Source organism: Sorghum bicolor, chromosome 1 (assembly GCF_000003195.3).
Source record: "Sorghum bicolor cultivar BTx623 chromosome 1, Sorghum_bicolor_NCBIv3, whole genome shotgun sequence".
In the NCBI taxonomy this organism is placed as follows: domain Eukaryota; kingdom Viridiplantae; phylum Streptophyta; class Magnoliopsida; order Poales; family Poaceae; genus Sorghum; species Sorghum bicolor.
In genome coordinates, this window is record NC_012870.2 from 11,920,690 (window position 1) to 12,058,950 (window position 138,261).

Genomic DNA, 138,261 nt, shown 5'->3' on the forward strand with positions numbered 1-138,261 from the left:
CACATATATATATATATATATATATATATATATATATATATATATATATATATATATATATATATATATATGTTTATTATTATTTCTAACCTTATGAACTGATTTGAATGTATTCGGATTTATAACAATTCATCACATGTATTGAGGTGGATTGAAGTGAAACTAAAACTGAATTTCATCATAATCCAATCCAACATATATAGATTAAAGTGAAGTCAATAACCAAGGTTTTTAATTTCGCTAGAAATCCGGCCGAAATTTTTTTAGAGACTAGCACATGAAGTATGTTTTTCTTTAAAAAAATTAGATCTAAACAAGTATCAATATGATTTATGATTACACATCTATTGAATATATAGAAGAATATACAATATAAACAATGATTCTTAAATTATATAGCACATGTATTAGTATATAATGAAATTTTGGATTTTTCTTTCGGCCACCACCAAAATTAACGAAATTCGTGAAATTTCGCCGAAAGTTTGAACCCAAGCCCACTAAATTTAGAGTTTCGTTTTTCCACGCCTTCACCATATTTATATTCAACAAATATATATGTTTCTTATGCGTGGTTGTCCATGACATAATGTTTATTTTCTTGTTTATAGGTCATTCTTGAGAGTTGGAAAAAAAAATCTACGTGCCATCGTTGCATAGCATCTCGTGGTTGTCCATGACATGACACCTTCACGATTTTCTTCTCTATACTTTGTTTAGTTTCATGGAAGTGCTGCCAAATTCTTAGAGCAACTTCAAGAAACTTTTGATATCCTTTCTAATTTTATAGGTATATAGATTATATGGTGAAAAAATACACATCAGTCTTTTAATTGGATATTTAAATATACGCATCATCTATTCTAGATTTCTTGCTAGCTAAAGATAGAGAACGAGAATGGTTCTATAGAGTACATACAATATATAAAAAGAACTTTTCAAGGGTACAAATATATGAAAAATAATTTTTATTCAAATAACTTTCTGGATCTCCAAATGAAGACTTAGATAATAAATTTTAGATTTTTTTTTTGAGATGACATTATATACTCATGTTTTTCTTCAGGAACAATATAAGGTTACATAAACGTGGCTTCTAGTTTCTTAAGTGAACATGCTGTAAAAATTATATATATAACATATAACACTGCGATGCACAACATACGTGATCGATCACTACGGGAGGCAGTGACTTTCCCTAGTGCCAAATGCACTCAGGGAAGGCCCAGTTACACTCGGGGAAGCCTTCCCCGAGTGCAACATTCAGCGAAGAGTGCCCGAGGTATCTCTTTACGGAAAAGACGTCTTTCCCGAGAGACGAAAATCGTGCACTCGGGGAAAGCTTTTCCGAGAGCCGTGCTGGCATTCGAGAAAGAGTTGACGCCGTTGGTGGCCAGCCTCTTCCTCGAGAGCCATGTCTTGGCACTCGGGAAAGGGCGTCTTCCCCGAATGTACATCTGCTTTGACACCAATAAATTAACCCCCTGCACTGCGAACCACCCCTGCAGGTTCGTTCGCTCTTCGCTGCACCGGCGCATGCAAGGCGTGTCAACCAGCGGGCACTCCGCCGCCTCAGGGACTCGCCGGCGCCATGCGATGAGCGGCGACGACCGCGAGCGAGCGACGTCGATCTCTTTAACTCTGGGAACCCGCGCGCCGAAGTACGAGCGCCCAGCTCGATCGTAATGGTTATAGCCAGCCGCCGTTCACCCGGTCACTGCGACCGGGCCCCGCCGAAGTACTGCGCGCCCAGCTCGTTGTTGGAGTCGGAGGCGCCGCCGCCCTGGTGCTGTCCGGCGGGACCGGGAGGATCCGCCGCCGCCGTCGCCATCGCTGGGGCGTCGTGCTGGTGCGCGCCCTCGTAGACGATGCGGAGGTCGCCGCTCGGTCCCGCGGCTCCACCTTCTTCTTGGCGCCGCACAGCTGTGCCGACACCGGAAGTAGCTACTTCGTCATGCATGCATGCATCACCGTTCAACTCGCGTATCGGAAAAAATTTCAGTTTAAACTTTCAAGAAGGTAATGGAAAGTCAGGCATGCATGCGTAAGATGGTGCGTAGTGTTTGTGCGTGACGAGCTAGCGAGAAATCTTAAAAATAGAGGATGCCAATATTTGGAGACCTAATTAAAGAAGCCGTTGGAGAGTTTTTTTTTAAACAAAATCTCTATTCCTATCAATATATAAGGAAAGATATAAAGAGACTCTTGAAGTTGCTCTTAGTTGTTTAACGTTGTTTTGCTGCCTCACTCTTTCCAAGCCTTTGGTAGGAGTGCGGACATTATTTGCAGTGAATATAGCGTCAGAACTAAACTATAAACATCTTTGTAGTTCTATTGCTATTAAATTTGGTAATGGAATTCAAGGGTTCTACTGTTGGAAAAAACATTGCTACACTTTACTTTAAAATGTTATATCCCTTCAGATAATTTAAATCTCCTTTTAAACTAGAAATCTTCATCAGATAAGTTCAATCTCCTTATAAACTAGAAATTTTCACTGTCAAATCTACATGCAGGACCACCATAAGTTATTCTACATCTAGCCTTCTTCTTGCTTCTCTAATGTGTTTTTCTCCTCCCAACGAGCGAGTGTAACCGCTTGCGCCTACTTCACCCTCCTCACATCTCAAATGATTCTATTATTAGATCACAAAGGCTTCCTAAGTTCATATTAGAGTGCATGGTTAGAATTAGACCCAATTAGACCTACTAACCAAATAACACCAAAGAATAAACATCATAGAAGAAAATATGTAAGTGAAAATGGCACCAAGGCCTGCCCCCGGCTCCTCGCCGGCGGGTCCCTTGTGTGTCTCCTGTTTCTGTTTTTTCTTGTCCGAACTGTTGTGTCTTTTGAACCTTGTTTCCTACTTAATGAAATATACGTGAAGTCGAGTTCTAGAAAAAAAAGAAAATGGCACCAAGGCAAGTCGTTTTTTAACGAAGTTTAACCATGTCCCTACTTGCGCTTCTCCCATAAAACACTACACTAGGCCACATCCAAACCACCCACTAATCAACAAGGATTGCCTCATAGTTATGGTCGCCTAGGATATAGAGTCTAACTCAAAATTTATCCTAACTTCTAATAGCATAACCAAATTGTATAAATATTCAGACACATATCTAATAACACCCATTATTACCCCTTGCATCATATGATTGAGTTATCTCGTCTCGATCCTCCGTGCATGTCGGCCATCTTTTTCACCACCACATACGGCAGCAGCCCCTCCCCTACTTTATTACCCTACCCACCGATGTTGGGCCAACCTTTCTCCTCTAGCCCTTCCCTAGCTAACTCCAAAATCCCAGCCTCAAATTCTCACCAAACCGAAGGGTCCCCAATCCTAAACCGGAATCTCATCTTAGATGGACCTTGATCATTGTCATCGAAGAAGATGGAGAAGATTATGGAAATGAAATTGTGGTGTCAAACATAGGTTTGACAAGGAGAGGAAAAAATTGGATGGGATCTCAATCTATTTTTAGTGAAATATTTGGAAGGAGAGAAATAGGAAGCAGAAAGCTCTCAACCTAACCTGGCCAAGTGGCCACTCTTTAATTGCAAGGATGATATTACCTAGTACAGACTTTTGCTATGGCCCCAATGGCAGCTGGTACCGAAAATTTAGTTCTCCTTAGTAGCCGGTTCTTCTTTTTCTGTTCCACTGTGGCCGAGTTGTGTTCAGTTTTTCTGTAGGTTATTTCTTTTCGTTTCTTGTCAGCAGTATTTTAGCTCCGGGTTGTGGTAGCTTTTCAATGGTTGTTTAAGGCCTTTAAATTTTTGTAAAAGAATTTTGTTTTCTAACGTCTAACGAAATCTGCGGCAAAGTTTTGGTTGTCCTTTCTAAAAAAACTTTGAGGTGCCAAGAGAAGGAAGATACACATATGAATGTCATATAAGGCCTTGTTCAGTTTCGAATTTTTTTGAGGTTTTGGGTATTGTAGCACTTTTGTTTTTATTTGATAATTATTGTTCAATCATAGACTAATTAACTAGGCTTGATTAAAAGATTTATCTCGTGATTTATCTATACAATTAGTTTTTATTTTTATCTATATTTAATGACTCATTCATGTGCCGTAAGATTCAATATGACGAGGAATCTTAAAAAGTTTTTGGTTTTTAGGTGAACTACAAAGGCCTAACTTGTACGTACCCAAAAAAAAATCCTATTGATAGTAGAAGACAAACTGTTCATGTCACTGTTAAAAACGTGCACGGAAAGAGAGAACATAGGCCTTGTTTAGTTCCGAAAACTGAAAAGTTTTTGGAACTGTAGCACTTTCGTTTGTTTGTGGTAAATATTATCCAATCATAGACTAACTAGAGTCAAAAGATTCGTCTCGTGATTTACAGTCAAACTGTGTGATTAGTTTTTGTTTTCGTCTATATTTAATGCTTCATGCATGTGCCGCAAGATTCGATGTGACAGGGAATCTTGAAAACTTTTTGGATTTCGGGGTGAACTAAACAAGGCCATACTGTGAAATGGTCATCCTCCGCAGTGTAAATCCAGCCGTGAACCACGTGCGTTTTCCGCATGCTGTTAGGATAGGATACCATTTTTCATACTAGTCGCCGGTTCCCTCCATCAGGCCGTATCTGGTCTCCTGCTCACGGGCCAATGGAATAGGGAGACGACGACGACGACTAGTATCACTTTGCATACCAAGTTAGCTTACGTGTCTTTTGTGATAGCTCCAAAAAAAAAAACAAAATCTGAAGAAAAAGGGAAGCAGCAGCAATCCTGCCGAGCGAGGCTGTGGCCGTTCTGTCAGAGATCGAGCTAGATGCGCGGGCATATGTGTACGCATCCGCTGGCTCGCAGTCGCAGAATCCATTCCATGTCGGCACGTACAGTACGGGGTACGGGCAGCGTCATATCACAGCAAGAGATCGATCCACCGAATCTGGAGCGGACACGCAAATAAAATTCGTCTTCTTTTTGCCGAGCGAGTCCGGATCCCAAAAGGGGACTTTTGTTCATCGCCGGCGTGCACAGAGGGAGACACACAGAACACGAGCCTCCATTGTTTTCCTGTCACTCCGGCGGCGGCAAGAAGAGAATCTGCCGGATCTGGACCTGGAGGCACAGGCGGCGACGCGGAAGGAAGCAGGCAGCTGCCCTGTCCGCGGCTGGCTGGCAGCGGCAGGGCAGGCAGCACGTACAGTAACAGTACGTCCACTCCACAACGACAAGGACTGACCTGTTAATTTTCTGGTCCAAAAACCATTTGAACTGTTACATCAAATCTTTGGATATATAACATTAAATATAGATGAAAAAACAATTAATTACATAATTTAGTTATAAATCATGAGACAAATCTTTTAAGTCTAGTTAGTCTATATAATTGCTATAGTAACCCACATATGATAATGACAGATTAATTATGTCTAATAAATTTATCTCGTGTTTTCTAGACGAGTTATGTAATTTATTTTTTTTATTAGTATCCAAAAATCCCTCGACATATATATTTATAGTGTGATATCCAAAAACTAAACAAGTTTGGTAAGGAAAATTGAAGGAAAGGATTAGCGTGTGGTAGCAGCTGAGAGTTGAGACACAGACACGGACACGGACGCGACTACCCTGGTCAAAATATTTGTACGTAGTGATTATATATCTCAATCGCTTGCTTTGCTACTACTATTCTCATCACAATCTTTGCTACAAGGACTACTAGAGAGGAGACCCAGCAGCAGAAAAGCAGCACCTTCCACAAAGACACGACAGGAGCGAGGGAGTCAGCGTCTGGACACGTGCGTGCACTGTACGTACCCCCGCCGGCCCATCAGTTTCAGCTGTCTCCGACTCCGATCCGAAGAATATAATGCATGTTTGGCAGGATTATTGCTGCCAAACAAAAAAGACTTGAGCACACACACGTCCACCCCCCCCCGGCCCGTATATATCAAAATTCAGATAGGAGAGATCGACCAGATCAGCTGTCTCCGATCGATCGAATGCGTGGTCATCTTGCAGTCGATCTCGTCCTAGCTACTTTGGCATGCAGGCAGGCAGGAGAGATCTACCAAAAGAGTCCTTCTTCCTCCGGCACCCATATAATAAACAAAACAAACTACACGATCGAGATCTCGCCAGGATTTAATTTGACACGTGCATGGATCACGGTTTGTTGGATCGTCTCCAACAATAAGACGAATGAACTGATAGTACTATATACGCCTACTACACCCACCAACGTGCATGGATCACACGGTTCAATTAGTTTGTCTTCCACACGTGCATGGAACTGTGAGTCATTCAGAATTGTAGCCTTAATTTGATCAAGCAGTATGTCCATCCGTTCAAATGCTCCACTAAACATATATTAATATTTAAGAAGGTCGGAGTTCACATTCACATGGAGACTACTACTCGCTCTGTTTCTAAATGTTTGTCGTTTTCGCTTCTCGAGAAATAATTTTAACTAAATCTATATTATAAAATGTTAATATTTAAGATACATAATTAGTATTATTTGATAGATATTTGAATCTAGTTTTTTTAATAAATTTATTTAGAGATAAAAGTGTTACACGTATTTTCTAATAAATTATTTAGAGATAAAGGTAGTACCGCACGATGCAAAAAAAAAAACCCATTAACTGCACAGGCATGATGCTGGAAGCGTACGCCAAATATTACCTAGCTAGCGCTGGCTGAAGGGTAAAAGAAAAGAGGCAGCAGCTTCTTGGAACAACACCACGCAACGAGGGAACGGTTGCTGACGTAGGACAAGTGACGTCAGTCACGGCTCCAGCCGCGACCTGGCGCGGCCCCCGCCCCGCTAACGGCCATCCAGGGGTTTAGGACGATCGCAGAGCGTGCTTTCAGGTTTGAATTTGATCGGCATAAAGTTTCCCTTTGCTTGAAATTTGTATATTCGTCCTTATAAAATTGGTGTATTATAAAATTTGTTTAGTTCCCAAAATTTTTCAAGATTTACCGTCACATCAAATTTTACGGTACATGTATGTAACACTAAATATAGATAAAATAAAAATTAATTGCATAGTTTATCTGTAATTTGCAAGACGAATTTTTTAAGCCTAATTAGTCCAAAGTCTGTTTGGTCAACTCAGATGTGCTGAGGTCTGTTTGGTTCTCTTCTCACCTAGGCTACACCGCATCTAGAGGGAGAGACAGGCTAGCCACAGCCTGGTCTGGTGCATGCACCTGCACTTGTTTGGTTTTGCTTTTTGTTTTGAGCCACTCCAGCCATGTCTCGAAAAGATATTGTTTGGTTGGTCTTTGGCTTGGCACCAGTGCTCTCTCACGTGTACAGGCACACGCTCTGTTTTGGCTCCACACAACCATGTGTTGGCTAAAAATGATTTTAGAATCCATTTCCCATGAGCCTGAGATGGTTGCACGCACTATGGGCCTAACCCTGGTAGCACTTTAGGTAACCAAACACCTTAAGCCTGCATCCCAAGAGCCAGTTTGGAACTGGACAACCAAATAGGCCTCTAATGAATCTGATGTGTTGTATTCTGTGCCTGCCTAGCACTCTTCACCAACTAAACACCGATAAAAAAAAGTTATGGCACGCAATGCCTGAGTGTGGCATGGCAAGTGAAGGTCGGGAACCAAACATGCTTTTACTCTTTCATATCTTAGGCCTGTTTGGTTCGTCGCGGTAAACTTTAACTTCCATCACATCGAATATTTGAACACATACATAGAGTACTAAATATAGACTATTTATAAAATTAAAAACACAACTAGAGAATAATTTATGAGACAAGTATTTTTAGCCTAATTAGTCTATGATTGGACACTAATTGCCAAATAAAATAAAAATACTACAATACTTGTTAAACTCTAATACCTTCAACCAAACAAGCCCTTACAGGGATTCAGATATGTATATAAAATTATTTTCGTTAGGCTTTCATATTAAACTTCTCATTGTTGTCTCATTACCATCTTTCCCTGCAAAATGTGAAAACAAGGTGGACAAATACATGAATCCACATCTGTTCTCACCCCTAGTATTTAGTAAAAGGAAATAGTGTACTATCTCAAGTACAAATAATGATGTTTCTTCAACACCTCTAACACAAAATAGTAACTAATATTATTTGTGTAATAATATATATCTATAAAAGAACATGTTGCCTCTCTCTAGAAAAGTCTACCTCTTGATGTCATTTTCCAAATATCAAAACTCGATACACAAAAGAATTGATTTAGAACCAAAGATTAAAATGCCTGACTACATGATGAAACCTGAAAACATTGTTCTATTATTAGTGACTGAAGGGAGTAATATCCAACAGTAACTTCTTGTTGCGGAGATTAGTGTTGTACGCAAAAAGAAATATCCATATTCCTCCATATAAAGGAGATGATGAGATCACAGTGATTTTCTGGTTCAGTCAAAACCAGTAGTGTCGAAGTTGGGTAGGACAGCATGTGAACCCAAAAATTTACTGATTCGTCTTCGTCTTGACGATGTTAACGTCGTCGCATCAGAGAAGCTTCCATTCGATTGACTAATAAGCCCTGATAATAAATATACCACACCCAAAGAGCTTCGTCACTACTTTCAATCTCTCTCCCTCTCATCTACATGTTTCATTCATTAAACTTTGCGATAACATGGGAGCAGCAGTAGAGCACAGGACGTTGTAGACGTACGGTCACTGGCGGCGTCCATGGATTCAAGCTCACAGCCCGGCGCAATGTATGCATCTCTCTCTCTCTCTCTCTCTCTCTCTCTCTCTCTCTCTCTCTCTCTCTCTCTCTCTCTCTACGCTGTGTTTGATGCGTTTGCCTTAAACCAGCTTTGGTTCTCATGCATGCATGTATGGTTCATCATGTTTTTGTCAAATTTTCATGTAGCAACATATATTGTCCTCCGTCCACAACAGATAAGCTGATCCTGCTAGTCATAGCTGCTATATACAGATCAGCTTATTAAGTTTGCAGGTTGTTGTTATGCGTGTTCTAATGTTCCTTGGCACAAAAACTAACTGTGTAGTGATGCACGCAGAGGCAGCGGAGGAGGAGGAGAGAGAAACCAAAGGGAGGAGGACGAGGCGGCGGCGGCGGCGGCGGCAGAGGCCGGCTACGGCAGGCAGCTGGTGATGCCCGAGGACGGGTACGAGTGGAAGAAGTACGGCCAGAAGTTCATCAAGAACATCCAGAAAATCAGGTACTTGCTCCGTTCGATCCAACATGCATACGTAGCATTTTTTGCATCGAGATTGATCTCGAGCTCTCACATAAAGCTAGTGCAAACTTGATCACATATACCATTTTTTCGTGGTCAAATCGTTTCCCGCCATACGCGTGTACATCGGATTAATCAATAGCTCGACGTTGACCAAGCTTGTTGACTTGTTCATCTTCGTTCCTGTGCATCAAATCGTTTTATTAATTAATTGAGTCGATGTGACGCCGCCCATCGATCGAACACTGGTATAATGGAATGTATGGGTTGCCCGCCGTCCCCGTGCATATATGCATACGTGCAATGCTTTGCTGCCAGATCTTATCTTTCGAAGAAGAATCAACGGAAGAATAATATCCTCGCTTTATTATATTATTGATAACGGTCAACCAAATAAAAAGCCCTGATGATGACTTGATGAGCAAACTGCACAAGTGTGTTTTGCATTGCATGCCAACTGATGATACCGTACGTGGGGTGGTCCATGATGCATGTGTGTGATCCAAATCCAACAATGGCGCAGGAGCTACTTCCGGTGTCGGCACAAGCTGTGCGGCGCCAAGAAGAAGGTGGAGTGGCACCCGCGGGACCCCAGCGGCGACCTCCGCATCGTCTACGAGGGCGCGCACCAGCACGGCGCCCCGGCGGCGGCGGCTCCTCCCGGTCCCGGCGGCCAGCATCACGGCGGCGGCGCCTCCGACTTCAACAGATACGAGCTGGGCGCGCAGTACTTCGGCGGGGCCGGCCGGTCGCATTGACGCGGGGAGCCAGGGTCTTGTTTACTTTCTAAAATATTTTATAAAAATTTTCACATTCTTTATTACATTAAATTTTGCGGTACATACATGATGCACTAAATATAGATAAAAAAAATAACTAGTTACATAGTTTATCTGTCATTTGTGAGACGAATCTTTTGAGCCTAATTAGTTTATGATTGAACAATATTTGTCAAATACAAACGAAAGTATTGACAAACCGACAAGAAAGGCCGGCGGCGTTGCGTCACGTACGCATGCATCAGCTCCTGTGCTGGCCTCTGCTGGCTGCCGCTGCATCGATCGATCGCTTTCGCTGCGCACCGGAGGGCAGCGGCAGGTGCTGCCGGTGCCGGTTGACGCCTTGCGCCGGCGCAACGTGATGTTGAGTGCGGATTAATTGTTGCTGCTCCGGTTAACTCTCTGGTCTAGTGCTAGTGTACGGCTACTATTAGGACGATGGTGCATAATTGTAATTTTGATATTGTACATGCATAAAAAACAATATTTAGCTGAAAGTGGGAAGTAGCACCGTCGCTATTATGTTTTGTTTTCTGCAAAGTGTAAACTTGTCGAAAGTCTCCAGAGTTGGGTTCGAGGCCCTGGTCACCCAGTTTACATTGCATCGCCTCTGAACTGAATGCGACACTCGAGACCTAGCTTTATCAGTGGGATACACCTAATTCGTTTAGTGAGCGTTTAACATTCAATCATTTGCAGATAACCTGGCAGCTGACACTGCAACGGCTGGGTATCCACAACCAACAAGTTGGCAACACTAATAATGTTTTCGATTGAGGTAAACACCGAAGAGCGGTAAACAAAGTTCCATGCGATACGAGACAGCTCGTTCGCCTAGCAATCTGGAAAGACACAGTAATAGGCATTCTTATACAGTACGTACAATTCAAATTATTCATCCTAGCATACAACAACATCGAAAAAGTTAAAAACCACAAGTGCAGGAACATTTGGATACAGAAACATGTCTACTGCGTGGTCAGTCGACCGGTTCCTCCATACGGTGATAATAACCAACAAGATTATTCCCGGTGTCCTCTACGATACAGCATCTCAAATACAACAGATAACTTACAACCAGTCACACTCACACAATCCCGTCAGTAGTCAGTACATTGCCCCAGTTACCTACAGTGCCAGTCTTTTCATCATCGCACAGCACTGAAAGATACTCAGAAAAGACTTTAATAGACTCGTGTCTCAAAGACAAAGTAGGGCAAAATTTATCTACTCTTGTTAGCACTCAAGTTAACCACATGGGACACAAACTACTCAAACTGAAGTAATTTGACAAGTCCACCAGCTACCACAACAAACCCACCCAACCATGACACACCGAGGCTCACAGAAATTACAGGATGCTATAAGTTCCGCCAGACTTTTTATGTACAGTTAGAATTTATGGTCACACAAAAAACCTCAAGGATGCTTGTAATTAGAAGAACGTGACCTTCACTTGGGTCATCTGCAAAGAGGGCACCAGAAGGAAAAGATTAGTTTTAAATAATTAATTCTAGTACTGCACACACCGACACGAGTTATAAACAATATAAACGGTCCATTTGGAATACAGAAATTTCACAGAAATCATGTACAATTCCAAGGGAATCGGTCCATTTTCACAGGAAAACACAGGAAACAGGGGGATCCCACATTCCAAAAGGGGCTTAAAGAGAGAAGGAATTATCCCACATTACAGGAATTAACATGCCATGACATCTGATTTGAATACCTAGAATACCATAATAAAAGTTTGTTTCGAAAACACAGTAGAAAACATGATTCCAACATTTTACTATCAAGTCTAACAACAAATAACATATAGGTGCCCAGTCCCACACATGTTCCAAAAATGAGTACAAGACATAGTGAACATAGTCAACAGAACAAGAGAATCTCAATTGCAGGAAGAGTCATGCATGCGCTATGATTGAAGCATGATAAAAAGAACTACATACCATTGCTGAACTTTTCTAAACTCTGTCAGTACAGGATAGATGTTTTCGAAGGCAGTGTAGGTCTCCTCTCTCACCTACAAACAATCGACTATGAAATTAAGGAGAAAGATAAGCTAATCGCAGTATAATTAAGCATGAGCACGAAATGACAACTAACCTTTGCTCCAGTCAAAACAATCTTGCCTGAAACAAAAATTAAAAGAACAATCTTTGGTTGTTTCATCCGATAGATAAGGCCAGGAAAGAGTTCTGGTTCGTACTGTAAAACAAATTAAAAATGTCATTATCCAAAGAATGCAGACAAAAAAGGGTAAAAGAATTACTGTGATGTTAAAATAAGCCATCATTGGACATACACTTGAGAAGGCACCATGAGAATATGCAAGGCCCTCAAGCCTAATTGGAAACTTGACATCACAAGAGCCAACAATATTCTGAATCTTAAAGTCCTGGCATAGAACAGTAACTTAGCAACTGATGTACAAATTGTTCAAAGTACAGGTCAATGTACACAAGTATGAAAATAGTTACCTTAAATTTAGCAGGAAAACCAAGTTTCTGAATAATACGAGCATACTGGAAATACAGACAGGGGTTAGAATTCCAAAGCTCTCAGTAAACTAGATCCAACTTAAATAAAATGGTAGCAAGCCATATGGCACCTTTCTTGCTGCAAGCTTAGATTGCTGTTCGCTCTTTGCTCCAGTACATACCTGGTGATAGAAAATTATCGGTTGCTTGCTTCAGCACTAGAACACTTATGATGGATTGATACAAGATTGTAGTTCTATATGAAAGAAATGCAGTTCTAGTAAACTTTCTTCATTTGGAAGAAAAGTATTGACACATCAATGCATTTAATTAATATTCAATATGACAACCAAGAAAGTCTACAATACTGACTATTGATCCAAATAAATCCCAAGTAAAAACCCACCGAGATATATCATCTGGTAAGGGAAAATAGATTTGCCTAGGGTAGGCTAGAGAGGGTAAGAACTTTATTCTCCAATATTTGATGATTGAGAGAGGTAGATTAGGACACAGAAAAAACAAACAGATTAGCCTTTCTATCTTTTGACAGGACAGCACCAAGGCAACAAAACATGTCAAAAAAAAGATCAAATCTGTTTACATCAAAAACATGCAAAATCCTTGAAAATTGACAGTATAAGACAAAAGATGTTGATGACATACCATTTTACCCGATGCAAATATCAGTGCTGTGGTTTTGGGTTCCCTTATTCTCATGATGACTGCAGCAAAACGCTGTTTACAGATAAAAGAGTCAAATACGAAATATAATGACAGAAAACTTAGCAAAATTCAGGTTGCTACATTGTATCATCATAACTGAGAAAGATTGCATTCAATAGAATGCCTAAAAGAGCAAACAAGTCATATATAAGCTAAAAATTTAGAACTTGATTGTCAAAGAATATTGTGGTTATTCACAGGACAAGCAGGATATGAGCATCCATCTGGTTTGAAACTAACCGTGCACATCTCATATCCCAGGCCATCCATTAGTTATTAGCACAAAGCTATTTGAACTCATGGACAAGATTGTACATCATTACAAAGGATCAACATACTTTATATGTCCATAAATCTTCCACTAGATAAAAACAACAAGTAAATACCGTGCAAAGCCATTGCTTTGAGGTAATCACTATACCTTGGGGTTATACTCCGCATTTCGTGCTTGCAAAGCTATTGCTTTGAGGTCAAGTTTACAATCCAAATTAACTGTTGATACAATATTCCTGTCATGAAAAAATGACACACGTCAAGCAGACCATGATCAAAGAACTGCAGTAAACATGTGAATTTTGTTTTGTAAAACCAACATAGGGTTCTTATTGTAAGTTTTTAGCATTGAAGAGACACTACAAGATAATTTTCATTGTTCTTTTTATATTTGATAGTGTGTGCTATTAATTTCTTCATGCCAATTTCCAACATGTGCAAATCATAATAAATTTAAGACTAACATTCAAGATAACCTACACTATAATGGTTGGATCGTAAAATCTTTGTATCAATCAAAGTCATTTCAGGACTCAATATGGCACTAATATGCCCATAGCACTTAATAATGAAATTGCCTGCAGAAAAATCTTACACCTAAATCATAATAAAAATCTTCCACAAAAGCTAGTTAGGTTACTTCTGGTTTGGGGACGGAGTGGGATGGAATGGTCATGTCCCTATTTTTTGGACGGGATTGACCCGGATCTTGTTTGGTTGGACAGAAAGGTTCATTCCAATTTTTGTTTGGTTCGAAGGATATGGTGGGATGGAACCCGCTGGAGTTTTAACTCCATTAGACACAATAATCCATGGCCGCACCATCCATTGTCTCTACACCTGTTCTTGTTGTCTTCTTCAGGTGAGCAAAGCATGATTCCCAAGATTTTGTACCACAGTCGCTCAACATCTCACAGCTCCGGTGCCCAACAGCTGGGCACTACCACCGCCCAAGAGCTTGGCCAACCCATTCGCCCAAGATCTCATGCAGAGATCTTGGCATTGCCACCACCAGAGATGCTCAACCTGCCCCACCAGAGTTCTCATGTGGCCAGAGGAGGTAATTGGACCCACTCCTCTTATCGTCGGCGCTAGCCCAGTGGGCTGCATATGCTCCAAACATCTCCTCTCCTCCGCTTGCCTTGAGCTTGGAGCTTCCACGTGCCTGCGCCCCTCCTTTTGACCACGCTTGCACCAGGCAATGCAAAGATGGCGTGCAACGCCGTCCGCAAGGAATGGCTTCATCCACCCGATTCAAGGGGACCGAGCTGTCCACATATTTCAGGAATATGCCACTGCAAAAAATGACCCCATCCCTAGCTCCTCCCAACCAAACACTGCTGAAAAAGGATTGCCCCATCCCGTCTGGGACGTCCCTCAATCCAAGCCAATGCATTTAACCCTCCCCACGATATAAGATATGGAAACCTCAGTGCGTGAGGCTGACTGTTTATCATATTACACAATTTATGCACCAACGAGTCAAAACATAGAATGGAAATATGGTAAGAAGAGATTATGCTTGCTGCAACTATTACGCCAAGATGACAAACTTCAATAAGGAAATAGATCTCCTCTCCAGTTTGGCCCTCTCTCGTTCTCCCAAGTTTCATACCTGAAATCAACCCTCGGAGAGAGGATGACAACTAAATAATTCCCACCAAAGCCCCAACTATTTAAGACAATATTAGCTCGTTTCGATGCACCCAGCACCGGGAAGCTGAACAAAAACACGGCATAAACCAACCACACCACCACCCACAAGACAGGGAGGCACCCCGCTGGCCAGAACCAAGCCTTGGCAGCTCCACAGCACACCCAAGCACCCATCCGCCGGGCGGCGGGACCCTAGCACGTACGGTACGGGATCTCTCCGGAACCCCGAATCCCCGACGACCCAGATCCGGGACTTACTGGAGCGTGGGGACGATGCCGGAGGGGTGCTTGGACAGATCCACCGGCTGGCTGCCCTCGAGCCCCGGCTCCGCCATCCGAACCACGCACGCGACCTCGGCGGGGCTCCGCGCCGCGAATCCGGGGCCGAAATGGGCGGGAAAGGAGCGCGCGCGTCACCGGTTCGAGGGGGAATTCGAAATCCGGGTCTTTTATAGAGATCGGGAGAGGAGTTGGGGAGGAGGGAAAGCAAGGGGAAGGAGAGCTAGGGTTATCTGTCTCGCGAGGGGGAGTCGGGGACAGCGCAGGCGGCGTGAGAATGCGGGGGGAAGAGGGGGAGGTCGTCTGGTGGTGGGAGGTAGATGCGTGCGGGAGTTGGGGTTGTATCGGTGGACGGGGAGCAGGCGGTGGATGGCGACTGCTTGGCTTTTGTAGGGGAACAGGGTGCACCGGCTGTGGCCGGTTACCCCAGGGCGCGGTTTGCCCACGCGCTGGTTCGAGTTATGCAAACTGACCTGTGGGTCATAGCATGCGGTGGGACCCGGTGTCGGTGTGTGTGGGTATGATGCGCGTTCGACGGCCATTAATCAAGAATTTCTCCTACTCGCAGATCGCACTAGCAGGTTTACGAACGCGCCGAGAAGATCGCACTATTATGAATTATTTTCTTTGAAAGAAAATTGTTATGAATTATGAAAATCATGAACTATACTAATCGGACTATTTGAATTATTGTGATGGATCATTTTCCGTTCGAGTGGGAAATCATGGTCACCAAAAAGCTGGTAAGAGAGAGATTATAAGATGATTATTATAGTCGAGTGTTTTAGTTATGTTTAGTTTATAATTAAATTATTTTAGCTAATTATTATAATCACAGTGGATCCAAACAGGCCTGACTAGTGACTACTTGAGCATTCGCGTTACGTCGCTGTTGCAGTGCACATTCATTAATGTTAAGGCCTTGTTTAGTTCCCAGAATATTTTGTAAAAATTTTCAGATTCTTCCATCACATCGAATCTTGCGGCATATGTATGGAGCACTAAATATAGATGAAAGAAATAACTAATTACATAATTTATCTGTAATTTGTGAGATGAATCTTTTGAGTCTAATTAGTCTATGATTAGATAATATTTGTTAAATACAAACGAAAGTGCTATTGTTCCTATTTTGCAAAAAAATTTGAAACTAAACAAGGCCTAACTAAAACATCTTGCGTTAGAGCTTCCTTGATGCACCACGGTGGCGTGCTGTCGTAGTGACCACCTCAGCTCTAGACTTCCATGTCATAGGCTCTTGCAGAGGAGATCATGGCCTCATCTAAAAAAAATCAAAGGCAACAGCTAGGCAGCGTGCTATGGTGGAAGTAGTGGCTCTAAGCTATTGGGACCACGTCTGGTTCGTGCATTTGGCTCCAAATTGTCTTTAGCAGCGACTGACGGTGGAACGCCTATAGAGACAAGCCACATGCAGCTTGCATTGAGTACAATGGTGGTTTTAACTTTTAACCCATCGAACGTACGTGGATGGTCACCTTTTTTTCCTGGGGCTAACGCTACTAGGTGCCCGTGTTGCGACTACCCTTAGGCTGTCTCCAAAGGCATGTGAAATTTTTTTGGATTTCGCTACTGTAGCACTTTCGTTTGTTTGTGATAAATATTGTTCAATAATAGACTAACTAGGGTTAAAAAATTTGTCTCACGATTTACAGTCAAACTGTGTGATTAGTTTTTGTTTTCGTCTATATGCTTCATGCATTTGCCGCAAAATTCGATGTGACAGGGAATCTTGAAATTTTTTTGGATTTCAGAATTAACTAAACAAGGCCCAAGACCCATTTGGGAACCCAAATCCAAAATAGGTTTTCAACACAATACCTATAGCCTCCAACAGAGTACTCATACAGAAGATCCATTTTGAGTATCAGGAGAGGCATAACCCAAATTTGGGTATCCTCTCTCTTCGAGACCCATTTGTAGAGAGTGTTGTCTTTTAGGTCTTGTTGTTGGAAAAGACTAAAAATAGGTATGGATCCTTTTAGCTGTAGCGCTAACCAAATGACAAATGAGTTTTGTATTTTGGGTGACGATTGTTGAAGACAGTCTTGTACTAGCCACAACGGCGAGCATCGATGTGTCAGTAAGCATGTCAGTAAGCATCGGTTTATAAGAGAGCTGTAATGTCTAAACATCATGTGGGACCAACCAAATGAATAAACAAACAAGGAGACATTGCAATGCCTGAACATATCAGTGAGCATCGGTTGAAACTCGCCCTCTCTCAGTATGTGCAACTATAGTTTTTTTATGTTGCACTGTGGAAAGTAGAAGCCTCGATGTCGCACAAAAAAAAATCAGCATCGCACCCCGCGATGTGATGCCTCAAGGCTAGAAGCCAAAATATGCGCAATGGTAAAACTATACGTTATGTGTAGTCTTATATATAAAATGTTAGAAAAAAATATTTCATTTTAGAATGGAGAGAGTAGGCAATAAGACCAGTACAAAACGGACATAAATCTAAAACAAATATTGTTTGAGAGAAAATATCTAAAATCAATCCAAGTATAAGCAAGCATCATATGTGACATAATAAGAGATTAATAATCCTAAAATGAGTGTACATGTCTTGCATCAATTTATGAAACTCGAATTATCTGTCTCCCAGAGCACGAGCCAATGCCACTCATAACCTATTACATATAGGTCAATCTTTTACAGAGCTTGTGATCATCTTTATATCTGATCATCATTTAACGATCTGCGGGACTAGTAGGCTATCAGAAGCAATAACCTTCGGTTGTTTCAGATGGACACGAATGTGCATCACCAGTTTACAGCTCTGTATACTTCACCTAATAACTGAACATTCTGAGAGAATGAACTATTTGTGGCTCCTTGATGAGGCCCAGCATGTTTACCTTTTAGGTTCCCTTAGGTTAAACACTAAATCTTCATGATGGAAGGTGTTTGCCTGAACTCCAAGACAGCAAGGTTTTCTCTATACTTCTTTACTTCGGCCACCATTCTGTCGTACGATTCAGGGTATTTGCAAAAAATCACGATTTTGATTCAGCTCCCTGGCTCGTGCCTGCAATGTCAACATGATCCTTTACAAATGTTCGAAGGCATCCATTAATTACCCGAGGGGCACCACCATCACAAAATCGCTTTGCCAGATCTACTGCCTGAAAGACAAGGGTCGAGAGACATTTATATTCTACTAGTACTCAAAAGTGGAAAGAGTAATAGCTATAAGAAAACATGCAGGTGCTTGATGCATAAAGTCAAAATATGAAGAAAAACAAGTAATAGGGAGAAATAAGCACCTCATTGATGACAACTTTGTGAGGTGTTCCTTTTGATGTCATCTCTGCCATAGCAATATGTAGAATGCAGAGCTCAAGTATCCTTGCCACAGGCTCATCCTGCCATGAAATTTTCCATGTATCAACAGCAGGTTATGCCATAAAACAAGACAGCAAAATAATAAATACTAAAATATAACACCAAGTTAAAGATCAGGAAGATTATAAACTGATGAAAGGAAAGTAATATATTGTGTTTGAACCAAACACAATATAAACAGCTTGATGCATATCGAAGGGATTTGATGAATCAACATAGAATAGTAGGAAAAGGTATCTAACCTTCCAAGCCTGGGGAATTATTTTGTCAATGATATCTACATGCTTATCCCATCCACTAGCAACAGCCACTAAAAGTTCCCTGGACAACCTGTACTGGAAAAATATCTAATTAGGAATGTAAGAGCAGCAGGACTAAATATTAAACAGGAAATTAAATTTTATCATATATCAGAACAGTGTATCGATACCTAATGCCTTTAGTGGAATTGGGCAAGAAGGAAAGTATACCGTAAGACAAAGTTGTTGTACACCAGTTTTGGAGGAGCTGAAAGTACATCTTCTTCTGAATATGAAAGAAAAACATGTCAAATTCTTTGCAGAAGAATAACCAAACATTAATGGAACATATTTACACAAAAACAAATCTATAGTTACTCAGCTGATTTCACAACAGACTAAGGAAGAAAATGTATACGGTTAATATGACTATATGAGCCGTTTAGCACGCATCGTAAGGATATGTTTATTGTGCTGAACGAGATAGATGCCACTGGGCTGCTACAAAAGATGCATGCTAACGAACGTGAACAGTTTTCAGCATGTCGATTAAAAGTGTAATCAACACATAGCTTGATAAAATATATCAAAATTTACTGGCGCTTAGAGTGATGGATTATGGTATAGCTCTCTTAAAACTCAGTCTGCAAAACCACCAAAAGAAAAAAAAAACAGATACACAACCCCTGTAGATCTTAATGACCTAGCCTGACTAGGTAGCACCTAGGCATTAGCCACTATACCGAATCAAGAGTTAGGTGCCACACAGCTGCTTACCTAGCACATTGGGTTTTTTAAGCCAAAGCACTGCATTAACTGTTGTAGTTTAACGGTCTGAAATTCACAGCACCAACTGTGAATTGCTCTAGCATGCCCTCCAGTTTTTATATACATGAAAATAGGCACACGCCCACAATAAAAAAAAAAAGAAACTTGGCCTAAGTTCAATAACGTATTTATGGAACAACCAATGATCCATTGCTCTCTTTACTTTAGGAAACCAGAATCATAGATATATGACGAAAGTTTCAAAACTTAGACTGAAACCCACCATAAAATTTGTTTAAACAGGAACCAACTAGATTTTCTGGTGGTTGTATGTTTCAGATTGACCGAAGGATAACCATTAAAAGACTGCTATAATGGAATTGGTACCTAACTGAACTTGTGCTCTTTGGAATCTTCTGGATATAGAAATATTGAATCTCAAAATTGTGAAAAAAAAAGATGGGCATATGTCCAAATTTACCAACAACAATCTACGACTCCAACTGTAACAGCGTTAACATATAGGAAGTAGCTATGTTACCCCGATACTTCTCTGAATCGCCGTACCGATATCGCGATACGTATCCGATACGGCGCCGATACGGTATCGGAGAAGTATCGAGGAAATAGAGAAATAAAAATAAATAAAATAAATCCGATACTAGACCGATACCTTCCCGATACTTCCCAGCCCATAACCTCTCAAATTGAAGTCCATCAAGTTAGCAGCTCATTTTTGTGGCCCATTTACACAACACTAAAACCCTACTAGCCACCACACGTACACAATAGATGTAGTAGCGGACTTAGCCTAAAACTTATAGTATCCTAATATTTATTTTTCTGCTGTAAGGATATTAAAAACAATATTTAGTTTTCTGCTGGTGTGAAACCAAATATCTTAAATCCTTCATGGTACTAGCCATGTCTATATTTTGTCATCTCTATTTGTTGATTATTCTACTAGAGTGAAAATTATTCTTAATAGGAGTATTCTGATTTTTTTTGGTATATTTATATACTTGCCGTATCGGCGTATCCTTGTATCAACGTATCGCCGTATCGGTATCGCCGTATCCCTATCCCGTATCGGTGCAACATAGGGAAGTAGAACCAGAAGTCGCGTGGGCATAGTTGTTACCGTTGGCTGAATCCTTCTCGTTCTGACTGGTCAGCTTCTCAGCCTCCTCCTCCGTTCCAACCTCGAGCGGAACCCCACCAAAGCTCATATGGTTGTAACTCAATAAGCATGCCTTATCGAAAACAAACCCGGGCTCTGAACAAGCGTGGGGAAACCGAAATAATAAGAGGACAAACAGCAAGTAAAATGCATGCATAGAACGCCAGGAGCCCAGGAGTTTGCGCTGACGCAAGGAGGTATTCAGCCGAGCAAATCGACGAGCTGATCCTTGAAAACAAATGCACGAAGAAGAGGCGCTGGGAGAAGAACCCTGACCTCGCCTTGCGCTGATCCTGCGGTCGAAGAGCCGCACGACGTCGGTTCCCTCCAGACACGCGGCGTAGGAAATCATCCTGCGACACGAAACGCGGAAGCAGCGAATTCACCTCAAGGAAGGAACCACAGCCCAGCACCGATGGAGACAAACCGAAGTACGTAGGGGCTGAAGATCGGGGGAAACTAACGGGACTCACAGCGCGAGCTCACGGGCAGCGCGGGGGCTGCAGAAGCGGCCGGAGCGGTCGACCTTGGCGTGCGCGGGGGCGGGCGTGCCCGAGGCCTCCGGCGGTGGCGGGCTGGTGACCACCAGCGGCGCGCGGGAGGAGGCGACGGCGCGGGGCGGGGGCGGCGCCGCGAGCGCCCGGGCGCGCCGCGACGCCGGGCCCGCGAGGAGAAGGCAGGGTCTAGCCCCCGCGGAGGAGGACGAGGACGAGGAGAAGGTGCGGACGGATGGTGCCGCTTCCATTTCGCCCGGCGCGTGCCCGCCGGCGAGAAGGTTCGGAGGAGCGGAGGCGGGCAGCGAGGGAGCCAGCGACTGGAGCTCGAAATGGAGCGGACAAGGAAGAAGAGGGGATAGCGAGGGGATAAGGTTGTTGGGTCGGTTTGCTTGCCGGAACAACAGTTGGGCCGAGATCCCGCCATCATGGGCCGTTGTTCGTCATCGGCTACCACGGACCGGACCGCCTCTTGCCTTGGGCCTAGAAGAAACTGCCGCCGTTGGCTGACTGATCGGAGTAAAACCGACGGCGACGGCGAGCCACTCAAAACTGGCGGTATCCATGGCAACACTCTTCTGTGCGTCCAACAGTGGATTTTATTTTTATTTTTAATCCTTTTTATTCAATATTTTAATAATATCTGCTCCCAGATAAATTTACACTGTCGAGTCACATGTGTTGGCGAGTCACATGTGTTGGCACGGTAAGATGTACCATGTTGAATGACGTTTCAGACCTGGGCAAACCTTGTCACGATGGTCTAAAACTAAACCTTGTCATTATGCACCTCAGAATGATCTGATAACACGAGTTTATCATTAGCTATACAAAACCAAACAAAAAAAAAATCTTTACAGTCCTATAATAACTGGTGATGACACGAGCCGAGTCACGGCGCGACATGCAGGGCCGCAAGAAGAACCAAGAGGAGCAGAGCCGTGGCGGCGATGGCGCGCCGTCGTCTCCCCGCAGCGGACGGCGTGATCTGTATGGTGAAGTTGCAGGCGTCCGTGGACGGGTTCTGCGCCGTGGGCACGGCGAGCCCCTGGAAGTCGCAGCTTCCCTCCACCTGGTTCTGCACCTGGAAGTACATGTTGAAGGCGTAGGACGCGTTGCCGCCGGCGTCCAGGCCGTTGCACGAGGAGCCGTAGCCGAGCGAGGTGCAGTCGGAGAAGGTGCAGGCGTAGGTGACGCCGTCGCCGATCTTGCTCATGTCCTGCGCGTTGGGGTTGACGACGCACCACTGGCGGGGCAGGTACTGGACGCCCCTCGCCGCCACGAGCGCCGTGTTCGTCCGGCCCTGCCCGGACAGGTCCATGCCGTACTTGGGCTGCCCGTCGTAGCGCATGATGCCCCAGTGGCGCTCGAAGTTGCCCGGCGCCACGCTCTTGGCGTCCTCGTCGACGAGGCTGAACAGGTACACCTCGATGTACTGCCCGGGCCGCAGCGGCGTGCCGGCGTTCGCCGCCAGCTTCCGCAGCAGGCCCGCGTAGAACTTCTGCGCGTACGCGGCGGTGGCGTGCTTGTCGCCGTCGGTCGGCCACCCGACCTCGCCGACCACGACGGGGAGGCCGCCGACGCCCGCCGCGGCGAGCGCGGACACCAGCGTGTCGAAGTTGGCGTCGAACACGTTGGTGTACCGGATGCCGTTGCCGGCGTCCACCACGGGGCTGCTCGTGCCGTCGAAGAAGGCGTAGTCCAGCGGGAAGTCGTCGCTGTCGTAGAGGCTCAGGAACGGGTAGATGTTGACGGTGAAGGGCGCGCCGCTCTGGTTCAGGAACTGCACGATCTCCGTCATGAGGTCGGCGATGTCCGACCGGAACCGCCCCGCCGACGGGTACGGGCTCTCCGTGGGGGAGTTGTACACGTCGGCGTTCAGCGGCACGGTGGCCTTGATGCTGTCGCCGAGGCCGGCGTCGTTCAGCGCGCGCTGGATGTTCTGCAGCGCGGGCAGCGTCACGTTCAGGAACGTGCCGTTGAAAGACGACAGGAAGGGCTCGTTCCCGACCGCTACGTATCTGCACGCAAATGTCGATCGACCGCGTCATTATCTTATCAATCACAGCAAATCTTAACTACCCCGCCGCCGAATAATTTCCTACCACATTCAGGCCTATTTGGTAGCCCTCTTCACGACGGGGCTTCTTAGAAGAGCCGGAGCCATTTTGGCGAAGCTACAGATTATGGCTTCGCCAAAACGGCTCCGACTCCTCTATTTTTTTTACTCAAAACCGGTCTAGAAAAATGTTTTGCAGGGCTCCTCTAGAGGAGGCAGAGCGCTGAAACTGGAAAAGAGCCCTGCCAAATAGGCCCCTGCCAAATAGGCCCTCAGCTTAGGCAGTGTTGTACACCACAGCGTGATCTAAATATTTCAATGACTGATTAATCAGGTATTTTCAGATAATATAAGCTACAGTGCCGCGAGATGTTGTAGAAGCTGCTTATCCGAATAACCTTTGAAGCGAGGAACTTTAAGCGCAAAATTTAAAGTAGTTTGAAAAGTTTAAAGAGTTCTCATGTCGTATAGACTAGTGCATGTCTAGTGGGCGCCCAGTGGCCACTGCAGTTAGATATAAGTGTGCTAGTACTTTTAAGAGAACTAATCCCCAAGAATTTAGAGGGATTATTCTTGTTCGTTCAGATGTGCATGCAACTTTGTTTTTAGACATTTGGGTCCCAGAAGACAACACCCAAGGTTAGATTCTTTAGGCAGATAACAGCACAAATCCAATGCATAGCCGTAACTTTATGTTGCAACTTGTTTTTTTTCCCCCGAAAAGCCATTCGCGCGAACAGTACCTAAAGAAGAATGCTGCAACTTGTTGATGTCAAGTTTGACACTTTACTGATAAAAATGCTTCCTCTGAATCAGCCGATAGAAAAAACCGCGTCAGCCTAGGCTAAAACTTGCAGCTACTGCACACCGCACAGCATTAGCCAAGAAGGGCTGCTAACTAGTAGACATTAATCTCTTGTAGCACCAGCATAGAGAAGTATACTTCCGTACAGCGTTAACTGGCTGCAAGAATGTCGAGCTAGCAGAGGATGATCACAACTAAAAATACCATTATGTTCTTTAAAGAAGATTAGCACATCCACCTCAATGAAACTAAGAGCAAAATTTTTATGTTTTTATGATGCGCTATGGAAGTTTGTTAGCTGAAGTGCACGCTCACGGCTTCTGGTACTACTCTGTTGTCACTCATATAAAGTTTCCATTTTTCAGGGAGATATATATATATATGCTTTAGAAAGCCACAGCAGACGCAGCCAACAAATGCGGATCACAAAAGCAGAGCTGAAAAGGATCACATCAAGACGGCAAGACCAATTGTTCTTGCCATATCCTTTCCTTTTTCGACGAAAAAACCAAATAAGAAGGCGCAGAGAGTAGGATCATGTCGAGGCTAGAGACGATGGATCGAGAGCGAGAGAGCAGTAGATAGGACTCACTTGATGTTCACGCCGCCGTCGAAGTTGTAGCGGCTGACGTTCTGGTGCACCCAGTCCCTGGCCGTGCCGTAGTCCGTCATCATGTCGAGCATGTTGTTGGGGATGGCCACCATCACCTCCACGCTGGTGCCGGCGAGCGCGTCCATGGGGCCGGCGTCGGCGTCGAACAGCTTCACCTTCCTGATGCCGTTGTCCTCCAGCATCCGCACCACGGTGCCCGGCGGCAGCCGGTGCGTCGCCATCGTGCCCCAGTTCACCCCGAGCGCTCCGGCCGCCGGCAGCCCAGCGACGACCACCGCCGCCACCAACAGCGAGGCCGCGACGGCCAGCCGATCATAGCTCGCCGCCGCCATGGAAGACGAGACGACGACGCTACGTCGTGGCGGTATCAGCTGCGCACGTGCACACGCGCACGTATGAATTCAGTAGAGACGCTCGGTTTTCTTGAGGGACGTAAGAGCAAGAAGTCGACACACACAATTGAATGATGGGGAGAATCGGAGGGGGTGGACAATGGGGATTGCTCTTCTAGTGGCCGGCTGCCTCGCTTTTGATATTCGAGGTGGACAAGGACAGGGGAGTTTGGATAGAACTGAACGTGTGATGACCAAGAACCACATAGGAGGAAGGAGAAAGGCAACTCAGGATTAAAAAGGAAAAAAAGAGAGAGAAAAGCTTCAAACTTTCTGTATCCATGTGTTACCTGTATTACGCTCTCACTGTCGTAAAAGACTGTACATGATGATGTTGTTAAATTGCTTTGTCAACAGGCCAAACAGTGGACAGGAGGAACATATAGAGATCAATCAGAAGGATGTCTTCATCTAGCTGTTCATGGTAATCCTTGTTCAGATTCAGGTAGTAGGAACTACTAGAAAGGAGGACAGCGTGAAGGCTCAGGTCAAATCTGATGCAATATGGTTGAGGCGCAGGCTGGTGGATTCAGATTTTTCTCGGCGTGAGGGTGGTGGAAATGAGTGAGGCGGTTGGTTGGATTTCCTTGGTTGAGATGATGGTAAGCTACGGGGACAGGTTAGTGGGTAATATAGGTGATGTAATTGAAAGCGAGGGCTCCTTGGAGTGCTGTCTGCCTGCACAAAAAGGACCTCCACCATTATCCCAGCTCCTTTGTGAATCCCCTCTGTAAATTCCTTTCGACCAAAACTGGATTTGGAAAGCACATGTACTAGCAAGGTTATTCATTCAGCTTCTTTCAGGTATATAGATAGATAGATAGATGGCCGGTGGAGAGTGAACTGAACTGTCTAGGCAAGTTGCCGTTGTTTCAGAGGAGGTTAACTTTAAACCGGCCCAGGAAGTCGTGCTTAGCGTGTGGCCGGAGGAGGACAGGGGAGGGTTTGGGAAGCTCGTTGTTATCATGTCAACGCTAAAAAAAACGTCAAACATCACCAAAATATAACTTCAATAAAATCATGTCAACCCAACTCCATTGCTCTTAAATGAATTCTTTTCCGTTGTTATATTGTCTACTATATGCAAATTGAAATGATGATGACCATGGAACAAACGACGTGATGCACGCCGTACATAGCTTTAGAGTAGCAGTAACAAAGCTTCTTTCAGGCATGTCGCTGTAACGAAACCTACCCAGTGCATGCGCTCGTCGGAGAAGAAGACCCAACCGATCGAACAACTATCTTTTCCTGGGCGTTCGTCAGAGACGGTCCGATGATGCGAAACGCAAGAATCCAACAAAGAAAGCGCGCCAAAGCCGGGAATCTGGTGAGAGCGAACCGCCCCATCTGCGGGGGTTTTTTTTTTTCCCCCACTTTCGCGCCAGCGACGACGACGACTCGAGGAGGGAGGAGCACCACCTGCGCGGCTGCGCCTATCGCCTCGGTTTCGTTTCCGACGGCCACATCAAGGAGCCGAGGGCCTGAGGCGAGGCTGCAGAGCCTCGTGCCACCTGGCCCTTCTTCTCGGCTGGACGGCCGGCTCTGGTCGATCCGTTCCTGCGGGCTGCGGCGGGCGGCATGGGGTTGATCGCTCTGGTGTGGCCAGGCCCAGGCGGCCGGACGGGGCAGGTCGCGGGGCGTCGCTGTCGGCGGAGACGCCGCGTGGCCGTGGAGTTCTAGATGACGGCGACGTCAGACTTGTTGCTTCGTCAGAGTCTCAGAGAAGACGGAAGCCCTTCCGTGGCCAGAGCGCAACAGCTCCACGCTTCTGGACTCTGGAGCCGCTCCATCCCAAAAGAGCTAAACGGAGCAGATTGATTGGCTGCACAGAATCCGTTTTTCAGCTTGAGACAGACAGTATCACACGCTTCGATGGTTGGACAAATGAGAAAGGAAATCCATTTGCAAACAGAAGAGGTCATTTGGTTGACTTCCTTTGTCTGACGATATATAAAACTGTTCCTCGTCTGTCTAGCTATATGACGTTTCTCTCTTACATCCAGCATTCTCACTCCTCCTACGGGTGATCTCAGATCTGTACTAGTACATTTCTACTTTTCTGTGAAAAACCTATCTACTGCTGGCCTCATGCTCATCTGAAATTCCTTTTTTTAAGGGAGTTCATCTGAAATTCTGAATGAACCAATGCGCCAGACACAAAGGAACTTTTTTTTTTTTGAAAAGACACAAAGGAACTGATGAGAGGGAAATTAGGACACGCGAGAAAGGAAACGCAGGTTTGCATCGGTGGGGCTACAAGGTATGGGCCGTGGGCCGTGTGTGGTTTAGTCAGTGTTGCATCCGTTCAAGTACGGTAAGCCCATTATTTTCGGCCCATCTGGAGGAAACGCTGGTTTGTGGTGGACCCTGGGCCTTTGGTCCGTGTTTCAGAGTTTCGAAATTTTCCTTTTTCCCAGTGAAGTCGCAGTTGGCAATGGCAAGGAGACACGGAGAAAACAAGGACACTCGTTAAGGACAAAGGCTGGACGAAAAAAAAAATCAAAACTCCTTAACTCGCTTGGCTTGTGACTGGTTCGGCTCGGCTCCGAGTTGAGCCTTAGCTTGTTAACTATAACAAGTTAACTTGCAAGCCGCTCTTAAGCTAAAGGAGCTATGTTTTTTGGAAAAAAAAAAGTCAGCATAACTTATGTTTTTTAGTATTACTTCACATCTTTCATGTTACCTTGCTTGATGACTGGTCTAGATTCTATAAATTTGAGATTATTTTGACTTTATTATTTTATTTTTAATGGATATATATGGATAATCATGGATACCTTATGTATGATGTAGAGTATGTACCATAGTTGTATAATATAATACTATAATATATTATTACAATTGTATATATGTTAGCATATATGAATATTTAGTTTTCGTTAAACGTAAATATTATATTTATGTGTTTTTTATACCTGGCTCATGAGCTAACTCGAGCTTGTAAATGAGCAAAGTTAAGCTTAGTTTATAGCTTATTAAGATAATGAGTCGAGCCGAGCTGACTTATTATCCCTTATTAAGGACCTTGGTCCTAGGCCTCATGCACTATGGCATCATTGGATCTGCTCTCCACTTCTTGAGAAGAAAAGGGTAAAACGGACAAGTGATTCAGAAAACACCACTGGCCATCTATGACCCTAATTTAGGTGCTAAGTAAGTAAAATGGTAACATGAGATTGAAATAGATGATAGAGAAATAATTAGAGAAATAAACTTATAATACATCACTCCGTTGATCTCCCTAATCAAACGCTCTATTACACACCCCCGGAGCCCATACACGTAGCCGCTAGGAGTATTTTACTTTACGGTAATACTGTAGACCGTCCGGAGCAGCCGGACGTACCGCTTTGGCATTCATACTCGTAGTCCGTTAGTCCATTCAGACCCATTTCTCCTGCACTCGTTTTTTTCGCTTTCTGCCTCGCACTCCCTCTTCTCCGCCAGTTTTCCTCCCCGCTCTTTAGGCCATCCCCAGAGCAGAGACACCGCGCCCATGCATGCGAGCTTGTTGCACGCCTGCCCTCCCGTGCTCCCTCCCTTCCTTGTTCCCTCACCCCTCCGTGACCTCCATGCATGCCCCTCTCTCTGCGACTCAGCTCCCGCACTTCCAGTGGAGACGAGGACGACGACGGCGACTCCGATGAGGTAGGTCGTGGAGGGATGTGGACCTAAGGTCTAGTCCTCCTTCTCGGGATCTAGATCTGAACCTTCCTCCTCTGGATCTAAGCCTTTCTCGTCCTCCTCCTTCCAGTGAGCCCGCACGCCTCCCCTCCCTCCCTGCTCTCTCATCCTCGTGCACTGTGACCTCCATGTCTCTGGAGACGAGGACGATGACGTGGCTTCGATGAGGTAGGTAGAGAGGGATCTAGATCTGAGGTCTTTCTCCCCCTTCTTTTCTCCCACTAGATCTAGATCTGCTCTCTCTTCCTGTGCCTTCTCCTCCTCTTCTTCTTCCCCTTCTGGATCCAAGAGTTTGGTGGTAGCTAGTGTTCCAGCGAGTCAGATCTCGTTGTTGTTTTGCAATGATTCATTTTCAGTGTTGCAACAGATGATGTGGAATGTTGCAATAGTATCTTTTTTGGTTGCTGCAACAGGTGTTTCTCTGATGTTGCAGAGCAATTCTTTGAGATGTTTCATTTTTGCTTTTTCGTTGTTGCAACAGATTCTCCCCCGATGTTGCAGTAATTTTTTTGTTGCGACAGATGTTTTTTCTAATGTTGCATTATTAGTGCTTGAGATGTTGTAATAGCTTTTTCGAAATGTTGCAGCAGATTTTCACTCGTTGTTGCAGTAGATATTTTTGAATGTTGGAATAGACTCTTTTTTTATGTCGCAGTTCATATTTTTGTTTTGTTGCATTAGATGTTTTTTCAATGTTTTAATAGCTTTTTCTGTTTGTTTTAGCAGTTTTTTTGCATTTTAGATGTCCTTCGATATTTGCAATAGCTTTTTTTTTGTTGTAGCTAGAGGGCAGACTATGGTAGGGAGTTGGTGGTAGAGCGAGAAGTGCTGGGTTGCAGAGTTTGTGGGCGGACAGATCTGTGCATGTGGTGGTCATTTTTCTCTGTGCGGGCGCGGGGCGGGGGTCGATTTCTATGGGTACGAGTTTGGCGGCGGGCAGATGTGCTAGGGGGCGGCGAAGTGAGAGGCAGGGCGGATCCCGTGCTCGTGGAGGGTGGGGAACAGGCTCCTTGTGCGGAGGAACGGAGGAAGGTAGTCCTCCACGTGGGGCAAGTTGACTTTTCTTTTTTTTCTCTGTGTGGTGCAGGTGGAGAGCCCAATGTCCAGACGCGCTGTTGATGTCGGACGGTCAGGCGCTAGCAGCGTCGTTTACTATATATATATATATATATATACTACTCCATATAGATCGATTGGCGTGTGCTTGTTTTCGTTACGACAAACAATATTATTTTGGCGTGTGCTTGTTTTCGTTACGACAAACAATATTATTTTCGATTCATTCACTAAAAAAAATAAAAACAGAAACAAGTTGAGCCTCTTGGCACCTTGTCATTTTTATTTTCTTGAACGGGTCAGAGCAAGTATGAGCGGCGAGCTACCGCAATCAAGCCAATCACGCTGCGAGCGGTGCGGGCGTGCGCCGGGCGGCGGCGCGTTTAACCGTCCGCGTGCGAACCACCAAGGGAGGCATCAATCGAGCTTCACCCGCCAAAGAGTCCTTCCAGAGTTCCAGGCAGGAGTAGTGATCAGGTCCATCCATGATGGCCGTGGTCCAGCGGCGATGATAATGCCTGATTGCCGTGCCCGTGCCTATCGGACGCGACGATGAATCGTCTCGTCGGGGTGGTTGCTAGGGACAATACAAGCGGGTCAGGAGGCGACGTGTCGACGGCTCGACGCACGGCGAAAAAAAGGCAAGGACAGTGCGTTGCTTAGCCATTGTAGCCCCCAACCTGGAAGCAGAGCGGAGTTTGGTCGGGGGAACAGACATGAAAAATGGCCGAACAAATAAAAATTAAAAAAGAGATGCACCAGCCGGGAATCGAACCCGGGTCTGTACCGTGGCAGGGTACTATTCTACCACTAGACCACTGGTGCTTTCGTGTTGCACTGCCTGTGGTATTTTTTTATTTTCGTGACCGATACTCCATTCCAGTATGCGTTCCTGTTTCCTAGTGTTCTTTACGTGTAGTTCCTAAAAAAAAAAGGTGTTCTTTACGTGTACTGGTACACGCTCCTGAGGTATGGATGAGGTACCGTCCAAGAACAGAAAGGGATAGACAGTGTAGCACAGGACAAACGAATTGGAACGAAAAGAAAGGATGTACGCGCCGCACCGGTTAGTCATGGACCATTCATTGCAGCCGTTACTGCCATACTATACGGATGTAGATGTAGATGCGAAGCGATGGCAACACGAATGACCTTGTTTTGTGATGTCACGGGCTCACTGCATGCCCAGTCGCAACAAAAAACAAAAAAAAAAAAAAGGCCTAGCCCAAAGACGCACACCGATCGACTCCCCTCCCCACCTCATCAAGGTCCAAAGGATCTACTGATCTCACGCACGTACCAATGTCCCGCGTGACTCGGCCGGCCGGACCTCCGTCCGTCGCCGACGAACCACGGTACCAAAACCAACAACAACTGCATTTGGACCGGCGAAGGACGCGCCGCGTGCGCAACCATATATTTGGGCCTTGTTTAGTTCCAAAAAATTTTGCAAACACAACAGATATACTGCGTTGGACCACTCTCGTTCCGCCGTGGACGAACGCAGAACGGAACGGACGGAGCAAACACGGGTTTTCCTTTTCCTGGTGTGATCACGCCGAGGGACCGCCGTCGTGCTCCTCGCTTTTCGCTGTTCCATCACCCATCGGGCGGCATACCTCGCCGCGTCGGCACGCACCAGACGAGGATCGACCCTTTTTACTGAGGGATCAGGGCGTGATCACGGCGACACCAGACTTTGGCGTCGACAGACGACAGCGATCAGGGCGCTCTGGTGCCGCCACTGCCCCCGGCCCCCACGTAGCTCTCCCGAGCGAGCGATCAAATTGAGGTAAACAGGTGAGGGGCAACGGTTGGTTGACACATCAGTGGATCGGAGGCACGGGACGGACGGAAAGAGACGTGGCAGCAGTGCTCGATAGACTGGTTCTAGCGGAAAGCGCTGCGCCGGAAGGAACGGCAGGCACAGCATCCGTAATTCCAAGCGGAAGCAACGCACCTCGTGATAATCCACGGAACGGGGAAGAAAAGAATAAAAGAGAGTCACCGCTTTTGTTAATGTCCATAAAAGTATGACAAGAGAAGGAAAGAATAAAGTCGGTCACCACTTTGTTGATGATATATAAAACTATGACAGGAAAATGGCCATCTCTAAGCTGTTGACGACGGCGAGCCCGGCCATTGGCTTCCCGGCGTTTGCGCGTCAAGACCTGGGATCGAACCGAGTTTACCTGTCTGTCGTCAGTAACCGCGTTCCTCCCAAATCCCAGGCGAATAAAAAAACTTGCAAAGCCCAGCACCAAAAAGCGAGTGCTCTACTGCTCTTAGCCATTAGTCAAAGAGTACAGTTACACCAGCGCAATTCAGAGGTAATTTAACGCTCGTTCGCTGCTGGTTGCTCACTCCATCAGCTGCTGCCGCGTCGTCACCGGTCCATGAAAAAAAAAAAAAAACTGCCAGGTCGCAGTCGACGAGAAGAAGTTGCAGTCCACGAGCGTGGATATATCCCCACGACTTCGACAGGTTTCGTGTCGGGAAGAGGAGAATAGGAGAGGAAACCTACTTATTAACGACTAATTCTACCTGGTCTGGCGACAAAAAGGTTTCGGTTAGTTTAATCACGAAAAAAAGCTACCAGCAAGGCAGCAGATCCCGTCCAGCATCCTGGATTGTCAGCAAGCTTACTCCGGGTAGAGATTCCCAGTAGGACCCCCGCCCTTTGCTTCACATAAGGACAACGCTGGACGCCCCGACGAAAGGGACACGCCAGAAGGAAGGCGTTATTTCGGAGGAAGCGTGCGCCAACCCAACTGGGATCCGCCGTCCGCGCGCCTACCCGCCCGCAACGACAGGACAGGGCACCGCAAGAACGTGGGAGTCTTTGGCCTTGTTTACTTCCCAGAAAATTTTGTAAAATTTTTCACATTTCCCGTCACATCAAATCTTTAGACGCATATATGGAGTATTAAATATAGACGAAAATAAAAACTAATTATACAGTTTGGTCGAAATTGACGAGACGAATCTTTTGAGCCTAGTTAGTGCATGATTGGACAATATTTATCAAATACAAACGAAAATGCTACCGTGACTGTTTTGCAAATTTTTTTGGAACTAAACAAGGCCTTTGCCTCTTTGGCTGGCGGGGTTGGAGACCATGGTGGAGCAGAGTAGCTTCATCCCATCTCTGCGAATTGCGATCGAGTCTTTACATTATTTCCACTAATAACAACTCTGCTGCTTAGGGCTTATGAGCTACTATGATCAGTCAGGAACAGTAACATATTACAATTGTCGGCCATCCTCCGGTCAGAAGTCAGAACAAGAACCCCTTCCAAAACACAAGAGGACGGGAAAACAAATTCTCTGTCAGGACACTAATCAACACCTACTCCTACGTGTGGAGCAGTGCTACCACTACAGTATATATACAAGATTATCTACCCTTCATCCCTTCTGTACTATCATATCATTTACCATCACTCTAGATCTACCATCGTCAGTTGGATTCTTTACTAACGATCATCAGTAGCAAGGGAAAAAAAAACGAACGAGGGCAGGGGGGGAGTGTCACTGTCGGTCACGGCGGGTGCTCCAAGTCCTAGCTCCAGAGCCCGAGCGTCTCGCAGACGCGCACGGCGAAGAAGAAGAGGTAGATGGCGATGAGCCCGACCCCGTAGACGCGGTCGATCCGCATCCCGCGGACGGGCACCACGAACAGCGCCCACGCCAGCGCCGCGCCCAGGAACCCCACGGCCTCGTACGCCGCCGCGTCCGCGGGCACCACGAACGGCGCCGGGTGCTGCGCGCCCGCCGCCAGCGCCAGCGACAGGCCCAGCCCCACCACCGTGTTGAACAGCGGGCCCGCGTAGCACCCGGACACCGCCGTCTGCGCGCCGCCGGCGCCGCCGTGCACCGCCATCGCCACGTTCGACACCAGGTCGCCCAGGGAGTCCCCCCACGCCAGCACCGTCACGCCCAGCACGCTCGGCTTGATCCCGACCACGTACCCGATGGACACCAGCAGCGCCACCAGCTCGCGCGCCAGGGTGTACGCCCACAGCACGCTCATCACGAACCCCGCCGCGAGCCACGGCACGCGGCGCCTCCGGCCGCGCGGGGGCGAGTTGGCGTCCGTGGTGGCCGCGGCGAGCAACGCGAGCAGGAGGCCCAGGAGCGCGCCGCCCACGAGCACCGCGACGCTGTGCGACGACATCGGGTTGTGGCGCTGCGAGGAGGTCCAGGTGAAGGCGAGGAGGACCGGCGCCAGCGCGGCGGAGGCGACGGCGTAGGGTCGGGACCAGCGGTGCCCGGCGATGTCCGGAATGGTGAGGCGGCGCGGGAGGTACAGCGGCATGCAGAGCGCGCCCGCGAGCCAATGCAGCATCGCTCTACCCCTCGACGTGGCCGTGCTGGACGCCTCAGTTGTCTTGGAGTGGGACGGCAGCGACGGGACGTCGTCTTCGTCGCCGTCGTCGTCGAGGAGGAGCGGCGCGGAGAGGCTTTCGTCCACCGGCTTGCCCTTCTCGGCGCAGCAGTGGGAGGTCCAGACGAGGACGACGTAGCCGACGTAGAGCGAGACGAACGACACGGCCACCCAGACGGTGATCACCCCGTTGACGAGCACCGCCAGCAGGTAGCAGAGCGCGAGGAGAAGGAAGCAGAGGTCGCGCACGAAGCCACGCCACTCGACGACGACCCCGCCGCGGGCGCCGCCCACGGCGAGCGCGACGACGCCCGCGACGACGGTGGAGACGAAGAGCGCCCCGCCGAGCGCGCTGCTGAGCCCGACCCCGCCGCCGTCGCCCGACGCGAAGGACACGACGCTGGCGAACACGTCGGGCGCGCCGTTCCCGAGCGAGAGCAGCGTGACGCCCGCGACGGCGGGCGGGAGGCGCAGCGCCGCCGAGAGGCCCTCCAGCGACGCGCAGAAGTACTCGGACGCGGTGTCGCCCAGGAGGTAGAAGAGCACCACGAGCCACAGCGCGAGCGCGGCGCACGCGGCCGCCGCCGGCGCGCCGGCGAAGGCGCAGTAGAAGAGGCGGAGGTAGTCGACGTACCCCGCGGGGGAGCAGGGCGAGTGCGCGCGGAGGTACGCGCACCGGGCCTCCCCGCCGCGGATGGACGGCAGCTCCTCGCAGCTGTTGCCCCGTCCCTTCCCGGAGGCGGACGAGGCGGCACCGAGGAGAATTGACCCGCCCTCGGACTCCGCCGCGCGGCTGCTGGTAGGGGCGAGGAGTGAGGAGGAGGTGACGAGGAGCAGGAGGAAGCAGGCGCTGGGGACGGCGGGGGCAGTGCGCGCGCGCCCGCGGGTGAGCGCCATAAAATGAGCAGCAAGGCGGGGGGTTTAACCGGAGGTTGGGTCGGCCGGCATGCCGTGCGGGGCGCGCGGGAGTTGGGGATCTCTCGGTGCGCGCGGGGCGAGGCGGTCGTGGGGCTGGTGGCTCCTCGAGTCTTGACGAGATGTGCGGGGGCGGACGACTCGTGGGCGGCTCTGCTCGGCTCGAGCTGGAAGCTTGGACAGGAGCAGAGCAGGGCGCAGGACTGTGAGAGGAGAAGACTGGGCTGGGGTGTTTGCGTCCGGATTAAGTAATGGCCGGGAACAGGGGAGGGAAGGGAAAGTACGTTCGAGGCGACGGTGAGGTGGCGCGTCGTCGTGGAGGATGGACGGGGAACTCTGGGGCGGCGGGTGGGTCGGTGGGCGCGCCGTGAATTGGAAGGGGGGAGAAGCGGCAGAAGGCAGGTGCCGGGCCGTGTGGTGTGGAAGTGGAACTGAGGAGGTGAGGATAGGCTGCCTGATAGAGATAGAGGTATAGGCAGCCGCGCGCGTTTTGGGCGGGAACGGAGTGTAACGGTTTGGCTTGGGTTGCCGTGTGTCCCGTGAGCTGTGTTGTGTGGCCAGTCCTCGTGAACTTTGCCCGGCATCACCAAAATTTCTGCACTGGTGTTGGTGTCTGGTGTCTGGTGGCCTGGTGTGTACTGTACTGTGTAGGGCGTGGGGCACGACGGCGCTTGGCTTGAACCGGCAAAACAAAACGTTCGTTGGTTTTTGTGCGGCACGGAGTGCGACGCCGACAGGGCGGACGGGACGGTAGCAGAGTTCATTAGATTTTTTGCACAGAAAAATTTGTTCAGAGAAATGAGCAGACAGTCCTTATGATATTTCTAGGCACGTACTACTTGTTGCCGACATTGGGTCAGCATCGTTTTGCCGAATTTGGGTCGCAATAGTGTTGTCTTGCATTTGGTCCAGTAGTAAACCTACCCTATTACTACGGTGTGCGCATGAACCTCTCTCTATTTTTAGCCGTAGGAACGGAGTACAACCGGTGATGAAGGTAATCCTTAGCTCTTAAGTTATTCGCCAGACAAACAAAAAAAGAAGAAGTGAAACCGACGTGCGACCTGTGCGTGACTGCAAACCTAGCCGGTGCTGCTCTGCTGGGCCTTCCGCCGCGCCGGAATTCCCCGCCGATCAGCCAAACGTCGTGTCCCCGGAACCCGTCGCGCCGCTCTCTGATATCCTTGCCGCCACGAGCCGAGAGCGACACCGGCCAAATTGACGACTACTAATCCCGATCAGCGCCGCCGTAACTAATAAATGTCACGGATATAAACAAGATACGGCCTTGTTTACGAGTGAAAATTTTTTAGATTTCGCTACTGTAGCACTTTTCGTTTGTTTGTGGTAAATATTGTCCAATTATAGAGTAACTAGAGTCAAAAGATTCGTCTCGCGATTTACAGTCAAACTGTGTGATTAGTTTTTATTTTCGTCTATATTTAATGCTTCATGCAGGTGCCGCAAGATTCGATGTGACAGAGAATTTTGAAAACCTTTTGGAATTCGGAGCGAACTAAACAAGGCCCTATCTAGGAGGGGGAGAAGCGTGCGGAAGAGACGACGGCGGCGGCGCTGCCGCCAGCGTCGTCGTCGTCCGCTCGGCGACCGCGACGGGCATGGCATGGCCGGTATCAGCGTCGCCGTGGCCTGCACGGACGAGACGTGGCCGGGCGGGCGGGTGTGTACGCGTAGCGGAGCGGGGAGACGTGTACACGTCGGCGGAGTGCGCGCGTGTGACGCCAGCGCACAGCAGAAAAAAAAAGTTTCGTGATCGGTGACGCCGTGAGTTGAAGTGAGAAAAGTCAAAAGGGCTCGCTCGCTCGCGTCGCGGCCGTGCGGGCCGCCGCCCCGCAATCGCGCTCGGGCCTTGTTTAGTTCACCCTGAAAACCAAAAAGTTTTCAAGATTTCTCGTCACATCGAATCTTATGGCACATGCATGAAACATTAAATATAGACAAAAACAAAAACTAATTACACAGTTTAGCTGTAAATTACGAGATGAATCTTTTGATCTTAGTTAGTCTATGATTGAATAATATTTGTCACAAACAAACAAAATGCTACAGTACCGAAAACTTTTCACTTTTCGGTACTAAGGCCCTGTTTAGTTCCCCATCCAAAATTTTTTCATCCATCCCATCGAATCTTTAGACACATGCATGAAATATTAAATGTACATAAAAAAATAAACTAATTACACAGTTTGGTTAAAAATCGCGAGACGAATTTTTTAAGCCTAGATACTCCATAATTAGCCTTAAGTGCTACAGTAACCCACATGTGCTAATGATAAATTAATTATGCTTAATAGATTTTTCTTGCAGTTTCCTGACGAGCTACGTAATTTGTTTTTTTATTAGTTTCTAAAAACCCCTCCCGACATCCTTCCGACATATCCGATGTGACACCTAAAAATTTTTTATTTCTAATCTAAACAGGGCCTAAACAAGGCCTCGGTTGGTTTGGGTGCGCATCGTCATTTCTTTCCGCGTCGCGCGACGACGTCCCCTGACCCTGCAGAATCTTGTGTTCCTGCTGTGCGACGTGGGGGCACTCTGTGTGGGGTTAAAGCATGGACTATCTTCGCTGAAATTTCGTAGAAAAAAACGCTGCAGATGAAAATGAAATCTTTCCAAGATCGCACGCGCCGGGGTGGTCTGCTCACTATTCTACTTGCTCCTTGACTCTGCAAAGACCGTTGGCATGGTTTGCCTTCGCAGGCTTCTTGTAGAGGCTCCAGCACTGGTAACAGTAAGGTCTTGTTTAGCTCCGAAAATTTTTAAGTTTTCGGACCGTAGCATTTTTGTTTTTATTTGTCAAACTAAATCCTAAGGCTTGATCTCGTTCCAGAGACCGACCACCTGCTCAGGGAAAGCGTCTCTCCAATCAGACCACTTTGCGGTTAAAGTGGGGACTTGGCACTGAATTGTTCGCGATCGCAAGAAGCCAAATGCGGCTCAATGATTTTTTTGATTCTTTGGACTGGACGGCCCAACCTGCATCACTGGAACTGAGGCCTTGTTTATTTCTCAAAAAATTTTACAAAATTTTTCAGATTCCCCGTCACATCGAATCTTTAGACGTATACATAGAGTACTAAATATAGATAAAAATAAAAACTAATTGCACAGTTTGGTCGAAATTGACGAGACGAATCTTTTGAGCCTAGTTAGTCTATGATTGGATAATTTTTGTCAAATACAAACAAAAATGCTACAGTGTCGATTTTGCAAAAAATTTTGGAACTAAAGAAGGCCTGATTGTCCGACCTGCGCGAAACCGCACGGCTCATTTTGGGCGCCAGCCACCACGTGCCGGGCCCAAACCGGGACGGACGTCGTCCTGACAGGGGAGAATTGGGGATATTGGAGGAGGACGCCCCCGACGCGACGTGCCGAGTCGCCGAGAGAGGTCAATTGGAAGTTTCGATCGGAAATGACGCGCTGATCGGGCGGCACCGCGTCCTCCTACTCGGCTACTCCTACGTCGGAGGGCAGCGGGCACGGCTGCTGTCTACGTACCAGTTGACACGACGTGTATCCGTCGGGTCACTCTCCGTCGTCTCTCGTCTCCCATATCCGCCGCGCCAGGAGCTCAGCGAGTCCGTGGCGAGCATGATTAACCTAACCAAAACAAAGGGACAGCCTAACCTTTGTGCACGTGAAGAAGATACGAACGAGGCGGGGGAGAGGGCGACGGAGAGACGACGACCAGTCGACACCGTCGCGGCCGCCTACGTCGTCGTCGTCAACTGGCGCGGCGAAGATATGGCACGAAAGGAAAGCCCAGTTGACTCGTGATTTCCCTCTCTTTGTGTGTGTGTGTTTGTGTCGGTGTGTGTGTGTGTAAGAAAACAGGCCTACAAGTTGCTCCTCAACTTCAGTTGTTTCCTTCCTACCACCAGAGTTCACCTGGTGGTGGTGGGGTTGATCCGGAGCGTCTCGCGTTCCCTACCAGTGCTCCAAACCACGACCATGCCACATACGGTGATACGGAGTACAGTATATGTTTTCGTAGTGTCCTAGGAGAGAGCGACCATGTCATGGCACTTTGAGAATGTACCGAACTAAAATGTCTGCCCACCCTGCACTTCAGCCTTTTTGATTCAGGTGAGATTCGCTCCTCAAAAAGACCAGATGCATCGCTCCACAAAAAAGGCGCGGCGCAGCACCAGCAACAGCGATGGCCCTGCCGCCGTGGACTGCCGGCGGTAGCCCTGCGCGACGCAGTGGCGACTGACTTCAGTCACTCACTCACTCGCGCCGGAGCGAGTGGCGTCGCCGTGCGCGCAACATCGGCAGATGATGATCGTAAACGTTGACGTCTATGGGCTGTAGTCAAATTCTGAAGATGGACCGGCCCAGAACCAACTCAGCCCAGGCCTTGTTTAGTTCCAAAAATTTTTGCAAAATCGACACTGTAGCGTTTTCGTTTGTATTTGATAAAAATTGTCCAATCATGGACTAACTAGGCTCAAAAGATTCGTCTCGTCAATTTCGACCAAACTGTGCAATTAGTTTTTATTTTCATCTATATTTAATACCCCATGCATGCGTCTAAAGATTCGATGTGACGGGGAATCTGAAAAATTTTGCAAATTTTTTTGGAAACTAAACAAGGCCCTAGCCAGCAACGTTGTCCACACTCCAGTTTTGACGGGAAAAAGTCTACTTTAGCTCCCTTTCATCCCTGAACTCTAAAACCGGACAAAATACATCTCTCAACTTTAAAACCGTGCACATTACATCCTTGACCTGGTTTTGAAAGCAGTTTTACCTTTTTCTTTTTATTTATTTTGGCTGAATTTTTTTGAAAAATCACAGTAAATCACATAAAAATCATAAAATAGAAAACTCAATTTTGTTGGACTTTAGATCAGTAGATCTACACAATGAATATATATAATATAGTATGTTCTAGTACAAATTTTTTTGATGTATATTTATATCTAGGTTTTTCTGTAATTAATTAGACTAATTATAGCTACATTTTCTATGGTCTAATTGTGATGAAATTTATATGGTGACCTAATTATTCTATGTTTGAGTTATAGTAAAAATTTTATACTCATTGAATCACATATTACATAGTTATAGATTTATTTAGATTTATGCTTGTTAAATTATAATAAATCTATAACTAAGTTATACATGATCTAATGAGTATGAAATTTTTACCATAGTTTAAACATATAATAATTAGTCTAACATAAAAAATTCACCACAATTGCACCATACAAACTATAGCTATGAATTATTCTAATTAATTATAGAAAAACGCAAATCTAAAGCTACAATAAAAATTTTGTACTAAAGCATACTATATTATATGTTCACTATGTAGATCTACTTATCTGGAGTCCAACAAAATCAGAATTACTATTTTATGAATTTTATGTGATTTACTATAATTTTACAAATATTCAGCCAAAATAAATAAAAATGAAAAAGACAAAACTGCCTTTAAAACCGCTCATAACCATGTTAGGAACGTAATATACATGGTTTTAAAAATTAAGGGATGTATTTTATCCGGTTTTGAAGTTCACGGATGAAAAACAGTGGCTTTTTGACGTGCTACATTCCGGGCCATCTACCGCTCTCTTCTTAAAATAAATAAATAAATAAATAATCTACCGGCTCTCTGCAAGTGGACCCTCTCCCGCGGGGGGCGATGAACCCGAAGCTGCAGCGGCTTGGAAATCTGAGAAGCGCAACAAGAGAAAGTTGGAGCTGGCTCGCAAGCTCCGTTCCTCTTCCGGTCTTTCTTTCCCCTCCGCTGCGACGGCGAGCCCAAGAAAATTCTCCTCTAGGAGAGCATGGAGGTCTCCGCTGGGCTCCGGCCGCCGCCCGTCGCTGCGGCAGCGTCGCTCCGAGGCCGTCGGTCCGCGTCGGTGCCGCCGCGCGCGGCTTCCCATTCGGTGCGGTCCGTGTGCCGCCCGGTTAAGGTGGGCCTCCTTTCCCTCTCCTCCCCTCCTGTTCCGCCCCCTCGCGAGGTGTGAATTTCTAGTCTATGGTCTGCGGGGGCGTGGACACCAATGGGTACGCCGATGGCCGATCTCGTCCTGCTGTTGGATATTGCTGCTCTGCAGAGCTCCAGGGTCTCTGGATTCTGTTGTAACTTGTGCGCCAGTTTAGTTACGTTTTGCTCCCCCCCCCACCCCCCCCCCCCCCCCCCAGATAGTGGTTTCTTGTCTTATACTCCCTCCGTTTCGAATTATAAGGCATTCCAAAAATCTTGGAGACTCAAAGCATTTTCAAATTTGACAAAAAATATAGAGAGAAATATAAAGATTTATATTAGGTATATTATGAAAATATAACTAACAAAGAATCTAATGATAGTTGGTTGGTTGGTACCAAAAATGTTATTATTTTGCTATATGAATTTAGTCAAACTTAAAAAACTTTGACTCTCCAAGATTCTTGGAATGACTTATAATTTGGGACGGAGGGAGTATTATATACCTATGCTGAAGGCAAACATTATTGAACGGAAATTTTGCACCTAGAAACCGTGTGACTGACAGCATGGAAGGCTCTTAAATTTATTTGGCCTCTGAAAATATTGCCGTTCCAATAGTTACTGGTAAATTGTGCCAAGAACATGATTAGACCCTTAAACCAGTAAATTGTGTGAAATAGCTGCCTCCATGAACAAACTGGATGGCTACAATTTTTGCTGACTATTGCCCTAGAAAAAACTGTCATCTGATCTGACACCTGTGTGGGATAAGCTGTTCTATATGTGATCATACTACCAGTCCGTTTTAGTTCTTTGGGTGTTTGATGAGTGAAGATACTGTTGCTGAAGTTCGCAAGGAATTAATTAATTGATTGATCAATAAAGATGCTGTGTAAACATTTAACAATGTGCATATTAGAAAAGCTACACTGAGGAATCTATCAGCACAAGCAACAAACTGTACAAAAATATTTTGAGAAACCAAGCAGAGTAGCATACTAACATGTCTTTACCTATATATGCCATACAAGTTATATCCGAGAAACGTGACCGTGTATATTGAATAGGACTATATGATAGGGCTAGTAATCTGGCTGTTCTTTATTGATGAACTGGGAATGATTACAACGTCTAAACCTAGAAATGGCAGCAGCGATAGAGCTGGTTCACACTCCTGGGAGGCTCTGAACGGGCTGAACACCAGAAGCTGCTAACCAATCTGCTATCTAGATCCTAAATTATAGGAACAACCTCGTAGCTGATACTATGGCTGATATTTAGCCACTAGAGGCTGCTGGCGCCTTATTCTTCCTCCTGCTATACTGCTTTCCAATGAACGCATCCACAACACTATAGGAGCAGATAGAGTGTGGATTTAACTGTAGTATGCCTGTGTCAATTTAACCATGTGAACATGGCTTTAGTACGTGTGCTTCAATTTAGCCATGTGAATGTAACTGTAGTATGCATGCTTCAGTTTAACCATGTGAATATTTGTATGCTCTCGTAGATTTAACCATGTGAATGTAGCTGTAGTATATGTGCTTCGGTGTAACCATGTGAATATAGCTGTAGTATGCGTGCTTGATTTAACCATGTGAATATGCATGTAGTACTTGTGTGTGGTTGATTTTTATCTAATTGGTCCCCTGTTATTGGGATCTCCCTGTTATCAAATTTGGTACCTGCATCTCCCTCAGGCATGTTTCTCTGGTTGTCATGCACCTTTTACATATGACAAGGGCTGCATGTGAATACTCAGTGGTAGCTGGCATTAATTGTTGTTGTGCAAGACTGAACCTGTAGTCTTGTAGTATGCGCTTTCTTTAAAATTTGGAGAGTTGCCATGGCAATCGAACTCACTGCTATCACCAATGTCTGTTAATGATATATAAAGTACTGATCAGTATCCAGTGTTCAGCATTCACAAACCTATTTGCCTATATATCAATCACAGGCATGCTTGCCATGCCTATCGACTATTGAGAAATCTTGCCGGACAATTTTTTTTCTTCTCTTGTTGTGCTCAATTGCATTATGTACATGGATTTTGCTTATCAGGCTGAAAGGAAATTTGTTTGAAGAGACTGATATTTTTTTCTTGCCGCACAGATTAAAGCAAGTGCAATTTATGACCTCCAAAGAAGTAGAAGTAATCTTGAATCGTTATTCTGTTACGACAAATCTGTCCCAGAGGAGAATATTGGAAAACCATCAGGTCTAAATTTGGAAAAGAAGAATGTTGGGAACAACCCTCCCTGCTCAAGTTGTGAAGCTAAAGGTGCTGTGCTGTGTGCAACATGCGCTGGTTCAGGCTTGTACGTTGACTCAATACTAGAGAGCCAAGGAATTATTGTGAAAGTCAGATGCCTAGGTAAATTAGCTCGACAAGCACATTTTCTGTGACAGTTTCTTCCTGCTATACAGTTGATACATGACCTATACCTGCTGATATCCAAATTACTGTAGGTTGTGGAGGAACTGGGAACATCATGTGCACCAAATGTGGAGGCCGTGGGCATACATGAATGCTAAAGCTTGCACCTTGTTGCAAATCAAAAGAGTTAACTCTATGGAGAATTTTCCTTGTGCTACATGATACGGTGCTGAGCTAGCTGCTGTAGCTACATTGAAACATGCTTTAGAAGCTACTGAACTATCCTGTTTCGCCTTTTCTTCTTCCCCTGATTTCATGCTTAAAAGCACGATGCATCAAAGGATTCGATGTGATGTTGTAATCATAAAGGTGTAATGGTGGAAGATACACTTCGTTTATGGGAGAGATGAGATATTAAATTCAAGTGTGCTGTACTCCTGTGAATTAAAATTACTCAAACGCTCTGCTTCACAATGCTTATTGTGGACACGGGATTTCGCTCTGCTTAACAAATCACAATGCTCCAGATTTCCTGACGGACCAGGTGGGGTGATTCAACATGCGTGCAGTGAACCCAACTAAGGCCTAGTTTAGTTCCCAAAAAAATTCAAAATTTCTTGTCACATCAAAATTTTTAGATATATGTATAGAATATTAAATATAGATAAAAAATAAAAACTAATTATATAGTTTAAATTTATGAGATGGTTTTTTTGAGTCTAATCAATACATAGTTGGATAATAATTAACAAATACAAACGAAAGTGTTACAGTAGCTAAACTCAAAAAAATTCGCGAACTAAACAAAGCCTAAACAGAAGTGTGATCACATCACAAATACTAGTTATTTCCTCCGTCCAGTAAAGAATACAATTTTAGAAGTGTGATCACATCACAAATACTAGGTATTTCCTCCGTCCAGTAAAAAATACAATTTTTATTTTTCGAGGAGTCAAACTATTTGAACTTGGAGTAAATTAATATAAAAAACTAATATTATTCATGACATAAAATAAGTACTATTATATTAGTTATAGAATATATTTTTCATAATAAATTATGTTTGGAGACAAATGGTAATATTATTTATTACTCCCTCCGTCCACGGAAGAATTAATTCTTAAAATCTATGCTAATCAAACTTTTTTAAATTTGACTAACTTTATACAAAAGAGTGATAACATCTATGACATAAAATGCGCATCCTATGAAAATATATTCTATGATGAATCTAATGATACTAATTTGATACCATAAATCTTAGTATTTTTTTCTAGAAATTTGGTCAAAGTTTAAAAAATTTATTATGACAACTCTAGAAATTGATTCTTTCGTGGACGGAGTGAGTATAAACTTGGTTAAACTTGAGTTACTTTAGTTAGCATAGATCCCATAATTATTCTTTCAAGGACGGAGTGAGTACACAAATTTGACGATTAGACTTGGCCTAGGTCGAATAACTAGTTCAAGTTTGTACTGACAAATTGAAAGCGGGGGAAGGGATCAAAATGCAGCCGGGTCATTTGTTATTCGAAACTGCTCCCCGTCGCCGAATCATGGTCCTGAAGTCTAGTAATACCTATCCCACTCAGATTAATATGCTTCTCTTCAGCCGCGGACCAACATCTCCCGCAAATTCACATGCACTGATAAAATCCATTCTCTGAAAACAAGCAAGGAATACTTCATCGATTGCTTTGCGTTGCGTTGCCCAGGCTGGGAGGCGATAGAAAATTGCAGACGGTCACTTGCTCACAAAGCCATGTTCATGGCCGTCGAATCTATCCTTCTCCCTCATCTCTCATTACTGCACTTGGCAGTGTTTGTATATATATACATCCACCACGAACGCCCATTGCCATCAACACACCATCACCACCACCACCAGCAGCAGAGGCATTCCGAAAGCACATCACATTAGCTAGGCGTTCCAGGTTGCAGGACACGCGAGGAAACCGCAGCCATGGCCAACAACCGCACCTACGAGGAGTACGAGCCCGCCGTCGAGTGGAGCCGCAACCCCGAGGCCGACGCCGTCAAGATCTCGCTCCCAGGCAAGCAAGCCCTTGCCTTGGTTTCTTTCCCGAGATAGAAAAAGCTCGTCGATGGATGGATCATGAATAATGGCTATTTGTTACTGAAATCGATCGCTGGGGCTTGGCTGCAGGGTTCAAGAGAGAGGACATCCGCGTGCTGGTGGACAACCACGGCCACCTGCGGACGCGCGGCGAGCGGCCCATCGCCGGCAACAGGTGGATCCGCTTCCAGAAGGACTTCGAGCTCCCCGCCAACTGCAACGCCGACGGCATCCGCGCCAAGTTCGAGAACGAGAGGCTCACCATCACGCTCCCCAAGAACACCCCCTTGCCGCCCATGCCGGCGCCGCCAAAGAGGCCGCCCCATATGGCGGCGGCGGTTCCTGAGCCACCGGTGAGGCCTACCGTGCCGCTGCCCACGGTGCCCGCGGCGCCGCTGGCTCCTGCTCCTCCCGCCGTGAAGCCGCCCGTCGAGCCCAGGCCGTCGATGTCGAGGAAGACGTACGCTCCCGTGCCGGCACCGGCGCCGGAAGTGGAACCACCTGCGATCACCAAGCCCCAGTCGTCGCTGGGGGCTGTCCAGAGGCAGAAGGAGGAGGAAGAGAAGCAGAGGGTCAGGGAAGCAGAGGGGAAGATGGCTGAGGACAGGAAAAAGGAGATGGCGCAGGAGAAGGCCACGGAGCAGCAGCAGGAGGAGGAGGCAATGCCACGAGCAGACAGCATGGGGATGGCGGCTCTGCAGCGCAGGCCGGCCTCCGGGAGCCGCGGCCTGCTGGTGAATGTGGCGGTCGCCGTGGCGGTGCTCCTCGGGATCACCGTCTACGTGTGGCACAGCCTGAAGAACGCGACGGGAGGCGCCGGCGAGCACGGCCACGGGCACCTGGGGGCCGGCAGCTACCGCGACGAGATGTGAACAAAGCTGACTCGAGGTGTGGCGTGAGTATACACGATATGCACGTACACAGTGCAGTAAACTCAAAGGGAGGAACCAAATGCAAGTATATACATACACACATTTACGTACATGTACATGGGAGGCGCGGTACGGTACTGCGCTACATATACTCCTATAATATGCCTGTTGTTCGTTTATTATCTGGTGTGACGGCTTAATGAGATTTAACAAAAATGGTTTATTTGATTGGTCAATTCATCAGTTTGGCGAAAATATTACTGGTTGTTTATTATTTGGCGAAAATATATCCAACAATCGTCACCCAAAATACAAGACTCAGGCCTTGTTTAGTTCGCAAATTTTTTGGTTTTTGGCTACTGTAACACTTTCATTTTTTTTTGACAAACATTGTCTAATTATGGAGTAACTAGGCTCAAAAGATTAATCTCACAAATTACAGGTAAACTGTGCAATTAGTTTTTATTTTCGTCTATATTTAATACTCCATGCATGCGACCAAAGATTCGATGTCACGGGAAATCTTGAAAATTTTTGCGAACTAAACAAGGCCTCATTTGTCTTTTGGGTAGCGCTACAGGTAAAAGGTTCCATACCTATTTTTAGTCTTCTCCAACAACAAGACCTAAAAGATAACACTCTCTGCAAATGAGTCTCGAGGAGAGAGGATATCCAAATTTGGGTTATGCCTCTTCTGATACCCAAAATAGGTCTTCTGTATGGGTACTCTGTTGGAGGCTATAAGTATTGTATTAGAGACCCCATTTTAGGTTTGGGTTCGCATGTTTGAGACAGCCTTATGCCTGTGGGCTGTGGTTGAACGAGCTGGTCAGCTAGGGCCTTTTTGTAGCCCATGAGAGGATCCGATTCTGGCCCATGATCATGGGCCTTCAATCCATCCTAGAACTGGGCAGGATCCTGGGCTTCCACGCCGGCCCGGGCCCAGGACGTCTCTCTCTTACCTGCCCCGGATACGTCTCTCTCTCTCTCGTGGTTCTACCGTTCCACTCGCGTGCGCTTTCTTCCTCCTCTTCTCGTGGTGACCGCCGGCGTCGCCGCTGCCGCGCTACGTCAGGTGCCCCAGGCCTCATCTCCGGACCCTTCTCCAGCGACGTGCACCCACCAGGTACGCGCACCCCTTCTCTTCCGTTCCTTTCGTACGGAATCGAGCGCCCAAACCCTAGCTTATAAGCTATTCGTAATTGGATCGGATCTGATCTGATCCAATTTCACGCGTACTGGGCCCGATCTATCTCACTCGTATCTTTGGTGTCTCGGGTTCTTGGCAGAGGGATTATGGATTGGCTGGGGCAGAAGCGCGCGGAGATGCTGATGCAGGTGCTGCTGGTGGCGTCTGCGGTGGTGGCGTTCGTGGTGGGCTACGTGCGCGCCGACTTCCAGCTCATGCTGCTCGTCTACGCCGGCGGCGTCGTGCTCACGGCGTTCGTCACCGTCCCCAACTGGCCCTTCTTCAACCGTAACCCGCTCAAGTGGCTGGACGCTGCTGAGGCCGAGCGCCACCCGCGCCCCCAGGTCAGTGCCGGCGGCGCGGCGGGAGGGGGTAAGAAGAAGTCCGGGAAGAACAAGTAATTGATCGATATGTGTTCTCGGTCGATTTGACTCGACTTGTTTAAGTTCTATTCGCTGAACTAATTGATGATAAAAGAGAGATTGAGATATTCCCAGTTTTGGTACTTCGAATTGCTCAGCTGTAGCTGGAATTTAGCTTGCAATCTTTGCATGCTAGTTACCAGTTATATCTGCAATGATGATCTAAAAGGATGGCAATATGCTTGGTTATGCTCTTCGATTGATTTCGTCTGTAGGTCTATTAGCATTCTGTGGAAGTTATTTTGCTGACTTCTGATGCATATCTGTAGTTAGCTGGTGATTTTTTTTAGCAGAGATTGCATAGTTGCAGTTTGATCCCTTGATTATGCTGTCTTGCCCATTTTAAGTGGAGGGTTCATATCAATGCTGGGCAGGTTTAAATTACTCAAAACATGGTCTTTGTTGGAATTTAACTATTAAATTCGTTCGTAATTCTCTTGCAGTGTTATAATCAAACATTTAAATATGTAGATTGCATGCAACCATAGGTATCTTAAAGCACCTTTCCCGTTCCTGCATGGATGTTTTCTGCAGTTTTTTGTCCTCCATAGGTGGATGTTCTTTGCCATTACTTTTCTTGTGTTGATGAAAGCCAATGCAAGGGTTGTTTCCACTCAGTTGTCTGATTTACAATAGCCAGTCCATTCTACCCATTACCTTAAACATAGGAATCTGAGGTAAACACAAAAATATGTTGGATCATATCAGCGCCAGGCTTAGTGAAATAGTCATCCCAGTCGCCGGAAATAAACTTGGCAAACAATATGTAGTGTACTTCGTATCTCAAGTTGGTGCAAATATATAAGGTTTTGAAAATATGTAGTGTACTTCGTATCTCAAGTATCTCAAATATAAAAGGAGCAAGTTGCTAAATTTTTTTTGCTGTTAAGGTTGTTTTGAAATAAGTGTACTTTGTTTTTTCTCTCTCTCTGATTCTCTTTGTAATTTTGGGCTCTGCAGCAGTGTGTGGTATCTTTCAGTATGACTAGGCCTTTATATTATAGGAGTTTGTGTGATCAATTTGCATAGAGATAAAGATATGATAGTTTGTGCCGGAAAACAATATGGAATAGTATTATATTTCTTACGAGGTAGTATGTAATAGTGTTTGCAACGAAAATGTCCAAATGAAAATGGTCAGGTACAGGAGCACAGATTGAGTAAGAAAATTGCACTTTTAAGTTAGTGCAACTGTTCTAGTGATATTGACAGTGCTGTAGAACGTAACTCAAATTTAAGAGATGACTGCAACTCGCACATTGACCACTTAGATTTAAGAGATGACAGCAAGCACACATTGGCCACCGGTGAGTAGAAGTTTTTTTTGAAGCACAATTACCTGTGATCTGAATGCACAAACGGAAGTGAACATGATATGAAATAGACTTGAGACTTTTGGTACACGATGCTAAGGCCTTGTTTAGTTTCCAAAAAAATTTGTAAAATTTTTTAGATTCTCGGTCACATCAAATCTTTAGACGTATGCATGAAGTATTAAATATAGATAAAAATAAAAACTAATTGCACAGTTTGGTCGGAATTGACGAGACGAATCTTTTGAGCCTAGTTAGTTCATAATTGGACAATATTTGTCAAATACAAACGAAAGTGTTACAGTGTCGATTTCCCAAAATTTTTTGGAACTAAACAAGGCCTAAGCCTCTTAAGCATGAGGTTGAGTCCAACACCGCTTGCCTGCTGAATGCCTCGGAAAGGAAAACACGATCCCCGTCCGGAGCTTGGCAGAACTCCACGGCCAGCGAGGCTGCTGATCCGATTCACGGAGCGGTGGATGATGATGTTCTCGGGGGTAGCCGGGTGTGCAGGCAGGCCCCTCGCCGTGCTGATGCAAATCTCCGGCCGCTATGTCCACGAACGACGGCGTCTCAGAGCATGGCGCCCGCGAGAAACAGAGGCGCTGCTGAGCACGCCGAGAGCCTTGATAAAAAAATAAAAAAAAATCATGACGTGTCCTTGGGGCCGCCCACGTTGAGGCGGTAGCGCCTGCATGTTGCCGCCCCAGAGACACGTCGAGGGCCCGCGGCGGCGCCCACCGGTGTCACCATGCCGTCCCACAGCAGCTTCGCCTCCACTGGAGCCGGGAACAGCTCGACGGCGATGACGAACGCGACCGAGCCCATGTCCCGGGGTAAACGTGATGCCAAAGTCGCCAGAGCCACCAGCTGCAGCAGCAGGGACACATAACTCCGGTTTCAAAAAAAAAAAAAAAAACTTTCCTCTCATCGCAAAATCACATCTGTCTTCTTCCCTACTCAAATGAACCTCTGTTTAGGTTGTATTTCCAATTAGTGCAAGTTTGCAGATGTTTCAAATTGGTGCCAGTTGCACATGTTTTAAAGTGTACATTTGTTTTTTTTTTTAAAAAAAATATTGGCGTAGGGGTAGTAGGCATTGTATAAAGCAACTTGGCTTTTGAATTCACATTTTACGGGCTACAACACTACATATGTTATGCAACTTTGTAATGGGAGGGTAAAAAATGGAACTATTTAATTTGGACGGTTGATACTGATTTTTGAGGGTGTGTATTCGGTTATGTACAGTTTACCTTAATGTTATTATTGTACATGCAATATACACCAGCTGTCTGGTTTGAGATGTGTCCACAAACCATGTCTTCTTTGCCACTGTAAGTTCTTCAAGCAAAGGGGCACACACATTGGAGGCTTGGAGCTGAAGCAAGACATCTGCAAGTAGCTGAAGCAAAGCAAGGAGTTTGCCTAGCAACAGCAATTACCATATAACCTGTCTAGGAGGCAACACCAATCCACTGCTGAGCGCAAAACATATTTGAATGTTGAAACTACTGTAGCATACACTGTCAGGATTAACCTCATTCCTCTGTCGTAACTCGTAGGCTCGTAGCCATTCTTCCTACGAAACACTGAAAAGCGTGACTTCAAGGCCTCATCAGCACAGCTCCCCCCACCCCCATCATGAAGGCAGCAGCCGCGCCGCCGCCGCTTCCACCGCCACGCCGTCGCGTGTACACGGCGGTGGACCCGCGGTGCGAGTGGACAAGCACGGAGGACGCCGACACCCTCGTCGTCGACGTGTCAGGTAACAGTAACACCGACGAAACTCCACATTGCACTAGATAGAGCCTGTCGCCTGCGTCTTCTCAACAAACGGTCTCTCTTCCATTCATTCAGGGTTCAGGAAGGAGGAGCTAAAGGTCCTGTACAGCACCCGGCAGAAGCTGAAGGTCACCGGCGAGCGCCAGGCCGACGGCGTGCCCAGGCTGAAGGTCACCGGCGAGCGCCAGGTCGACGGCGGCCAGTGGGCACGCTTCCTCAAGGTGTTACCGGTCCCGAGGAGCTGCGACGCCGGCACCATCCAGGCCAAGCTCAACACCGAGAGCGCCCGGCTCTTCGTCATCCTGCCCAAGGGATCGTCGTCGTCGTCGTCCAAGGACAAGCAGAAAGAGCATCACCCTGAGCGCGCACAGTCTCTTCAAGAGCTGATGATGGCCGATACTGAAGATGGCTCATCAGGCAGCAGCGTCGGCAGCATGTGGAGCGCCCAAGAAGATCCAGGGAACGGCAAGGTCCAAGACAAGGAACAGAAACAAGATCATCAGGCTATGGAGGAACCGAGACAAGATCAAGTGATGAACATACAAGGTGACGCAACTGAAAATGCAGCCAGGAACGACGATGGTGATGGTGATGGCAAGGGTGAGGACAGGAGATGGAGGAAGATCAGAGTCCTGCATGTTCTTGGCTTCGTCCTGGTCCTTGCATTGGTGGGTGTTGGTGCCACTATCCTGTATATAGTGTTACTGTGAAGAACGTGGAACAATTGTGTGTCTACATGTATGATGTATCATGTGCAATAGCATGGTATTCCACTCTGGAAGGAGAGCATGCCAATGCAGTTGGTGATGCAATTCGAAGACTGCGTATTTCATTTCTGTTTATAACCAGAGCACACTGACATACCCCCCAGAAAAACAGCCTAAAGGAAACACACTCCAAACTTAGAACACATCGCGTAACGGCGTATCCCACCACATGAGGCTAACCTAACACCATGGAACAGGGGTAAGACCCAAATTATTCAAAACAAATGGCCCTGCTGGCTTTGTGTTCAACAAACCATGGAGCTATCAAACGACTCATTTCGCGCTGGCAAGCTGGGTGCGGATGAGCTTGGTGGCGGAAACCATGTTGGTCAGGGCGGGCTTGACCTCCGTGTACTTGCGTGTCTTGAGACCACAGTCCGGGTTCACCCAGAGGATGTTGGTGTCAAGCACAGCAAGCATCTTGTTGACGCGGTCCGCAATCTCCTCGGTAGTGGGAATCCTGGGAGAGTGGATGTCATAGACACCAGGGCCAATGCCAGCTCCATACTTGACACCCTCACGGAAGACGGACAGTAGCTTCTCATCAGACCGGGAGTTCTCGATGGTGATCACATCGGCATCCATGTCAATGATGGAGTGGATGATATCGTTAAAGTTGGAGTAGCACATATGGGTGTGGATCTATCCAACAAAAGGAACCATCAGTAGAGATTGTAAGACAGATTTCAAGGTATCTCAAAACATTTCAAGGCTAATACCTGGGTGGTGTCCTGGACTCCGCAGTTGGTGATTCTGAAAGAGTGGACAGCCCAGTCCAGGTAGAATGCATGCTCTGACTTGCGCAGTGGCAGACCCTCCCTTAGAGCTGCCTCATCAATCTGGATCACCTGCAAAGAGTAAAAAGAAGGTGTTGTTGCACATGGATATATTGATGAAACAAGAACTAGAAAACAAACTTATAAAAGTGGAAGATACAAACCTGAATACCAGCAGCCTCAAGATCCTCAACCTCCTTTTTGATTGCAAGAGCTATTTGGTAGCATGTCTCAAACCTGTACGCCAACAAAACATAATTTATCATATTCTTTTTGTCACCCAGTTACAGATGAGGGAGCAGAAGCGCAACACAGTGTTTCAAACTGTTTCTAAGCATATTGAAGCAGATTGGAAAATGGAACAGACCTAGGCTGGTCGTTCCTGACAAATGACCAGTTGAGGATTGTGACTGGACCAGTCAACATTCCCTTCATGGGACGGGCGGTCATGCTTTGTGCCGTCTTGGACCAGAACACAGTCATGGGGTTCGGCCGGCTGACATCACCATAGATAATGGGTGGCTTCACACAACGTGATCCATAAGATTGCACCCAGCCGTTGGCAGTGAATGCAAAACCAGACAATTGCTCACCGAAGTACTCAACCATATCATTTCTCTGTAAATACATAGAGAAGGCAGTGGCATAATAAATAAGTAAATGTTTCATCTTTGGCAAACAATAATATCAATATCCTAAAAGAACTTGTTATTTTTAGTGATCCATAGACAAAAAAAAACTAATGCAGGCAGTCTAAAGTAAACAAATCATTACACTAAAATGCTCACCTCTGGCTCTCCATGCACAAGCACATCAATGTCAAGCTCCTCTTGGATCTTGACAACCTTGCTAATTTCTTCCTTGATGGCACTGATGTATTCCTCCTCAGAGATCCTGCAATGGCACTTTTCAGTAAGAAAAAGAATACGATAAATATATAACAGTAATAATATCTCCACAAATGCTTACTTCTTTGCCTTGTACTCACGGCGGACCCTCCTGAGTTCCGGAGTCTGAGGGAATGAACCAATTGTGGTTGTGGGAAGGACAGGAAGGTTGAGCTTTTTCTGCTGAGCATCCAATCTAGAAGAAACAGTGGTAGCACGGCGGTGGTCAGAGCCCTTCAAAGCAGCTGCCTGTATGAAATGCATTGCTGGTTTAGAATCGGTGCATACTAACATAAAACACAAGCATTTATTCAATAAAGGTCAATGTTACTTACAGCCTTTTGGACCTCCTCGTTTGTCACTCTGGGTGATGATCTCCTTGAGGCCTGAGCAGCAGCATTGGCTGCAAAGTAAGCCTGTAGGCGAACATGTTCAATATTACAAATAGTAAGTTACATGGGTACGGAATGGGAGTAATCACTCAAACTCAAGTTAAAGGGGCTTAGAAGAATGAAGAGTACAGAAAAGTACCATACCTCATCCTTTTGGCCTGCCAAAGCCTTGGCAAGGGCATTAACCTCAACAACCTTTTGGGCAGCAAACGCAAGCCATGACTTAATCTCATCATCCAGCTTAGTCTCATTTACAAGATCAACAGCGGTGTGCATCAGTGAGCAGGATGTTGACACCACAAGTTTGTCTGAACATCATGTATTTGGTTACTGAACAACGTACATACAAAGGGAACAGATAAATAACAGTATATCCTTCAATGCTTACCCTTGCCAGCAACAGCCTCAAGAGACTGAAGAGTGCTAAGAGATGCAGCAAGATCATCAGCCCAAATGTTGCGTCCATCTACAACCCCAGCGAAGAGGTACTTCCCAGAGGGGAAGCTGCTCCTGATAAGATCAAGGGTCTTGGCTCCACGGATAAGATCGAAACCGTAAGCAGTCACCCCACTCAATGACGTGAGGGTCCTGCATTTCCAAAAGAAATTTGTTTTCAGTTTTCTTTCTCAACAATATTACTCTGAAAGGAAGACCATGGTGAAGATTATGTTAAAAATAAAAAAAACATACTTGTAGGACTCAGCAGGAATGTCAGCAAAGTAGGTCTCGATAAGCACATTCAATCCAGAGAATGCTGACTCTAGTTCAGCATATGCTGAAGAGAAGGCAGCCAATTCATGAGCATCAAGGTCTTTAACAAGGGTAGGCTCATCAAACTGAATCCATGAAGCACCGGCCGCCTTCAGCTCAGCAACAACCTCCCTGTATTTCATAACATATCACATTATCAATTAACGAGGACGAGGATCACGATGAAAAAAAAAATTGTTGGCTGCTAGGTGTGGATGCTTACTTGTAGATGGGAAGAATGCTACCAAGAAGTGAAAGAAGAGAGAAAGATTTCTCTACACCCTTGGCAGGCTTAGAGAGGAGCAAGTATGAGACTGGTCCAACAAGCACTGGGACTGTATCAATGCCGAGCTGCATGAGTGGCAAAAACATAAGTTTGCAGGCATTATTTTTCATAAAAAGAAAATAGCATGCCCCTTCCTTTACAGGGTGAAAATCACCAACATATAATAAAAAGAGCACTGCAGGGGATCCTATCATATTGCTAGTACGCAATGTTGAATAAGAAAGTAGTTTCATGAAAGTTATGCATTACTGTCAAGATGGCAAAGTCGGTGTGTCAAGATTGTCCATCTTTGACTTCAAATAAGGCTTGCAAAGGCAGTGGGCTAACTTATAATTTACTTCAGTGTTATGGAAATGTCTTGAAGGCATCAAACCAGTCAAGGATTCAAATAAGCCATAGGTAGTACAGTTGAAGTTCTTTTGCCAAAAGGAAGTGTGTTCTAAGCAAACAATATGTCAAATCATATTTAAATAGCTGTGAGACATAAATATCGGTTCCTGCATTTTTGTTCCTGTTACTAAACCTTGCAGCCATACAAAAAAACTATGATGAGAAGGGTAAATGAGCTAAATTACAAACAGCTGAGAGTATCTGTTGTTACAGAAACATACCGCCTTTGCCTCCTTGTACTCAGAAACAGCCTTGTGTGAAGCGTATGTGAACTTGGTGCTTGGGCCAAGTTCAGGGACAATAAAGTGGCTGCAAAGAGTAAGGTAATAAAAAATGTTAGACCAATACCACAAAAACCACCAGCGGTAAGCATTCAAGAGACAGAAGTTTACTTACTAGTTTGTGTCAAACCACTTTGTCATCTCCATAGCAGGGACAGTGGCATTTCCCCTGGCCATTGAGAAGTAGGTGCTCAAGCCAATCTCACCTCCAGTCCAAGAGTAGCGCTCTGGGACAGCGCCAAGCATGGCCGTGGTATCAAGAACCTGGTCGTAGTACGAGAAGGTGTTGCTGGGAATGTACTTGATCCCAGCTTCTGACATTTGCTTCCAGATGCTAGACCTGAGGTCAGTGGCAACTTTCTCCAAATCCTCGGCGCTGCTCTTCCCATCCCAGAAAGACTCCAAGGCAAACTTGAGCTCCCTCTTGGGGCCCATGCGAGGGTATCCAACAATATGGGACGCCATCTTTCTATATAACAGAAAAAGGTTAAACTCAGTTTGATTCACACCAACAGGGAAGCTAGCTGAATATTTGTCTCAACAAAGCCGCAAATAAGCTAAAAAAATATTATGTATATTTCACGGAACCATAAACTGAACTCAATTCTTCTCCTCCCATGTGAAACTCTAAATTCATTCTGCATGTGTTCCTCCCATAAGATCTAAATGCTTCGGTGCAAAGAAATACCTCTGGTCAATCAAGGCTGTTTCTTTAAACCGGGAAGGATTAGCCATACCATGGAGGTATGATATATGCACTACAGCCTTCCATTTAGGTTGCAACCTAGCTTTTCCAGGATGTGGGTACAAGAGAGCTAAAATCGGTCTGAAGGGAAGCAAGGTCCCTCTCGGACATGCAGGGATCATGCTACAAATAACATCCATAAGAAACTATAGTTCGGACAATAAATTAGAGAACAGTTCTACAGGAAGCATGCTATATTAAACTGCAATTACTGAAAACAGATTCATCGGTATAAAATTATCACCGTCCATTCAGTGAAACTGCCAGCCTACTTTCGGATCATACATAATGAATACGAGAAATTCTAAATGTTTCAGCAGATCTAACAATAGATATGAAGAGCCCGTCATTCGGAAACGACATCTAAAAATTAACAGCGTGTTCTGGTGCTAACAAAATTCTGGGATCTGACATGCTAGTCCACTCAAATCACATCAAAAACACCACGATGCGTTCCATATAATTATGACACGAAACATTTCCTCGAAAATCAAAAGGGATAATCCCGTAGTAACCCAGCAGCGATCTCAACGACATATGCGCACGTACATAAAAAAAAGAGCAACTCAACAATTCAGCCAACCGTTGCCCGACCAAAAACCCACCAATTCCCCACAGCGTGGTGCAGCAACCTCGACAAGGAAGGAGGGAATGGGACTGCACAGAGAGTAAGGACACGAACAGCGGCCCAATAGCACGCCAGACTCTATGAGACTCACCGCGCGCCGAGGCGATCCGAGAGGCGCGGGGAGACAGCGGAAGCGAGGGAACGGGCGCGTGCGAGGGGCTATATACAGCAAGGGGGCGGTGGGGAGGCGCGCTTACCCTTGGACCGTGGAGCGGGGTAGTAGCGCCGGTGGACGCGGAGAGGGTGGCGCGCCGACCGCCGAGGACGACGGGGTGAACTGAGAGGTGGGTGGTGATGATGGGCACGGGAAATCTGAGGGGTTTGGGGGGTTTCATTTATAAAAGGATGCATCATCTCATCGTCTGCGTTAGGTGGTGCGCGGTGCGCGCTATGGGGATTTGGTGAGATCCCATTTCCCATCTGCCAAATCAGTAAAAATCCGTTGGTGCCTCAGATTTCTTTTGGAAAAAAAATGTCTCAAAATTCTTTTTGGAAAAAAATGTTTGCTTTCGATTATTTCTTCTTCCTCCTCTCTGGCTGCTATAAAAAAATTAGCACGATCGAAAATCAAGCATTACAAAAATACCTCATCATACATCAATTATAAATAAATCGATTATAGGGGATTTGGTGAGATCCCATTTCCCATATGCCAAATCCATTGGTGCTTGAGATTTCTTTTTGAAAAAACAAAATTTTTTACTTCGATTAATTCTTCTTCTTCTAGATGCTACATAAAAATTTTTTGAACTAGCACGATCGACAATCAAGCGTTAAAAAATTCTCATTACATGACAATTATAAATAAGCTGATTATATGCAAAAAAAAAAAACAAACCCAAATACTGCCTCCGCCTTTGAACTTAGGGCAATTTCGCGTGAAACAATCAATTTTCTATAATAAGACTGGTAAGAATCTTTGTGTTTTTTATTCAAAAAAAAATCTTTGCGTTTTAATTAGGAGATTTGGCTTAGAATGGCAAGCGAGTGCGCTATATGAATTTGAACAACCGTGCAACAGGCTGACTTTTGCAGTCTATATAGCGAGTTCCAACTAAGGGCCCGTTCGTTTCACAGAAAATATTCCAACCAGGAATGTAATTTATATAATCTTTAATCACCTGGAATGATTCCTGGTGGAATTATGTCAAAATGAACAACCCTAATGGAACGCAAACTGAGATTAACAAGGCCAACTGGCAAGCAGCAAATTGTAGAAAATGGAATCCCAAATGGTAACATTAAATCTTTAGACACATGCATGGAACATTAAATGTAACAAAAATAAACTAATTACACAGTTTAGTTAAAAATCGCGAGACAAATCTTTTAAGCCTAGTTACTCTATGATTAGCCTTAAGTGCTACAGTAACCCACATGTGCTAATGTCAGATTAGTTATGTTTAATAGATTTGTCTTGCAGTTTCTGACGAGCTATGTAATTTTTTTTTTATTAAAATCCCTCCCGACATCCTTCCGACACATCCGATGTGACACCCAAAAAAATTTGCCTAAGTATATTAAAAAAAAAAGGCGCTTCCGCGAGCCAGTGAGACGTGTTTTTTTTTTTTTGAGCAATAGCCACTTTAGCCAGTGAGACGTGCTTAGCAGGACAGGTGGGGGTTGTTGGTGATGTGATGAAGCCCATGCTTAACGGATGGATTCTCCATCTTTTTCTTCATTTTTCTCAGGGATAAATGAAAGAGGAAACAGAAGACTAATCACTAAAAAGATGGTACTACAAGTCTTGGATAACAAACTACAAGTAGTTCACCCGAATATGCTCTTGTTGACGATTCTTTACCTCATCACTCTTCATTGATTGCCTTGATGTTCTCATATGAACATTCTTAAGTTAGATACTCCCTCCGTATCTTAAGATTATCATAAGTCAAGCTCTTTTTTAAATACCAAGTTTATAGAAAACAGGCACAAGTATTTATAAAACAAAAAAAGCATATTATGAAAATATATTTTATAATATATCTAATAATACTAATTTGGTGCTACGAATCTTTATGATCTTTTTATAAATTTATGGACAATTCGTTTCTCTTCTCTTCTCCTTCACCTTAGCATTTAGCTTGTTTATAACCTATTATTATACTTGCTCTCGAAAGAGTCTGGAACGTATTCTTCTTCGTGTATTTTTTTCTTAAATGCGTACTCCCTCCATTCTAAAAAAAAGAGAGACGTTTATTACTTTCATATTGTGTTTGACCGTTCGTGTTATTAAAAAAAATTATAAAATATAAAATAAATAAATAAATAAATATTAAAGTATACTTAATGATAAAATAATTCATAACAAAATAGATGATATTTGGATAAAAAATTGAATAAGACAGATGATCAAACAAGATATCTAAAATAAAAAAAATGACATTCTTTTTTGGACCGAGCGAATAGTCAAATGCACACGAACTTATGGACAACCCAAAGAGCCTAAATTCGTCTTCTACGAGGGGCCAATCATGATACTCTGTCAGTGCAAAACAACCCGAATTAATTCCACCCAAACAATGGGGGAGCGATGCCATCAACAGATGTGCACCTCCCAACGTTCCAATTCCAACCATCCCTGACACTGAACCTCAACTCCTCAAGTGGAGTGGGGAGTAGGAGTAGGAGCATCTCCCCGGCCGGCCTCCGGCTCCGCCAGCCGCCACCAACCATGAAAGCTCCATCCATCTACTTTTGCCTTGAATCTGGCTTACATCACACTCAAACACACACCACACACACACACACACACACACACACACTACATGAGTGTATGCGCATTGTCTTCCTGGCTGAACCAACAAAGGTAGTTCGATCTCAGAGGTTGGAGCTTGGAGCTGGACCAGTGGACCATCATCATCCTCAGAACTACTACAAGTCATGATGCGCCCCACTTGGCCACTTTGGGGCCCACCAGGGAGGACAAAATGGGGGCCATGGTAGGTGCTCCTACCTCCGGGGGTTGGTGGTCGACGGATGACATGCTGCAGAATGCAATGCAATAGGCTTTGCTTTGCTTGTCCACCCTCCTCCTGAAAGGCCCAGGCAAGTCGTGCACTCGTGCTTGGAAAAAAAGAACCATGCGAGTTCAGTCTCAAGATTCTTGACGCTCATTCAGAATTAGAATATGATTAGGGGGTTCATGACGTTGCAACTCCTATTTATAATCTGATGCCCAAATCACGTTTCAAGGACCATTTTAATGTCAAAACACTACTGGTACGTTTTTGTATTATATAGCCCAAGGAACCGGTTTGAGGTTCGCTGGTGCTGCCAAATGCATTAGTCAGGTCTGGTTTAGTTTCCAAAAATTTTGGAAATCACGTCACATCGAATCTTGCGACAAATACATAAAACATTAAGTATATATTAAAAAGATAAATAATTACACACTTCGTCTGTAATTTTGCAAGATAAAATTTTAAAACCTAGTTAGTCTATAATTAGACAATAATTGTCAAATACAAACGAACAAAAAAAATTTCAGCAACTGAACAAGGCATCAGTACACATGCTCTTACCAGGAATTCCGCAGATAAAAGTTGACCTCCCAGACATACACAAATAGATCTGGCTGACGCGCAGCCCCGTCAGCAGAAGGCATCAGATAGCGAAACACTACCAATTAAACGAAACAAATATATGTAAACAAATTCCTCAACTCCGGTAGTCGCAGGAGCATGTCATGATCAAAGAATCAATTTGTTTTCCCGCGACGAACCAGCCACTCTTCCAAGCCAAGTCAATGGACAACATGGTGTGTGAGCTCAATTCCAACAATCTCTTTCCAGCGAGAGAAAAACAGGGTACAAAACTTTGGACTGTTGAAAGCAGTTCACCAGCATACAACTCATGCTGTACATAATACAGCTAGCTAGCTACACATGTGAACTGACCATCAGACCCACCAGCCTCACCAGGAGCCAACCAAAAAAAAGGAAGAGGATTAAGGAGTCCAATGTTTGTCATTAGGTCAAATAAGTGGGGCTTCTAGGCATGCTAAGTGAGAATTGAGAAAGCGAGAGAGAGATCAAGGAAGAATTCTAGGCTCATGGAGGTGACAGCTGGGACCTTAAATACAGGCTATAAACATGTATACAGCTATGCTCTAAGAGATTCCATTGGTGAAGAGGTTGTTAAAGATCAGCACCTCACAAGCTATTAGGGGAGGTTAGTGCAGGGAAAGAAGATCATTCATGCTCTGCGTCGTCACCAGTCAGCCCCTCATCCTCGTCGTCATCAGTGTCTTCCTCGTCATCAGTGTCTTCCTCATCGTCGTCACTGCCATCCGAGGAACCAAAGATTGCATCCTTGGCAGCTGCAGAATCACCAAAGCTGTGCTGTCCTGGGGATGCATGTGCCGAGCTGAGTGGGTTCACTGGTGGTAGTGAGGAAAGTGGTTTTGGTGCTAGTGGTTTCAGGTAATTCGGGAGGTTTTCCCCAGGCCTGATGTGGATGGCACCTTTTGACTGAGCCGCTTTTATGATTGTAGCTGCATCAGATGGTGATGCGATGCGTGCACCGGCTGCAATGGCTGCAGCCCTTATTGATGAACCCTCAGGATTTGCACGAGAGTCAATACGGTCAAGTGTTTTTGTCTGTGATGGTGTAGCTGGCTGTTGTGCAGATGACTGAGATTGACCAAATGACAACTTGCCGTTGCTACTGATATCTCCAGAATTTACAGAGTTCATACCAGCTGCATCAAAAGTAAAGTCAAAATGACCTTGTTAGTAAAATTGATTATTATATATGCAATAGCTTTTAGAAGAAAAGAAAATGTCTCGTATATATCACAGCCACAGCTTAAGAAAAGGTTCAGGCATAAACTTGTACAAATTATTATATGTACAAACAGAACTGGGATACAATGTTTGGAAGTTTATAGATTTGAGTAGCAAAGTAAAATCCCACATACCCGCAGATATCTTGGAGGCATCAGTGGACGGAAGGCACAATCCAATAGGAACAGTCACGAGCTGTGGCACAGCGCTGGAGTTTAATGTATTTACACTGCATCCCCTGCTACCATTAGCTTGGGATAATTCATGGCTCTGCAATTCAATAAAGACTTCTTGTTAGGAACCTGAAGCTAGTGAAGCACATTATGATTGAAACTGCAATAATTCTGTACATGTAATAAGGAAATATAAGCTACTGATGACAACGAGAGGAAAAGGAGCTATTGCAGCTAAACTAAGCTGTAAGCTGAGGCTTATAATAAGGAATTTTATAGTCTCTAAAGGTAATAACTAGGGACTAAACTGCTGCATCCCTGTTCGCTTGAACTTATCAGCCAGAATTTTACGGCCAGCCAGCAGTGTTTTTCTCTCACAACAAATCAGCATCAGCCGGCCAAAGGTAATCACCTTATCACAGAGAACCAAAGATAAAATGTTTGATTGAACGATACAACTGAAAGAGGCCCATACGATACCAAATAAGATGTCAGAAAACCATATTACAGGCTTGCATCTAATAACAATTTGGCTCAGTTGAAGACATCAAACGATCTCTTTCCCCTAAAGATTGAGACTCGTATGAGCTAATAAGATTTACCCTAAAGTAAAAGATAAAGAGGTGCTACAACTGCAATAAATGGCATGCAACATTTCTGAAATGCCAGCCCTGTAATTAAAAGTGGTAAGAATACCATAATTCTCACACTCCACTGCAGACAGTTACCATGCAAACATGCCATCTATGCAGCAAGGATACAGATATGCAGATATGTTAATTTCTATAAAAAAAAGACATGCAGATACATTTTTAGTTTCTTTAATAAATAAACAATAAGTCATATTAAAATTCTAAAAGCCGTAACACACTAGCAGGAACTTGAAATTGCCTCATTCTTGCAATGTGTTGTTTTGCTCATCTTTTCCATATTTCCATTTAGCTAACACTCCAAGAGCCAAGCCTGCCCAGCATCTCCATATAGATCTCAAAGGCCAAACTTGCAAAATCCAAATGAGAACATATGTGCACATAGTGCAGAAGTAGAACCTGTCCAATCAATGGAGGATTCAACTAAGTACATCACCTTTTACTTGGGCCTAGGTTTCAGGCTTGGAGATGAGTAAATCACTGATCTAATTTCTTTCCCCTTTCAATTCCAGTTCCAGTCAAGATTAATTTGACATGGGGAACAGTGCAGGAAAAGGCTATAAGAGAGGAGAGGAAATAGGGAAGAAATCACCGGTAACTCATCTCCAGCTCACTGTTGATTTATCAATGGTGGGTTGTGAAGCTCGTTGAGGCACTGCGTGCATGAAGCATCCACAAATTTGTGGTGTAACCCTTGCGGGTGGCGTGTGTCATCACAGCCACAGCCTGCTTGAACATGCCGCCGGCATTGGATCTCCTCGCGGACGGGATGGGCAGATGGCTGGGTGAGTAGGAAGTTGGCGGCGGCGGTGTGTGTGTTGTGTCGCTGGCTGCCTAGCTCTCCCCACTGCGTGGTGTCTGTGTGAGTCGAGGGTTATAGTGGGCCTACTGGACTGGGCCATATCCAAAAAAGCCTCAATACGTCTCTGTTCACGTGTCAGAACATAATTACTCTTGGTTATCCCCTCCGCTCCCCGATACTCCGTGGAGTCGTCTCCATGCCATATCCCACGTAAGATACATATCCGTATGGACCGTATCCATGCAACTCATCATACCATATCCAAGAAATAACTGATATGCACTGATATCCTGATAAAAAATACCAAACCCACCCAGTGCCCACTTAATCTGGATTTGCCACAACAATCCTGCATCCATAAGTATTCTAATCATTTGCTACTAGCTACATTTCGTAGCAAGAAAACCTCAAAGCAGAAGTGTTTATCAGCACTCTAGCGATGAATCATTAGAAGTAACTTTAAGAAAGTAGCATAATTGTAAATTTAAATGAAATGAAACTACTGGATAGAATAGAACATTTGAAAATATGAAGAGTATGAACTTTCGGTGGTCAGCATAGCAAAAGTAAACTACCTCTTTTATTCGTAAATCAGCCCCTATGGATTTTGTTTCTCCACCTTGCAGATTACCAGTTGAAGGTGCTGAAGCATTTCGGTCAGGTAACCCAGAAAACTTATCAACTACAGAAGCAGGAGGTATATTGTCATCAACTGAATTATTCGCACCAGATGTTTGTCCATATTTGCTACTCAAAGAAACAGGAGCAGCAGCAACTAGCTGACTAGGCCCTTGTAAAGCACTTGATGAGCCAGGACCAGGAGCAACAAAAAGAAAATTAACAGGTTGTTGCACATACATAAGTTGATTTGATGTAGCGTTCTCCCTTGAGCTATTTGAATTCCTTTTTCTCTTCTTTTGCTTATTAGAAATAATCCCCTGATTTCTTGCAAAACTCTCTGGTGGCTGTGCTGCAATTGGCATCACCGCTAATGGTGCTACCTGTCCAATACCTCTCTTGGCCATATTAACCCTGTTAGCAGCTTCCTGAAGAGCTTGCATCGCCACAATATAAACCTCTAATGATGATGCTCCCTCTTCAGCATACCTTAGTGCTTCACGACACAAACTGTTGTAACGCCACGTCAGGGATTGCTCATCATCTTCAGCACTACTTCTTTGCTCCTCCTTGGGCTCCTCAACTCTGCTAACTTCATCAACATTCTTGCCTGAGCTTCTATCCAATGCATTCTTTGTCCACCTTTTTACAAAATAATGAGAAGGAAGTGCAGAGACACCTCTTACACCAAACACAGTAAGTATGTGCCTGCAGACAATACCAAAATATTCAAACATCCGACAGCTACATGTCGCAGAACTTCCAGAAGAACTGAACTCAACTGTTACAGACTTCTCACTTCCTTCAGATCTGGTCACTGTATAAACTGAAGCATTGCCCACCTCTTTCACCATTTCAGCAGTGTAAACAGAGGCATCGATCAATTCCTGTTGGAATTTCAAAAACATTGACCTTGTATATAACTCAGCTCCTTGCTTTTCAATAGGAGATGGTGTCTTAATATCAGGAAGTGAATATTTTGTTTCAAATTCTTCCTTCACCTCCTTCTCATAACAACAGTCTAAAGCTTTTTCATACTGCTGAATGAATGACTGTGAATCAGTTTTGGCACTGATATAACCTTCAAACAACGAACTCCTGCTTGAACACTGCAGCTTTAATGACACATCCCCAAAGAATGTATCTCTCAAATATACCGGGACCCACTGATGACGGCAATTGTACACCAAGTCAAGCCATTCAGTTTTTTGAGAGCTGACCTTAGAAATTAATGCCTTCCAATTTGTTTCGAACTCATTGATAGTGTCAGACATGTTGACGCAATTGATAAAGTCCTCATGGAAGGATGGGAATGCATCTAGGAGATATGACAGCTTATCCTGTGCTTCGTTCATGATGTGCCACTTACAAAACTGGAGCCTAGTTAGAGGAAATACTTTCAAAGCAGCTGATTTTAAAGCATTATCATGCTCCATGGTAAGAGAGGTAGGCTGCTGTCCAGACATTGCTAAGAGAAATGTCTCAAACAACCAAATAAATGATGCCTCATTGTTATGTGCCATGATGGCACAACCAAATAGGACTGGCTGGCAATGGTGATTAACTCCAGTAAAAGCAACAAGTGGAAGTTCATGCTTGCTCCTTTTGCAGTAGTCATCCAAGACAACGGCATCTCCAAAGTCTTTGTATGCCGTCCTAGCCCTCGCATCGGCCCAAAACACATTCCCCACTGGACGGCCCTCAACAAATTGCATGGCATAAAAGAACGCCGGATCTTCAGCTTGCATGCGCTTTACATAATCCAAAATTACTCTAGTGCCATTCCCAATACCATCCGAAACATACTGAGGAACCACTTGAGGTATGCTTGTGTGAGGCACAGGCGGCGTAAGAGGCGGTGGCGGTGGCTCAATTGCCAGAAGCGAACCGCCATTTCGATGTCCCCCAAAAGGCCGCTGCTTCCCACACTCTGACAGTGGCTTGTGCGGGCGCAGACAGTGCGCCTGGTTCGCAGGGACCAGGGGATGGTTATGTGCAGTCTCCAGCTTGGTCACACTCCAGCGGCCATTGTCCTGCTTCTTCACCCGGATCATGGCCTTGCAGCCAACCCTGGTGACAGCCCGTGTCCGCCGACCCCTCCCACCATCGTCGTCGCCAGGGTCTACTGCATCAGCACGAGAAACCTCATTCTTCCCGCGGTAGGTGCGGAAGCCCTCCTTGGCGCAGACGAACTGGCGCGACATGACGGAGCCGTCCCGGCGCGACCGGTGCATGACGCTAATCCGGGTGCTGAAGCCGACGCGGTGGGCGTAGACGTTGTAGAACGTCCAGGCGTCCTCCTCGTCGTCGAACTCCATGCCCTCGAAAGGGTCGACGCCGTCGTAGGCGCCGGCGCGCGCGGCGTACGCCGACGCGGAGACCGAGGCCGATGCGGATGCCGAGCTCGCCGGAGCCGAGGCCCCGGCCGAGCCGCTCCCGGCGTCCACCTCCATCTCCGCGCCGTAGCCGACGCTGTCGTTGTCGCCGTCGCCCATTTCGCTATCGGGCGAGCCCTGCTCGCTGCCCGCCCCTCTCTCCATGTCCATGGCCGCCGCGGCGGGGGGGCCGAGGGCGGCCGGCCACTAAGGGCGGCTCCCCGAGATCAATCCTTCAAGCCAGAGGCATCTCCATCTCCGGCCAGGACACGTACATCCGCCCGCCAGCTAACGCTCGGGCGGGAGAGGTAAAAAAAAAAAAGAGAGAGAGCAAAATGGGTCGAGGCGATCCACGCGGCAAGCGAGCTCGAGGATGGATAAGGGGAGCAGAGAGAGGCGGAGGGGACGGTAAGGAGGGGGTGCTGTGCGAGGGAGGCGGGGGGCGCGCGACGGCGAGGGGGGGCGGTGCTCCGGCGAGGTGCAGGGGGCGGAGAGGGGAGGTCCGGTTGGGTGGAGCGGGGGAAGAGGGGGCGGAGAGGGGTTGGGGGAGCGTGACCGGCTGGACTGGAGGGGCGGTCTGGGGTTTGACCGGGCGCACCGGATCAGCGGGAGGGTCCGGGTCCGGCTCGCTAGGGTTTGTTTGCTTTTGCGGCGGGACCGGGTGCGAGTGGGGCCGCGCGCTGCTTGGGTTTGTTCCATGGCCCACCGCGATTGCCTGTACTTTGACGTGCAGCTAGGCGGAATGGATCATCGGATGGTGGTCAAAAAGGCCCAAAAATAGGGCTTCGTATTTTTTTCCCCCATTTTATTTGCGAAAAAAAGGTTTGGCTGTCAGTTGATTTGAATGGCATGATTTTTTTTCTTATTTGGTACAAGCTGTATCTTTTTTCTTTTGACAAAAAAGCGCTGCTAAGAAGTGGGTTGTGGGGCCATATGTTTTCCACTGTATTCGTGCACTATTTATAACTTCTCACACGGTCCCCCAATGAGAAATACTACTCCGTGCATGAGACAACTCGAATTTGAGTGGGCAAGGGTCTGGTCAGAACTCAATATTATATATTTTTATTGGATAGTCCACATGTTGCTTAAAACAAATAGATAGTCCACATGAAAAAAGTTTGTCGTTAGTCTAAATCAAATTCCTCTAGAAATGCCACTAATTCCATTACGTGAAACTCTAATAATAAAAATCATACGCTCGTATATACTCCCTCCATTCCATAAAAATATATTTTTATTTTATTTTTAGACTTCTTGTTTATAACTCGTCTTATTCAAATTTTTTTATAAATATTATTTATTTTATTATGACTTATTTTATTATTAAAGATACTTTAATAATGACTTAGGAGTATTTATCTTATTATTTATATAAAAATTTTAAATGATCAAATAAGAAGTCTAAAAGTAAATATGTGACACTTTCAATAGGATAGATGGAGTGTGTGAAAAACACGGTCAGGCAAATGCTACTCTCTGACTCTGCTCCAAACTATGTGCCCTTTTAGCTTTTGTCATAAGGTAAGCTTTTCTAAATTTAATCAAGTTTTTATAAATAAATATACTAATATTAATAATGCGCATAAAAATGTATTATCAATACATATTTTTATGATTGATGTAGTAAAGCTTGTTTGATGTGCTAGATGTTGAGATCTACTCTTCTGTAAAGTCATTGGTTAAAGTTAGATTAGTTTCGCCTGGCACCGATTAAAAGGGCTGTAACTTTGATTTTATGAGCACTAGCCTAATGTAGCTTAATCACCAGCAAACAAAATGTAAATTAAGCTAACCTAGTTGTACTGTTAAGGGGGTATTTAGTTTGAGAAAACACGTCATCCTACATTAGGTGATCTATCATAAGTTCATTGGGGTTTTTTTCTCTAGAATAATATTCCTTATACTAATTATTACCTCATAAGATGTGAAGTGATAATTCTATGAAACAAACAAAAAGTGAGGAGGGGATAGATGACAATGCAGTCCATCCTATACGAAATGGTGCATTATAAATCCATCGTCCCATGAATTTGGTGAAATCTCTTGTGAAGGATGTAGGGAAGCAACGCATCAGGTGGGTCTTGAGGCCTGGCTCATGAGAACATGGAGCCCACCTAAACCTCTCATGTAAATTTTGTAGCTATGCAAGCCGAAAACAAAGATGCCAGAGATAGAAGATAATAGGTATAAGTAGGGATGATGACTAGACCCATAGTCACCGCACCTACTACTACTAGGGTATAGTTGTAGATGTCAAATCACATTATGTCACTATATCTGAGGTTCAATATACACCCCGGTGCCATTAGGCCCAAAATATAAGGGTGACCTTTTATATAACCTTGTATCACGCATCCAATTAGCAACAACATATTTGGTACCTATGCTTTAGATTTTTAGTCTATGTCAAGAGCTTGGTCCATACATGTTAGATGCAAAAATACATACCAAGTTTGGTACCTAACACGTATTTGATTTGTTATACGTTCATAAGGTGAGTATGCGTGTGCTATTAGTGTTTGCATTGTACCGTGTATTTTTTTTAAAAAAATAAATATCGGAATGAGCATGTTGATCCAACTTTGTCTTAATTCGAAAAAAGAAAGAAAGAAAATAATAATATTAGAAAAAAACTTTAGCTCCAAACTGGCCACTCCAAAATCAAACAGAGCATCGCCTTGCCGTGCACTAGACCACCTTACCCGACTCACCGAGCCCGCCCTCAGCCGCCGGCCGCCCTCCGCCGTCGCCGCGCTCATCTGCCCGACTGCCCCTGTGCCCATCTTCCGCTGGGGATTCGAAGGAGGTGGCCGCGGCTCCAGTTGTGGCAGATAGCAGCTTGGTGGCACTGTGGCAGAGAAGGGGAAGGCGTGGTCGGCGGCGTGCCTGGGCGGTGAGGAGGGATCGACGTTCTACTGCCAAATGTAGCCGTCTTGCGCAATGCAGTGTCCGCGGCGAAGAGTTCACGCGTCCGCCACCACTACCCCGCTTACCCATCGCCGTCTCGTTGCCGCATCATCAAGGCCAACACCCTTCCGCCACTGCCGCTCTCTTGCGCTCGCGCCATGGGCCTCCCGCGAGGTCATCTCCGTCCCTTCTCCACCGCCGCCGTCCGCCTTCGCCGGCCTCCCTCCGGCTCCATCTCTCACGAGGTCAAAGACAATAAAGAATGGCAGCAGGAGCTGGAGCAGCACATCGCCCGCGGGCAGCTGGCCCTTGCCCGCCAGGTGTTTGACAGAATCCCCGCGCCGGACGCGCGCGCTTACAACGCGCTCATCCGCGCTTACTCCTGGCGCGGCCCCTTCCACGCCGCCATCGACCTTTACCGCTCTATGCTCTACTTTCGCGTGCCCCCCAACAAGTACACCTTCCCCTTCGTCCTCAAGGCATGCTCCGCGCTCGCTGACCTCTGTGCTGGCAGAACCATCCACGCCCACGCCGCCGCCGTGGGCCTCCATACTGACCTGTTTGTCTCCACCGCCCTCATCGACCTGTACATCAGGTGCGCCCGATTCGGCCCTGCAGCCAACGTCTTCGCCAAAATGCCCATGAGGGACGTAGTTGCATGGAACGCCATGCTTGCGGGCTATGCTAACCATGGCATGTACCATCATGCCATTGCCCACCTCCTCGACATGCAGGACCGTGGCGGCCTCAGGCCTAATGCCTCCACGCTTGTTTCCCTCCTTCCGCTTCTTGCCCAACATGGGGCGCTCTTCCAAGGGACAAGTGTCCATGCCTACTGCCTTCGTGCCTATCTTGATCAAAACGAGGAACAAGTGCTTATTGGAACTGCGCTGCTGGATATGTATGCCAAGTGCAAGCACTTGGTTTATGCTTGCAGGGTGTTTCATGGCATGACTGTCAGGAATGAGGTCACTTGGAGCGCGCTTATTGGAGGCTTCGTGCTGTGCGACAGAATGACAGAAGCTTTCAATCTGTTCAAGGACATGCTGGTAGAAGGAATGTGCTTTCTCTCCGCAACCTCTGTTGCAAGTGCCCTTAGGGTCTGTGCCAGCCTGGCTGATCTTCGTATGGGCACACAGTTGCATGCTTTGCTTGCTAAATCTGGAATCCATGCTGATCTGACTGCAGGCAACTCTCTTCTCTCGATGTATGCCAAGGCTGGCTTGATAAACGAAGCAACAATGCTCTTTGATGAGATTGCCATCAAGGACACAATCTCTTATGGTGCACTTTTGTCAGGGTATGTGCAGAATGGCAAGGCAGAGGAAGCATTTCTTGTCTTTAAGAAGATGCAGGCCTGCAATGTGCAGCCAGATATTGCGACGATGGTGTCTCTGATCCCAGCTTGTTCTCATCTGGCTGCTTTGCAGCATGGGAGGTGCAGTCATGGCTCTGTCATAATCCGTGGGCTTGCATTAGAAACCTCTATATGTAATTCTTTGATCGATATGTATGCAAAATGTGGAAGGATTGATCTGTCCAGGCAGGTTTTTGACAAGATGCCAGCTCGGGATATTGTATCATGGAATACAATGATTGCAGGATATGGAATTCATGGACTGGGGAAAGAAGCTACTACATTGTTCCTAAGTATGAAGAATCAAGGTTTTGAACCAGACGATGTCACCTTCATCTGTCTAATAGCTGCGTGTAGTCATTCTGGACTTGTGACTGAAGGGAAGCACTGGTTTGATACGATGACACACAAGTATGGTATACTTCCAAGGATGGAGCACTATATATGCATGGTTGATCTTTTGGCAAGAGGTGGTTTCCTTGATGAGGCCTATCAGTTTATCCAGAGCATGCCACTGAAAGCTGATGTTCGTGTATGGGGAGCCTTGCTTGGAGCTTGTCGAATTCATAAGAACATTGATTTAGGAAAGCAAGTGTCAAGGATGATCCAGAAACTTGGACCTGAGGGGACTGGCAACTTTGTTCTGCTGTCCAACATATTCAGTGCTGCTGGAAGATTTGATGAGGCAGCAGAAGTTCGAATAATACAGAAGGTCAAGGGCTTTAAGAAGAGTCCTGGCTGCAGTTGGATCGAGATAAACGGCTCCTTACATGCATTTGTTGGTGGAGACCAATCTCATCCATGTTCACCTGACATATATCATGAACTTGATAATATCCTGATAGACATTAAGAAACTGGGCTACCAGGCTGACACCAGTTTTGTTTTGCAAGATCTGGAGGAAGAGGAAAAGGAAAAGGCACTTCTTTACCACAGCGAAAAGCTAGCAATAGCTTTTGGTGTCCTCAGTCTTAATGAGGATAAGACCATTTTTGTTACGAAGAATCTCCGTGTATGTGGAGACTGCCATACTGCCATCAAGTACATGACCTTAGTTAGGAACAGGACTATCATTGTCAGAGATGCCAACAGATTTCATCACTTCAAGAATGGGCAATGCAGTTGTGGAGATTTCTGGTGACTGCCAAAACTAAAGACCATTTCATGATCTGTTGAGATATATGAGTACATTGTGTGATGGAACTTGTGTCCTTAGTCCTAATATGGTTGTCTATACAGTTCCTCATGAAGTTCCCTGTTGTATTCATTGCCTCATAGCATGAATCTGAGAAATTAGACAAGATGTAACCTGATAAATTGAAAGGAAAGTCAAGGAACAAAATTGCAAAATAAGGTAGGATTTAAGGTAGGTTAATTTTTGTTGCACATGGTTTGTAGATCACAGTACAATGTATATTGACCCAGGTAACGCTAATTAGATTTATGAGGGCATTCTTTTATTCTACTTCATTTGTGAAGTTGATTTGTTCCTTTGGTATGCATTTCATTGTTACTTTTCATAATTATGGGACTGGATTATGTGGATTACATATGAAGGGCAGAGAAAATGGGCTGTTGGTTGTTTTCCATTTTATTAACAAAAACATGAGCAGCATAGAAAAAGGCCATAAAACACGATGTAGAGTGTCAAGTGTTTCAGGTTTCTAGTTTCGACCATTGTTATGGATATCATGTGAAGAAGCATCTAGTGTTGTTGGACAAAAAAAAGAAAAGAAAAGTCTGTCTAGCAGTGTGTGAGCACTCTCTTCCAGAAGGATAGGGATCTTTTTATAGTGGTATATAAATGCTGACCTTGATTTTTGGTGGAATTTGCCCTTCACAGTTTGAAGACAGAAAAGTTTCTATGTTTTTTCTTTAAATCTGCTATTTCCAATTTGTAAGATCACATGACAACATATATGATGCAGATATTGATACAGAACTATCTTGTTGTGAATTTATGCTATACTGTGTGGACATGCAATTCTATTTAGGCATTAATATTAACTATATAAGACCAATTGATGCAGGACACTCCAAGTCTTTTTGAGCTTCGTAGGTATATAGCTAACTCAACAGATTTATTTGTAGCTGTCCTTAGGATTAGCTCTTCTTTGACCATCGGTGTTCCATGCTTGCATTATCAAATATACTAGAGATATAAACATCACGTGACCAATTTGAATTGCTTACACTTAGTAGGTCCGAGAGAACCACTGAGGTCTGAGCTGCATGAAACATTTTTTTTTATTTTGTATGCACAAAATTTCTCACATTCAGTTGGGTATAAATTCCCCAAATATACTGCAAATTCTCATGTTCATTCTGTATGGCATGCGCTTCTAAGGTCTACCTCATTTTTTTCCCCACGTGATCTAAGGCTTCCACTTTGGCATAGAAGGGTGGCAATCTGCGACGCCAAGCAACAACTTTGAGAACTCTCACATCCAGCATGGCGTGTACACAAAACAATCGTCTGTCTTGCCACATTTCAACAAATTTCTTACATTCAGTTGGGTATAAATTCCCCAAGTCTTGACTAACAAATTTCTAACAACTTTGAGAATAGAAACCCTCTTTGAAAGGATGTTGTCCAACAATCGAAAAATAGTCACTGTGGTGCTTTTCAACTGTCTTCCTTTTTTACATCTGGAAAAGTGATCAAGATAGAAATTTTAGTTGACATTCTGTAATATCCATGGTTCCTTGTTAAGTCGATTGCCATTTTGACTCGTCACATAACTAAGGTTACAATAAGTATCTAGCACTTTGAATTGGGCTATAGTTCATATGGTAATTTAAAATGTAAGCATCAACTAGGATTTGTTCATTCAGACATTTTCCTTAGCCTATTTAGTTTTAAAAATGCAGCTGTTTAGCTCAGTTTGATTATTATATATAATGGAAAAAAATAAAACTCTACCAATAGAGGAGGCCAAATCATCACGGTGCCACATTTTCGCTTGGTGAAACATCAAAAACCACCGTACCACTCTTTTCTCTTGGATTTCTTTTAAGGGTAAGTCACTCATGGATGATTTACCCCCAATATTGTTGCCTCAAAAAATTATTACTCCAGATATTACATATTTTGATGGAAAAAGCAATGTTGTAGTCTGAAAATGTGGCATGGTTGGGCATTATATTAGCAAAAAACCATCACATTTTGGAAGGAGAAAAATGGATATTTGTGCTTCGCAGTTTTGCCATTTGTACCGTGGACATCACAAAAATAGGTCTCCAAACATGTGACACTTGATTTTCATGACATTTTATGTATTTTCTCTCTTTTCTAATATTTCTTCATGTATTTGGAACCTAAAAAGACATTTTTACCTTTATGTGAAATTTGCACTGTATGTATGTGGATCTACCTGTCGCCGCCCACCGCGACCCCGTGCCGTCACCCGACGCCATGGCCTTGTGTTCGGTCGCCTTGGTCACGGCCGTCCAAATTTATGGATTTGTGAGACGAACTTAATATTATTATGCTTCTTATTGTGTGATATGCACAAGTTTTTTTATGCCTAGAATTTTTCTTGTGCCAGTATTTGATGTCCAGAAATTTTATGCCCAGGCGCCCAGGCGGCGGTCAGCCCTACCAGGCAGCCAAGGCGGCGGCGGCCAACCTGCCCGCCCCAGCGCCAGCGGTGACATGCATGCCCAGCGTCAGTCTTGCCCAGCAGCAGTACGTGTCTCTCTATGCAAAATTAAAGAAGGCCAAAAACATTTTTTTAATTACAGTCGTGGCTTGATTTATTAATTAAAATTATTCAAAAATAACTTAAATTTGATTATTTTTTACAAATTTTTTAAATAAGACGAGTGGTCAAACTTGGTGTTAAAAAAAGTCAATGTCTTGTTCGCTTTTCTTACCGGGCGTACTTTTTTCTGTCAGCCAGCAGTGTTTTTCTTTCACAATAAATCAGTCAACATTAATTTCAGTCATGACTTTTCAGAACAACGAACAAGAGGTTACCATTGATGGAATGCAAAATATCAAAATTTCTAGGGTTTTAGTTCCATTCAAAATGCACAATTTATTATCCTCATGGCCAAAATCCAAAATAGAGAATTTCCACCTTTTGTCAAAAAATTTGCATGGTATTTAGTTTTATTATACAAAATGATGAACCAAAAACCAAAATTTTTTAATAGAAAGGGAACTAAACACCCTCTTACCTTTTTTTTTTTGCGAACGAAACACCCGCTTACTTTAAAAGAGAGAAAATACACAAAATAGCAAAAAAACAAGTGTCTCATATTTGGAGCTCTATTATTACCAAGTCTATGTTATGAATAGCAAAACTGCAAAGCGCAACTATTGGAGTCCTAAATATTCAACTTTTTTCTTGGGAAATGTAAATATAGACCTTGTTTAGATGCGAAATCTTTTTGGATTTCGCTACTGTAGCACTTTCGTTTGTTTGTGACAAATATTGTCAAATCATAGACTAACTAGAGCCAAAAGATTCGCCTCGTGATTTAGAGGCAAACTATGTAATTAGTTTTTGTTTTCATCTATATTTAATGCTTCTTGCATGTGCCGCAAGATTCGATGTGACGGGAAATCTTGAAAATTTTTTGGTTTTTGGGTGAACTAAACAAGGCCATAATCACAAAACATAGTCACGGGAGCGTGTGATTTGGTCCCATAATGGAATTTGTAACTGTAATGAGGTTATACGTTACAGACATTGCCAAACGGGACATTGGGCCTAAAAAAAAAATCCACACTTGGGCCTCCTGTTCGTTGAGCCTTCCTCCGACGAGGGGCTTTTATTTTCACTTCACCACCTCCGACTCCCCTCCGAGGCGACCACGAAGAATGGCGCGGCGGTCGCTCCGCTTCCTCGGCGCCGTCGTCCTCATCGTAGCCATTTACACGGTAGTTTCCGTACTGATTCAGTCTGCCAGGGTGGTCTCAGCTACGGAATCCTTGTATTCACTGCTCGCAAAAAAGGAATCCTTGCATCCACAATCACAGGTTTGTTGTCCGAAAAATTCTAACCTTTCGACAAAAAAGTTCAATTTTTCACTGCTTTGTACTTCGATCGTAGGGTGCCCACGCCGGAGCTCCAAGCACGCGTGCACCGCCGGATGGCGCCACCTCTCCGCCAGGAGTACACGCACGACGGATGGGCGCTTCCACTCTGGGTGCACGAGGACGGCCAGACAGCACTTCCACTGCGCCAGACGCAGGCGCACGGCCAGAAGGCGGCGGCCTCCTCCAGGCGCACGAGCACGGCCGGATGATGCTTCCACTGCAGTCGCACGCGCAGCCAGGCGGCTCTTCCACTCTGGGTGCACGCGCACGGCCGGATGGCGCTTCCACTGCGCCAGGCGGACGCGCACGGCCAGAAGGCGCCTCCCTCCGCCAGGCGCACGAGCACGGCCGGGTGATGTTTCCACTGCGGTCGCACGCGGAGCCCGGCGGCGCTTCCACTGCGGGCGCACACGCACGGTCCGATGGCGCCTCCGCACCGCCAAGCAATGCAACTGCTCCCCAGCTACGAGGAAAAGCAAAGGTAAGATTTTTACTGCGATCCCACAGCGATCTGCTGCATGGTTCACGAATCAGATCGAAGATTCACCGTTTGTCTCTTCTGCAGGGGTCGCCGGAATATCACGACCACCATCACTGCCACTGTCATTACCACAACTACCCAACAGCAGGGCCGCCGCCACCACGAACAGCAGCACCACCAACACTGTCAACGGCAAACAAAACAAATGAGAGGAGCACTACTAACAGGTCCATGCTCGTGATTGGTAAGAATCTCCGCCAGAATTGAACCGTGTTTCTTATGCACAGCCCTCATGCATACAACAAAGGCGCTTGGCCACAGAATTGAAAAAAACATGTTTTTAGTCTCCCTAGATTGTCTTCAGCATTTACCTAAAGATCATGTAGTCTCACTAGCACCACAGAGGTTACAAGCTTCACAAGCTGATCAATTTGAGCGCAGTTGGGATGTTGTTCTGCCAATTGGGTTGGGTCCGATTGGTGACAGAAGTCCCCGATCAGTTTGAAGCAGTTCTGCAGATGATTGAGGAAAACCTTGCAAACAGTAATCTTAGCATCTTTTGGTTTATTTTGTGTAATCATAATGTCCAAGTTTCCAACATCAATAGAAGAACTTGATACCTGACCTGATTTCTACAGGTTCCACCTTACTGAAATAGGGTTTATCTGAAAGCTGGGTTCTTTGATCAAGTTTAACATCTTATACTATTTTCTCAGTTCTTACTGCCATTTCATATGTTTGGAGGATACTGATATCAATTGCAACCATCAGTGCATTTAGTTAATATTTTTTGAGTTCTGATATAATGTTTTTTAGATTGAAACATGTCACATTTTGATAAGTATTGTGGCTAAATCGGTCTTTTTTTGTGTTTCAGGTTGCCTCCACTCGCTTCTTTCATTCTGCAGTCCCATGATTATCTTCTGGAGCACTGGAAGGAGCATAGCGGCGACAGATGCCTTTTATGGTTGGGTCGACTTGATTGCGAGTGCATTAAGCTCCCTTGGCTGGCTTCTATTTGCCCTTTCACAACTTCATGGCGAGGATGGAAAGGTTATTGGCACCACAGGTGTAGTGGTCAACGCTATTGGATTCGCTCTCTATGCAGCATACTTGGTTGCCAAGTTATTTGTAAGAGGGTATATGGTTACAAGGGTAAGAGCTATATCTTCTTCTACATATCAATATTGTACTAATGTTAATTTCAACTAACATTAATTTGATTTTAGGACTGCATTTGGGTACTTCTGTCATTTTTCGGCTCATATGTCGTCAAAGTTCTTGTGACTGTCTATGGACCATTGCAGAGGGAGTCCAAAACAGCACTAATCATCTCAGTAGTTGCTTTTGTTCTGCAAATCCTATCCCAATTGATACCTCTAGTTACCGTGGTATGATTTCACTCGTTTCCAAATATGTTCATATGGTCATGTTTGTTTAATTCCTAAACTCATGTGGTTTTATTGTGACGTGTAGTGCCCGCTGCTCCTGTCAATGGTATATCCTCCTCTGATTGACCAAAGGCCTGAGCACATCAACTCAAGGAAGCTGACTGTGTTCTCAAGGGTTGGTAGCTTTGGGCTTTCACTATTTTGGGTCTCATATTGCAGTATGACATATGAGCATGACTATTTTCAGGTAAAACATTAAGTTTCATGTGTTTTCTCCATGTGTTTCTTTTCCAACAAATTTTAATGTTATGTAATTTCAGCTTGCAAACGATGTTGTTTCTTTTCCAACAAATTCTAATGTTCTGCAATTTCAGCTTGCAAACGATGTTGGAGCCGCCTTGTCATTTCTGAGCATGATACTCCACCTGGTATACACGCTACGTCCACATAATCTCGACTATCCTCCAGCTCCATAAGCACACACAAAGACTTGGAGAGCAGACTAGGCAATAGTTTGGGGAAGGGGAAGTAGATGCCGAGAAGGAATACGAGGTATTCAGTCGTCAGGGGCTAGCTACCAATGACTTGCTGTTTGTCTCCAGAACCATCAATCGGCCATCTAAGGGCCATCGACAAATGTCATCACATTATTAGCACCTAAGAACGCTTACCTTGTAATTGCATTAGTACTAAACTTATTTTGGCCTGTAACTTATTCCCCACCCAGCCGTGTACTTAGGCAGGGGAAAACTGCTATCTGAGACATCACGAATATGACTGAACCCTTTCCTTAGCAGTAGTTGTAGAGGCCGCCGTCGCCATGGCGAGCTAGGGATCTATGTACTGCTGTTTCCAATACAATTTCAGCTGCTGCTGTGAGATTCTGGGTTCTGAATTCATGTGATCGTGCTTTTCTTTGAATCGTTTTCACTCCTCACAATTGGTATCCAGAGCCACAGGGGAGATCAAAGTTCTTGGTCCTATACTATTCAAAGAAAAGCACGATTCACAAAACCATTGCTTGTTTACCTCTTCTTTGAATCGTCACCCTCTTCTTTGAATCGTGCTTTTCTTTGAATCGTTCTTCACTCCTCAAAAATAAAAACCATTGCTTGTTTACGGGGAGATCAAAGTTCTTGGTCCTATACTATACTCCTATTACGCCAATGAGCCAAATGCAAGGTGATAAGATCACACCATAATGTCATCAGCTAAAGCGACCATAGCGTAGGCTGAAGCTCGTGCAGGTCGCGGAAGGTGCCACCCCACCTCTGTCCCTAAACACAAGTGCTAGAATAAAAACAATTGATTTATCTTATCCCCTGATCGATCGACTCAAAAACAGTTGTGGAGCAGTTGAAAGAATAATAATTTGAGAAACAAATGAAGCTAATTATAAGCAGTAATCACTAATACAGTAATGATCTAATTTTCTAATCTAATAACAAAAAAAAGAGATAAGACGATCCGGCCTCAGCCATATGACAGAGATATGGATTGGATACATTATTGAACGAGGCAGGGACAGGGCTCCTCAGTTTCAGTAGCTTTGTCTTGGAACAGTGAAGTCTGGCAGCGAAGATATCCCAGTCCGGCCACCTCTCCCTCCACGGAGAACCGAGCCTTCCCCTCGACGCACAGATCGGTCCGTACCGACCTGCGCACCTCCTCGCGCAGCACGGCGCCGTCCGCCCTTGCCTCCACGGTGACCACCTCGTCGACGCCGCCATCGCCATCCTCGTCGCTCGGACCTCTGCCTTGGACACAGAACCACGGCACGTGTCCCCACGCCAGGACGATGCCGCGGTGGGAGACGCGCAGCATCGAGTTCCCGCCTCCGCTGCAGTACCTGTAGCCCGGCGGTAGCCAGTCCGCGTCGACGATGAGCTGGAAAGCCGGTGACGCCGGCGGCGAGGCGCAGGGACCCAGCCCCTCGACATCTCCCAGCCGGATGAAGAGGTTAGGCTTGGGCGGCGGAGGTTGCGCCGCGTTGGCCGTGGCCGTGGCGGCGGCGGCGGCGGGCTTTGCACGCGGGTGCGACGTCGCCGACAAGGCGATACCGGAGATTATGAGCGCGAAGAGGAAGGAGGCAAAGAAGAAGCCTCCTACGACGATTTTACTAAGCAGAGTCCACTGATCGCAAGTGTAGAGATGCACATCGTGTTTGAGGCCTGAGGATGTGGGCTTCTTGGTGGTGGTGTACCAGATGGACGACATGGCGACGACGTTGGAAAAGGAAGACGACACGACCTCGATCCGGCCAGCGCTCGAGAAGAAGAAGCACCTAACAATATAATATAATAAATAAATAAACAAAACAATAAAAAACCAAACATGGATAGGATTTAGGTTGAATCCGGTTCAAAAAAAAAAAAACTGTAATGCAAACGCAAGCAATCGGAGCAACGTAGATTCAGACGTACCGTGATGTACCTCCGGTTAAGCCGGATATTCAGAATTCAGATACGATCGATTCACAGCCTGCAAGAACCATGAATTCCGCACCACGTAATATAAGTAGTACAAAGATCAGAACTAACTTGGAATAAGGGGGGAATCAATCGACTCAATTGCAAGCTTATACTCACCAATGGAAGAAGCCGATTCGAGCACGGGTGGAGATTAAGCGACCTCGGCGATCAGACTGACGGAGGAGTTGCGGGCGGAGGTGTTAAGTAGGCGGAGGCGGAACTCCCACCCAGGACCCAGCTGGGCCGGCGAGTTGTATTTCTGGGCTGGTTTCTCTTTAGGCCTACAGCCCAAAATACAAACCAAAGTCAAAAACAACAGTAGCTTATTTCAAGACACACAACACAATAGCTTGGAGGAGTTAATCTCAAAAAAAAAAAAAAATAAGGAGGAGTTCGAAGTCTTTTATTCGAGCATTCGATTTTTCTTTCTATTTTACAACAACCACGTGACGTCACGTAGAGTACTTGGGAGAAAAAAAACTAAATAGGAAAAATCATGTGCGAGTAATAAAAGAACTCGTTCGTGGTGCTCCCTTTATTACTCGCATCACATACTCCTTGTATATGGCCTTCTCTTATTCTCCTTGTTTAGTTAGTGAAAAAAGTTTTTAGACATATTTGTAATTATAGCAATTAGTGTTCAATCATACTTATATTTAAAAGATTTATCTCGTAAAATATATACAAACTGTGTGATTAATTATTTTTAATTAATGTTTAATGCTCCATGCATATATCCAAATATTTGATATGATGGGGTGAAAAGTTTTTAGACGAGAACTAAATAGAGCCCGTAGCACAACACGTACACCAAAGTCACAAAATCTGATTGGAGGACGTGGCACAAGGTCTTTTCTTGCAGTAATCAGTTATCTACAAGCTTTCTGCAGGTGAATGGAACTGCTACCTGGGACATGCATTGGCTCTCACAATTTGTTCAGCGGATTTGATGCACAATTTCAGTAAGTAGGAAGTGCGTAGCTGCTTCTTGAAGGCTAAGCCTGAAGTTACTTTGCCTCATGTGAATTGAAAGAGCCAATGGTGGTTAGATCCGGGTAAAACCACTATACCTGAACATGTTTAATGTTCAGAGTTCAGAATGGTCTGTACATGCCATCACAGGAATTCTTACTGGCAGCCGATCAAATAACTCTACCAAAAGTGAGCACATCGAATTAAATTTGACTATGTTCATATAAATTCGGACTTGTATAGGAACCGTGCATATGTCCCTGTGAAGTGGTAAGAGCCTATTATACTTATACATTTAACTTCAGCATATAAGTGACTGAATCCAGCTACTACTTTCCCTGCTGGTGTCGATTTGCATAACTGACGCATAGTGAAATTCCACTTATTGTTGGAAGCACAACTGCAGAAATTCAAGTACTCTCAATTAATCGGTACATCCCACGTATGAAGTACTACTCGGTATGATCTTACTAGCTGGCAAACTCCGTTTATTAAAATCAAATCATCATTGTACATTTTACAGCAGGACATGGCTGCCTATTATCCTCAAGTCATCAACTACAACCCATGCCATCACTGTATATACAGTGTGACACAACAAAGCGGAAAAAAAAAAGTTATACACCTACTCTTGAGGAATCTCTTTTTACAAGTATAACACATATATTACTTGCCTGTTCCTTCAAAACAAATTTGAATTATCGCCTCATCATCAAAAACTAATCACAATTTGGAACGAAATCCTTGTCGATGGCTGGCCCAGCTGCTTCTTGCACAGCGGCTAGTGTGACCACCCAACGCTAACCGCGGCGGCTTCGAATCCCTCCTTCCCACCAACAAACCGTATGGCGCCACTGCTCCCCTTCCGCGCTCTCCGTTTCCTGTCCATGCTACCGCCCTTCGCCACCGCCGGCGCCACCTTCTCGCTAACGTCCTGCTTCCTCCCCACCATGACGCTGGCCTTGTCAAGAAGCCGAACCACCTTCGACTTCCCCGCGGCGGCCGCGGCATCGGCGGCGGTTCTTCCCTTCACGGTCGTGGCCTTGACGTTCGCGCCGTTCTTCAAGAGGAGGTCGACCACGTCGGCGCGACCGGCCTCGGCCGCGCAGTGCAGCGCCGTGTAACCCTCGGCGTCGGCCGCGTCCATGTCCGTGCCGCGGTCGATGAGGTCGCGGACCGTGTCGGCGCGCCCTTTGAAGGCAGCGCGCATGAGCGGCGTCCACCCGTGCGCGTCCCGCCCCTCGACGGACGCGCCGCCGTCGGCCGCGCGCCTGACCGATCTCACCTCGCCCTTGCGCGCGGCGGCCAGGATCGCCTCGCCGAGGCCCAAGAAGTCCAGGATCCGGCCGCCGTGGCCTTCCTCGGCGGCGATCTCGAATGCGGTCTTCCCGGCCACGTCGCGCACCGTGGCCGTGCCGGCCACGCCGTGCGACAGGAGGAGACGCGCCACCGCCTCGTCGCCCCGCCTCGCCGCGGCGTGGAGCGCGGTGCCACCGTCCGTGCCGCACCTCGCGTCGGCCCTCGCGCCCGCCGCGAGGAGCGCCTTCACCGCGTCTCGCCGCCCCGCCTCCGCCGCTAACCTTAGAGGAGTCTTGCCGTCCCTCCCCGCCGCGTCGATAGATGTAAACGAAGACGAAAACGACGCGGACGAGGATGAAGCCGGAGAGGCAGAGGGAGGCTTGCCAAGAAGCAGCTTCAGGACGTCGTTGTGGCCGGCGGCGGCGGCCACGTGGATGGCGTCGGAGCCGGCGGGCGTCGCGCCGTTGGCGAGGAGGAGCTCGGCGATGAGGCACTCGCCAGAGGCGGCGGCGGTCTCGAGGGGCGTCCGGCCGCGGCTCGGTTTGTCAGCGTCGGCGCCGTACTCGAGCAGCACCTGGACGATGTCGGCGCGGCCCAGGCTGACGGCGAGGTCGAGCAGCGTGCGGCCAGACTCGTCGGTGGCGTCCGCGGCACGCCACTCGGGCTCGCTGCGGTCGAGCACCTCCCTGAGCGCCTCGACCGCGCCGGCCTCGACGAGCCGCGCGGCCACGGACGCGCCCACGAAGCTGGCCCTGATGCCGCTGTCCACGAACACCTGCTTCCTCCTCGCCGAGAACCACTCCGGGTTGACCGAGTCCAGCGCCGTCACGGGCTCCTTCACCGCGGCGCCCGGCGCCACCACGCTGTGCAGCAGGAACGCGTCGTCGCCACGGCTCCCTCCTCCTCCTGACCCGCTGGGCCCCTCCGGAGGCACCGAGGCAAGGTACAGCACCTCCACGGTGACCGCGGCGAGCGGCGCCAGGATCCCCGTGTGCGGGCGAACCGCGAAGCGCCCACGCACCGCCGGCTGCAGCCTGAACGCCACCGGCATGGTGTGCATCGCGTTCCTCAGCGTGAGCTCCCCCCTCGCCTGCCTCCCGGGCTCCACCCTGATCATCACCTCGTTCGACGGCTCAGGTATCACCAACCGATCCATGCCGTCCTGAAGCTCTCGTCGTCGTCGTCGTCTCCTCTCTCGCCAAAGCTTGCCGTCCTAACAACAACCCCCTATGAGTTCTTGGCAGATCCAGAGGTGGAAGAAGCAGCCATCAAGAGGAGTGGGAGGAGAGACGGGGTCTTATGTATCCGCGGCACGTACGGCTCGGCCGGCGCGGCGTGGAGGCGTGCCACATGGTGGGTCAGTGGGTGTGAAGAACAAGGAGGACTTGTTCTATGTGGTGGCAGCTCTGGAGTGTATTTTAATGGCGGGGTTTGGCGTGTGCTGGCGGAGGGGTTTATTCCGGAGGGCAACCGAGATCGACCGCGGTGGCGCCTTGCGGCGGCAACTTCCCGGCGGCATTGCCTGTCGCCGTCGCTCGTCATTGTACGTAGGCGATAAAGAAATGATTTTAGTGATACGAACGAAGCAGAGAGGTGATTGGATGGAGGATCATCTTCTCGCTTTCGCTTCGGGTACAGTCATCAGTACTTGCATAGTAGGAGCATTTTCGGTTCTGGCAGTTGCTGATTCAGAGATGGTATATTTCGTTTTCTTTTTCAGAATGTTCGGTTTGCTTCTGGCAGTCAGCTATTCTACAGCATGCTTCAATAGACTTGACAAAACAACTGCCACTCAAGTTTCTCAGTTTGAATGTTTCAGAAGGACTTATGCAAGCATATTCCTAATTTTTTTCTATCTATGGTAAGTTTTGCTGCAAAGTGTTTTTTGTCAAGATGGTAATGGTGGTCTCAGAAGGGTATTTTCTGAGGCTTGTGTAGGTTTGTTTGGTGCATTGATATGCATATGCTCGAGGAAGGTAGCATAACCAAAGTCAAATTTACAGTATGACACACAGCCGCTGTGCGATGCAATGTTCAGCTTTGATAAGCAGATTACTTCACGAGTTCATGTAAAACAAACATGATTACCTCATTCTATTCACCCTCTCTTTCTCAGGCTCAATAATGCCTGTAAAACGACATTATGCCATCTGTATCAATAGTGATGTTTTTTCTTATTTTGCTGATTACGAACCGACAAAAATAACATTCGGAGTTCCTGAGCGCCTTCAGTTAACGTATATGCCTATGTCAAGAGACCGATCTAGTTTGAAACTTTTATACACGTTTTCTTGGAGATACTTGGGTTGCCCGTACCCATTGCCTCTCTGATGCATCCGCTGAACTACTGGATCTTGTTTTCTTTTACAGAAAGTGACACCAAAATCGACAAAATGTTCTTCCCTTTCATGAAACCTTCCGTATAGGACGCCAGAATGTTTCTTATTAATCAGAATTCAGAACATTGCCTTTGTCATATTAACGGCTCTCTGTCAATACAAACAGATGAATATGATCGCTTTCATTCCAGGCACGAATGGATTCTTGAGTGTTTGATGAACTCATCAGCTTTGATGTCCAGCGTGGGTGACAAATAACATTTACAGTGAACAGTCTCATTGTTACATTTACAAGGTAAAGTTGTTGGATTTATGCCACTTCATGCTTATCCATTCGTGTTGATCTCTCTAACCTTCATTGCCAGTTAAGTGTAGTACGTGTTCTCCGGTCACTATATAAAATGCAATACCCAGTCTCCCATGGCAATGTACTGTCATGAAAGTTACGCATTAGTCATCGGTAAAGAAATGGTTCTTTCACTATCAGAGTAAGGAGGCAAAGGTCTTGATGAACTGGTCGCCCATATCCATGTTTTTAACCATTTTCCGATGACCTGGTAATAATATGGGTTCAGCTTTCACATTTGGCTTCCTCCATAAACCGTGTACTGACCAAGCTTTCAAATGAGCAAGTACGTACTAATTAGAGGCCTCCGACGGTGACTGCACATTAATTCTTCTGACATCCACTAAGGAAACAAAAGATAGATTCTAAAAATTTTCATAAAAAATAGAAAAATAGGTCATCAATTTGGTAGACTCTAACTACTGCTGATAATAATAGTCACTTAATGTATTCTATTTTGTAAAAAAATATATATATAGCTGCCATTTGAAAAATAACAAACAATATAAAGTAACGCCACATATGTCATAATATAACATGATATAAACTAACCCCTAAATTTATATCTAAACTTCCCACCCTACCAATATGATAGATAATATATGTTACCCCTTAAATTTATACCTAATTTACCAATTCTGCCTATTCAAAAAAAAACTTAAGTATCTCTTTAATTCTACATTTAAAATAGTAAATTACCAACATATCCTATTATGAGAGATTATGCCTAAATATGTTTTAAAATTTACCATAAATTAATGTTAATATATAAAAATTTAAATTAAAGTAAATATACATGATCAGCCATCATGAAGAATGTTCTTCCCTTAACGATTCATATACCAATGAATCTAACAAACTATTAAAATTATCCTCTTATGGTTAGCACTGTTTAGCCCATCATAAATCTCAGTAATTAAGCAACTCATGACCTAATATCCTTATTTTTTAATAGGAGAGTTTTGAATAAAATGTACAATATGCACAAGAGTTTCGATTTAACAATAAAAGCTTGTAGCAACTAATAAGATAAAAATTTAAAAGTCAAAATCTAGACTCATGATGTCATGAGATGAGATATGTGCTACATAAGAGCCACAATAGTTTAAGTTAAGATTTCAAATACTTTCATATTGAAGACACATGGAGGTGTCATGCAGCTCAAGTAAAAACTATTGATATGGATGAAAAAACAGAGTAATTTATCAATCTGTCACAACCGGATGGAGATTACAAAGCATCTATCTCCATATTATGTTAGGAAATAATCTTGCAAAAAATATTATGTCAGAAAATAAACAAAGAGGGAGTGCAAAGATAAGTATTTTTAGGTCTAGGCATTAAACAAGGTCGATATTTAGTCAGTGCCGGAGCCCGGTTTAATGGATGAGTGAAATTTAATCCTAGGCCCTATGATATGTTAAGGTCACCTCAGTGTGACATCGATCAACCAAGAGAAAATCCTTATTCTTAAAGAAAATTTGAGCGCACTGGAAACTAAATTATGATTGATTTGTGAAGCTGCAGGTCATGCCACACTGACGTTGAGATCGAAGCTGCGTGCCCTCGAACACATGAAGTGTCGACTAATTTCTACTCATCTCTCGCTATCACGATCTATCCTGGCATGTTTTGTGCACCTGGGAAAGGAGCATCATGAATCAAGACATGAACTGCACTAGGCGAACATTCCTATGTTTCTTGCCGAGTACAGAGTACTGATATGTTGTTCAGATGTTAAACCACCCATACTTACATCTTTCATATTTATTGATGATTGATGATTTGGTCAATCGCGCGTCTTAACACTATAGCCGTGCAGGAGTACAAGGCTGAGCATACTTGACACTACAGCTAGAAGTTGATGGGAAAAGTTATATATGTATCTACGTCGTTATTATTCACGTTGTTGTTATAGGTAATACATGATCCCTAATCATTGCATATCAAGGTGTTAATTAAGCTACATCACAGCTAGATTGTCCAGCTAAGTAGTCTACCTAGACTTCATTCAAAAAAAGTAGTGTACCTAGACTATATTTCAATCTATGTTCGATCGACGTTCCTCCTTAACCTTCCTCTCCACTTATTTACTTTTTTTATAGAGTAAAATGCATAGTTATTAGTCCATTAACTTTTATGTCTATGTCGACTAGGGCTATCAACTTTGGATTTTGTATTTTTGGGTCCAAAATCTTTTTAAGTTGTACAGTAAAAGTCTATACCGGTTCGTTTTCTGTTTATATATGACGTGGAGTATACAACGTGGCTGCTAAGGTGGCCTAGGCTATGCTCCAGGCTCCTTGTGTAACCATATTTTATTCTTTTATTAATTCTTCAGCTTTCTTGGTCACCAATCAAACGCTCCTGTTCGATAGTGCCTGGGCAGGCAAAAAGGTTCTCAATCATAAGCAACTTACATGCAGCTCAAATGTCCAGGCAGTCCATCCAGCGTCTCAACCACAAGCTAGCCCTGAGTTAGTGAGTTTGATGAAAGTTCAGTGTTTCATGCTATGTGTATGTGTATCCTCTTTGTGTTGTTGCTTATGTTGTTTGTCATGCTCATCGAGTAGTGACTAATTAGAGAATGTATGATTCAAATGTGTAATCTTTTTATCCTAATCGTTGCATGGTCAATTTGCTCTCATGGTTATCAGTTTTTTTTTAAAAAAAATAATGTTTGGATTGCATGAGTAAGAAGCTTTTCATTGAATGATAACACCAACTTAGTCATGTAGCCACATAATGTCTGAGGTGGAATGGACACACAAACATGTAATCTTGTCAATAGATAGAGAGTGGAATAATACTGCGGCACTGTTTCATCAAACTAGCATCACGCAAACATCAAACATGTAAGCAAAAAGGATACAAAGCATATTCAAATTGGCATCACAAAAGCTTAACTATTGTTGCTTAACAGATTCAATTGTACCATTGTTTGGGTCACATAAACATACGACATACTGCGTGAGCTTAACATATAAACACCTACACTTTAATACTTAGTTGAACTTAATTAACTGGCCTACTGGATTAAGATGTCCCTTACCTACCCCTAGTGGTGGTAGATGTGGTACTCTGGTCGTCACATCCTCCTCCACTGGTCGTCAAATTACCATCACAGGAAGTATGGCGTCAGGTCTCCCTATGGGTCTTGTTTAGTTCACGAATTTTTTTGGTTTTGACTTCTATAACATTTTCGTTTATATTTGACAAATATTGTCCAATCATGGATTGACTAGGCAATTAGAGTGACTCTTACTCGGGTGGTTGTTCAAAGTTGAAAATTGGACTGACATGCAACTTATATAGGTTGAAAAATGTACTTCAACCCTTAAATTACATGTATGTTTGGGACTGCTCCACCAATTTTGCACCATAAACTCTCCAACAAAAAGTAGCTCCATAAAAAACTAAGTTTTTGGAGCACCCTTTTAGCTCTCGCAACTCCATTTTTTTCTAGAACAGGAACCGTGGAGCTATAGCTATTTGACTAAAAATATGGAGCGGAGAAGTCCCAAACAAAAGCCCTATGAAACTAGGTAACATGCACCATTTAAGTATGTAACTATTGAAACTAGATGAATTTAGTCCTCCTACCAGTTTCAAAGATGGTTTTCTATTTTGCAAAAATAATAAAAATCATGTTTACTATCTAAAAAGAACATATAGTTGCTTATGGTCTACTTATTACATGAAAAAAATATGAAACTATCATCATTTTTTTGAAAATGTTATCTACATGCTTACAGTCGATATATATAGTTGCTTGAAACTGATTTATTTTTATTTATTCTTTATTGCTCGTAGTCATGCTCAAATATTTATTTAAAACAAATATGATAAATAGACCCTACATCTAGATATAACATCTTTAGTAGGAAAATTTGAACTAGTTTCACATTTTCTTATTTTTTAGAGATCAAACCTGAATTTGTTATTTTTAGAAAATCAAAAACTACCTTTGAAATTCAAATTTGTCCGGTTTCTACAATTAAGGGTGTCCATTACCTAACTTTTTAAGGCAATCCATTACCCAGTTTTGTAATTCAAGGTTGAAAATCGGATTCATGTGCAGCTTGGAGATTGAAAAATATACTTTATCCATAGTATAAAGTTGAAATCAGACTACCATACGAATTGAATGTTGGGAAGTATACTTTACCCTTTTTTATCACCCAGGACTTGGAATCAGAAAAAAAAAAACATGACTCTACTGTTCGTTTTGTGACTTTTAATGTTCGTTTAGCATCGTGATTTGTTCTCCGGTAATCCGTGCATGTATTTTCTAACGACGGCAGCTGCAGGACTGTGGAAGAGATTTGCTGGACAATTGGGTCTTGGCTTTTGCTCGGCAAGTGACAAGAAAAAGATGCCCTTTGTCCCTATGAAAGTTTCCGCATATGACAGCACGACCTTTTTAGATAAAAAATGCATTGCTTTTGTCATATTAAACAACCATTTAGTTTAAACATATATGGACAGGTCAACAGTGGGTGCTTGCGTGTTTTGTTTTTGCATACATGTAATTGTTTAATATATGATGAAAGAGCTAAGCCATTGCTAGTGTCACCAACGTTTGATATTCAGCGCGATGGTGAAGATTTGGAATGGTGAACAATATTTTTCTAATCTTCTGTCCGGGGTGCATTTACAAGGCAAAGTCATTGGATCATCTTTCACTTCACGGTCATTATCTGTCCATCTGAACTTAACCGCTTGTACATACAATATTTTCTTGTCACTGTTAGCTGTATTATCTCGGATGTCTTATGAAAAGATATCAGGATAAAAAAACAAACTTGTTTTGGCATGCTCTTAGTGAAGAAATTCTTCTCTTTCTGAGAGTAACTGAACAAAGTATGTGTTGTATTATTAGTTGGACTTACATTACATTTCTTTAAACCATTTGGTTGTTCCACTATCTGAACTGGTTAACAGACCTGCAACAATGTTGGATTGGTCCACATGCATGTAACTGGAGAAGCTGAAATTCAGTGAGTATTCAGTCTTTCGACATGTAGTACTTCAATCAGAAAATAGAATGGTGCTAGAAATTTTCTGCAAATATATTCTTAAAATTCATATAACCTATTTACCCCGTCATTGTTTTGTTCTGAACAGGGTAAAAATTCATAGAGCAGCAACTTGCCTGACTACTTATTTAGAGAGATGTCTGAACAAGTTAATGACCCTATCAAGAAACAAGTACTTGGGTCTATGAGAATTAGATATCATCTGAATGCCTGAACGAACACCACTAAGGTATTGCTAATGGCCCCAGTGTGACCTCAACGATAGGGAATTAAGCTCGCAGTTGAATAATCAAGCTGCAAAGTGAGATAATCAAGCTGCCTGGCGTTCATACATATTGACTTAATGAGTCGGCCAGTGGTTGAGTGATGCCGTTTCTTTTCCATGCATCTTTCACAATCGCTGTCTTTCCATTGCTGACATTGCTCTGGCTTTCAGCAGCTCAGCTGTTAGCCATTGGTGTGCTCCTGATCAGTTGCAGCATGGCCCGGCCGTACAGGAAGGAGTACTTGCCTGAGCCCTATAGGGCTACAGCTAAGGCCGAAGAAAATTGTTCTTCAAATACCTTTTTTGTTTTTTTATCTGCGTCGTTGTTCTATGGCTCCTAATCATTGTCTATATAAGGTCAGTTTAACCTACATCTTGAGAGCTGTATTCATCATCACTACTAGATCGAAGACTAACCAAATCTGACATTCTGACAAATGGAGCGACTTCATTCAGGGCCCCGGGGAGTGCAGAAGCTTCCGTACATTACTGAACACGAGTTCCTCTGTTCTTTTCTGAAAATGAAACTGTCCACCACTCCAAGCGTCGAGACAGTCATGTGATGTCCAAGCAAATCATTCAGGCACGAGACAGTTACGCCACGCCCAAGCGCAATCGATCACGCGCTGCTTGTTCCTTGCTGGTAGCTGTAGCGCAGAATCGCAGATAGATGTATCAATCATCAGCGAGGATCTCAGTTAAGTTCAGACGTTCAGTTGCAAGGATGCTGATGCCAACGCATGGCTGGGTGCCTTACATTTGGAGGTAGAAAGGAACTGGGCAAGAGCGTGTGGTTGTGTTGTGCTGACCGGGCTCTGATTCTACTACCTTCAGGCTTTCAGCTAGCTAGCTGCTGCGCAGATTTCGGAGTCCTGGAATGCACACACGCTCCAAATGTCACGCTCGATTCAGCAAGAGGACTTTGTCCATGTCCACTAAACAAATCAGGTGCCACGCACGTGAGAGCACTGCATTGTTCATGGGAGATGCCACCCATGGCAAGTGGCATATATATGCCTCTGTTCGTTCTCTGTTCATCCTTCAGCATGCTCTCAAACTTTCAAGGTTTGGCCATTGATATCGTCTTTAGTCTCCCAAGATTTATCGTACCGAAATCATACTACTAGATTTGCCTTCTGAAATTCTCTCCTTTTTTTTTCATGAGGACGTGCCTGGGCAACTGGAATTCAGATGCATGTCAGCAATGTAGAACTGTTAGCCAATTCAAGTATCACAATAAGTATGGATAGAGTAATTATATCTTGCTCCGTTCTATGTTTACCATCCTCGGCAAGTCGGCATAGCCAAAGTTCGATTCTTTTTTGTCGTCTCTTATTTTATTATTGATTGATTGAACGTACGTATGCTCCATTGGTTAATTACTTAATATGTAGTCCAATATTTCTTTTCTCATAATGCATATGCGATAGCGTTTAAGTTTTTTGTTTTGTTTTTTTATAGCGTTTATAAGCTGGAAACGTGTGATACGTCGTCCAATCTTATAAATTATGGCAAATTGTGATGGGCCGACTGTTTTTTTCAGATGATGATCATGGGCCAGATTGCCCTATTAGATGTAACGATGAAACATAAAAGGCCAACGATGGGCCGACTGTTTCTTCAATGAATTTGTATATTAACCTAAAACAATCAGATGTTAAGTATTTCCTCTGTTCCTTTTTTTTTGAGAAACAGGAATCTGATTCAAACGTCCTACCGAGCGAGGTAGCTTTTGGCTCATCATGAACTAGAGCATGTTTGATTTCTCAGAATTTTTGCGACTTCTAGTGAGACCAAAAAGTTTGACTTGTATCAATTTTTCACAACTTCTACCAAATTTGGTTATATTGTTTGGTTTGCAGTTAAAAAGTTACTGGTGCTCCATTTTATCGGTCTCTAGTTCATTTTACGTCCCAAATTGCAAATCTTTAATTTTTATTGCCCGCACAGCGCGCCACACAAATTTGATGACACCAAAACTTGTCTGATCTTCATCTAAAATTTCTGATCTTCATCTAAAATTTCTGGTGCGTGCCATAGTTTTTTATAGTCTCCTAAAACAGTGGCAAATAGACAAACAATGATATACTTTGGCTCTTTCGTGCCTAAAGTTGTGGTGCATGTTCCTGTTGACTTTGCCGTTCTTTGGGCCTTGTTTACTTAAAAAAAAATTTACAAAATGTAAACAGTAGCACTTTCGTTTGTATTTGACAAATATTGTTTAATTATAGGCTAAGTAGACTCAAAAGATTTATCTCGCAAATTATATGCAAACTGTGTAATTAGTTATTTTTTTTACTTATATTTAATGCTTCATGCATGTGCCGCAAGATTTGATGTGACGAGAAATCTGAAAAATTTTGCAAAATTTTTTAGAACTAAACAAGACCTTGATCGCCTAATTTTTCTTCCAACATCCACGTGCAGCAGCCAGATCTAGAACGTGGAGTCACATGGCACAGGCAAAGGGCATAAATAAAAAAGATGTGGATCCTCTCAATCCAGCTTCCCGAGTGAGCACGCATAAACAGTAGCACAGAAATTTGATACGCCTTGATGAAGAATACATGGCAAAAGACACAAATTAAAGCAAGCATAGCAGACCGATCAATTTCTGCATTAACATTTTATTGCAAGCTAGCACCGTGCAGCCATAATTTTAGTAGTACACATCACATGGCAAACAAACCATACATGCTATCTCTGACTCTCTGTTATTTCTTTTTTCATCGTTTTTCACCCTTGATTATGTAGCACATACATATGCATGACACCCGTGAAACATTACATCAGCAACTGGTATGTATCCTACTCCAGGCATCTGTTCCACCTGCTTTCAAGCCAACATCGTCAACATCTTGAGATCGATCCAGCAAAGATCAAAACCAAACAAAAAAAAAGAACTTTTAATTGTTCAAGAGCAATAATCTAGGCGTATAAGTATGTGCATGGTGTTCGGCCAGAGCCCAGCCCAAATCACCTGCATCTGCGTATGGAAGCGCACGGCGTAGCTAGGCGGCGAGGGGGGAGATCAGTCGCTGTCGCTGCTGCTGCTGCTGTGGCCGTCATGGTCGTGGCCCTCGCCGTGCTTCTTCTCCTTCTTCTTCTTCTTGTCCTTCTTCTCCTTGTGGTCCTTGTCCTTGTGCTCGCCGGACTTCTCGCCGTGCTCGCCGGTGATCTTGTCCTTGATCTTCTCCACGATGCCCTCCTTGTGCTCCCCGTCCTTCTTGTGGTGCTCCTCGGCCTTCTTGTGCTCCTCCTTCTTGTGCTCGTCGTCCTTCTTGTGGTCGCCCCCCATGTGGAGCGTCTCCTCGATCTTGTGGATGATGCCAGACATGGTGGTGACTTGTCTTTTTTTTCTCAAGAAAAGGGATTGGAATGCTAGCTATGCGTCCGTCGGTGATCTTGGTTGGTTCTTCGGCGCCGGTATTTATAGAGGCCGAGGGGATGGCTAGGTGCTCCGCGAGGCTTGCGGTGGGGTGTGTGAAGAAATGGAAGGCCAATCGGATAAGAAGGACGTGATGGCACTAAATAAAGGAGAAAGCGTAAATTAAAGATACCAATTGCTTTGCTTACCAACTACGGTACCACCCTTTTTGCTCCATAGAAATTCCACCTGCATTATTTCTTTCCCATATATTTTTAGCCCAAAAACAAAATATTTTAAGTTTCTGTGTTTTGGAAATAAATGGGGCCAAAAATTTTCGACCCCAAATTGTGCAGTATCAAACTGAGCATTAAATAGAGGTTGTTTTTCAAAATATTTTAGAACTAAACACCAAAACTAAAAAAATTAGTGTTAGATTTTTAGTGGCTTGTTTAAAGTTTTAGGATTTTAGGGTTTTTGCAAAAAAAAAAAAACTAAACAACCCTTGGAATGTGCATGCAGTGGATTGTCGAGCCCTCAACCAAGACCGTGTTTACTTCTAAAAAATTTTGCAAAACTTTCAAAATTCTCCATCACATCGAATCTTGTGGTACATGCATGGAGCATTAGATATAGATAAAAAAATTAACTAATTACATAATTTACGTGCAATTTGTGAGATGAATCTTTTGAGCCTAGTTAGGCCTTGTTTAGATCCAAAAAGTTTTTGAATTCTGACACTGTAGCATTTTCTTTTTATTTGACAAACATTGTCTAATTATGGAGTAACTAGGCTTAGGCCTTGTTTAGATCCAAAAATTTTTGGAATTTTGGCACTATAATATTTTCGTTTTTATTTGACAAACATTGTCCAATCATGGGTAACTAGGCTTAAAAGATTCGCCTCGTGATTTACAGGCAAACTGTGCAATTAGTTTTTCTTTTCATCTATATTTAATGTTTCATACATGTGCCACAAGATTCGATGTGATAGGGAATCTTGAAAAGTTTTTGGTTTTTGGGTGAACTAAACAAGGCCTTAAAAGATTGGTCTCGCGGTTTATAGACAAACTATGCAATTAGTTTTTATTTTTATCTATATTTAATGCTTCATGTATGTGCTGCAAGATTTGATGTGACGGAGAATCTTAAAAAGTTTTTAGTTTTTTGGATGAACTAAACAAGGCCTAAACAATACCTTAGTCCATAATGAGACAATTTTTATCAAATACAAACAAAAAAATACTACAGTATTATTTTTTCAAAAAAAATTCAACTAAACAAGGCCCAAAATCTATCCATCGAAAAGTCATAGGGTGGTGTAATTTGCCATTGGTGCAGTTACACATAAAGTTTACAAGATTCTTTATCACATTAAATCTTGTGGCATATGCATAGAGTATTAAATATTAATAAAAAAATAACCAATTCTACAGTTTGCTTATAAATCGCGATACGAATTTTTTGAATCTAATTAATCTTGTCAAATATAAACAAAATACTACAGTGTCAAAATCCAAAAGATTTTAGATCCTAACACGCTCTAATTTCAAGTTTCATCCCTTGTCCCCAGTCTTGCAAGATTAATGGGGGCAAAGTCCGGCCTGGTTTAGTTCACCCTAAAAAACAAAAAAGTTTTCAAGATTTCTCGTCACATCGAATCTTACAACATATGCATTAAACACTAGATATAGATGAAAACAAAAACTAATTGAACAGTATACCAATCGCGAGACGAACCTTTTGACCCTAATTAGTCCATAATTAGATAATATTTGTCACAAACAAACGAAGGTGCTACAGTCTCAAAATCCAAAAACTTTTCACAACTTAACAAGGCCTGACAATACGACCGAGGCAAGTGCTGATCGAAGCGCATACGATCGAGAGTGCAAGGACACTAGGTGTAATGCGTGTGATAGGGAAGACAGCGTGAGGTGAGGTCGTCGGCGGGCGACAAGTTGTGGGCACCGTCCATCCCCCGTGCTAGCGATCCGGCGACGTGCGCCGCGTGGAATCCGACGGCACTGTCGGCAGCAGCGAGTGGACGAACGCGGGTCCTTCGCTGGGCGGTCCGCGGTCGTGCAGGTGCAGCTGCCTGCGTCTGGGCCGGCCAGCCACAGCCAGTAGGCATCGCCCGCGTAGGTGCGGCTCACGTTGTCTTCGTGTAGTACGTATACTGGGACGCGGGTCTGGGCTTGGGCGGTGCCCCAGAGGACACCGACCCCCTTTTTTTCTCTCAAAATCTTGGGCGGTGCCGTGGAGGCACATGGACCGCGGAATCCTGGCGATTGCGAGGTGCCGAGGTGGAGGTGCTCGTGAGCTGTGACTACCTCCATTTGTAATGATAAAGGCCTTGTTTAGTTTCCAAAAAAATTTGCAAAATTTTTCAGATTCCCCGTCACATCAAATCTTTAGAAGTATACATGGAGTATTAAATATAGACGAAAATAAAAACTAATTACACAGTTTGGTCGGAATTTACGAGACGAATCTTTTGAGCCTAGTTAGTTCATGATTGGACAATCTTTGTCAAATACAAACGAAAGTGCTACTATTCCTATTTTGCAAAATTTTTTTGGAACTAAACAAAACAAAACCCGGGTGCTGCTGCATGGCTCCAAAACAATCGAGCAGCCTTTAGCTTTTTCCCTGAAACAAACAAAATGATCCCCTGTTTCAAAGTGTAGAGTAAAATGAAATCACCAGTTCTTAAATTTGGTTCGGATCGGATGCCATCTAGTCTATAGGTTCTAAATTTTTCAAAATACACATTCAGGCACCTAAAATTACTAACTGTGTCCTGTGGGATTCAAATTATCATGACTTGCATTCAAAAATGTGTATTTTTCAAAATACACATTCAGGCACCTAAAATTATCATAACGTGGTTCCCACCAAAAAAAAGGCGATGATCCCAACTTCGCCCCATCTCTCCACACGACCGCACCTTTTACTGATTGGGGTATAGAATCTGATGCCATGTCGACATGAATGATTGACATACGGTTCATTGTTATAAAGATACGTGTCCATCCACCACCGATCGCTCGAGTCTTGACGCTGCCTCCAGCGATGAAGTCCGACTGCTTCTTTCAGCAAAAAAAAAAAAAAAGCTGATCAAGAAAATAGAAAATGCTCAACCTGTGTGCTTGTTTAGTGGTTTTGTATGGTTCATTTGACTGATCACGTATATTGTGATGTCCATCATCGCTGAGTCCATAAAAGATAACCGACTAAAACTCACCCATTTTACCTTTTGATCAAGGCAATTTGTTTTTATTGCATGACCAATTTCATTGACGAATAACATAGCCAACTCATTTTCTCTGTGTCTATTGATATATATTCCATAGCTGGAAATACTCTGTGTGGTCTAGGCTGCTGGTATTTTCTGTTGTTTTTTTTTTCAAGTGAAAAATTCATACATGATAACTTCATCCTGTAAAAACAGATTTGGTAGAGTGCCTATTGGAACAAATAGGACAGCTACAAAGACATACCATATTCTATCCAAATTCAATAGGCCAGTTGTATCTACAAAATGCACAAGAAATATCTGCTTTGAGCCCCTGCCACCCTTTTGGCAAATTGTTTGGAGATGTGCTTATGTGGAACTTGTTTGAGCTATGGTCCCACACTCCCACTTAGCTGTATGCAGTGCTTCAGTGGCAGTGGCAGTGGCAGCGACAGCTACTGTTTTTACAACGATGCAGTTGCATCATTATTTCAATGTTGATGGCATGCCAGCAGCAACAGAAAATTCTAGTCCATCGAATAAAACGTGCAATCCTAAATCTGATGTTGCATGGGGAAAAATTCTTATAAAACGGTATAAGCACTCCCCATCTTGAACCTGAAAATGTGCAATAATCTCAAAACGCAGCGCATTTCCTATGGACCATTTCATAGTGCTCCAGGCCTCTAAATGACTAACCCAAGCAGTTGAAAGCAAACAGCTCATGCTTAGTGCAATTCAATGGCATAAACAAACTGACCTGTATATCACACCGGCCATGCCTGCCCAACGGAAGTCCATACCAAGATCCACTTAACCACAAAGACAGACCATATAATCCATAATTCCACAACACATAGGCACATTGTGATAGTAGAATTAGGTCATTCGGCTATTGTTAAGAAACAGTTGAAAACAGAACAGCTCATAGCTACATCCAGAGGACTAGCTCACTGATCAGAAAAGACCGAAATAGTACTCCAGTGATAAGAGACATGCCAAGCAAGGATCATGCCAAAAGTCTCGAGCCATGGCAAATGCTTAAAAAGTAACACCAACTACGTCAAGGATGAGCCTACTCTGTCACATCAACGGTAACTTGTTACAGCAAACCTAGTCCCTTCACCGAAGCAGCCAGATCACTTGCCCCTTAGCTTTTCAAGGTCAGGGAGATCTGCAAACAAGCAAAGCTGTTAGAACATGAAGCATAGGTGGTTGTCAGTTTGTTTACTAGGCACGTATAGTATGGAGTCTTGGTGTAGTAAGTCAGTAAAGTAAAGTTTGAATAGCTTTATTCTTTAACTCTAAAAGTTCCCATAGGCACTGAAAGATAACTTCAAATTTTCATTAACATATTAAACACAGATGGCCTGCTATTGCTACCATGCAGAACAATAGAAGATAAAAAAGAACAGTGGTATGAATAAGAAAACCAGTAGAGTCTGAAAAGAATACAAATGTCCAATTGAAATGGAAGCTTTGAATTAGCTTCTATATTTCAGATGGGCAAGGCATGCATTTTAAGCCTAGGGCCTAGTCGGTAGACTTTATGAGTGATAATCTTGTACACTGACCATCTGGCTTAAAATTTATATCAAAAGGGAGCAAGAGTGAGCAAGAGGTGGAGAGTAAAAGATGGGCACTCACAAAGCATCCCATCGTCATCATCACTTTCATCTCCTTCATTTGCCTGCAACAATGTGAAGATAGCAATGAGTATTTCAAGCAGTCATACAAGTGCTATATTCAAACCAACAAAAAAATATTGTTTCATATACCTCATCAAAGCCATCATCTGAATCTCCAGAGACCTCTGCAAGAAATTGCTTGTCAGGTACGAATGGATAGACAAAGAATGCAACATTTGTAACTAATGTCCAGATATAAAAGTGAAAAAAAAAACTAGAGCTGCAATATACAAGAGTGTGCTCTAGCCACTGAAATAAAGGCATAATAACAGTAATACAGCAGTTATGTAGCCATATATTTAACATTAGCTGCCACTACTTGAGAAGAATGGAACATTTAAAACTGAATTAGTTGTCACCAAAATGCTTGTCTATTGTCATGTAATACATCAGTGCCTAAGCAAACTGAGAATATGTACTACAGACTTGATCCTTAGACACGATGTATTGTCAACCATAGCATTAATGTGATAAAATCAGGATCTGTCAGAACTGGATACTAGTAGAAATGTAAAAGAATCTAAAATAAATTATAGTCGCTTGTTAACAAAATCAAACTAGTTTAAAATGAAGACTTCATAGTCACCCCCACAACAAATCCATGTTCCACCAAAAGAATACACATTTCATCAATTTAAACTACTGAATTCCAACCTGGCTTTCTTCTACTGAATTCCAACCTGGCTTTCCTTTTTACGACCCTTTATTCATAGTGAATTCAGAATGACTCTAGACCAAAAACAATCGCATACATCTGGGGATGTATATCATTAGCACATACCAGACTCTTCATCCTCATCACACCATTTGTTCCAGTCAACTTTGATGTATGGATGTTTTTTCTCTGACTTCAGCAAGCGCTTCCACCAACCTTTCTTTTCTTTCTGGATTGAACAGATTATGTTTCGCAAGCCCATATTTGTCTTCGTTTTACTTCCCTATAGACCAAGCAAAATTATGGTAAGCCCATTAACCATTCAAATAAGAAATTGGTGCTATCTTTGACCAATACTGTATGGGAAATTATGCAGCAGCAAGCAACTCTAAAGATAAGCATCTAATTTCATTACTCATTTGTTGAAATTGAGCCCGTATTGAAATCCAGGACATCAACCAACAATTACTTTTTTTAAAAAACAACATCAAACAACAATTACTTACCTCTGGCAGTACTGAACCAAAAAGCTCCAAAGTGAAGCTAAACGGTTCCCCATGGGCAACAGCAGACAAGGTAAAGAGGCCCTTAGCATCAGTCTTCAACACAACATCTTTCGCATCTGGCAGTGAGATAGTCAAGTAAATCTTCTCGGAGCGCTGAGCCCACAAAACCTCAGGTTGGCGGCTGCATTCCAAAGAAATGGCGTAGTCACAGTAAATCAATTACACTTTGATTAGAACGGATACGAGTACAAATAGCTCAAGTTAGGGTTCGGGTGCACAATTTTGCACAGCAGAGAGGGAAGAGATGGAGCAGGCATACCCGGTGTGCTGGGTTCCCGTCGTCGGCAAAGCGCCCGACGAAGACATGGGCACCTGGCCGTAGGGCGGCGGCGTTTGACCTAGTTGTCGGTTGTCGCGCACGCGAGGTGAAGTGAGAAGAAAAACAGAATTTTTTTAGAGGAAACAACTAAAATATAAGATTGACAAACAGGTATCGGGTGTGAACATAGGACAAGAGTTCTTCCGGGGCTTACAGCTTTGCTTCTTCGCGCCCGCTACTGGGCCGATTTCAGTAAGTGCACGCGCCTGACTAGGCTAGTTCATTAGAGAAAGCGGCCCATTAAACTGGCTCGGTCTATCTCCATTTTTCTTTCTTTTTTTCCTTCTTTAGCCATGACACTTGGTTCTTTTTTTTTTCTGTTTTTATTTTGTTTCTAACTTTTTTCATTATCATAACTCATCGCTAATAGTTATATATATTTGTTCGGATCCACTAATGAAGAAATTTTCCTTTTTGATCCCTAGCCTAGCGTACAATTTGTCATTGGTCTATTTTAAATCGTGTTCTGGTTGATTTTTATAACCTTTATATCTTAGAGTATCATTAAATCAACGTGAAGTCAAACCAAGTGAAGCTTTTTGATAATTATTAGAGATATATGATTTTAATATGGTTACTGAGAAAAATTATTTGATTTCAAATATGGATAGAGCTAAGGTTCACATAGTATGGGAAGATGAGATGAAGGAATATACTAAGTTGGGGTCTTTGAGAGACTAAGAGGAGACGAAGGACAAGTGGTGGCATGTAGTATACATATGCTGCACTATCCAGATGGATCCAACATGTATTGATTTGATAAGCATCTGGTGCTCGAGAATACCTAAGACACCTAAACCCATGTTTTAACTTAGTGGGCAGAGTTTGCGAAAACTAGGGCGGTCCTGTTTTCCTAGAAATTTTGAGATGTTCTCTGAGTGAGGATTTTTAAATTTTGGGATGCTCAGAAATTCCAAGGCCTAGGAAGACTTTATCTCTAACGGCTAGTAGGTCTAGAAATCAAGTGACCCGGCCTGTAAAACCAAGTTATCCAGTTTTTATCGACTAGTGTAACGACTAGTTTTTTTTGGAATGAGTATTTATACCTCTCGTCATCTCTTTATTGGGTTGTTGGTTCCTGACATACTTGAACTATTTCCTTGTGAGAACTCTCCTCGACCCACTCTACATGAGATTGTGTAATTCTTTCTATACCTAAGCGTTGGGTTAAAAGAGATTAATTTACTAATCCAAGAGAGCAAACCAAAATCTTGAGCACTTGTAGTAAGTCAATAATCTTGTGAAGCATTGTTACTCTCGATGGTCAAGCCGCGTAGATGGCTAGGCGTAATCTGGTGAGCTTCCGATCTTGTCAAAAGCCATAGGAAAGTATGTGAGGGATTCGATCCTGCCACTAAAAAGAAAAAGATCAAACTATTGAAATAGGGAAAGTGGTTGGAAGACACTTGACTAGCTTTGACATTTAGTGGTTGCTCGTGTCTTCCTCAACGAAGACATGGTTTAAGTTGAAACCTCAGTAAATCAATTATCGTGTCTCCTTTGTGTTCTGAATAAGGTAATCTAGTTTTAACTAATAACAACAATTGTGAAGTTTTATTTTTTTAGAATTTTAAAATTTTTTGAGGAGAGCACTGACTTTATTTATTCATTAAGATAAGAATTACAAACTCTACCCAGGTGCTTAAAAAATAAATATGTCTGTCCATCGATAAATTTATAGAGCTTCTAGCTAATATATAGGCGTCAAAATCCGCTCTAGCGGAACTCCTTCTAAGATTTATCTCCCGGACAATTGATCCATTTCTGCTGAACCCCTTGTCTAGTAAACTCCTCACCGCATTGTACAGTCAGTCACAACTCTCTGGCCAACGCGAGATCTTCACGGTCTGAGTGCCCTTGCCGTCACTTGGATAGACACCCCCTAAGTACTCCCTCCATCTCTAAAAAAATCAATTACCGTAACACTTTAGTTTGTATTTGCAAGACAAATCTTTTGAGCCTAATTAATTCATAATTAGACAATAATTATTAAATACAAACAAAAATACTATAATAGTCAAAACTAAAAAAATTTGCGAACAAAATAAGGCCTTACCCGCACTTGATGGCAATGCCTTCGAGAGGAAGGCAGTTACAAAATCAACATCCCAGCGGCTTTCCAATCGGAACCTGCCACATGTTACCGTCCACGTCACAGCCCCGCTGGCGTCCCACCTCAAAATCGCTATCCCATCCTTCAAAATTGAAATTCATATTGTGAAAAACAAAACAATATAGAGGGGGGAACAAGAAAAAGGTAGAAACCCCCCTTTCCTTCCTCTTCGATCCCGACGACGCCGAGCGGGGGGCGGCGATGGAATACTCAGGCGGCGGCGCGACGCTGTCGGAGATGTACCAGAGCGCGCGGCGGCTGCTACTCTCGGCGCGCGACGGCGTGGCCCGCGTCGAGCGCCTCGCCTCGGCGCCCACTTCGTCCTCCTACTCCTCGGCGCCGCTCGTCGGTGGCGGCGCTGCGGGGGACCCCGCGGTCGCTGAGGAGGTGCGGCGAGAGGTGGCGCAGATCCAGGGGCTGTGCGCGCAGATGGACCGGCTCTGGCGATCCATCCCCGCCAAGGGCCAGCGGGACCTCTGGAAGAGGTGAGGATCCTCCTCAGATCCCTGATTCCTTCTAGCTGCTCGGTTACAATTGGTTGTGCCGATCTTTAGTTGGTAATGAGATGAGAGATCTCGCACAGCTTGCGCCGCAGACCATAGCTTTATCTTAGCAAATTTTGTCGTGAACTCGTGATATTTGCCAGTTCAGTCGGTAGGACGTGAAATTTGTGTCAAGGAGCCAAGGAGTAACCGAACTAAATTAACCATGGCACTGGGAATTTGCTTGTGAGTGTGTGGCTGGTAGAGTATTTCTCGGTATTCTGCTCTTAGACTTTCGTTCTGCTTATAAGTTTGTGGCATGCATGGATAAGCATCAATGAAGCAATTTGGTAGAGTATCTCTCGGTTTTCTGCTGTTAGACTTTTGTTCAGCTTATAAGTTTTTGGCATGCATGGATAAGCATCAATGAATCAATTCGCATGTTGAATTCATTTTTAGCATGCCAAGTTTACTGTTTTCGTTGTCTGACCATTAACTAGTTAGTTTTGCCATTATGATCAGTCTCAATTTTGTTTCCGCATAGTTCGCTTGTCTTATAAGCCATACTTTTTCTACCACGTGTTGAGAGGTTCTGAAAAGTCATGGCTGAAAATACTCTTCGCGACCTATTATGAGAGGAAAACACTGCTGGCTGGTAGAAAAAGTATGGCTTATAAGACAATTCTTTATTCATGAGCCAAAAAGTTGAGGTGGACTTGCTTTGTGAGTATGTAGGCCCGTTTTGTACAGCTCTTAATGGCTCCAGCTCTGGCTGATGTGATATTGTAGCTACACCGTTGAAGCTGTTTTCCTCTCTCCTTCTCAAAACAATGGGCAGCCAGTAAGGCCACGTTTTATGTCTCCTCCAGTTACTATAGCGTGGAGCCAGAGCAAGAGAGAGCCATGTTCCAAGAACATGCTGTTTGTTTCTCTGCAGAACTTATTGGGTCTCATTCTAAATACCGAGTAAGAAGTACATATGTATGAAATTAATGGTATAAAGTCAGCTATTTTGCACTTAACGCTAGTATGAATAGTGCAAACTGAAGCTTCCCTTAGAATTAACTAGGAGTCTAGGACTAGCAATACTCCGCAGTACAGGTGCGCATGGCAGTATAGAAAATTATGTGTTGTTATTTGATTCTTTCACATGTTAATCAGTAAGCGGAAATATTTCGATGCACTTCGATTTACTAGTAAAGTTAGCAGTTCTCACAAGAATTGGAACAAGCAACTATGCAAACATGCACTTAGGATCTTCATTTCCTACTCGTTATTCCTAATTGATTAGCAGTTCTTATCTTTGTGTATTTACTTATTCACCTTCAGGGTGCAATCAAATGATGTAACCATGCACAAATACATCATTCATTCCCTGGAGATGTTATTAACCATTTAGCCCTTGATTGCAAATAGAGCCAATTGACCTTGAATTGCATGTGGGTGATTGTCCCTTTACCAGATCTTGTACTCCCTCCATTCCAAATGGCCTTTTAAGATACATTGCTTTTACTATGTATCTAGACATAGTGTATATCTAAGCACATAGCAAAAACTATGTATTTACAAAAGTCAAAACATCTTACAATTTGGAATGGAGGGAGTAGTACTTTAAATAATTTGGCATATGACTTGAACACATTGAAGCACAGGAATCTGTTCTTTCTTGTATCTGTTTCTTGAAGCAGACTCTTACCTTTTAGGTTAACAATTTCTGGTTCCACGGGTAATAGGTATAGATAACAGTTTATGGCCCTCTGTCGTTTAGTTCGAGAGGTTTCAGTAGCACTAGTAACTTCTAGGATCTATATGAAACTGATATGCTTAGGTCTGTAAGACTCGTGCTTTACAATGCTGCATGGATCGTCCAAATTGTTCATAGTGTTGGCCTTGAAATTCGTGAAAAAACAGTGTTATTGTCATGAAAGTTCTCCATAAGCCATTAAAATTCTTGTGGGAGAACATGATCTCTGCACTCTCTAGTGCAACCTGTCCACTTCCTCAAACCTAAAAAGCCCAAGTGTCATTAGGCTGGATGCTGGCACGCATCATGCTGTTTGCTGTGTGGACATGTGATCTTTTTTTAGAGAGCCATTTCACGTGGTGGATATCACAGAAATGCTTTTGTATATGCTTTAGGCTGTGAGTTCCACTTCAATGTAGAAAGTCCATAGCTTGTGTGGGCTAGGAATAGGAGCTATGTTGGTGGAGTGTTAAGTTTATGACACATTATTTTTTGTGTCTTTGCAGAAAAGTGGAGCAGCTGTCTGAAGAGGTTGATTCATTGAAGGAAACCCTTGACAAGCATTCTTTGCGTCAGAAAAAACGAATTCTGGAAGCAAAAGAAAGGGCTGAGCTATTTGAGAGAGCTGTAATAATTCCTTTGAGCAATAATATGGTCTTTTTCTTCCCCCATATGATCTCATTGTTTAGTTAAAGAACTGAAATTTTGTTGATGCAGAATGGTGAATCTTCACATGTCCTCCGAATATTTGACGACGAAGCCCAAGCGAAGCAATCAGCTCGTAACTCCTCAAGAATGCTTGAAGAAGCTTATGAGACAGGAGTGGCTATCCTTCACAAGTACGCTGACCAGAGGGATCGACTGAAGGTAACACACAGTGTCCATTCACGATAGAGCATCAGTTTGAAGTTGAACTGTGGACAGAAGATTACTGAATATGATCAATCCTAATGGCTCTTAATGGCCTAATAACTTGTCCTGCTAATAGCCATCGTCACTGCATTGCAGAGTGCTCAAAGGAAAGCTTTGGATGTCCTGAACACTGTTGGTCTATCGAACTCTGTTTTGAAGCTAATCGAGAGGCGGCACCGTGTGGACAAGTGGATCGCGTATGCTGGTATGATCATCACCGTAGTGGTGATGATTGCGTTTTGGCGGTTAACGCATTAGTGCTTGGGCTGTGTTTGTTGCATATTTCTATCCGAGATATGATATGTACAATGTGCAAATGTGGGAAACAGGGTAGATTCAGATGGTGCAAAATTTTTCGCTGGCAGTTATGTTTGCCTCGCCGGTCCTTCGCACGCATGGTTGATGGCGTCATATGTAAAAGCAGTTCCTTCACGGCATAGTTACAAATCCAATGCCGGCCCCCCAACTGGGTTAAATATTCAAATTCCTTTGTATGCATGCCGCTGTGTAGTCTATTGTTACGACTTTCATGTAAGTACAGAAGCTTTTGCGGGATACACAAGAGAAATGGCGCTGTATTATTTCAGTACGAAATATTGTATTCGTAGCTCATGAATGGGAACGTGCTCATCTGAATACATGTGAACTATAGGAATGAAATAGCATCTCAGTAGCATAACTCTATCAAGCCTGCAGTTGAATGACACAAAATACGGCAAACCTGTGAGACGGGCAAACCTGTGAGACGTGAAGTTTCAGATGTAACTGAAGAAAATATTTGTATGTGAGACGTGAAGTTTCAGATGTAACTGAAGAAAATATTTTTAACTAGCGCATATGTTCCTGGTTTGGGACGATGGTTTTTTAGTCTTTCACCACCAACAGGGAGACATATTGAGGTTATTAGGTTAAAAAAGCAGCCAGTCCACTTTTTATTCTGGACTGATTCATGGTTGGAATCCAAACCCTTATTTTCTTTTATGTATGTGATGATAAGAACATTACTGTAAGAGGATTCATTGAGAAACAGGGGTTGATCTCATTCAAGAGATGGTTGCCACCTTTCTTGAATGATCAATGACAATGAGTACGATCCAAGGCTCTGATCAGCAACCATATAGAGATCAGTTGTCATTCTCACTTCCCAATGCACTGTTCTCTTCTCTCAATACACCTATTTCTTTTTACAATACATCTCTATCTCTATTTCTTTCTTTCTATCTCATTATTTCTTAGTTTTTGTGCACCACATGTTTTCATTCATTCTTAATTTCCATGTCAAAATCTAAAACGTCAAATACTTTGGGAGAGAGGGGGTAGTTATTATATGGTTAGCACTTTATTTTGATGGATTGACAAGGTAATAGGTTTCATACAAAGCAGGGGCTCAAACGTAATGGAACTAAACATAAACTAAAGCTTAAAATGATAATTTAAATAAATAATGATTAAGACACTAGCTATAAAAGACTGGTAACAAGAAGAAATAAGATAAAATAACTAGATAAAGTATTCTTTTTAAAAAAGTGCTGGATTTGTTAGTTGGATGGTCATGTATATTTTGGTTTTCCAGTTCGATATATAACTAGAATCGGACTCGACAATGGTAGTTAGTAAGAAATGGACCTTTTCTTTCCTGTTATGACTGTAATAGAAATGAGGTTCCTTGAGCCTTGTCCAAGAAAAAAGTAAGAGAATAAGGCTATGGAGTTTCATCCGACTTTCATTAGTATGTAATATTAGGTTGTGATATAAGCATTTTTTATGATATGACAATATTTTTAAAAAGAGAGGCAAATTGGGTTCCGTGTAGATAAAATTCTCTTGGTTCAGTTTTCAACTCTAGATGAGTCATGAATTTAAATGTCTATGAAACAATAAAATGAAACCATGCATTAAGAGTAGTTGCTTTTATCCATATTTTGTTTCGCTGATAAGTCATGGCAGAAAATATTGTTGACGATTTATTGTGAGAAAAAAACACTGCTGAATGGTTGGCTGAAATATTTATTGCTGGCACATTTTTTAAGGACAACTTTGAGTACATTTTCTCTATAATCATTTGCTAAACAAACAAAAATTTGTATTGATTGGTTGACTTCGTCGGTTGTGTGTTATCTTTGTGTGTAGGTGGGTTGCTTAGAGTTAATAATCATATATGTTGCCATGTTTAGATTTTTCATGGGTTTTGTTCTTTTATGAAATCGTGGGACTAAAGTTTTTAGACCTAATGTAAACAAAAACAATTTTTCTTTTTTTATTTGATGAACAAAGCTCCTGTCACTAGCCCTGTTTAGATACTCTAACTAAGTTAGAGGTTAGAATTATTTTCTAGCTTATGACTAGCCCTCAACTAACTCTAGCCAAAGAGGTGTTTGGATGCAAGTGTTAGATTGACAATAAATGTACTTTCTCAATCATTTGGCTCCTTTCCAGCCGAATTTTATGTGGGAGACTATTGTGTGGCCTCCCCCCGCTCACGGCTCCGGCTTGGGGTGGGTGATAGGGAGGGAGGCTGGAGCCCCTCACGCAGCCAGAGAGGAGCTTTTCGCCGTCGTCCTAGAGAATGGCTCCGTAGAGCCCAAGCCCCGAGAACCCCTCTGCCGCTGGCGCTTGCAAGTTGAGGTTGAGATGCGTGACTCTAGGGCCGCACGGTTGGGAGCGCCACGTGTCGAAGCCATCTCCGTCCATCGACGAGAGGCGGCGGCAAGGCAGGCTTATGGCGGCAGCGCTAGTTCCCAAGAGGCGATGGCGTAGTTGCGGGTTTGCCGCGTGTGGGGATCGGAAGAGTAACCGGTCGCGTTACAGGAGCCGATCCCGCACGGCAAAAACAACGCTTTTCCTATGCGCCCCACCTCAAATAGCCCAAATAAGCACCTCTTTGGGGGATAGTTTTTTTAGATAGGTTAGATGGAAATAACCTCAATCTAATTCTCATATTTAGATACTTTAAAAAGCTATTTGAGACTTAAATAGCTAAATCTAACTCTAACCATGGATCCAAACAGTGCCACTGTGTTGAAAAAAAAAAACAAGGCAAGAAGCACAAACCATGCTGGTCGGTAGCGTTCACATGGCGAGCGGACAGGCAACCGAGTCATTTGCTTCCGCCGCCGCTCGTCCGGTCCCTCACTCCCCCTCTCTAGTCTCTACAGTCTCCACATCGCACCAGCTGGGCGCGTCCTGCCTGTCGATCCAGTCATTGGGTCCGCCAAGCGGTTTCCCCGCGAAAACGCGGGCGGCCGCCCCGGCGAGCAGAGCGTGAGCGACCAACCAGACCTTCCTTCCTTCCCGCCTCGTCCAGTCGCCCGTCCTGCCGCCTGCCTGCGACACGAGGCCACGGACCACGGTTCCGTGAAAAATCCACCGGTGGTATCACCTGCACCGCGCCGCGTCGTCGTGGACCTCCAGCCACGCCACGCCACGCCACGCCCCACCCCGGCACCCCCCCCATCATATCCATCGTCGCCCGCGGTTTTTCACCCACACCACCCACGAGCTGCCTTTATACTAACGTGCCGGCTCTGCTCCCCACGCATGCTCCTGCTCATTCCCGGCCGCGCCGCGGTTCTTGCATGCTTTTCGTCGGCGCCAGGGGATCTGCGGACGGAAAAGGGAAACTGTCTCGGCCGTCAATTTAAACCCCGCGGCAAGACCGGATTTATATATTTTGCTGGAAAGGCAGATCTTGATCTTGATCGGTTCCTGCTGCCGCTGCTGCTAGCTTCTGTCTGCTCTGCTGGGGGGGCTTGTACGAACGTACGTGTTGATGAAGACGACGGTGGAAGGGAGCGGCGGCGGCGGCGGCGCCCCGGCCGCGGTCAAGAGGCGGCGGAGGGATGCACCTGGTGGCAGGCGACGGAGCGTCGGCGTGAGCGTGCGGCGGCGCGTGCAGGTGGACGCGACGACGACCGCGCCGGCGCCGCTCCAGAGTCTGCTTGCCGCGTGCCGCCGCGCGTTCGGAGGCCCCGGGACCGTGCCGGCGCCCGACGACGTCGCCCTCATCAGAGACATCCTCGGTACGTACGCCGCCCCGGCCCCAAATGCTCTGTCTTGTGTGCTACTACTGTAATTGTCAGTAGCAAGCTGTGAAACCTTCTTCTGATCTGTGCATGCGAGATGTGTAAACCTTATACTCCAGCCTAGCTAGCTAGCTACACGGCTGGCTAGTAATATTGTTCTTACTCGAAATGAACATCGATCTTATCGACACCCTCGTCATCAGCTCCTTCAATTCGCCTGGCCTGTATTGTGCATTTCGATCGGGCTTCTATATGTATCGGAGTATCATCAATCAATGAGTCTGCCTTGTTCAGTTGCTAATCATGTCCTTTAATTCCTTTGCAGACAAGATGGGACCAGAAGATGTGCACCTGAGAGCCGTCACCAAGGCCGCGGCGGCGGCTTCCTTCCCTCGAACACATCCTAATCCTATCATCACACGAACCACCATTTACAAATGCAAAAACTTCTCGGTACGTGAACTGAAATGCATGTGTTAACTTCACGTACGCGAGCCTACTAAACAGGATCGATCGGAGATTAATTTCTTGGCCATCATATATATGCTTTGTGATATATCTGCATGCAGATCGTCATCTTCTTGCTGCCCTCAGGCACGGTGATCCCTCTGCACGACCACCCCGGGATGACGGTGTTCAGCAAGCTTCTCCTGGGCTCGCTGCACGTCACGTCGTACGACTGGCTCGTCGACGCCGGCGGCGGCCCTCCCGCCGTCGTTGGCGGCGGAGGCAATGATCGCCGTAAGTTTAATTTCTTCGATCTGTCTGCTACCAGGTCTGATGCATATGGTCGGTCGACAAATTAAGCGAGCGCGCCTGAGCAGCAGTAGGTTGTGCATGCTGTATATGCAGTACTGAGGCTGGCGAAGCGGGTGGTGGACGCCGACCTGAGCGCGCCGTGCGACGCCCTGGTGCTGTTCCCGGAGTCCGGCGGGAACATGCACCGGTTCGCCGCCGCCACGGCGTGCGCGGTCCTCGACGTCCTCGGCCCGCCCTACTCCGGCGACCGGGACTGCACCTACTACCAGGACTTGCCATACCGCCATCATCATCACGACAACGACGATGCAGGTAGTAATATAATGCAACTACTTGTGTGCTGCTCCTACCTTATGTCATCACAAACATCTATCATCATGATCCGTGTAATGCTAATTTAAACTTTTAGCGACTCACCGTTCAACGCTAATTTAAACTTTTAGCAACAGACGTTAGATGCTATTTAAGGGTTGTGGTGTAGTGAATACTGACATGCATATACATAGAGCTACTAGTATATATAGTAGTATATTATAACCTCGATCGGTAACTTAGGCCTTGTTTAGTTCCAAAATATTTTGCAAAATCGACACTGTAGCTTTTTCGTTTGTATTTGACAAATATTATCCAATTATAGACTAACTAGGTTCAAAAGATTCGTCTCGTCAATTTCGACCAAACTGTGCAATTAGTTTTTATTTTTATCTATATTTAATACTTCATGCATGTGTCTAAAGATTCGATGTGACGGAAAATCTGAAAAATTTTGCAAAATTTTTTGGAAGTAAACAAGGCTTATATGTATGCATCTTTCGCGCGCAGATGAGGCCGCCGGGGACGGCGACGTCCCTGCCACTGCCACGGATGGTGAGCGTCTGGGGTGGCTGCTGGAGACGCGCAAGCCCAAGGAATTGCAGATGTACGAGGTGCCGTACAGGGGCCCTCCGATCCTATAGAAGAAGAGAAGCGACCTGCAATTCAGTGTTGGCAGCAGCAGGGAGCCAGCTGCAGCTATCACAGATGCATGCATGCATGGGAACATAAAATGTGTAGCACGTGCAGAATGCTGTTGGCAAAGATGTGTACTGGGCGTGTGAAATGTCTCCGGAGAAATCGGTTGGTATTTGTTAGTACAAAGTAGACCGACAGCGGATGAACTAATGGATACGCGAGTGTACGCTTCAGAATTCAGAGTGCGCGTGTCCACCCGCACTCGTTTTCTTTTTATCGTTCATCCGCTTCATGGCGCAATCATCCGTGGTGGCTCGATCGGTCCTCTATCTCCAGTGAATACCTCTTCTAAGCTTAGTAGATGCAGGGTGCAAAGCTCACCGGGCCGGCGGATTTGTTGGCAAGACCGCAAGAGAATCGGAGGCGTAGTTTATTTGTGCGTTGAAAAAAAAATCTCTTTTATGTCCCACATCTCAGTTTTATAGGAGCTATGGTACCATAGTGTATAAGTGAGGCAAAGATTCGGATGTTTTTCTCGACCTATGTGAGAAGATTTTCTTTTTAGACATAATGTCTAATGTTGTCTCACCTCCGAGGGAGTTTTCCTTTTAAGCTTAGTAGATGCGTGGTCAGCGTTTAGAGTGTAGTTTGCGATATATTGGACTTGTTTGTTTTTTATTATAATCGGTTTCTAGACCAGAATATATAAGCGAGAATCCGACCTAAATGCGTTGATTGTTTCTTAATTGTTTTATCATAGCGGTGGCAACAATCGGCCTTTAAACTACAACTCTCAATCTTTGTACAGCGAGCGGCCCCTTGTGTTTCGTCCACCGTCATCGATTTTCATTTGCTATCCCCTCTCCTCACTCAAGCGGCTAGACCCCCATCCCCTAGGGTAAGTTTATTTTGCCCTTGAGGGCATATGCCCTCACTCTCCTATCCATTGGATTCGTTTTGAGAAGTGTGTAAATACATATCTCAATACGCCCCTGCATCGGCACGCCCCTTCCCTCCCTTCTCCCCTTCGTGCGCCGCTCCTCTAGTCTGGCACCAGCGTACCACTCTTCTCCCTCTCGTTAGTTCGGCACTGGGGCGGCAACGCGCCTCCCATTTCAGACAGAGCTATGGAGGCGCTCACGGGTGACCGAATCGAATATGAGGAAGATGAGGGGGCATAGAAATCTTTTTACACTCAGAATTGCCACAATAATCCAGAGCTACCAAACACCTTGATTCTCTAAGCTTAGATCTTTCCTACTGTTGCTTATGAAAAAAATCCTGATTAGATTATAATTGATTTTCATATAAATGGTCCCAAACAGGATACGGCACAAAGGCCACAAGCTGACAACATGCATGAGCGAAGTTGTTGCGCACGCTACGGATGAATCAGAGGAGAGACATCAGTCATGCATGGACAGTTGTATTAGGCCTTGTTTAGTTCACAAAAATTTTCAAGATTTCTCGTCACATCGAATTTCTGGATGTATGCATGAAATATTAAATAAAAATAAAAATAAAAACTAATTACATAGTTTATATGTAATTTGCGAGATGAATCTTTTAAGCCTAACTAGTTAGTCTATGATTAAATAATAATTACCAAATACAAACGAAAAGTGTTACAGTAGCCAAAACCAACCCCCTCCCACTAAACAAGGCCTTAATTTCCATCCATGCAATGGCTAAATTAACTGGATCATGTGTAGATAAGCACCGACACACGTACAGTATGACGCGATTAAATGTGAGTCGAATCTGTCAGCCATTCAGCAGTAATTTTTTTTTTCACAACAAATCAGGCAACAATGCTTTTTGTTATATACACACGTTGACTGCTGCTTTGCATGCGTACACGTTCACCACGAAACCCGACTGGATTGCATTGGCAGGTAGAGTAAGGCTTTGTTTACTTCTACCTAAAATTCAAAAAAAAATTCAAGATTTTATTATCATATTGAATATTTTCATATTTAAAATGCATTGATAATTGAATATAGACAAAAAAACACAATTTATCTGTAATTTTAGAGAGAAATCTTTTAAATCTATTTAATTCATAGTTAGATAATAATCTATCCCTACTACTAAATTGTAAAAATTTTAGTCTGTCCTAAAATTTTTCTGCCATCGGTACGGGACCGTAGTCGGCCAGGCGTCCGTACGAATCGCTCAAACGCTGGTACACGAGTCGGCCCAGGCGTCCGTATGAATAGCTTCAAAAGGTAGGTAAAGAGGAAAAGGAGAATAAAAGTTTTTCTAAGATTCCCAATTTAAAATCTCTTTTATACATTACAGATATTGAGAATAAAAAAATTATAGAGGCTTAGATGCAAAGTATTTATCCTATTAGTTTATTTTTCTTTTATTATTTAAATTAATTAATAAATACATAGTAATTCATAGAAAAATCTAAAAATTACAAAACAAATTTTGTTCAGCTCCACATATGTAGATCCATGCAGTAAACAAAAGATATCACACATTTTATTATATTTTCTTTGCTGGAGATGTTTGCCTATGCTTTTTAGTGTAAAATTGATCGGGTGGAAATTGATAAATACGTAGTAAATCATAGAAAAATCTAAAAATTACAAAACAAATTTTGTTCAGCTTCATATATGTAGATCCATGCACTAAACAAAAAATATCACAAATTGTAGTATATTTTTTTTTTTGCTGAAGATGCTTGTCTATGTTTTTAGTGTAAAATTAAAATTGTAGTTATCTTGCTCCAATTATTATGAAAATTTTATAGTAATATATTTAATGTGATGCTTGATTTGTGGTAAAAGCTTTGGCACCATTCCTGCATATCCTACTAATTTACTAATTTATCTAAAGTGTTTATCCTATTAGTTTACTTTTCTTTTATTATTTAAATCGATTGATAAATACATAGTAATTCATAGAAAAATCTAAAATTACAAAACAAATTTTGTTCAGCTCCATATATGTAGATCTATGCAGTAAACAAAAAATATCATAAATTTTATTATATTTTCTTTGCTGGAGATGCTTATATATACTTTTTAGTATAAAATTGATCAGGTGGAAATTGATAAATAAATCATAGAAAAATCTAAAAATTACAAAACAAATTTTTTTCAGCTCCATATATGTAGATCCATGCACTAAACAAAAAATATCACAAATTTTAGTATATTTATTTTTTGTTGAAGATGCTTGCCTATGCTTAGTGTAAAATTGAAATTGTAGTTATCTAGCTCCAATTATTATGAAAATTTTATGGTAGTCTATTTAATGTGATGCTTGATTTGTGATAAAAGTTTTAGCACCATTCCTGCATATCTCACTATTTTACTAATTTATCTAAATGTATGCTTGGGGATGCTTACACTACCTTTGCACGATGTGTTGTTATGTTATATGAACACTTGATAAGCCCATATATTAATTACATACATTTAACTAATATATCATATTTCATAGGAATCCTAACCTAAATAAAAAAAAGCTACCAACAAACTTCTCATATTTTAATATAATACTAAGGTATATTAAGAGGTAATATTAGAGTAAGATAAGGTTTGACTAATCTCTATTATTATTATTATTATTATTATTATTATTATTATTATTATTATTATTATTATTATTATTATTATTATTATTATTATTATTATTATTATTATTATTATTATTATTATTATTATTATTATTATTATTATTATTAAATAAATATGTCTCCAAGCTATATATTATTGTAAATATTAACTATCTAATACCATAGATGTCATGGTTATCAATAAAATAAATTACGGACTTTAATGTTATAAAAAAGATAAATATAAATAGACATATAACATTATATCATCACTTTCTATGATCATTTAATGTTTTTCTCCCGTTGCAATGCACGGGCATATTTGCTAGTTATAAATAATATATAATGTCTAAATCTAAAAAGTTTTTAGATCTAAACGAGGCGTATGTAGGAGTAGCTATCTAGCTAGCGTGGTATTTGGCATGCAGTAGCTTACAACTTGGGCAGGACGACATGAGCTTTTGCTTGGAAAAAGGAAGCAACGACAAATACATGGCTGCTCACCTATGAGAATGTATAATATATACTCGTAGTATGTACCAAGTCGGCAAGTCGACTGGATTCATGGCCCGAAGAAACACGTACGTGGAATATATATAGTAATAGTAGAGACTCCTAGTAGTGTTCCTATACATCCGTACCAGTACAATAGTAGGACTACTTCTAGTCCAGTGCTAGTGGTGGTGGCCGTTTTCTTGTCCGGTCTGGTGAGCAGTGGGCGATCCTCACCCGGTTTCTGGAATTGGCAATCCAGCGTGCGGCCTGCAGCTCCCATCTGCTTAATTTCCTTCCTCACGCGGCTGCTTCTACTCCTGTCCTATACTTTGTTCTGCCAATTTAGTATGCTAGACTAGATACTAATAATAAGTCAAGTACTTACCACTTGAGTGAGCAGTGCGTAATTTATTCTGGTCGTCATAGGCACTTGACTATGCTATGATGAATATGCGCCCCCTCTTTTTGGGCGCTTTTGGGTAACTTATATGCTGGGAATATAAATTTAATTTACATGCTAGTCCCTCCATTCCTAAATAAATCAATTTTAAAATTGTTCTAAGCCCTTTTTTAAGTTTAACTAAATTTAGAGAAAAGAGTATAGAGATCTATGGCACGAAATTAAAATACACCATAAAATATATTTTTATAATTTATTTATTTGGTATCATGAATATTATTATACTCACTCCGGAAACAAAAGAATGCAATTCTCGCTTTTTGATGGATAAAACAGGTTTTGATTGAAGTATGTAAAAAATACTAACATTATTCATACAAAATAAATAACATTAGTTATAAAATATATTTTTATAATAATTTATTTAGATACATAAATGATAATACTATTTATATAAACTTGATAAACCATTAATTTAGTTTAATTGGTACATATCCTATAGTTATATCTTTTTATGATGGAGGTAGTATTTTATTTTTATAAATTTAGTTAAACTTGTTTTTTTACTTAAGATAATTTCAAGGGTTTATTTATAACTCAGGGATGGAGGCGATCGGTCCAAAGTGATATCTCGTATCTGCACTTTGGTTTAAGGTCCATGTCCCCATCTTTGCTATTCCGAGCGAGAGGCTTGCATGCCTTAGCCTGTTTGTTTGAGTTTATTAGCCGAATCTAACCGTTATTTAACGGTGTTTTTCTCAAACAACAAATTATTGAGAACCTTCATCTCATTTGACGTCTCTAAGATTTGGACGAGGACGACGCAGGAGGCAGTACATGGCATTATGGTAAAAGCAAATGCATATGTAGTGGTCTCGTAGTTCAGAACAAAGGTAACATATGGCTCGCAAACTCACAAGTCAACAAGGCCAATCCAATTCGGGCTTTGGTAACACAAGAAAGGCCAAGGTTCCCGGGCTGGTCAGAGTGCTCCAATAAAACACCCGTCCGTCCTCTGTCGTCACCGTGCCTCCTCCGCGCATCAAGACGGGAACAGCCGAACAGGACAAGATGTGCAAAGCCGCCGGCGTTTCTCGATCGCCACGCCAGAGACTCTAATCCACCGGAGTGGGCGGAGAAACGCCAGCAAACACCAAACCAAAGCCGAAACGGGGTTCCAATTCCAACAAAATGACGATGCCGGGACAAACGCGTAAAAGGCAGGCGTTTTTGTTGGTTTGCCATTGTTGCCCGCCCACACCTATCCTGGACTTGATCCTTGCTGGGCTTGAATTTCGTTGGTGCAGTTCTAGTACACGCACGCATGGATCGTTGCTGCGGTATCAATCTTTGCCGCTTTCCTTTTTTCAAAAAAAAAAAAAAACTCCATGGCTGGATCGTTGCCGTGATCTGGATCCTCCATGGCTGGATCTCGCGAGCTCCTTGGGCCTTGTTGGGACGAACACGCCGCGGCCTCCTTCTCGAACGCTAGGACAAATGTTCGGTGGGGGTAGATACGAGCTTTTAGGATCCGCATCTCATGCTAGAGATACTGAATCTAAGGCCATCAGATCTTTTCGCCTAGATCGCCGCTATGCTCCACCTTGTGCCACCCTGAGCGGCATCCGTTGAGCATGATTTTTGAATCTCCACCTCTTCTCTCACCTCCTAAGATTCTCAAATTAACCGTTTACAACATTTGATATCAATTGTTGTGATACCTATGCCTAATGCGAAAATAGATGCTTGGATCTACCTAGACGAGATGCTCACGGAAGATCAAAATATTTGGTAATGAGGTTCCATCGAAGCCTATATTCCCATAGCTTGCTTAGGGGCGTTCCACCCTAAAACCATGACACCTATTACTTTGAGTTGCTTCTCACTTGTGGTTGGATTACAAGTGTAGCCCCATTCTTCTTTTATAAAGGAGCCAGGTTAGACGAGTCTAACTAATTATTTTTTCATAGGCGAATTTTACTACCACCCCCAATCCTTCACATATAACCCATCATAGCCACTTGAGCTGTTGATATAAATATTTTTGAAGAAATTAGAGGCACTATTAGGCTTATAGTGTTTCAAGATCAGTATTGGAAATGAGCGGAGAAGCGGTGGAACATGTGCAAATACTGGATCACTCTAGTGCGGAATAAAGTTGCGCTCTGTTCATTTGACTAATAAGCCATGACTGAAAGTAACGTTCGTTGATTTATTGTTACTAGAGAGAGCGAGTTTTTTTTCTTTTCTTTTGTGACGAGAAAGCGAGTCGACACCGCTTGTTTCTTCTTCGGAAAAGATCAGAAGAATAGCTACATGTTCGGCGTTCCTTGTTGACTTCTTCGGAAACGAATGTTAGCCTGGGATTCATTCAGTGCGTTACATAACTAGAATATTAGGGAAAAAAAGATCAGGCTAACGTTCGGCCTGATATAGTCCATATTTTTTTTTCTAATATTTTAGTTATGAAATATAATGTAGTATTTAGTAGCGAAAATACCCATGCGTTGCAACGAAATTATTATAAGACACATAATTTATTGCATGGTCACTACGTCCGTGTGTTGCAAAAGTAGAAACCTAAAAAATGAACAATTGTTATGAAAAATAGAAACCTAAAAAAGTGAGGGTTCAATACCAAATGTAGATCAGACAAATGTAGAGATCAACAAATGGAAGAAAAATAGAAGCCTAAAAATGGAAGAATTAGTTATGGACAATTAGTTATGTAGCTCAGCTGTTGCAAAAATGGAAGAAAAATAGAAACCTAAAAAAAATCAACAATTGTTATGAAAAAGTGAGGGATCAATACCAATGTAGATCAGCCAAAGAGAAGCTCTGGTTTTAAGAATATTTCTTTTCATATTAAGTAGGTTGTATCATCAATAACATGTAATCGTATTTTGTATCTTAATAGTATGTAATTTCTTCTTTTCATAAAAGTAATTTAATGTTCATGACATATAACTTATATTTAATTAATTTTTATTTAACATGCTGTTCCTTGCTATGTATTTTATTCTTCAATCTCGTGGATAATAGTTACTGATTTTTTTTCTACAATGTTCCTTTCTTGTAGGGGCTAGGCACTTTTAACCCCAAAACTGAGAACCAAATCAAACCAAACTTTTAGTTTTTCCGGTATCAACTTCGGTTCCTATATTAATTTGTAAAATTCGGCCGGGACACGTTTTTTTTTTTTTTTTGGCTTCGCTTCGACTTTCCAGCCTCCAGAAACTTTGAAAACCATCTCACGAATGCAGCATACCAGCAGATGTAGCCTAGCAGCTTTGCCATGTATCCATCTCACTATCTCACAAGCGTCTAAGCAACTTAGCGAGTTGTGGTGGCGTGCTTGTGCATTGCGACGGGATGACTCGGTTTCATGATCAATATGGTCTCAGTTTGATGGCTTGGTGCACACGTCGAGAACCTTGATCAAGTCCCTCCTTGAGCTCCTGGCCATGCTTGAACGACCAACGACGTCACGATCACGTTCCCATGGCACCAAGGCCATGGAGGCGGACGATGCCCCTACGTTCTCGTGGAGCTTGTCTCGATGCTTACCACCGTGTCACCGAGCGCATGCTCGCCATATATGCATGCTCAAGCGCCTATGAGTGCCCTCTCTCCTCCTGAAGCGCCAGAGCATGTGCCCAGAAGTCGTCCGGTTCATCTTTGCGGAGCACGCGCTGGCTCTGACGATGCTACATGTGTCGGGCCTCGCCAGCAGGCCGCATGTTGATGAGCAGCCGCGTGATGAAGCTGCTAGTGTGGTGATGGAGTAAGGCTGGACCAGTGTCACTAAGTTGCCGGCACGAAGGGCACGTGATAGGTGAAATATGGATTAACAATTTTAAGTTCCTAGTTTACAAGGGGGTATAAATACCTCTTTGCACTACCACAATCTCGAATTGACTTGAGTGCCAAAAACCGTCAAGAAAAGGGGTTAAACCGCCAAGAAAATAATCCTTGACCACAAACTGTCAAGCAAACGCACTCAAGAATAGAAGCTAAGGGAAATTTAGTTTTCTTGGCGGTTCTGGCACTCAAGGATGATTTACTTGAAGGCTGGCCGCCAAGAAAACTACAACCAGACTTAATTTGCCAAAGCGCCAAGAAAATGTTGCAACCGTCGAGGAAAGAAGTTTTCTTGAGGGCTTACAACCTCAAAGGAAAGTAGTTCTCTTGACTGCCAACAACCTCCAAGGAAAATATTTGGACCGCCAAGGATTCTTGTTTCCTTGGCTGCCCATCACCTCCAAGGAAACTATAAATTTTCTTGGCTGCTATTGACCACTAAAGTAATTGTGATTTCTTTGTGGGCTGGCACCCAAGGAAATCTATACGAGCAACAAAAAAAATACTCACAATAATCAACAAATTTTAAGATTCTGGTAACTAAACTCAATTGACACAATGATGACATGTCAATCCAGCATAAATACAATCAAAATCCAATACATAAATATATTCAACTAATTTAGTTGAAACATATTACAAATTAAAGTGTCCAACAACTACACTCCAATCAGATTAAAAAATGTTCAACCATTACGCTAAAAGGAAAGAATATCTCAGTCATAGCTAACGTACATAAGTCCTAGCACCTATATAGATCTAAATTGTCCACTACAAGATGGTTTTGTGGTCTACGGCTGAGAATTGTCCACTTCTTTGAATCCAGACTTCATTATAGCATACATGTTCAAAGTGCTAGCCTTCTCGGGTCCAAACTTAGATTCCTATAAGACCATGAAATGAAGTCACAGATTAGTTTAGTCATAGTTGTATCTAGGTATCATCACAAGATTAAAGAAATATCACTAATTTGTTTAGCCACAATCATAGAAATGTATGTCACTGAAGGACACACAAAAACAAGTAAACAGTGAACATCTGAATATGCAGCAAGTCATTGAAATAAAAACATTTTCAAATGAAGCTTTGACTTGTCACTGGTTACATGTTTGGCTAAACTAATATTGTGTTCCAGATGCACTATCACTCAAACAGCACCAAAGTGAGAGTAGCAGCAATCATAAACTACATCAATCTAGGTAGAATATCTAGCTTTGCAATGAGGCCCCTAACAAAGGTGCAGCTTAACTCCTTTTCCTTGTACTGGAGAAATTAAATGACTAATCATGCATCGCCAACACAACTTTGAAACTAGGACTGATAATGTCCAACCTATCCAGCCTAATAAATCATCGCTCTGATCTGCCTCCACTACCACAATGTACAAGCAGGTCATACTGGACAATTCCACCTCCTGCTCATGAACATGTTCAGGTATTGTCATGACACAGTACCCACAATCTGCCAAAATGCAAGCCAAAGAAGCTAAAGAACTGAACAGCCGCAATATACTTAACTGAGTTAATCCAAGAAATGTATGTCCTGCATGCAGTTAAGATTTCTGAATTGAGATTGGAGTTAACAATCTTACACATGTCCTATACAATGCTGAAGGGCACTTCGTTGCATGGGTACCTATTTCCATGACAAAAAAACATATAGTTCCTTCAGTAATCGCTGTCCCCAATGTTCGAACAGATACACATGGAATAAGTTTGGCGGAATAAGGCCTTGTTTAGTTCGCAAAATTTTCAAGATTCCCCGTCACATCGAATCTTTGGTCGCATGCATGGAGCATTAAATATAGACAAAAATAAAAACTAATTGCACAGTTTACCTGTAATTTGTGAGATGAATCTTTTAAGCCTAGTTACTCCGTGATTGGACAATGTTTGTCAAATAAAAATGAAAGTGTTACAGTAGCCAAAAACCAAATTTTTTGCGAACTAAACAAGGCCTAAGTTTCGCTACAAACAGTTGTACGCATAAGGTAAAAAGCATATACACTGCACCAAAAATCATAGCACTATCAGCATGAACAGGATGAAATAATGGGGAAATCAAACAAAACAAGAATCCATATGCTCAAGCCCACATGCCCGTTGAGTCCTGACCCCTTCCCTTACCTCGAGCCACTGCCACCGGCGCTGTTTCTACCAGGGATAAATCTAGCCAATCTGGTGTCCTATTTGAGATTCATACCTAGGAGATTCATACCTGGGATAGATCTAGACAATCTGAAATGGTGGTTGGGGACAAATGATGAGAGAGAGAGGTGTATAGAGACCTACCATAGATATGCTGTGCCTTGCTGTGGCCATTGCCATGCATGCTCCATCGTCATGTCCCGGGTCCCTATGGACCTGAAGTGTGGGAGCCATCAGAGATGGGAGGCCTTGGTGCGAGGTGGCAGCGACGCCGGCTTGGAGGCTCCAACGCGAAGGAGCTAGCGGTGTGGGCGAAGGTCGATGTGGCCTGCGTCGTCGGAGTATGCCCCGGCCGGCGGCAGCGCTTGGGTGCGTGCTGGGAGCAGCGGCGCGGGGTGGAAATGAGCTGGGAGTGGTGGATTAGGGTTTGGGAAGTTGATATTGGGTGCCATGTGGGACCCACAACTTTTTTTGGGCTGGCCCGATTAGGATTTAGGGTGGGTTGCGCCCTTTGCTGAGGGCCCAAAATCAAAGCCCTCGGCAAAGTTTTTTTTTATTTTTTTAGTTTTTTTAGCCTAGTTTTTTTGGCAAAATACATTATTTAAAACTTAATTTTAAATTTTGGGAAAATTTTGACTTTTTTATATATTTCTTTAATTTATTTTGTTTTGTTGATTTTTTAATAAAACTTTTTTTCGTTAATAAACTCATCAAGGTCTATATTTGTTGTAATTGTCAACTTTTCATTTGACAGAGTTTGAACCACACAAATTTTGAATTTTAAATTTTTCACACCTACATGTTAGTTTTCGAAACTCTAGATGGTTTCAACTCGAAAAGTCATGAATACCAAGATTGGTCCACTCATTAAAATCTACATTTGATACATAGGTTATTTTTGTATTTGACAAAGTATTAGGAAAGTATAGTTTTAAATCAACAAGTCTCACTTGTAGTTTCATAAAGTCTACGAGATTCAAGACTTAGCTACTAGTGTTTACTAGCACTTTCTCAAATGCGAAAATTAGCTACATATCAAATGTATATCTTGATAAGTAATAACACCCTTGTATTCAAAATGTTTTCATTTGAGGTCATTTAGTGCCTTATTTGACAAAGTTTGACCAAGTCCCATCTTAGATTTTTAAAACATGTGACTAGAGTTTACTTAAACTTTTCTAAATGGTAAAATGATTTGAGAATTTTTCATAATAGATTTGAGAATTTTCCTCGAATTTTTGGAGTTTTTGGAGTATTTTTGGGGCTTAAATAATAATTATAGACTTTTCTGGAATTATTTTATCCATCAATTATCATAAGATAATTAATAATATCTAAACTTTGTTAGAAAGTTTTAAAAACTCACATGACAACATGGTTTTGGGGTATAAATATTTCCATAAAAAATCAAATGATTTAACAAAGTGGTCTTATACATATTGTTAAAAAATGGACACATATCTCACAACTTATGTAACTATGTAAGAGATACATCCATTTATGAATAATGTATAGCCCAAGTTTGTTAATAAGATTTGAAAATTTTATGGTAAGATAATACAACCATATTATGATCTCATGCCAAATTTTAGGACTTTTTGACACCTCTATGATATTATTGTTTTTTTCTAGTCGAAGTCACCAAAATACTCATAAGCATTTCCTTGACTACCAACCACCAAGGAAATTCAATAACCCTCAAGGAAATAATAGTTTACTTGACGGTTTAGAATGACTGCCAAGGAAATGGGTATTTTCTTTGGCGGTTGAGAATAACTGCCAAGAAAATGAGTCATTTCCTTGGAGGTGATTGGAAACTGCCAAGGAAATACCCATATTTCTTGGCGGTTTACTTAAACCTCCAAGGAATATATGTTTCCTTGAGTGTGGAGTAGCACCGCCAAGGAAACTGTCATTTTCTTGGTAGTTTGATTTTGGCCCCCAAGGAAATTTGGAGCCGCCAAGGCAATTCTACTTTCCTGTAGTGTTGGAATAGTTGGTTCAAAGAGAGGAACTTGATTCTTAAATATTTGGAACTACATACATGGAACCGAGCCACATGAGTTTCATTGAAAGATTAAACTTATCTCCCGTCTGATGAAATTTTTTTATTTAATGACCCTATCTATTTTTGTTTATATGACATCCTATTTAATATGCATAGCACTCTCATGAAACAAGAAACCTAAAATGTGGATCATCGAACGAACAACATCCGTCTTTGGGTCTCTTTTTTGGCAACGTGGCTAAGGGGTTGACAACATTTATCATCATCAAGTCTTTCCAACGCGTGACGTGTGGGTATGGAAGGAGATTTGCATGTTTCGGTCTCGGTTTTGCAGGTGGACATACACGGTTCGATTTCCTATTGCAATATCGGGGCACCGCCGGAACGGGGCGTAGATTTTTTTTTAGTTTTGATGAAGGTTCCACGATGACCGAGATTGAGACCGAGACAGTTTAGGATTATATTAGATTGGATGAAAAAAAAAGTTGTTTAGAAATTTTGCCTCGAGTTCTGGTTAGTAAATAGAATAATGACGGACCAAAAGTCGGACAGAAAGATATCCGATGAACTGAAATTTTTATAATTATATATTAGAAAAAAATCTATATCTAATAAAAAAACAAATTTATCACCTCCTAATTTTAGTCTGCCTTTTTGTTTTGTCTAACTGTCTCACACTTGCGAGAAAAAGCTAAATACAAATACAATACGGAGCAACATACTTTCAAGAGTTCTATTTTGTCTTTGCGATAGATCGATAGATCGGGACTCCAATGCCGCAACGACGCCGGCGGTTATACGCAAGTAAGTTTAAGGTGGATGTTTGGTATATGGATTAAGACTTCGAGGTCTTGTTTAGATCTAAATTTTTTTAGTTTGAATATTATAGCATTTTTATTTATATTTGATAATTATTGTTTAACCATTGAATAACTGGGTTTAAAAGATTCATCTTATAAGTTATAGGTAAACTATGTATTTAGTTATATTTTATCTATATTTAATATTTCATATATGTACCGTAAAAATTTGATGTGATAAAATTTTAAAATATTTTTAAATTTTAGGTACAACTAAACAAGGCCCGAGTATTAAATACAAATTGAGTCCGCCCTGAAGCCGAATCTAATCTGAACTTTCACCCAAGTTAATTAATTAACATAAGAGAGCCTAGGCCAGGCCTATATAATATAGGTATGCAAATCGATGCGGACATCAAATTTAACAGGTAAGCAACTCCAATAGTTTGCTAAAACTCACTTGGCAAATCTATAGTTTTGACAAGTCTCAAAGCCAAATGCCAAGTGAAAAAAGAAGCATTCTCTAACAATTTGTTATTTGGACTTGGCAAAAGAACTTGGCATCCTAGGATTTTTGACAAAATCATAAATTTAAGCCTCCAACAAGTTGGCAAAACTAGTTGGCAAATTGGAATACACATAATGCCATAATGGCAAGTGATGGAGGACTTAGCATATTTGCCAAATGAAGGGGATATTTTGCCAAGCTCACAAAATTGCCAAGTAGTTTTGCCAACTTTTTGGAGGCTGTTTTTTATGGTTTTGACAAAAATCCTAGGATGCCAAGTACTTTTAGCAAACTGTTGGAGTTGCTCAACTCCAATAGTTTGCTAAAACTCAATTGACAAATCTATAGTTTTGCCAAATCTTAAAACCAAATGCCAAGTAAAAAAAGAGGCATTCTCCAACAGTTTTCTATTTGGGCTTAGCAAAAGAACTTGGCATCCTAGGATTTTTGCCAAAATCACAAAATTGAGCCTCCAACAAGTTGGTAAAACTAGTTGGCAAATTGGGATACACGTGATGCCAAGTGATGGAGGACTTGGCATATTTGCCAAGTGAAGGGGGGATTTTGCCAAGCCCACAAAATTGCCAAGTAGTTTTGCCAACTTGTTGGAGGCTGTTTTTTTTGGTTTTGGTAAAATTCCTAAGGTGCCAAGTACTTTTAGCAAACTGTTGGAGTTGCTCTTATTTTTATTTTGTTTAATAATTAGTGTCAAATAGACTAATTAGATTTAAAAAAATTGTCTCGCATAACTATGTTTTTAGGTTCGTAAATAGTCTATACTAGCAAAATATGCCCGTGCGTTGCAACGGGATATATAATTTACTAATTGGTCAATAGATGACTTATTGTTTAAAGATTTATGCAATGGTCATAGAACTGCCGAATCGGCCGTTTTCAGCAAGCCATTCAAATCCCTCGATTTGGGCTTCCTGAAGTCTGGCTAGCAGGTCATCCAGCCAACTAACACAAGCCCAGGTTGCATTGCACAAGCCTGGTTAATCCCTTATGCAGGCAACCAAACACTCCCATAGCAAATACTCGTAGCTTAATGTTGATAGTGCTATATCTATACTCGTTGATTTATGGTGAGAGATAAATACTGCTAAATAGCTAACAGATTCGACGTATTACTTAAGCAAATAAACTCATAGTTTGCAATGTGCACCCAGAGCGTTCAGGAAATAATGTCCTGCAAGACAGTGCCAAAAATATAAATATTTTCCTGTTCATCAAATAGAATTTAGCAATGAGGATTTCCAACAATTTGTACATCCTGACCAATCTTAGTTCAGTCTGAATTTACATACGTTTGAAGTTGCTCTTATAAAAAAAACAGAAATGCTATCACACACCCATGTGTTTTTGTTTATCCTGGCACACGCTTTTGTTATTCGTCGGATGGGCATCATGTGTGTATCTTTATCACTGCCGTTTCTTTGTCTGATTTGGAGGGCCCATTTTTTCAGTACTGTTCAAAAATTGGGAATCACGCCTCTCTGTTTCTGAGCATTCATTTCCTTTTCGTCTTCCTCCCCTCGACGCTTTGCCCCGCGACACGCGCCCAAGGCGATTTCGTCGGCACGACGGCGATTTGGTTCGGCGAACTCGCACTTCTCGATGTAGAGTGATGCCGAAGGTGTGTAATGGATTCCTGTTGCACGCTCTCCAATTTTTGTGGTTCTGTACTTTGTTGAGGTCAAAGGGATGGAGATTTGGTTGGGGGATTTTGGAATGTAAGCAGGCCATGGGGTTCGAGGGGTAGGAGATGGGAGGGCCAGTGCCGCCACCGACGCTGCAGCACCCTCATCCGCGCCTGCGCGGGCCATGGGTGCCATCTCTTTTTCGAGTTCGTCAAGTTGTCATCCCATGTCCGCTGCGCCGCTAGCGACGCCGACCATCGCGGTGAGGTGCTGCAGTCGGCTCGCCTTTGCCTCCACCTCCCACGTTACGCCACCAGCCCTTGTGTTGTTTCCTCTGCCGCCGCCCCCACGCTTGGCTTCATGTTGCTTCGTATGCTATGCCTAACGCTGCAGCGGCCAGGAATGTCTTAGTATCCTGAATGCCGGCGGCTACTGCATTTTGTCTTTGGAGCAGCTTGGTTTAACTGATTTGAGGTTCATTCTGGTGGAGTGGAATGCTGCGAACTTGAGCTGCTTAGGGTTGGGGATGGGGTTGGGGAATTTTTGTATCAAGTTTCGGTCCCCTGATTTTTATTTCCATTTACTGTGTTGGCTTATGTTCCCTTCAATTTATTTGATCTGATAGATTGCTTGTGGTTGCTTCACTAGTTCGTACTGTTGCCTAGTTGGTGAGGTCAGTGATATTCTAATGGCATGAACATAGTAGAGAGCTTGTTTGCGTATGCCTGTGTGTTTGTTACTTTCTCCTCTGTACTGGTTTTCTGTATTTGTTCAATCAGCAAGTGCTAGGAAATCTCTTTCTTGATTCAGAGTAAAGTATAATAATAAATCAGAGTCAAGTGTCTATGACTGCATTATAGGTTTTCCACCAGTCCTCTTCCTGTGATTTGTGAGTACATTGATAGCAGTAGTCGTAGGATTATATACTTATCTAAGATGTCTGAAACAACAATTGTGGTTAACATAGAATAGGAATATGCTATTTGTTAGCTGCATCCACCAATTACTAATTGTTTTGAACTCTTCTCTTCTGCAACTCCAACCTAATGAGATGCAGCAGCAACAGTGGCAGACTACTTTTTGGAAAACTAGTTGAATCCAAGAACGGACATCCTTGTTGGTATCTCTAAAATCAGATTCTCTGTTTTGATTAGCTGATAGGGTTCATTTTGTAGACCTATATGACTGAGATAGTTAGATTTGTTTAGTCTTGGTCTGTGGCCTCATCTGCGCAAGAGTGTTGAGGTGGCATGGTGGAATAAGAAAATTATTCAACAGTTTTATATTTCTAAATTACACAGTATAAACGCTGCTAATAAGAGAGGGTGGAATTTTTAGTTGGGCTATGCAGCTTTTCCTCAAAAGGGAATTAGGAGAGGCCTGGCCAATTTTCTATATTTGGTGTAGCTTTTACTCTGTCTAAATCCTTCTCAAAATGAGATGTTGCTACTGCTATTGCACCTGTATAAATTTTCTGCTATCATTTAGCTTGAATTCTTTATGGTGTTGTATCTGTTTTATTAACTAAATACAGAGCAAATAATGCTTGTCGTTTATGCCACCTTAGTATAAATCAAGTGCTATTGTCCTGTTCTTCGTATATGTTTGCTAGAATTTTTATGGCAACTTTATTAGTTCAAGAGGAAACAATAAATTCTAGAAAATAGACTTTTGTGTCAGGCACCTGAAAGGTCTTGAGATATTATGCATTTGTGCTGAAAGTCACACTGAATTTCGTTACTTTGTATATGTCTGCAACCTAAAATCTATCATTCATTCTGTTGCTTCAGTTAATTGGCTGAATCTCTTTTTTATGACTGAAACTTTGTTTCTAACTGAAACTCATGTGTTTTTAAGAGAAACTCTATTTATATGGTAACTCGTGTTTTTCTATGTAACCATGAAGGATAAAGACTTCCTTTCTCATGCTGAATGTATCGATGGGGATAATGATGATGATTTCAATATGAACTCTGAAGAAAACATAGCTTCTTTGGATCCACATTTGTCAGAGGATGAGATTGATGAAGGTGAACTAGTGAAGACGACTTACATGCATTTCATACAGGTTAGCTGTTTTTATACTTGTTTCCCCTTTTTTTCTTTTAATTTCTCCTTTTACATGGAGGGCAGCCTGCATTGTGTCATTTTTCTTGTGCAAGGCCGGATGAGATGTGTGGGTCTTGTGGATGCAATGCTCATGTGGTCCACGTTGTGGCTCTTTAACTTTGTACAACTAGAGTACTTTTGTCACGTTCGAGCATGAGTAGTGCAGAAAGTGTTGATTGTTTGGGGAGAGACCACCTGTTTCCGTTGGAGAAGGCTGACGGCTCCGACGACGACGGCGAGGCGCTGGCCTCGTTGGCCTCCTACGCCGCAGCCGCCCGCAGGGCCATCCCCCCCGCAGCCGCCCCCCAGATGCAGGCCGGCCCCTCCCGTCCCCTCCTGCAGTCCTCGCCGGCCGAGAGGCCTGGACTGGCAGTCGCAGGCGGACCCGAGGTGGCAGGCGACGGGAAGGTCCCCTCCAAGCCGCGGCGCCGCAGGCAACGCAGGCGGCGGCGGAAGCGAGGCCGCGGGGGCGCGGCGGCTCAAGATGGGGCAGTCCCCCGTCCGGAAGCTGAGATGGCCCGTATCTCCGCCCACCTGCGTCTTGGCCCCCGGCGTCGGGCTTCCCCTCCGGACCGAGACGGATGGCAGCTCGTGTTGCCGCAGCGACCGGAGCAGGCCGCGCGGGCGCGTGGCGCTACCGGCCAGAAGGAGGCGCGGCCGCAAGGCGCGACCGCCCGGCGGCAGCAGCAGGGCAACCAGAGGCGCAACGGAGGTGAGCGTGTCCTCCCCAGGGAGGTCGAGGACCGCTGCCTCAACTGCCTCTCTTCGGCACACCGCGTCGCCAATTGCCGGAGACCCATGAGATGCTTCAGCTGCCGCGGCGTCAACCACTTCGCCAGAGACTGCAAGCGATCACGGCCAGCGAGCAGCGGGGAGGTGCCGGCGAGGAACGATGGGCGCTTCGTCAGGCAGCGGGGGGGGGGGGGGGGGGCGCAGCCAGGGAACGCCGCCTGGGGCGACCGGGCCGACGCCGCCGCCGCCGTCCCCTGGGACGCCTGAGGGTGCAAGTGGGAGGACGCCATCGCCGAGCCCGCCCTCAGAGGTCGAAGACGGTGGCTTGGCATGGCCGGGAGCGCTGACCTCGCGTCCGCGCGAATGTTGGCGCTACATCTCGCGCGACGCAGCCATCAACAACGCCGAGACGAGCCTGCGATTCTCCGTCGTGGCGCAGACTCGCTGCGGCGCTTCGGACATCCCCATCGCCGACGCTCAGCAGGCCATCGCGGCCGCGTCTGGGGTTCGACAGGACGAGGTGATGCTCCGCCACTTCTACCCCGAGAACTTCATCATCCTCTGTGCCTCCCAGGCGGTCAAGGATCGGGTGCTCGCCATCTCGCCTCTGCCCATCGGCTCCACGGCGCTCGTGCTGATGCCTTGGACAAAGCTGCGCCACGCCGACCAAGCCTCCCTGCGGTTCCGCGTCAACATTGTCCTCGAAGGGGTGCCGCCGCACGCGTGGCGCGAGGACACAGCTGCCAAAATCCTCACTCCTTCATGCTGGATCCAGGAGATCGACACCGCTACGAGCTCCGGAGACGATCTCTCGGCATTCAAGATAACGGCTTGGACAGCCCACCCCTCCTACATCCCCCTCATCTGCTGGCTGGGGATCACGGAGGATGAACCCCCTGCCACCTCTTCGATGGGGGGCTGGTGCTGCCTTCGTACCTGACGGAGAAGAAGACACTCGCCTACAAAGTCATCATCCACGTCAAGTCGGTGGCGGACTTCAACCCCCGGTCGCCGTCGCCTAGGGGGCCACCCTCCTCGGATGACGACATCAGCGATCGCGAAGACTACCACTTCAGCCGGGGGAACGGACCGCGGATTCACGCCTTCGCCTGCGACCGGGGCGTCCCGGATGGTGACGCCGACCTTGGGCTGGGAGCTCACCGGCGTGATGGGGGCGCCGGCCGAGCCAGAAGACGCGCGGGCGCTGCCACGGCCTCGTTCCAGGAAGCCGGGACAGCGCGGGAGCGGAGCAGGACCCGCCGGTGCATAGGAGCAGCGCCGGTCGCGGGGCGTCCACCTCGGCGCGCCAACCACGAAGGGCAGCGTGAACACCCGTCCATGCAGACTTCGGGCGGACGCAAGCTGGGGCGCTGGGTGTGGCGGCCAGTCTGCCACGCCGCGCTCGCACCGCCAAGCGTCGTGCTGGCCCCAGCAGCGCCGCTGGGCACGAGCGAGGAAGACGCAGGGCCGGCGGTCCTTGCTGTTGCGCCGGCGGCGGAAGTCCAGGAGGCTCCTCGGCCAGCCTTCTGTTGGGACACCGCCTGGGCGCAGGCGCTCGAAAGGCCGGCGGACTACGCGCGGTGCGCCGGGCAGGCATCGCGTGGGGACATGCCAGTCCAGGCATCTCCAGCCAAAACCAGTGAAATCGAGTTGCAGGGGACTGCGAAGTCTGCCTCCTCGACTGACGCTCCAGCCGCGTGCGCTCCAACTGTGCAGTTCAGCCATGTCGACAAGCCGGCGGCAGCCGCAGCCGCCGATAGGCACCCGGGAGCACCGTCCGTGCCTGCAGCCAGCGCCATGCGGGCACGGCCACCGTCTGTGTGCTGCGCACAGGCAGCAGGACCTGAAGCCAAGTTGCTGGCAGCAGAGGACCCGGCTTTGGCGTCTCCTGAGCCACCAGAGGCCGCGGCCACGCTGACTGCTGCCCAAGAAGAGCAAGAAGGGACCGCCAGCCACGACGCGGAAGCGGAGCCCGACGTCGAGTGCTGTGCAATCCAGGACAGGACGCCGACAAGGAGCAGCAGCCTCGCCGAGCGCCGCGGTGACAGTAGCGAGGAGTTCGCTACCCCGGCCACTGAGGCCGCGGGTGCAGGATTCAACTGCGCCACCGCCGAGCACCGATCGAGTTCCATCAGCGGCCGAATCAAAAAGTTCGCGAAGAAGGTGCTGCAAAAGACTACGGCGCCGCTGCTGCCCACCAAGGTCTTTGACTCTTCGGCCAAGTTGCCGATACGCAGCAGACGGATTGCTGCGCAACCGCTGTCCAGGATACCTGTCGCCAAGCGGGGTGAGTTCCTCGTCAGGCAGCGACTTGGCCTGGTGCAGGACGGCGCCTCGGCGGGGGCAGGCCACAGTCTGGTGAGCTTGCTGTCAGGGAACGATGAAGACTGGGACTCGCGCATGGAGGCGATGCAGGAGCTGTTCGCTGACGGCAACCTACAGCCGCGAGCTGCGCGGCGCCGCGCCCAGCGTGCTTGACCCCGTGGGCGTCATGTCTTCTGTTGTAACCTTCATGAATACCATTTCTATCTTGTGTTGGAACGCTCGAGGACTAAACGGGAGGGCACGCCGCGATGCTGTGCGCACGTTAGTTCAATCAGAGCGACGTCATATTGTCTGTATCATCGAAACAAAACTGCAAGATGTACCTCAACTACTTATTGCTTCGATGCTGGGAATGAACTTCGTTGACTATGCCTTCCTTCCCGCCATGGGGACCTGCGGGGGCATCATTGTTGCCGCGCAGCAACCTGATGTCCGCATTGTCGACGTGCATATCGGCTGCTTCTCTGTCACCGTGCGGGTGCACACTGGCACGCATGATGGCCACCCTCCTTGGTGGCTAACAACGGTCTACGGGCCTCAGGACGACAACGACAAGGTTCTATTTCTTGAAGAGCTTTCAGCCGTCAGAGATGCGTGCCCCGGCCCATGGGCAATCATAGGAGATTTTAATCTCATCCTGGATGAAGCGGACAAGAACAATGCGACTATCAACAGGCGCAACATGTCCCGTTTCCGCCAGGCAGTGGCTCAGCTCGAGCTCCTGGACATCCACCTCCATGGCAGGCGATACACGTGGAGCAACGAGCGCCGGTCGCCCACTCTAGTGAGGCTAGATCGTGCGCTTGTTTCGTTGGATTGGGAAGCGCTGCACCCCGATTGCCACCTCCAGGCACTCTCCTCGGACGTCTCAGACCACAGCCCGCTGCTGCTGCAAACACGCCTTTCTATCCATCACGCGCGGAGATTCCTGTTTGAAGCCTTCTGGCCAAAAATGTCGGGCTTCCAGGAAGCTGTGATCGCTGGTTGGATCTGCACGTCCAGCACCAGTGACCCCTTGCGCCGCCTAGATGAGTTATTCAGGAACCTAAAGCGCAAACTACAAAGCTGGGCGGCTACGACGATAGGAAACGTCAGAGAGCAGCTCCTCATGGCCAGAGCCATCATTCTGCGAGTAGACCAGGCCGCCGAGCTGAGGGACCTCACTGAGACCGAGTACCAGCTGCGCAGGGACCTTAAGCTGAAGGCCCTAGGTCTCGCCTCCGTGGAACGCACCATGGCACGGCAGCGGGCACGGGTGCGGTTCTTGGCAGAAGGGGACGCTAACACCAAATACTTCCACCTGCTTGCCCGGGGGCGGAAGCGCAGGAACGCCATCTACCGCCTAAGAAACGAAAGTGGCGACGCATGTGCTGATCACGACGAGATGGAGGCGGCAGTTCACGACCACTTCAAGGGGGTCTTTGGACAACCGGGACCCGGATCACACACGATCGACTACCTGGCCATTGGAATTTCTCCTCAGGATTTCTCCGCACTTGACCTGCCCTTCTCCGTGGAGGAGGTGGAACGGGTCGTGCGTGAAATGCCTGCGGACAGGGCACCGGGTCCGGACGGCTTCACTGGGGCCTTCTACAAAGCAGCGTGGTCGCACATCAAGGATGACGTGCTGGCAGCTATGAACGCGTTGCTGTTCGGGGACTGCAACACATTCTACAGGCTGAACAATGCCTTCATTGTGCTGCTACCGAAGAGACAAGGGGCCGCGACACCAAGCGATTACAGACCCATATCGATGATCCACAGTTTCGGGAAACTGGCCTCAAAGCTCCTAGCTTCAAGGCTAGCGCCCAGACTCAAAGACATTATATCGCCCAACCAGAACGCCTTCATACAAGGAAGAACAATTCACGACAATTTTAAATTTGTCCAACGGGCAGCGGTCTATCTAAAAAAGAACAAGACGCCTATGGCACTTCTAAAGCTTGACATATCAAAGGCGTTCGACACCGTCGCTTGGCCGTTCCTCCTCGACACCCTCAGGGCCTTCGGATTTGGGGATCGCTGGCGCAGATGGACGGCCACACTGCTCTCATCGGCATCCTCCCGCATACTGCTGAACGGAACGCCAGGCCGACCCATCCGTCACTTGCGCGGCGTACGACAGGGAGACTCTCTCTCCCCGATGTTGTTCATCATCGCAATGGAGGTGTTCGCCAGGCTCCTAAAGGTGGCGGTAGATGAAAGGCTTCTCAGGCCGCAGCAATCCCTCGTCATCAAGCACCAGTGCAGCATTTACGCCGATGACGTGATTATCTTCCTGCACCCGCACGCGGACGATGCAAGAGCGATCAAGGAAATACTTAGAATCTTTGGGGAGGCATCCGGCCTGAGGACCAACCTCGCCAAGTGTTCCATCACGCCGATCCATGTTCCGGACAACAGCCTGCCTCAGCTACAGGAAATTCTTGAGTGCCAAGTAACACAGTTTCCCATCACATACCTCGGCCTACCGCTCAGCACCAAGAAGATCCCCAGAGCACGGATTCAGGCGGCTGTTGACACAATCAATAGGAGGCTACCAAGCTGTCATGGCCCTCTAATGACCAAGAGCGGCCGACTTGTTTGGATCAAATCCGTCCTCTCAGCGATCCCCATCTACGCTATTATTGCAGACGGGCTGCCACTGTGGGCCATCCAAGAGATTAATGGGATCTGCCGCAGGTTCCTTTGGACAGGAAAGGAGGGTTCAGTAAGGGGGAAATGCACGGTTGCTTGGCCTGTCGTTTGCCGGCCGACCGACCTCGGAGGTCTTGGCGTCCCCGACCTGCGGCTCGCGTCCATCGCCCTGCAGACCCGGTGGCTCTGGCTCCAGAAGACCGACGACACTAGAGCCTGGGCGCAGCTGCCCATCGCGGTGACCAGGGAGGTGTCCGCCTTCTTCGACGCCTCCACGTTCACCGTGATTGGCAACGGGCAGACCACAGCTTTTTGGACGGATCGCTGGATCCAGGGCAAAGCTGTGAAAGACATTGCACCGACCCTGTTGGAGTTCGTCAGGCGTAGGGATATCAAGGAAACAACTGTCGCGGCGGCCATGGAGAACCGGTCATGGATACGCCAAATAACGGGGGGGATCACCGTTCTAGCCATAAGGGAGTACCTAAGACTGTGGGACATCCTATCCGCAGTAACCTTAGGTGAAGGCGAAGACAAGCTCATTTGGCGCTGGTCAGCGGATGGAGCATACTCCTCCAAATCAGCCTACCGTGCGCTTTTTGCGGCTGCTAGCCCGGTCTACGGCTGCCATATGATCTGGGGAATATGGGCACCGCTGCGAGTCAAAATATTCCTATGGCTCGCCATCAGGAGGCGCCACTGGACAGCAGATAGAAGACGTCGACACGGGCTCGAGGCAGCAGACCGCTGCTACCTATGTGACCAGGAGCCAGAAACAATTGACCATATCATTGCCTCCTGTTCGTTCTCCAGACAAATCTGGTGGAACATCTTGACGATACTTGGTGCCGATGCGTCACAGATCGGAGCTGATAGCCTACTGGATTGGTGGGAACGCTGGAGGCACAGATGGCATGGAGAAAAGCGTAAAGGAGCCGACACGCTGTTCGCACTGATTGCATGGGAGATATGGAAAGAACGCAACGCACGATGCTTCAGGAGCTCCCCGGCCACCGTCAGCCAGCTACTTTCTACCATCAAGGCCAACGGCGACCTCTGGATTGATGCCGGGGCCCAAAACCTCGGCGCTTTTGTAAAAAACTTTGCTCTACTTAATACAAAGATACGCAAACCTTTTGCGTATTCGAGAAAAAAGGTGTTTATAGTTTAGCAGTAAAGGGTTTCTTCACACGCACACTTTGGAAGTTTGCGAGGCCCATTTTTTTCTCCCCAAACAAATGGCTGGCTGTACACTGACTGATATTTGTCTTGCTTTTATGGTTGTGCTCCAGTTTATCTTTCTATTTTGTTAATGCTGATAAACAAGTCATCCTTGCTGGCTTTTCCTGTGCTGTGCATGTTCGCTTTATTTCTCATTAAAATTTTTGTGTTCTCCCGTAGTAAATTTTCAACAAAAGACTTCTAATTTGTTTTTGCTACCACTAATGCATCCTCTCTGTCTAGACTCGTTCAATACCACAAATTAACTATACTGTCAACAGGATCCACATGCATGAGCCAGATTTTGTTTTATATACATATGTAGTATAATTACATTAACAAGTAGTATTTGCACTATTTGGCACGTGCAATTTTCATATATGTGTTTTGTAATTTTTGAAGATCATAAATAGTATAATTGCATTAATAACAAGTTAACAGGTGGGGCTTTGCTTGCTTGTCTCAATTGCATTTGTGGTATGCTTACACATTTTGAGTGAGCTAGGAATGAGGACTAACAAGCAGTCTGCTTATTTAGAGGCTTCGCAGTGCATAGCTAATTTGTTACAATACAAGTTTTTGTAAAATATTTTTTGCACTTTGCACTCTTGGAATAGTAGAATTATCACCATCCTTTTTTCCTACCAAATAGGTTACACTTTAATGTCACCCTTGTTATATTGCTAGTTGTCATCTTTCTTATCCTTACACTTGTATGTGTGAAATCTGACCACTGAGAATCTCACTATATATGCATAGCCATTGTAGAAAGTGTGACATGGATGGTTGTAGTTATATTTTGCCATACTCAATTGATTCTAAACCTTAACAAACTCCCTACTACAAGTAGAAAACAGGTATCAACCTATAGGGCATAGGCACAGGAAAAAAGGATAATGTAGATTTGCTAGGAACTTGGTTATACAGTACAACTCATTCCTGGTTTGTATTTTAAGAGGCAAACTTATTTTTTGTCCTCTTGTGCTTGGAACATATGAGAATTGCCATCATTTATTTGTTTTCTTGTGCTTAGCATGATAGTCATGCTTAGTTCTTTGTGCTTAGTATTTTAAGTATGTTTATTGTGATTTATATCAATGCACATCAAATTTTTGTTCTTGTCCTTTCATAAAAAATATTTCTTGTGATTGTGCTAGCACACCTTTTCATCTATTTATTGTGTTTTTTGCTTGTCCACATCAAGTTTTTGTCCTTATTTTTTGATAGAAAAAATGGTCACTTGTGATTTGTGATAACACACCTTGTCCTTTGTTTAGTGATTTGGCGCACACTAAATTTTTGTCCTTGTCCTTTCATAGAAAAATTTATCTCTTGTGTTTTGTGCTAACACACCTTGTCCTTTGTTTATCCTGATTTGTGCTACCACAAACCACATCTTTGTTACTTATGATTTGTGGTGACAACAACTTAGTTTTTTCCTTGTCTTTTCATAGAAATAAATCTGCTTATTGTGATTTGTGGCAAAATAGACCCGATAAACTCACACTTACATTCTCACTCAGTCACTCAGTCTCTCTCGTGTCCCAGCCCTAGCAGCAGCTAGCCATAGGACAGCCAGATCTCTACCCTTGTCACTCATCATTATTTATGCATCTACTATAAGATGGGACTTCACTAGACTACTTTGCTTATCATGTGATCTTTCTTTGGTGGAATTTGTGCAAAATAGCTCTATCCTCTCTCAGTTTTTCTATTTTATATATGATCTTATCACATTCTAATATACTATGTTTACGCTTGAGTTAACAGGAGGAAAAGAATCTAGTGTTTTAATCTGTTTTGTTCTTAATTTTAGGTGCTAGCTACTGTCATGTTTGCATTAGACAGAGAAATGCTACCCTATTTACTTGTGAAGGATCTGATTTTGCAAGTAAGCTTACAGGGTCTGATATTACAATTTTTATGCAGCTTTAGCATTTTGCTTGAATCTATACTCTTATCGTGTTGAAATAATCTTGGTTTCTGATACTTGCATACTCTTATTATTGTAAATCAGTATGCAGTGTTGGTCTCTATACACTTTAAGGTATGGTCACTTTTGCACCCACCTATACTTTGGGTATGTTAGTGGTTATAGTGAAGTCTTCTATACGTCAGCAGACTTATGTCCTCATGTATATATACCATGCAGTCCTTCCATTTGATCCTTACATTGTTGTTTTACAGGTCACTTCAAGGAAATGGACCAACTGACAAAATTTCAAAAGTGATTGGCCTCATGTAGTCTCTTGCTATCTTGTGAGTACAAAAAGAGACACTTGAATCAATGTTTATTGGTCTCTTTATCTTTACTAGCCCATAGTGGGTTATTTTGTCCAAAATTGTTTCTTAGAGACCTTAGCGGGAATGAATTAGTGGGGTTGATTCCTCATATACTTGGCA

The 138,261-nt window shown here is 44.4% G+C and overlaps 19 protein-coding genes, 2 long non-coding RNA genes, 1 other non-coding gene and 1 pseudogene across 28 annotated transcripts in view; 10 read left to right on the forward strand and 13 right to left on the reverse strand.

The window, feature by feature from the left end:
- On the reverse strand, positions 1,715-6,318 carry LOC110436810 (annotated as a pseudogene).
- LOC8057209 (probable WRKY transcription factor 58) lies at positions 8,578-10,537 on the forward strand. The gene is made up of 3 exons (XM_002464085.2): positions 8,578-8,706; positions 9,016-9,177; positions 9,719-10,537. Exons 1-3 carry the CDS (start codon positions 8,678-8,680, stop codon positions 9,951-9,953), a joined length of 426 nt encoding a protein of 141 aa, XP_002464130.2. The 5' UTR covers positions 8,578-8,677; the 3' UTR covers positions 9,954-10,537.
- Positions 10,824-15,739, reverse strand: LOC8056767 (TATA-box-binding protein 2). The gene is made up of 9 exons (XM_002466678.2): positions 15,377-15,739; positions 13,611-13,698; positions 13,130-13,201; positions 12,595-12,645; positions 12,464-12,508; positions 12,289-12,381; positions 12,090-12,191; positions 11,933-12,006; positions 10,824-11,439 (listed from the first exon to the last, which is right to left on the reverse strand). Coding segments are annotated over exons 1-9 (603 nt in total). The 5' UTR covers positions 15,454-15,739; the 3' UTR covers positions 10,824-11,438.
- LOC8057210 (N utilization substance protein B homolog) lies at positions 17,908-21,797 on the reverse strand. Its single transcript, XM_002466679.2, has 7 exons — positions 21,427-21,797; positions 21,230-21,306; positions 20,915-21,049; positions 19,237-19,291; positions 19,009-19,096; positions 18,688-18,786; positions 17,908-18,546 (listed from the first exon to the last, which is right to left on the reverse strand). Exons 1-7 carry the CDS (start codon positions 21,696-21,698, stop codon positions 18,418-18,420), a joined length of 855 nt encoding a protein of 284 aa, XP_002466724.2. The 5' UTR covers positions 21,699-21,797; the 3' UTR covers positions 17,908-18,417.
- LOC8057211 (glucan endo-1,3-beta-glucosidase 8) lies at positions 22,169-25,907 on the reverse strand. Its single transcript, XM_002466680.2, has 2 exons — positions 24,904-25,907; positions 22,169-23,468 (listed from the first exon to the last, which is right to left on the reverse strand). Exons 1-2 carry the CDS (start codon positions 25,254-25,256, stop codon positions 22,340-22,342), a joined length of 1,482 nt encoding a protein of 493 aa, XP_002466725.1. The 5' UTR covers positions 25,257-25,907; the 3' UTR covers positions 22,169-22,339.
- TRNAG-GCC lies at positions 30,814-30,884 on the reverse strand. The gene has a single exon. It is a non-coding gene; the product is annotated as a tRNA-Gly (tRNA).
- Positions 33,221-35,791, reverse strand: LOC8057212 (cation/calcium exchanger 1). Its single transcript, XM_002466681.2, has one exon. It carries the CDS (start codon positions 35,341-35,343, stop codon positions 33,622-33,624), a length of 1,722 nt encoding a protein of 573 aa, XP_002466726.1. The 5' UTR covers positions 35,344-35,791; the 3' UTR covers positions 33,221-33,621.
- On the forward strand, positions 41,043-44,144 carry LOC8057213. Its single transcript, XM_002464086.2, has 3 exons — positions 41,043-41,312; positions 43,442-43,703; positions 43,799-44,144. The coding sequence occupies exons 1-3, from the start codon at positions 41,184-41,186 to the stop codon at positions 43,855-43,857; spliced, it is 450 nt and encodes a 149-aa protein (XP_002464131.1). The 5' UTR covers positions 41,043-41,183; the 3' UTR covers positions 43,858-44,144.
- On the forward strand, positions 45,542-46,891 carry LOC8056768 (inactive protein RESTRICTED TEV MOVEMENT 2). Its single transcript, XM_002464087.2, has 2 exons — positions 45,542-45,760; positions 45,874-46,891. Exons 1-2 carry the CDS (start codon positions 45,670-45,672, stop codon positions 46,653-46,655), a joined length of 873 nt encoding a protein of 290 aa, XP_002464132.1. The 5' UTR covers positions 45,542-45,669; the 3' UTR covers positions 46,656-46,891.
- On the forward strand, positions 47,626-48,463 carry LOC8056769 (probable signal peptidase complex subunit 1). The gene is made up of 2 exons (XM_002464088.2): positions 47,626-47,781; positions 47,945-48,463. The coding sequence occupies exon 2, from the start codon at positions 47,952-47,954 to the stop codon at positions 48,243-48,245; it is 294 nt and encodes a 97-aa protein (XP_002464133.1). The 5' UTR covers positions 47,626-47,781; positions 47,945-47,951; the 3' UTR covers positions 48,246-48,463.
- On the forward strand, positions 49,865-52,168 carry LOC8056770 (inactive protein RESTRICTED TEV MOVEMENT 2). The gene is made up of 2 exons (XM_002464089.2): positions 49,865-51,347; positions 51,440-52,168. Exons 1-2 carry the CDS (start codon positions 51,224-51,226, stop codon positions 52,072-52,074), a joined length of 759 nt encoding a protein of 252 aa, XP_002464134.1. The 5' UTR covers positions 49,865-51,223; the 3' UTR covers positions 52,075-52,168.
- Positions 52,165-57,620, reverse strand: LOC110431907 (5-methyltetrahydropteroyltriglutamate--homocysteine methyltransferase 1). 3 transcript variants are annotated; one of them, XM_021451699.1, is made up of 14 exons: positions 57,464-57,620; positions 56,009-56,362; positions 55,834-55,921; positions 55,160-55,287; positions 54,877-55,068; positions 54,575-54,774; positions 54,331-54,494; positions 54,130-54,210; positions 53,877-54,043; positions 53,696-53,801; positions 53,275-53,525; positions 53,072-53,144; positions 52,851-52,979; positions 52,165-52,773 (listed from the first exon to the last, which is right to left on the reverse strand). In XM_021451699.1, the coding sequence occupies exons 2-14, from the start codon at positions 56,356-56,358 to the stop codon at positions 52,405-52,407; spliced, it is 2,298 nt and encodes a 765-aa protein (XP_021307374.1). In that variant the 5' UTR covers positions 56,359-56,362; positions 57,464-57,620; the 3' UTR covers positions 52,165-52,404. The 3 variants fall into 3 exon arrangements, with proteins under 3 accessions (XP_021307374.1, XP_021307375.1, XP_021307378.1); XM_021451700.1 differs by having other exon boundaries at positions 57,358-57,577; XM_021451703.1 differs by lacking the exon at positions 57,464-57,620 and adding an exon at positions 57,244-57,271.
- Positions 60,911-66,974, reverse strand: LOC8056771 (protein FAR1-RELATED SEQUENCE 5). Its single transcript, XM_021450731.1, has 3 exons — positions 64,254-66,974; positions 62,188-62,323; positions 60,911-61,968 (listed from the first exon to the last, which is right to left on the reverse strand). The coding sequence occupies exons 1-3, from the start codon at positions 66,840-66,842 to the stop codon at positions 61,460-61,462; spliced, it is 3,234 nt and encodes a 1,077-aa protein (XP_021306406.1). The 5' UTR covers positions 66,843-66,974; the 3' UTR covers positions 60,911-61,459.
- On the forward strand, positions 69,336-72,436 carry LOC8057214 (pentatricopeptide repeat-containing protein At3g16610). The gene has a single exon (XM_002464090.2). The coding sequence runs from the start codon at positions 69,740-69,742 to the stop codon at positions 72,077-72,079; it is 2,340 nt and encodes a 779-aa protein (XP_002464135.2). The 5' UTR covers positions 69,336-69,739; the 3' UTR covers positions 72,080-72,436.
- LOC8056772 lies at positions 77,735-78,767 on the forward strand. Its single transcript, XR_002450030.1, has 3 exons — positions 77,735-77,857; positions 77,943-78,104; positions 78,232-78,767. It is a non-coding gene; the product is annotated as an uncharacterized LOC8056772 (long non-coding RNA).
- Positions 79,188-80,495, reverse strand: LOC8056773. Its single transcript, XM_002466683.2, has 3 exons — positions 80,446-80,495; positions 80,281-80,338; positions 79,188-80,141 (listed from the first exon to the last, which is right to left on the reverse strand). The coding sequence occupies exon 3, from the start codon at positions 80,072-80,074 to the stop codon at positions 79,364-79,366; it is 711 nt and encodes a 236-aa protein (XP_002466728.1). The 5' UTR covers positions 80,075-80,141; positions 80,281-80,338; positions 80,446-80,495; the 3' UTR covers positions 79,188-79,363.
- LOC8057215 (tankyrase) lies at positions 81,772-84,453 on the reverse strand. Its single transcript, XM_002466684.2, has one exon. It carries the CDS (start codon positions 83,753-83,755, stop codon positions 82,082-82,084), a length of 1,674 nt encoding a protein of 557 aa, XP_002466729.1. The 5' UTR covers positions 83,756-84,453; the 3' UTR covers positions 81,772-82,081.
- On the reverse strand, positions 93,173-94,088 carry LOC8057216 (dehydrin HIRD11). The gene is made up of 2 exons (XM_002466685.2): positions 93,569-94,088; positions 93,173-93,418 (listed from the first exon to the last, which is right to left on the reverse strand). Exon 1 carries the CDS (start codon positions 93,923-93,925, stop codon positions 93,620-93,622), a length of 306 nt encoding a protein of 101 aa, XP_002466730.1. The 5' UTR covers positions 93,926-94,088; the 3' UTR covers positions 93,173-93,418; positions 93,569-93,619.
- On the reverse strand, positions 97,941-100,521 carry LOC8057217 (uncharacterized protein At3g03773). Its single transcript, XM_021457174.1, has 6 exons — positions 100,362-100,521; positions 100,043-100,223; positions 99,663-99,819; positions 98,972-99,006; positions 98,841-98,883; positions 97,941-98,367 (listed from the first exon to the last, which is right to left on the reverse strand). Exons 1-6 carry the CDS (start codon positions 100,406-100,408, stop codon positions 98,333-98,335), a joined length of 498 nt encoding a protein of 165 aa, XP_021312849.1. The 5' UTR covers positions 100,409-100,521; the 3' UTR covers positions 97,941-98,332.
- LOC8057218 (membrin-11) lies at positions 102,640-106,282 on the forward strand. The gene is made up of 4 exons (XM_002464092.2): positions 102,640-103,019; positions 105,267-105,387; positions 105,478-105,627; positions 105,769-106,282. Exons 1-4 carry the CDS (start codon positions 102,736-102,738, stop codon positions 105,928-105,930), a joined length of 717 nt encoding a protein of 238 aa, XP_002464137.1. The 5' UTR covers positions 102,640-102,735; the 3' UTR covers positions 105,931-106,282.
- Positions 109,067-111,975, forward strand: LOC8056774 (plant cysteine oxidase 2). The gene is made up of 5 exons (XM_002464093.2): positions 109,067-109,691; positions 110,020-110,147; positions 110,264-110,435; positions 110,547-110,765; positions 111,276-111,975. Exons 1-5 carry the CDS (start codon positions 109,442-109,444, stop codon positions 111,407-111,409), a joined length of 903 nt encoding a protein of 300 aa, XP_002464138.1. The 5' UTR covers positions 109,067-109,441; the 3' UTR covers positions 111,410-111,975.
- Positions 120,263-122,303, reverse strand: LOC110433387. Of its 3 annotated transcripts, none has more exons than XR_002450805.1 (3): positions 122,023-122,303; positions 121,858-121,948; positions 120,263-121,366 (listed from the first exon to the last, which is right to left on the reverse strand). It is a non-coding gene; the product is annotated as an uncharacterized LOC110433387 (long non-coding RNA). The 3 variants fall into 3 exon arrangements; XR_002450807.1 differs by lacking the exon at positions 121,858-121,948 and having other exon boundaries at positions 120,263-120,615; positions 121,323-121,366; positions 122,023-122,301; XR_002450806.1 differs by lacking the exon at positions 121,858-121,948 and having other exon boundaries at positions 122,023-122,302.
- Positions 126,610-138,261, forward strand: part of LOC8056778 (wall-associated receptor kinase 5) — a 20,366-nt gene continuing 8,714 nt past the window's right edge. The window contains exons 1-5 of one of the 3 annotated variants that reach the window (XM_021461970.1): positions 126,610-126,830; positions 128,741-128,902; positions 137,675-137,749; positions 137,876-137,905; positions 138,046-138,117. The gene's annotated coding sequence lies outside the window, so the exon portion shown is untranslated. The remainder of the gene's footprint in view (positions 126,831-128,740; positions 128,903-137,674; positions 137,750-137,875; positions 137,906-138,045; positions 138,118-138,261) is intronic. The other 2 variants (XM_021461976.1, XM_002464097.2) reach the window with 2 other exon arrangements.

Bases quoted from the DNA above. Each gene is read 5' to 3' on its own strand.
- LOC8057209 (XM_002464085.2), top strand. From the start codon at position 8,678: ATGGATTCAAGCTCACAGCCCGGCGCAAT. The intron at 8,707-9,015 runs GTATGCATCTCT...TGATGCACGCAG, and splicing joins AGCTCACAGCCCGGCGCAAT to AGGCAGCGGAGGAGGAGGAG. The intron at 9,178-9,718 runs GTACTTGCTCCG...ACAATGGCGCAG, and splicing joins AAGAACATCCAGAAAATCAG to GAGCTACTTCCGGTGTCGGC.
- LOC8057214 (XM_002464090.2), top strand. From the start codon at position 69,740: ATGGGCCTCCCGCGAGGTCATCTCCGTCCCTTCTCCACCGCCGCCGTC.
- LOC8056767 (XM_002466678.2), bottom strand. From the start codon at position 15,453: ATGGCGGAGCCGGGGCTCGAGGGCAGCCAGCCGGTGGATCTGTCCAAG. The intron at 13,202-13,610 runs GTATAGTGATTA...ATCTGTAAACAG, and splicing joins ATGCGGAGTATAACCCCAAG to CGTTTTGCTGCAGTCATCAT. The intron at 12,509-12,594 runs GTGCCATATGGC...CTGTATTTCCAG, and splicing joins CTAAGCTTGCAGCAAGAAAG to TATGCTCGTATTATTCAGAA.
- LOC8057217 (XM_021457174.1), bottom strand. From the start codon at position 100,408: ATGTCTTCGTCGGGCGCTTTGCCGACGACGGGAACCCAGCACACCGG. The intron at 99,820-100,042 runs GTAAGTAATTGT...CTTGGTCTATAG, and splicing joins TTGGTTCAGTACTGCCAGAG to GGAAGTAAAACGAAGACAAA. The intron at 99,007-99,662 runs GTATGTGCTAAT...AATTTCTTGCAG, and splicing joins TGATGAGGATGAAGAGTCTG to AGGTCTCTGGAGATTCAGAT.
- LOC8057211 (XM_002466680.2), bottom strand. From the start codon at position 25,256: ATGGCGGCGGCGAGCTATGATCGGCTGGCCGTCGCGGCCTCGCTGTTG. The intron at 23,469-24,903 runs GTGAGTCCTATC...ATTTGCGTGCAG, and splicing joins GACGGCGGCGTGAACATCAA to ATACGTAGCGGTCGGGAACG.
- LOC8056768 (XM_002464087.2), top strand. From the start codon at position 45,670: ATGGCCAACAACCGCACCTACGAGGAGTACGAGCCCGCCGTCGAGTGG. The intron at 45,761-45,873 runs GCAAGCAAGCCC...GCTTGGCTGCAG, and splicing joins CGTCAAGATCTCGCTCCCAG to GGTTCAAGAGAGAGGACATC.
- LOC8056774 (XM_002464093.2), top strand. From the start codon at position 109,442: ATGAAGACGACGGTGGAAGGGAGCGGCGGCGGCGGCGGCGCCCCGGCC. The intron at 109,692-110,019 runs GTACGTACGCCG...ATTCCTTTGCAG, and splicing joins CCTCATCAGAGACATCCTCG to ACAAGATGGGACCAGAAGAT. The intron at 110,148-110,263 runs GTACGTGAACTG...ATCTGCATGCAG, and splicing joins ACAAATGCAAAAACTTCTCG to ATCGTCATCTTCTTGCTGCC.
- LOC8057210 (XM_002466679.2), bottom strand. From the start codon at position 21,698: ATGGAAGCGGCACCATCCGTCCGCACCTTCTCCTCGTCCTCGTCCTCC. The intron at 19,097-19,236 runs GTATACTTTCCT...TTTCCAGTACAG, and splicing joins TACAACAACTTTGTCTTACG to GTTGTCCAGGGAACTTTTAG. The intron at 18,787-19,008 runs GTTAGATACCTT...ATTTCATGGCAG, and splicing joins TAATTCCCCAGGCTTGGAAG to GATGAGCCTGTGGCAAGGAT.
- LOC8056771 (XM_021450731.1), bottom strand. From the start codon at position 66,842: ATGGACATGGAGAGAGGGGCGGGCAGCGAGCAGGGCTCGCCCGATAGC. The intron at 62,324-64,253 runs GTAGTTTACTTT...ATTGAATTGCAG, and splicing joins CTGATTTACGAATAAAAGAG to AGCCATGAATTATCCCAAGC. The intron at 61,969-62,187 runs GTATGTGGGATT...CTTTTGATGCAG, and splicing joins TGCCTCCAAGATATCTGCGG to CTGGTATGAACTCTGTAAAT.
- LOC8057218 (XM_002464092.2), top strand. From the start codon at position 102,736: ATGGAATACTCAGGCGGCGGCGCGACGCTGTCGGAGATGTACCAGAGC. The intron at 103,020-105,266 runs GTGAGGATCCTC...GTGTCTTTGCAG, and splicing joins CAGCGGGACCTCTGGAAGAG to AAAAGTGGAGCAGCTGTCTG. The intron at 105,388-105,477 runs GTAATAATTCCT...TTGTTGATGCAG, and splicing joins CTGAGCTATTTGAGAGAGCT to AATGGTGAATCTTCACATGT.
- LOC8057216 (XM_002466685.2), bottom strand. From the start codon at position 93,925: ATGTCTGGCATCATCCACAAGATCGAGGAGACGCTCCACATGGGGGGC.
- LOC8056769 (XM_002464088.2), top strand. From the start codon at position 47,952: ATGGATTGGCTGGGGCAGAAGCGCGCGGAGATGCTGATGCAGGTGCTG.
- LOC8057212 (XM_002466681.2), bottom strand. From the start codon at position 35,343: ATGGCGCTCACCCGCGGGCGCGCGCGCACTGCCCCCGCCGTCCCCAGC.
- LOC110431907 (XM_021451699.1), bottom strand. From the start codon at position 56,358: ATGGCGTCCCATATTGTTGGATACCCTCGCATGGGCCCCAAGAGGGAG. The intron at 54,495-54,574 runs GTAAGCATTGAA...CATGATGTTCAG, and splicing joins TGAGGCTGTTGCTGGCAAGG to ACAAACTTGTGGTGTCAACA. The intron at 52,980-53,071 runs GTTTGTATCTTC...TACTCTTTGCAG, and splicing joins TTGAGGCTGCTGGTATTCAG to GTGATCCAGATTGATGAGGC.
- LOC8057215 (XM_002466684.2), bottom strand. From the start codon at position 83,755: ATGGATCGGTTGGTGATACCTGAGCCGTCGAACGAGGTGATGATCAGG.
- LOC8056773 (XM_002466683.2), bottom strand. From the start codon at position 80,074: ATGTCGTCCATCTGGTACACCACCACCAAGAAGCCCACATCCTCAGGC.
- LOC8056770 (XM_002464089.2), top strand. From the start codon at position 51,224: ATGAAGGCAGCAGCCGCGCCGCCGCCGCTTCCACCGCCACGCCGTCGC. The intron at 51,348-51,439 runs GTAACAGTAACA...CCATTCATTCAG, and splicing joins CCTCGTCGTCGACGTGTCAG to GGTTCAGGAAGGAGGAGCTA.
- LOC8057213 (XM_002464086.2), top strand. From the start codon at position 41,184: ATGGAGGTCTCCGCTGGGCTCCGGCCGCCGCCCGTCGCTGCGGCAGCG. The intron at 41,313-43,441 runs GTGGGCCTCCTT...CTTGCCGCACAG, and splicing joins CCGTGTGCCGCCCGGTTAAG to ATTAAAGCAAGTGCAATTTA. The intron at 43,704-43,798 runs GTAAATTAGCTC...AAATTACTGTAG, and splicing joins TGTGAAAGTCAGATGCCTAG to GTTGTGGAGGAACTGGGAAC.